Source organism: Rhineura floridana, chromosome 13 (genome assembly GCF_030035675.1).
Source record: "Rhineura floridana isolate rRhiFlo1 chromosome 13, rRhiFlo1.hap2, whole genome shotgun sequence".
In the NCBI taxonomy this organism is placed as follows: domain Eukaryota; kingdom Metazoa; phylum Chordata; class Lepidosauria; order Squamata; family Rhineuridae; genus Rhineura; species Rhineura floridana.
Window position 1 is genome coordinate 11016602 of NC_084492.1, and position 116163 is coordinate 11132764.

General features: G+C 45.4%; 1 protein-coding gene and 1 long non-coding RNA gene across 13 annotated transcripts; one reads left to right on the forward strand and one right to left on the reverse strand.

Annotated features, from left to right (window-relative positions):
* Nucleotides 1-7772: 7772 nt before the first annotated feature.
* Nucleotides 7773-101023, forward strand: ESRP2 (epithelial splicing regulatory protein 2). 12 transcript variants are annotated; one of them, XM_061594642.1, is made up of 18 exons: nt 7793-8161; nt 8440-8473; nt 9044-9205; nt 10287-10415; nt 52408-52521; nt 53702-53816; nt 54672-54770; nt 54908-54962; nt 56773-56883; nt 60675-60807; nt 61637-61679; nt 63678-63979; nt 75244-75465; nt 78259-78445; nt 83567-83783; nt 84610-84787; nt 94350-94461; nt 99584-99672. In XM_061594642.1, exons 1-17 carry the CDS (start codon nt 8052-8054, stop codon nt 94437-94439), a joined length of 2301 nt encoding a protein of 766 aa, XP_061450626.1. In that variant the 5' UTR covers nt 7793-8051; the 3' UTR covers nt 94440-94461; nt 99584-99672. The 12 variants fall into 12 exon arrangements, with proteins under 12 accessions (XP_061450618.1, XP_061450616.1, XP_061450614.1 ...); XM_061594636.1 differs by having other exon boundaries at nt 7796-8161; nt 54902-54962; nt 75241-75465; nt 78259-78457; XM_061594641.1 differs by having other exon boundaries at nt 7797-8161; nt 54902-54962.
* A 2789-nt stretch (nt 101024-103812) lies between these two features.
* Nucleotides 103813-110548, reverse strand: LOC133369370 (uncharacterized). The gene is made up of 3 exons (XR_009758877.1): nt 109920-110548; nt 109121-109269; nt 103813-103906 (listed from the first exon to the last, which is right to left on the reverse strand). It is a non-coding gene; the product is annotated as an uncharacterized LOC133369370 (long non-coding RNA).
* Nucleotides 110549-116163: the final 5615 nt, after the last annotated feature.

Here is a 116163-nt window from a genome sequence, read left to right on the forward strand (position 1 = left end):
GCTCATTCCCCCTCCCTCCCCAAAGAATCCTGGGAACTGTAGCCTACCCCTCACAGAGGTACAATTCCCAGCACCCTTAACAAACTACAGTTCTGAGGATTTGGGGGTGTGGGGAGAAGGAATGTGCTTTAAATGTATAGTGTGCAGAGTCTAACCTCTGGGTAATCTTTGTGCAAGGAAATCAGGATAAATGCTCAATAAACGGGATGCCTGGAGGAGCCCCTAGTGGTGTTTTGCACATTCGTTTAAAAGCTTGTGGGAAGCAGAGGTCACCTTCCTCAAAATGGACCTCTGTCTCGCACATACATCCAACACGCTGACTGGCGCAAACTGTGGCTTCCTTCCCTCCTGGGCAGGCCCTCTAACGAAGCACCTGCTGCAGGCATTCAGCAAGCCCATTTAACATTCCACAGGAAAAGCAACACCTGTGTCAAGGCCACTCTGTGTCCAGTCAAACACTTCCATCCTCTTACGTGCCGGATTCATTTCTGTAGAGGAGAGAGGAATTCAGTGAACCAGGTAAGGTGGCTTTCCTGAAAAATGGCAAGAACACCACCACCCCCAGCCTGGAGTCCAATCACCAGCCTCATTTTTTGGCTAGAGGTACATATGGTCCGTCCTCTCTGAAGCATCTCTTGTTTCAAGCCACCGGGGTGTCCTTGAAAGGTCTTGGTTTCATATTCTGTGGTGTCTTTTACTTCTGGCTTTATCTACAGTCATGTCCAATCAGCTGCTATTACAGTGCTTCAAAAACAGTTGACATTTTTAACCCATTCCCTCTAAGGCTCCTACGATAGCTTAGCTTGCAACCCATAAGTTGGCCCACTGCTCCCACATTTATTTATTTATTGCATTTATGTCCCACCTTTTCTCCAAGGAGCTCAAGGTGGCGTGCATGGTTCTCCCTCTCCTCATTTAATCCCCACAACAACCCTGCAAGGTAGGTTAGGCTGAGAGGCAGTGACTGGCCCAAGGTCACCCAGTGAGCTTCATGGCTGAGTGGGGATTCGAGCCCTGGCCTCCCAGGGCCTAGCCCAACACTCTAACCACTACACCACACTGGCTGTCTCATATCTGACACTATCTGCCTTGTGGGGAGGAAAAAGAGAGAGCAGGGAATTCAGCCAAAGACCACATCAGGGCCTTCTCTAGTCAGTCTCTCTCCCTGCCCCCTGGCCAACTTCGCATTTTATATCATTTATTTATTTTAGTATCTTTAAACGATAACGTGCCTTGGCAGAAAGATGGCATAGAAACATAGCCAGTCCATAAAATCTGGTGCAAGGTGTTGTCCCATCCCCAGCGTTGAAGCAAGATTCAATGGCTTGTCGTGCAGACAGCATGGTGGGGTGGAGGTGCTTACCAGATGAAGAGGATAATGGACGAAGCAGCGGGGGGGGCATGCAAATACACCAGCAGGAGCACCTGACTGAGTCGATTGGTGCATTTGCACCACACCAACCTCCCCGGGGCCTTGCTATTTCCAGTCCGACTGTGGCAACTCACCTGCCAGGAGGTTAGGAAAGCACCTGCACCCCACTGTGCATCCACTGTTGCTGTCTGGATGCTATACGTGGAATGGGAGGCCACCAGCTAGCCTATCGCCTCAGGCAGCAAGATGTCTTGGGCCAGCCTCTGACCCCAACACTACTTTTCAGCAGGCCCTGGATACTCTCTGAAGGCACAAGATGCAGCAGCTTTGTGAAAACAAAGCCACATTCACACCATAGATTTATTCTACTATTATTCCACTTTATGCAGTCATGGCTTCCCCCAAAGAATCCTGGGAAGTGTAGTTTGCGAAAAGAGCTGAGAACTGTTAAGACTCTTCCCCTCACAAAGCTTCAATTGCCAGAGAGGTTTAAGAGTCAACCCATTGTCCCAGAGAACTCTGAATATTGAGTGTATGGTGGGTGGAATAGAGGTCTCCTAAGAACTCTCAGTACCCTTCACAAACGACAGTTCCCAAGATTCTCCGGGGAAAGCCACGGCTGTTTAAAGTGGAATAACTGTGGAACAAACGAATGTGGCTCAAGCCAGTCCAAGTGTAGACAGTGCCTAGATACAGGGGTAGATTTGGGGGCAGGCTTTAGGCTTGGTGGGATGTGGAGGCTGTGGGCTCCTGATACGCAAGTGGTGGTGAGCACAGCTTTTTAAAGCTCAGACTCCTTCAAACATGTCACTGATGAAAGCCTTATCTAGTGCTACTGGGTACTGAACACATATACCAGAGAAATGCTCGGCCATTCCTACATCTGTATTTATTTTAAAGCATTTAGATATCACTTAACATTTCAAAAATCTCTAAGGGGTGTACAGTCCTCTCTCTCTCTCTCTCTCCAAACATACATACACACGCACACACACATATATACAGTATCATTAAAATCAAAACACAACCTAAAACCAGTAAAACAGCAATATAACAACACATGAAAGCGAATAAGCTGGAAATTCAGAAGATTCAAGCCCATAAAACAGGCTCCAATCTTAGGGGTATGGGAAAGCCTGGGCAAAGAGAGAAGTCTTCACAGGCCATCTGAAGCAACTAATGGCTGCTGCTTCGTGTATGGCAGAAGGAAGAGCATTCCACAGAACAGGGGCAACAGCTGACCATGCCTGATTTTGGGACACTGCCCTATGATATTCTATAGGGGGCGGTGCCACAAGGAGAATCCCCCCAGATTATTTAAATGATCTTACAAAAGCAGGAGTACAGCTGAACGTCAAGAAGACTAAAGTAATCACAACAGAAGATTTATGTGACTTTAAAGTTGGCAATGAGGACATTGAACTCGTCAAGGATTATCAATATCTTGGCACAGTCATTATCCAAAAGGGAGACAAGAAATCAGAAGAAGGCTAGAACTGGGGAGAGCAGCTATGAGAGAACTAGAAAAGGTCCTCAAATGCAAAGATGTATCACTGAACACTAAAGTAAGGATCATTCAGACCATGGTATTCCCGATCTCTATGTTTGGATGTGAAAGTTGGACAGTGAAAAAAGTGGATAAGAGACAAATCAACTCATTTGAAATGTGGTGCTGGAGGAGAGTTTTGTAGATACCATGGACCACGAAAAAGACAAATAATTGGGTGTTAGAACAAATTAAACCAGAACTATCACTAGAAGCTAAAATGATGAAACTAAGGTTATCATACTTTGGACACATCATGAGAAGACATGATTCACTAGAAAAGACAATAATGCTGCAAAAACAAAAGGGAGTAGAAAAAGAGGAAGGCCAAACAAGAGATGGATTGATTCCATAAAGGAAGCCACAGTCCTGAACTCACAAGATCTGAACAGGGTGGTTCATGACAGATGCTATTGGAAGTCGCTGATTCATAGGGTTGCCATAAGTTGTAATTGATTTGAAGGCACAAAACAACAACAGGTTTATACAGGAGCAGGTGATCTTTCAGAGAAACTATCCACATGTTTGGTACCAAATGCATGAAGATCAGGGTTGATGACAGCGTAGCATTGCATGCTGTTTAATAAATTAAAAATGCCATTGGCCAGTCTTTGGATGTTGCGGACACTGTGTTTCGGTTTGCAAGGGCTAAGGCAAGAAGAGTGACCATTTGAACTTGGGTTAACATTCTAAGGCTGTGTCACTAACTATAACACTATTTAGTAATGGTCTACCAAGCATTGGTTAAATTTTATGATGTCATATATGTGTTATAAGGATCCTCCGTGGCGCAGAGTGGTAAGCGGCGGTAACGCAGCCGAAGCTCTGCTCACGGCCGGAGTTTGATTCCAATGGAAGGAGGAAGTCAAATCTCCGGTAAAAGGGGTCGAGGTCCACTCAGCCTTCCATCCATCCGTCGTCGGTAAAATGAGTACCCGGCATATGCTTGGGGGTAAAGAAAGGCCAGGGAAGGAACTGGCAATCCCACCCCATATATACGGTCTGCCTAGTAAACATCGCAAGACGTCACCCTAAGAGTCAGAAATGACTCGCACTATAAGTGCGGGGACACCTTTACCTTTTAAGCATTGGTACGCAGTTAAATTTTATGATGTCATATATGTGTTATATTAAAATAGTTAAAAGTGTCTAGGAAACAGATTTGTTATTATTTGCATATATATGGAATGAATAAATACTGTTTTACAGGCCCATGTGTGGTTATTTATTGTCTTGTATGACAAGAATCAGTCCTGCCTGAACATCATGCATAACAGTGGTGAAATGCATTTTTAAATAAAAGGTATTTGAAAGTGGAACAAATGGAAAGGTGAAATTCCTGTCATTAAAAGTTGTTAAGTACCCCTATCTTATTACTCATTAAGTTTCCCTAAATACAATAAGAAGAGAAAACCTTGAAAAACAGTTTGGTATAATCACTGAAATAAAATAAAAACCACCAACCAAATAATAAAATATATAATAAATGCAATACATAAAATGCATCATCTAACAAATATAGCATCTTAAAACAGAAATTAAAATGCCTTCTCAGAGAGATATACAATAAAAACATTAAAACTAACACCAAACTTTACCATTAACAGATTAAAACCAAAAACACCTGTAGAAACCATTTCCTTTCAAGCCAGCCCAAAAATATTTAAGGCGGCAGTACTAACCCCACGTGCCTAGGAGTAAGTTCGATTGAATTCAGTGGGATTTACTTTTGAGCAGGCATGATTAGGACTGCAGCCTGAAACCCGCAACTTGTAGTCATTGAAAATATACAGCCACATAAACCTGTCCTCCTAATTAAAAGCAGACTGAAATAAAAATGTCTTCAAGGACCACCTAAAGAGAATAGACTAGGTCTGCAATCCAATACATGTCTACTCAGAAGGAAGCTCCATTCGGTTCAGTGGGACTTACTCCCAGGTAAGTTTGTATTGGATTGCAGCATAAGTAGCTAGCCAGGGTGTCAGTAAGTACTTAAAAGAGTACCTTTAGGAACAGAGGCCCATGACATAAATTTGCATAAAATGCACATGTGCTAATTTATATCTATAGATGCAAATTTAAGCTGACTCTTGATCTACACCCAGTTGCCCCGTAAGCAAAGTTTAAAAAAATAAATAAATAAAAGGGAGAAGGGAGAGAAGACCCAGGCTAACTGGGCAACCCCATAACAATGGCCTAGTGGCCAGGTGCAAAAGGGAAGGCTCCTGCATCTTTTAAAGTTGAATAGCAAAGGGAATTTCAGGCTTCCATGACAAGGAATACCTGCTGAAATCCTCTTTGCTATGAAATTATTAAAAGCGCAGGCACCCTTTTCTCTTTTACACCTGGCCACCCTAAAACAGAAGAAGAGTGAATCATAGCTCTTGAAGGAGGAAGCTGCATAAATACAGAGCCACTGCTGAAAAGGCCCTGCCTGTTGTGCCTGCCGCCCTAAACAATATTAAGGAGACAGGCCAAAGACCAGACAGAAAAAGGTGGGTTCTGAGGATGGAATTGAAGGAAAGGGATGTGATGGTTGGCACTGTGTGCAGGACTTTGCTCCTGCAGTGTTAACAGCTGTCTACCAGGAAGAAATCTAGAAGGCGAGGTATTTTCTGCCATGGAGAAACTAGACACTTCCACATGGCAACTTTTTTTGCAGCATCTGCACCACGGTGACAGCATCCTCATCAAAATGCTGCCCCATATTCCCCCTCTCCACATTTAATCTGGTGTTACCATTTCCACTGTTTGTTTTTTACTTATCAGATTTACTACAGAAAATGGTAAATCCAGATTAAATGGGGAGGTGGATATGGTGTGAGTGACATTTATTTTTTTAAGGATGGAAAACGGAATATCGGTGGACAGCAAAAGAGGTTTAAAGATGTTCTCAAAGCTAATCTTAAAAAATGTAACATGAACATTGAGAATTGGGAAGCCTTGACCCATGAGTGTCTCAATTGGAGGTCAGCCATTATCAAAGGTGCTATGGACTTTGAAGAAGCATGAATACAGGGCAAACGGGACAAATGAGTGAAGCAGAACGCACGTCAAACAAATCCTCATCACGACCATCTTCCATCTGGAAACCTATGTCCTCACTGTGGGAGGCTGTGTGGATCCAGAATTGGCCTCCACAATCACTTATGGACCCACTGTTAAAGACCTTACCCTGGAAGACAATCTTACTTGGCCACGAGTGATGGCCAATGAATGAATGAATGATTCCATTTCTATCCCACCTTTCCTCCCAGGGGTTCAAAGTGGTGTACATACTTCTCCCCCTCTTGCCATTTTATCCTCACAATAACCCTGTGAGGAAGGCTAGGCTGAGAGGCAGTGACTGGCCCAGAGTCACCCAGCGAGCTTCATGGCTGACTGAGGATTCAAACTCTTGTCTCCTGGGTCCCAGTCCAACATTCTAACCACTACACTACGTGTGAATGCTGCACAAAAATTGCATGCGTGAGCAGCAGTGAATCTGCAATCAACGACTTTGTCGAAGCACCCAAAGTGATAGAGAAAATACTTTGCCTGCCAAATTTCCACCTGCCTTGCTGCTGTCAAACCCAGTGGTGGTGGAGGACAGGCCCTGCGCCTTAATTTTTTTGGGAGTGGTGACATTCTTGCATGTCTTTACATTATTGCGTATCTTTATAGCTCAATGGGGACCTCTGGCCTTCCAGATGTTGCTGGACTCCAACTCAGCCCCAGAAAGCATGGCCAATGGCCACAGATGATTGGAGCTGTAGTTCAACAACAGGTTCCCTCATCCTGGTGGTAAGGATACATTATGATCAGTGCACAAGGATGGAAAGATCTGTCAGTTTCGCTTCTCTGTTTCTCACTTTTGCAGTCTCAAATTTGGTTCTTCACATTCTTGCAGCAATTTGCAATTAAAAAAAAAACCTCATGAAAATTCTTCAGCATTTTAGCTCCAATTTCTCATACAAAACACATTTGTCTGCAGTTTTGACTAATGTACACATTTTTGGAAGCAGTTCCTCTTCATATAACGCATTTTTGTATGCTATTTTCACTCATATATTCATTTTTATGCCCACATCCCCCTGATATATGCAAACATTTCTTAGTTGAACTGCATTGCAAAATTCGGATAAGTGCAAATTTCCAAGGAAATTCTGGTATAGTTTCAGAAAGCGTAGGTTTGGTAAATGCGCCTTTAAATGCAAACTGAATTGGCTTTCTCGCCCATCCCTAGGACATGGTGCTCTAGCGAGTTTGAGGGTTTAAACAGGTCAGGAGTCTGAAGAATTGGGGGGTGGGGGAAAGAGGTTCAATTGTCAGTTGGCATTATCAAAATGATTTTTTGACATCTGTTTAGTGTGCCACGCCTCAGGCGTGATAAGCCAGGAGTGCGGAGATCTGCAATCCTCCAAATGTATTAGACTTCACTTCTCTCCCACCCATCCCTGCCCATTAGGTGTGCTGGCTGGGGCTGATGGGAGTTGGAAGGAATCCTTCTGGAGACAACAGCCTAGTATAGCGGCAAATTCAGAAGTGCGAGGTCCCTTTATGTTAGTCATAGCCACTCCCTCTCCTTTTTTTTGGTGAGAAGACTCTTCTCAGTGACTGACTCACTTCCTTTCACTCTGATTAACTCCAATCAGCAGGAAAGGTCAAGGAAGCATGTTAGCAGACTCTTCTCAGTGGTTAAGCCACTCCCCTTTCATAATCACAGGATGCTGGCGACATAGGGACCCTGCTTCCAAAAACGTAAAGGGTCTAAGTCCCCAAAGACCCTGGACGAACCTAGGTGGGCCACCCTCTCCTAGAAACTACACATTGCAAAGGCGAGGATTCTTTACATGCGGAAAAAAAATGCCTTCCGAAGCATGTTTCCTCTGAAGTAAGGCCTCTAATTCAACAGGGCTTGTTCCCAGGCGAGCAAGCTCACGAGACCACCACCTTACTTGGGGGCGCTAAGCCCCATTTCACCAGGGCTCACCTTGTTCACCCTTACCTGGCAGGCAGAGTCCCACTGAAGTGCGCTGGACTTAGCCTAAGTAAACTTATTGTACAGGATCAGGCAAGGCTGCCGGCGAGGGCAAGGAAGAGCGCGGCCTCCTCGCTCGATCCCGTGGGCTGTTGACCCTCCTCAACGCGGCAATGGGGTTTATTTACTCCCTGCGGGCTTCCCCGTGCGTAGGATCGGGCTACGTGGAGGCAGCTTTAAACCCGCGCAATGGGACTTGCGCCCAGATGACCGACATAGGCAGGTGAACGGCGAGAGAGGGGAATGGAGGCACCCGAGATATTGAGTATGGAAGCCTTGGGAGGCACCGTATCCTGGGAGGTCCACTGTCCCTCTGGAGGACAATGGCAGCAGAGCGTGGCCCTCCACTGGCTGAGAACGAACACCTTTTTTAAAAAGGAAAACACAACAATCCTGAAAGCAGGTCAAGGTAGTTCCTAGAGCCAGAATTAAACCGGAGAAAGGAGACAGGAGGGGGAAAGGGAGTTTCCCTTCTGATCTCTCTCTCTCTCTCTCAATCAGAGAAAGAAAAAAAAACCACCCACACACCAATCAGGTAGGCTCAACCAGGCGTTGATTTCTCCCTAGGTCCCTCCCCCGTACCTTTTGCAAAGGCCCAATGGCTTGGCCCCTTTGGGAGATTGACTAGGGTCACATGGTCTCACTCATGGGCAGGTAACTTGGGAAGGAGAGGAGAGGAGGGGGGGAGAGAAAAAGAGATTTTTTTTAATTAACCAAAGCTGGGCTCCTGCCATGATGTCAGAGGGAGAGAAGCCTACCGCTTGTTAATTTCATCTCCCGGGCAGACCAAGGGAGAAAAGGAGCACCTATAAACCAGGTAGGCAACTGCAAAGCAGAGTTTGCCTTTCCTTATATATTTCATTTTTGGTCTTAGCTACCTCCTCCTCTCCCCCCCCCCCGTTCCCCATAGTTCTGGCTCTTCTGATATTGGCCTTTTATTTTATCATCTCCACTTTGATCACTTGGAGAAAGGGGGCGACTCTTTATTTGTGGGGGTTTTGTGTTGGGTTTGTTTTATATTTCTCTCTCTCTCTCTCTTCTTCTTCTTTCTCTTCCTTATTTTGTTTTTTGTTCTTTTTGTTTTTACCTCTGCTTTTGATTGTAGCTGTTTCCCCCCCCTGTGGTCATGACGGCTTCTTCTCTGCACAGTGACTGTCTGGTGGTCTTGTTTGGGGCAACAGCTGGTGCATATAGGGCTAAGCTGGGTTCCGATGAAAGGGAACTAATTCTCTTGGTGTGGCAAGTTGTGGATCTTCACAGCAAGAAGGTATGGCTTTCCCAGACTCTTCATACAAAGTTGGGTGACGTGTAACAAGAAAAAAAGAGGGAGAGAGCAAATGCAGATCTATCTCTGCTTACCTGAGAGTAAATTCCTGCCCCCTTTCCTGAGCTGGCTGGGACTTGCATCTGAGTAACCTGTACATCCAATTGGACAAAGTATCCCTTTCCCCCCAAAAAGGTCTTCAGAGGTGGGGGAGAAACCTGGTTTGACCAGAATTACTTCCCCACCTACACACATACACACCATACACATGTGTGTGTGCACAAATGCATGCACATATATTTTCAGAGTGGGGAGGTCACTCACTTCAAAACTGTCCTTGAAATTGATGAGAGAAGAAAATCCAGACTACAAAAGTGTTATCCCCACCCCTCTCCCCAGTGCAAAATGTTATCTGTTAGGCACTAAATCCCAAAGCTTTTGCATCTTCTAGAAGTTGAGCCTTTTCTTCATTTGGGGTATTTGGTGTGTGCGTGTGTATTTTATTTTTTTTAATCAGACCTGCATGTTGCTTCTGGGAGCTATCGCTTTGTATGGGAATCGAACCCAGGGAGGGGGACTTCTGTGTGCATGAAGTGCAACTTGGTCAAATCCCAGTTCTTTTACATTCTCCCACCCTGTGAATTGAACTCATGTTAATGGCTATTTAAAAAACAACAGAAAAGTCTGTTTTAATGGCTGAACCTCTCAATGGGACTGTTGTAGGATGACTTGATCTGTCCATGAAAAACAGCCACTTCTGATGGGATACACATTAACTCTTCTCATCAGCGTTATATAAGAATTGCAGCCAAGTCTCTTTTTCATGGGAGGGGAGTGAGTCTCCTGAAGAAGGCAGCAACCAGAAATGAAAAAGATCTTGGAATTTGTGAAATTGACAAAAGTAGCCTTAAAAAAAACCCCATAAGGTAGTGTCCCTAAAATTTCTGCACTGCGAATCATTGTGCTTTTCTTTGGAAACACACACACACACACGCACGTGCATATACATAAACCATCTGGTTCCTCACTTTTTCTTCTCCCTCCCCCCCATTTCCCCTCTTCCCACTTTGTTAAACATTTTCAGGTAGGGACGCTACACAAATGCTTGGTGAAGGCCGACAACTTGGAGCTGAGTGACCAATGTCGAGAGGTGACAGGCTTAACCTCTGAAGGCCTGAGCAAAGCTGAGCCCCTCGACCGAGTTCTCCAACAGGTGAGGGCAGCTGAGGGTTAATGTGTTGATGTAGGGAACAGGGTTCCAACTGATGCAATAAAGCAAATAGACTTACTTTTGACTTTCGCTTTGAAACCATCTCGGCAGGCCCGTTCCTTGTCTTGCAGTGCAGCCTGCTGTGTTCGACCGCCACATGCACGCAGGTCTCTGGCTCTTGCGTCCAATGACTTCTGGCCTGAATGCTGGCGAGTGTTGAAATCTGGTGCCATTAATAACCAGAGTGTGGGCTACAAGCAAAGAAGTCATCTTTGCCTTGAACTCATGGCCTTAGACAATCTGTATTCCACCTCAAGAATAAAATAAGGATTATGAAAATAATGCATAACACGCTTTGAAATCCCAGATGTGCTGTCTAAATGCAAAGTATAAGTTTGACTGAAGTTTGCAGGGATTTGGTCTGTGGGGGGGTCTCTTCAGACATGCAAGTGGCTGCTTGATGTTACACTCATCCAGTGATAAACGTGCACTTGTGAACTTAGTCTGGGAATTCAAATATGGATGAGTTATATGGGAGCTGTGTTTTGAAACCTCTTGGGTGTTGTGACAGGCTTCTTGCCCAAAGTTCAGTAGTATTTATGGTAATGCTGAGGTCTAAAACAATTGCGGATGCTTGTACAATCAGGTCATCTCTCTTAACATAGTGTGACAAAAATTTCCTATGAAATGTTGGTGGTGCAGTCTTGACGTGACACTTTATTGCACAATTAGATCTATATTTAAAGTGGTGGAGCCTTAAAACTGTCGTTCCCCACATAAAAAGGAGAAATTGGCTAGGGGAAAACAACTTTAAATATAGCCCCTTATGGGGTTCAGGTAAAACAGAGAATGATAAAACTTTTTATTCAGCTTATTTATTGCATTTATATCCGACCTTTTCTCTAAGGAGCTGAAGGTAGAATACGTGGTTCCCCCCCCCATTTAATCCCCTCAACAACCCTGCGAGGTACATTAGGCTGAGAGGCAGTGACTGGCCCAAGGCCACCCAGTCAGCTTCATGTTTGAGTGAGGATTCGAACCCTGGTCTCCCAAGTTCTAGTCCAACACTCTAACCACTACGCCACACTGTCTCTTGTCTTTTCTAAATATGCTAAACAGAAAGAAATTAGTCACTGAAAGGGCCGTGCGTGTATAAAACTCAGACAGCAAGCTGAACAGGTTTGTCTTACTGTAATAAGTTAAGGGAAAGCAAATGTTAACCCTGACGATGGAGGAGGACTAGACTGCCTCTTAAGCAGTCCACGAGTAGCCCCTTGCCACAAAGAGGCACTTCTCACCGAGTGTGTTTTAAGGAGATAGTTGTCTAAGAAATGTATGACTGTGCCCTTCCCAGTTTCTCCAGAGTCTGTGTGATGTAGGGGGCTAGAGTGTTGCATACTGGCTGGGGAGATCCAGGTTCAAATCACTGTTCCACCACAAAGTTCACTAGGTGACACTGAGCCAGCTGTACCTATATAGCTCTGTCTCAGATTAGTCTACCTTATAGGGTTGATGTGAGGGTAAAAAAGCTTTGCATGCTACCTTGAGCTCCTGGGAGGAAAAATGGGGAAACATTGGGGGGCAGGGGAAATACTCTGTTGCCGATGGCAGAACATCAAGTGAAAAGCAGCCTGAGTCGCGTGCCCTCCAGATGTTTGGGACTACCAACTGTCACCATCTGGCTGTCTTGGTTGGGGTGGGTGGGAGTGAGCAGCTCCAAACACCTGGAGGGCAGCAGGATAAGGAAGGCTGATAATATAGTACTTGATATAGACTGCGTACACACCATATATTTAAAACAAAAGCACATGACCTCCCCCAAAGAATCCTGGGGACTGTGATTTGTTAATGTGACTGGGAATTGTAGCTCAGTGAGGGGTTAACTACAGTTCCCAGGATTCTTTAGAGGAATGAGTTCTGTGGGATATGAATACAGAAATAATCCACATCTCTCTCTCTCTATATAGCTGTTTTCTTACACTTATATTCCACTTTTTTCCACCAGCCTCGAAACCCAAGGGGTCATACATGTGGTTTGCAGGTAGACTCCCATCCAGACATTGACCTAACTCAGATCTGCTCAGCTTCACGTGCCCAAGCTCAAATGAGTTGGAAGGCTAGATTCCCCACCCAGGTGATGCCTACACAGGAAAGGCAGTATGTCAGGAGAGCCTGGCTGGGAGTCCAGAGTCTGTGAGTTCAAATCCCCGCTCGTGTCTCCTGGGTGTCAAGGGTCAGCTAAAGATCACCCCCACAGTGAGTGGCTCACAGGTTACGTGCCCTGCCACCTGTGCAGCTGTGGGCAAGCTGCATAGTCCCAAGGAGCCCAGTTGCCCCCCAGCTGGCAGTTGCGGACAAGGAAGGGGCTGGCTTGTGCAGCTGTGGCAAGCTGAGCAGGCCCTAGCCGGCTGGGGAGGACTAGCCTCAGAGGGAGGCAATGGTAAACCCCCTCTGAATACTGCTTACCATGAAATCTCTATTTATAGGGTCGCCATAAGTCGGGATCGACTTGAAGGCAGTCCATTTCCATTTCACCCTGACAATAATTGTACTGTGTGGAGGTAAGGGGTGGTGCTGTTCCATGCATCATCATAACTCGCCCACCCCCAAAGAGACAATACTGCAGCATTCGGCTGAAGTCAAATGGAAAAACACAATAGCATAGCGTTGTGGAATGTATGGAACAAGTTCTTCATATCTGATTTGAGAGAAAACTTGCTTTGGCGGTAGAACAGGTTAGTTGTGTAGCCACTTCTGGTGATGGGGTAAGCCCAATAAGCAGCCTCCATGTGCAATGCATCTTGTTGTTGCTGTGATTTTGTCCTAGATTGAATCATCCTTAATCTTAATTATGAGTACAGCAGGCTCTGGGCAGGGGAGGGGGGGCATAAAGTTTTTTTTTGCAATAGAAACCATTTGGTGTGGTGTATTCTCTCTCCCCACCCCCTTCGTTAGATTTCATGCAAGCCCAGTTAAGACTATAAAGTGACTTTTCAGTAGTTTGGAAATAGCTCTGAGACAAATGTTATATACGGCAAGTTCAGTCTTGTTTTTCGTCTTGCAGCCAAAGACATCTGGAACAGCTTAGCTAAGTACACTTCGCTGTTCATCTTTCTTGCTTTTTTTTTTAAGGGACACACTATAATTATGCTCAATACTTCTATGAGACAGTATCCTATTATCACAAATTGCAAGTTAGGTGCAGCTACTGTAGCGGATGCATGGAGAACATCCTGCTATCTCCGTCTAGGTGTGGTGGAGATGTCTTAGTCAAATAAAGGAGAGTGTCTTGGGCGACTTGGGGAATTTTGAGCTATAGGCTCGGCCTAAGCCTCTCTTACTGGTTCTTTGTCATTGCTAGTCAGAGAAAGGCACCCCTTTGCCTATCTTATTGCAATCTTGAGAAACTGAGCATTTATTTAAACGAAGGAATCTTCTAGTCCTCAAGCTCTCAGTGTTCCCCCAGCCCTGCAGTCCAGATGGGTGGCATATTTCAACCCATGCTGCTTCCCTTACTGGTCAATGCAGTGGGCAGGAGCAGGTAGGGAACAGGGTGATCTGTAATGTCACCTTCCCATAGTGAGGTATCCTCCACATCTTTGCAGATGCAAGCTTGCAACATTCCAGCTCTCCTACCAAAGCTGGCCATCCCAGCACTATCCACTTGTTTGCTCGCTGTTGCATCTTGCTGAAAGCTCTGTTCCTCCTCCTCCTCAGTGCTGAATTCATGTACTCTGTGCCGTTTGTCTTCCGTCAAGTTGTAAAGCCGGAAGGGTGTGTTTGCTTCTTTAAAAGAAATACCAGGAAAAGCATCTTGTAGGACAACTTTGCCTTATCATGAGTTCAAAATGTACCTTGGCAGCTGTGGTATGCGAAATGGCCTTGTATTTATGCGCCTTAGCATTCATGCGCATGCATTTGCAGGTGCCCTACAGATAAGGTGCACTCGCACTCCCCTCTGAGATTTAACTTCTCAAGGAGGGACTTGAATCTTGAAGGATGACGAGTCTAGTGCAACGAAAGTTCTCTCAGTGTATGCCTCCCCACACGCACAACAAAAGTAAAAAATGGGGAGAGTGATTATGGACTCTACATAAGGTTCGCCTGTATGTATTGAGCGCAAGTGGGTGTTGATCTTGAGGAGCTATGCTGCCACTGAGTGCACCGTCCTCATATTTGCAGAATAAGCTAGAATGGCAAAGATATAGTTTACCTTGTTGCTTTTGAGCTAATTCTATATGCAAATATATTCAGGCCTCATGATTTTAAGCATCTGACCAAGGCTAATTTTATTTATTTATTAATTAAATTTATTAGTCGCCCATCTGGCTGGTTTACCAGCCACTCTGGGCGACGTACAACATAAAAACATATAATTCATTTTACAACCTTAAAATTCCAACAATAACACTAAAACCTAAGCCACCCCAAAAGCCTGCCTGAAGAGCCAGGTTTTCAAGGTCTGGCGGAAGCTAATCATGGACAGGGCATGGCGGATGTCATTTGGGAGGGAGTTCCACAGAGTGGGTACCACGATTGAAAACGCCCTCTCCCTAGTTCTCACCAGTCTAGCTGTTTTAACTGGTGGGACTGAGAGAAGGTCTTTTGAGGCTGATCTTGTTGGGCGGCAATGTTGATGATGCTGGAGGCGCTCTTCCAGATAGACTGGGCTGAAACTGTGCAGGGTTTTAAAGTTCAAAACCAACACCTTGAATTGGGCCCGGAAAGCAACTGGTAACATTCTGTTAGTTATCCTGTAGAGCAGAGGTTTAGACAAACTCCTAAGTTGAGAGGTGCTGTCTTGCTTATGCTGAGTCAGGTCTATCTAGTTCAGTATTGTCTACACTGACTGGCAGCGAATCTCTAGAACTTCAGACATGGGTCTCTCCTAGCCCTATCTGGAGATGCTGGGGGTTGAACCAGGGACCTTCTGCGTAGAAAGCAGATACTCTGCCCCTGAGCTATGGCCCCTCCCAGATCTGAGTTTTCACAGAGCAGGGAAGGACCAAAGATTTCAATGGGTGGGGGGAGAGTCTCAGCAGGGCTTGAAGATTTGTCCTTGGGTGTAACAGCAAATTATTCTCATAAGAAGAATCCGGCTGGCTCACACCAAAGCCTCATCTAGTCTAGAATCCTCCTTCCCGCAGTTGCCAACCTGACGCCTCTGGGATACCCCCAAGCAGATCGTGAAGAAGGCAAGAGCCCTCTCCCCTTGTTGCTCTCCAGCAACTGGTATTCAGAGGCACACTGACAGCAACTTCCAGGAATATGTCTAATGCCCTTTTAAAGACATCTAAGTTAGTGGCCATTATCGCAACTTGCAGCAGAGAATTCCTGCTCTGTAATTTGGCCTTCCCCAACCTGGTGCCCTCAATATGTTTTGGCCTACAACTCCAGAGGGCAGTCTGGAAAATCTGGAAGGCACCAGGTTGGAAAAGGCTGCCATAATTCCATGAAAGCCATCCACTCAGGACAGTCACACACACCCTACTTTAAAAAAAAAAGAAAAAAGCAAAGGGATTATTTTGTGTCATGCTGCAACCCACAGTTCAGTGTGGCATGCACACACAAAAAGAGCCTCTCATTTGAACCAAGCCGCCAGGCAATGCTGAAACCACAATAGTAGAAGACAGCTAGCTCCACAGCTAGCTGCAGCTGGCAAGTGCACTTCCTGCAGGAATCTTTTCCTGAAGTCCAGAAAAGCCAAATGGTGGAGTTGGCACATGCCTGGAAATTATGTATGTGTAGAGCAGGGGTGGCCAGTCTGACCCCAGTTGTTGTTGACCTGCAGCTCCCATCAACCCTGACCACTGGCCATGCTGGCTGGGGCTGATGGGAGTTTCTCCAATGACATCTGGAGAGCCACAGGTTCCTCATCCCTGATCTAGAGTTTAGGTCAAGCCTCTTCCAGACGCAAATGCTGCTGCAGCTGCAGATTTGTTCCCTTGTTCTTGGTCTTGAGCCTCTTATAGAAAACAGCACCATCTTTGGGTTGGGAGATGAGCAATCTCTCTGAAACCTGGGCAGCTGCCTTAATCTGAGTTGGTGCACCTATCTTGGGTCATTTCCAGACAACCTTTTTATTGAACGTGCCTCCTGATTGGTTTGCCCAAAGTTTGTGGGGAGCTTAGAAGATGTTGACTATTCCGCGTTGTGTGCATGAAGGTTATACAGTGTTGGGTCAAATGATCATTACCCCAATTATCTCAAAGTATACTTTCGAGTTATCTCTCCTTATTGTTGTGAACCGCCCAGAGAGCTTCGGCTATGGGGCGGTATAAAAATTTAATAAAATAAAATAATAAATAAATAAATTGTAAAAAGTCCACTTGGAGGGGGGTTGTTGTGCAAGAGTGCCAAATCAACTTGAATTATGCCACCTGGATTTGCTGATATGTAATTAAATCCCATCGCAAAATTCAGACAGTCTAGAAGTGCCCTTCACATTCTTTACACTGATTGGCAACCTGAAGTTGCCAGGATTTAATCTGGGCCCTTCTGTATGCAAAGCAGATGCTCTGTTGCTGAACTACAACCCTCCCCCCTTGTTCTGTGTTCATATATTCTATGCCAGTGAAGCAGAGGGCCTTTGGCAAGGGTCATTCATTATTGCTGTATAGATCAAGGGTGGACTCCCAACTCCCATCAGCCCCATCCAGCATGGCCAATGGTCCAGTTGTTCAGCAACATCTGGAGGGCCACAGGTTCCTCACTCGTAATATGCATGTTACAATACATATTTGGAATGGGGAGCAGGATCATGTCTGTAGACATGCACATTCTACATAATGAATGCACAGAATAGATGCTCACCTGGAGCCTGCTCTTGCAGGGATCGCCACTGCGCAGACAGTACATGACGTGGGTTGCACAGATGCAGACTGTGCATGCATCATGCTGAATGTGCATAGAACCAATAGGTATGATTGCACTCCCCCTCTGCCCCCAAATACACATTGGGTTGTATATCCCAATATATATTCTACTCAGAGTAGACCCATTGAAATTAATGGACCTAAATGAGTACTGTCCACTAATTCCAGTGGGTCTATTGAAATGGAATACAGCCAAATGATAGTACATAAATATAGCATGTGTATAGTGTGATCGCTGTGAGCTTTAGGAGTTATTCTAGCTCAAACTCTTCTTGATAGTAATATGTGCTTGTTCTTGATTTTAAATTGGTGGTCTGCAGGGTTTGCTTTGTGTTATCTTGTTTGTTTATTTATTTTTTAAAAAGAAGTCCTTGAAGATCGTCATGTACCTGAAAAGCCCTGTGCATGGCCTGTTCAATAGGATCTAAGCACTTGGTTAAGTCCACAGGGACAATTGCTGATAGCTGGTGATCCAAGCACAAGGTAAAGTCTTTGACATGTGAAGATACTGATAGTTCTGTCTGCCGGTCCTTTGGCAGGGATATTTACTTCTCTGTCAGTCTTAGAAGCTATCTGGATGAATAGGCTGGGAGGCATATTTTACACCTTCCTTATATTTCCCACCCACCCCGCCATGTCAAAAGAGCACAGATTGCAAGAGGGACTGTGTGAAACACAAATGGCATTTTGGATTTTTCTTTTGCCCTTCCTTCCTCATTTGTTGTAGGGGATCCATATATACAATGAGCTAACACGCTTTCCTTCCAGGACCTAAAATGTTTTTCTTCCATCTGTTCTGAGGATGTCTCACCATTTAGTTATCTGCTGATGTTGTTGGAGTAATATGGTTTTCTTTCTGTTATGTCCGTCCCGAGCTACCCTTGAGTATATGAGAGAGGAATATATATATATATATATATATACACACACACACATACTGTTACATATATAAAAACAGTTGAAACCATTGCACATATAAGAACAATTCTGAAAAAAACATAAAAACCGTTTAAAACAACAGCAGCATATACATAAAATAAAATCAATTTGAAGATGGGTGCAAACTGGGACAAAGGTTTTGAAAGGTTTGTTGATGTTTTGGGCTCATGATGGTATTGGAACAGTTACATGCAATCCTGCTTTTCAATATTGTTTGCCCAAGCTTCACGATGGATATACTGCTTGAGTAAGTGGATGTCCCATAGCTTCCTGTTGAAATCCTGTAACTTTTAACACCACAAATGTGCAATAGCACAAGAGTACTCCTCCAGACAGCCGTAATGAGATAATATTTGGGAAGCATCACAGATCAATTAACAAAGTGGAATGATGTGCAGGCGGTCTAGTAGAAATACACCAATAATGTGCTATTGTTGCACCAATGACATGTTGCAGGATACATCTGCAAAAAATAAATACCAGTCTGGAGGGGTCCTAACTCTTGGCTCTTGGTTCCTGTATTCAGTAATACATTTTGCATGTATCTTCTGCATCACAGGCTTACATTTCTTCTCTCCCTGAAAGTTATAGTTCATTGAAGGGAGCTTAGGAATTGTAGTGCTGATTCTTCTGCATTCTGGTCCATGGTGCTTCCATGTGACAGTGATGGATTCAGTACTTCTCATTCCTTTTTTTCTTTTTTTGCCATATCCACGTGGTATTGCGATCCTCAAAATGCCATCCCCAACCCCATGTAGTCCAGAGTTACCATTTCCACATTTTTAAAAAACGTAATCTGATTTTGTGCAGGAAGTATAAATGCAGATTAAATGGGGAAATAGTGCAGGATGTCAATTTGATGAGGAAGATGTATGAATGCTGAGCAAAACTGATGTGCATGAACAATACAGAGTCCCTAATGAAGTGCTGTGTGGAAGCACCTAAAGATGTGAAGACCTGTGGGGAAACTGCCCCCCAAATGTTTCCATTTCCCCCCCCAGGCCTTCACATCTCTAGAAGCACCCTAACAGTGACTCCAGAAAAAAACCAGTTTTGGGGGAGTGATTTAAGGATCAGTATTAGGGGAGAGCAAGGATTCTGCCATACAAGTCTAAATGTAAATATAATTCTGGGTGAGAAAATAGCAGGAACTATTAAAGCCGGGGCTCCCAAATTGTGGTCCACGAGCTTCACTCAGGCGGTCTACAACATGTCCGTTTTAGATATCCATATTGATTTTAATTGGATTTTGATTTTGACTTGACTTGGTTTTATTTTGATTTTATTTCTCACATTGGATTTTACTGTATTACAATTTGAATTCTTTGGAATAGCTTACAATATAAGAAATAAAAGATGCAGTACAAATACAATTAAATATCAAGCAGCATCTAGCACAGCACATTGCAATTACTACAACAGGGAGAAAAATCATGAAGTGTCTACCAAGAACCTCAGAAATTTTCAAGTGGCCTGTGGGGGGGGGAGATAAAAGTGTGGGGACCACTGCCTTAGAGTCATCCCTGATCCCTGCCAAGTTAAAACTCTACGGGGGAAGCCAGGGCTATTAACCTGACATAAAATGGAGGATTGGATGTAGTGTAGTCGGGTGGCATGCCTGACCTCTTTTTGGTGGTGACATGTACGGATGTCTCCTGATTTAAATTTACAAAGTACATCATAATGTTTCCTTTGATATTCTCAAAAGGTATTGGTAATAAGTAAACTTAACAGACTAGAAGACAGGTGATTTAACAAATTAAAATTCTTATGGATTCATTATTGGATTTCTTATCTGCCCTTCACCATAAGGTCCCAAGATGAGTTACAACTAGGGTTGCTAGGTCTCTGGTTTTCACCTGGAGTCTCTGGATTTCTAGGGTCCTCTCCAGGTCTCTAGATAAGTCACCTCAATCTCTGGATTCTCAGCTTTCTTTCCTTTAAAAAAAAAAAAAGTTTCTAGGTGGTCTGGTTCAAGCGATATACACCAAAACGTCAGGTACTCCCCACAACTTCTGTTAAATGAGCTTGTAGCTGGCTGCTCTAACCCCGCCCTTTCAGGTTTGTAGCCAATTTGTAGGCAATTGTTTACTGTAAATAATTCCAGGTATGATTATAATAAAAGTGTACATGCAGGATTTTTTAATTACTTGCAAAAATAGCATATTATACATTTTATCTTTCACATAATTTTGAACAGAAATTTAAAAGAAATGTACATGCAGCTTATGATGTCATTACAATGTGTTACACTTTTCTAATTATGAAGAGTCAAACAAGTTTAAATTTACCTGGGCTATTGAAGAGGGCAATTTATTTGTCTAATTCATAGCCTAGTTTGAAAACCTTCCCTATACTCACTTTTCTGGGAGTAAAGCTGCAATGCTAATCCTACATTCCAGGAGTAAATCCCATTGAATCAGTAGGACTTTCTTTTCAGTAGACATGGTTAGGATTGTGTTGTAAATCAATAAATCTTTTGAGTGAACATAACAAAGGATTGTCTTTGTGTTGTAAATCTTTCCCCTTCCAATTCTATTTTTAAAGCAATTAGGCATGGCTTACTTAGGTGTCACTGCTTTTATTGGTAGGAAACTAATACTGATTTTATTGTTTTTAAATGTTCTGCAAGGGCCAACTGGTTTTGACAATAAACTATTCTATGTGATATATGTATTTATACATCTCCATTGTGTGTATATATGGAGTCTTTCCAACAACTCTTTAAGTAGGGCTGCTGATTGGAGACCAAGGCAGCTCATGACAAGAAATAAATCCATTTAAAATCCAATAACCATAAAATAAGTATAAAACAGTTGCAAAACAGCTTAAAGTTGTATGATTCTGAATTTTGGGTTGCATGAGTGATGTTCCTTATCATTTGAGGTTGCAGTCCCATGTAGACTTCCCTGTTTCAGTAAGCCCCATTGAATACATTGGGACTTGCTTCTGAGCAAACATGCATAGGATTGCACTATAAATATATGTACAGGTTGTGTAAATAATAAACATCTTTGACAGTCATGCTTATGTTAATATTCTTCATACTACGTCCCGATAAGTGTCTGATTTCACACTATGGTTGTACATTATTATTTCCTCTACATTTTAAATGTTCCCTTCTTCCTTGGGGTGGTCTTGGTCCCCCTCTGTTGTTTCCACTCTGAGGGGCAGATTAGGCTGAGAGATGGTGAGTAGCCCATGGTCACTCAGTAAACTTTGTAGTTGATTTCCATTAAAAAAAATTAAAATGATTTACATGAAGGCAAAGTTTATGAAGTAGATCCACACCAGTGCAACTTTCAGAGCAGAGGTATTATATGCTGATAGGGTATCACTCATGTCAGCAATCGCGCCACCACATTCTGTACTAAGTGCAGCCCCCAGGTCTGGTTGTGCTGCATGGGGATTTCTGTGACCTTGGCTGACTGGCTGCCAGGATTGTCTTAGTTTTGGTTAGGAACCTGACTGGCTGTGGGATGCTGAGGTGTTTTTTTTGCCTTAGTCGCAGGAATGTTGTTGTGGTTGGTATGGTATTGCATTTAAGAAATCATCACTGTCTTTTGGTTTTTTTTCTATTTGAATTTCATTTACCTCTGACCTCACTCCCTTACATCCATAGAAGCAACAACAGTGGTTACATCTGCTTAGCTCAACCGCCTTAAACCCACTGATGATGCACTTTGTTGGTTGCATGGCAGTTTGTTTCTTGCCTAGTAGTGGTAAAAGAGAATTCACATACTGGGAAGTGTGGCCTCAATTGCTGTTTTTCCCAAACTGCTGTCTGTGAAGGTACACCAAACCATGTGTGTTTTCTCTCTGTCAGTTATTACTCACTGGAATTGGGTTGGCTGTCAAAGTGAGTTTATAGCAGCCCGCAGGGTTGGCAGGAAAGAATAGAGAATCTTCTTCTCTTACTAATTTCTCAAACCTCTCTCTGAAGTGACGGGTCAAGTCTATAAAGACATTTGGAGCAACCATGTTAAAAGGCAGGCAGGACATTCCAGGCAAGGTATTGCCAACCTTGTCTTGATATCAATACCTTTGCAGAGGATCGCTCGTCAAACCTTACCAACAGCACAATCCTAACCATATCTACTCAGAAGTAAGTCCTGTCAGGTTCTATGGGGCTTAGGCCCTTAGTAAGTATGCTTAGAATTGCAGCCTTCAGGGGCGTCCATCTTTACCTCTGAGTGCTCCCATCTAACATCTCCACAACACTAGGCTCCCTTCTTCCTACAATGGCCTTCTGGTGACTGGCCTGGCCTGAGGGCACTTAAACCCTTCTTGCCAGAAGCAAGTAGGCAAGATTAAATGTTCCCTACCCAGGCTCTCTATTCAGGTGAGAAGAAATGATCCCATCACTTGATCAGGACCTTGGAACCCCCTCATTTAGTTAAGATTTCGATCTTAATTTCCAATCAGAGAATTTGTTATGTTTGAGTACTATGCTCCAAGCAAATGTGGTTGATGCTTAATGTATCATGCTTAATGACATCACTACGGCCTGCCTCCGTGACATCACTAGGGCCTGCCTCCGAAATCTCAGGGTTTGGGATTCTTCTGGCCTGGCAACCCTAGTTACAATGATAAGCCACACAATATTAAAACCAGTGAAAAGGGGCTGCATGCAAAGAACAGCACAGCGAGGCTGTAACCCTTATAATACCTGGATAATGTGATGCAGGAGTGCTTATTTAATTTAATAAGATTTGTATACCATGGAATCAATAAAAACCTCTAAGCAGTTTGCATAAAGCAATATAAAATATACATAAGAAAATACTGATAAAATCAAACTTTAGAAGCAAGTAGACATGGAATTTATCAAAATATAGATGAAATCAGCTTTTTTAAAACAATATACATAAAATGACATGTCTCGGTAGGTTTGCCTAAACAAAAATGTTTTTAGCAAGTACTGAAGCAGTACGGCGAAAGCTACTGCCTTAATACCAATGGGCAGGGAGCTGCAGAGAGTAGGCACTGCAACAATGAAGGGTCAGTTCCCTGCAAGTGCGAAACAAACCTTATGTAAAAGTGCCAGTTCCGCAGATCAAAGTGGTCAGGTGTGCGCATATGGGGTAAAGCGATCCTTCAAGTAAACTGATCCCAAGATATTGAGAGCTTTATATGCTAACAGTAATACCTTGAACGTGGCCTGGCAACTAAACTTGTTGAGGGAAAGTGCCATGGGTAAATCCACAGTGGTGCCGTGCAGTAATTGACAATTGAGGAGAGCTCTAAGAACAGAGCCTTGGTTGACCTTGGTGCATTCATGTCTGGTCCTGAAGGTTAGCAGAGGCGTTGGCTCTTGGTATCCAGAAAACAGAGACATTGCCTTTCCCAACGCTGGCCAAGTGAAGTCAGCAGAAAATGGGCTAGATGTTTTGAACATTGTTTTAAAAAGGGGTGGGGAAGAAAGAGACAGACAGGAGATGGTTCAGGCAAAGATTCCTATAGCCTGGTGAACAGGTTGTAATTTTGTTTCAAGGGGAACCTGTTCTGCAGCCTTTTCCTCACTTCTCTCCCCCCTCCTCATCTGATGGGAAAGGGCGTGTTCCCTTTCTGCCACTTTAACGGCCTTGTGAACCATTTTGATTTTGTTGCACTTTTAAAAAAGAAAGGAGGAGTAAGCAAGGATTATAGTGACAATGGGAGGTGGGGAGGGGAAGTATTTCTGTCCCAAAATCCAGGAGTTGCCCTTTCTTCCTTCCTTCCTCCTTTTGCAAAGTGGATGATCAGGAATGCTGATTCAGCACGATTCCTTCTGATTTGAAAAGCTGTTTTGGTGTGGCTGCTCCTCTGCTGTGTCTGGAAGACCTGTCAATTATAAGCCTCTAAGACGGCATATATTTTAATTCCCTCTGTGTGTGCATGTGTGTGTTTTGGTTGCTTATCTTGCTCCTTGCTAGCTTTGTCTGCAGTGCTGCCGAGGTATGCCGTATTCCCATGCAACGCTAAGCCAAACCATGGCTTTTAGTGCAAATGCGCTGGCTCCCAAGGACATCACTTCCACCTTGCTCCTCCGCAGGCCTTTTTACTTTGTATGGCAGCTAAGCCAAGGTTTGGCTTGTCATGTCATCCAAACCAATGTTACCAGTCCCGAACCAACATAGCTGCAAAGTGTTTCCCTTTTCTTTTATTTGGAGGCAGTGAGTGTTTCTTTCACAAGGCATGTGGAATGGAAATACCCTTAGACTTGGTTCTGTTCCCTTCTCTGATCTAACTGGGTGGCGATCGATACATTTCAGTGGTGTTTTATCAATGGTGGCTGATGCCCATCAAGATTGGAGAGCCCCACAGTATTGGAGCCAGCTGGAGTCCATTGATTCTAATTAATTCTAATTCATGCATTGATTGCTGGGTTCTGTAATGGAAACTCTGAGGCGGAGGAGCTGAAGCGAAGTGACACTGCCACCCCCTGGGCTAGATGTAAGGGAGAAAGCAGGCAGATGGGGGCAGGCTAGGGGAATACTGAGGATGGCGGGCAGTGCCCCATTTGCATTTCTTTTTACATGTTTTTGTTGTATTTAATATGGGATTTTATGAGATGTATTTGTATTTTCTGTTGTACACCGCCCAGAGAGCTATGCTAGTTGGGTGGTATAAAAATCTAATAAATAAATAAATAAATAAATAAATGGGCAACCTCCACTGGTGTTCATGTTGGGCAGGGAGCTGCAGGGAGGGAGAATTTTGCAGTGTGTAGATGGCGTAAACGCTTGAATTTGAGTAGGATCGGATCAGTGAATCTTGGCAAGAAGTACCCATGCTGCACCGTGGCTTAGTGTACCCGGAATAACAGTGTCTTCCATGTAGAATAGAGCGGAGAGGTGGCTATAAGCCAACATCAAAGGGTATCTGGGTGATGCAGCCTGAGCAGACAGGCAGATAAACCATCTTGGAGAAGAGTGGAAACCCTCTCATTCTTGAGGGCCATATTTCCAGTGGGGTTTTCTGATAAGAGGGCCACATGTCAGTGGGTGGGGCCATCCCTCTCTTCCCTCCCTATCTTTTTCTCTCCTCCGTCTCTCTTCTGCTTCCTTGGGGCAGGACCATCACTCAGTGGTGGCGCGTCTTCTTTGCATGCAGAAAGGTCCATATTTGCTACCCTACCCGGCCCGGCTCAAGTTTCCTTTGCTAATTCGCAAAGCCTTAAACAACCTGGGCCTAAAGTACCTTAAGCACTGCCTGATTTTTTTTATGCCGCATCTCGATCACTGAGATCTTCTGATGGGGCACTTCTGAGGGTTCCCCACGCCCCCGAGGTTCAGTCGGCCTTTACCAGAGATCGAGCCTTTAGCATGGCAGGCCCTGCCCCTTGTCAATAGACGTTTGGCAAGCAGGAGCAACCCCTGTTTTCTTCCAGATGTCTTTTAAAAACAGTATTGTGCAGGCAATCCTTTGGACTGTGACTTTCTTTTTTTAACCAACCAGTTTCCATTGGTAAGTTTTTTGATGTTTTTACTGTTACTGTAATATTGTGTTTTTACGTTAGACACCACCTGGATATATTTTTCTATGAAAGTGCAATTTGTAGAGATCTAAATAAGTAAATCCCCAGCCTCTCCAGACAGGACTGGGAAAGACCCCTCCCTGAAACCCTGTAGAGCTGCTGCCATTTAGTGTTGGACCAATGAGCTAGACGGACCAACGGTCTGACTCGATAGAACAGTACACATCCGCAAAAATGGTGTATTGATACCAAGTATGCTGAATAAGGTTAATGTCTTTTTTTATTTGCAAAATCTCTATCTCAGATGTTGGAAAATAGGTAGTAACCTTGCAGTGGTCACTGTCTTATGTGTCTTTTATGATACTGAATTTGTTGCCCAGTTCCTTTTTCAACAAATTGCTGTGTGAATAGCCCAGATAGTTTATTTGGTGCTATACCACAAAATATGAGTTTTTTGCTGTAGGTCCCCAATACCATATATCTCCATCACCAGGAAACTCTTTTTGAGATGCATCATCATTCCCTGGGGCAAAAGGTGTTGCTTATGCGCAAAGCACATCAATGCGCAATGACTGCAGTTACAAATAAGGGGATTGTACCTCTGCACCCCAGAACAAGCACTGGGCCACACCAAGGGGCACATCCACTACACACTACAGCATGCCATAGAGCTGAGTCCAGCCCACTACTTTCTTTTAGCGCAAAGCACTGTCACCTATAACAACTTAACAAAAAACTGCGCAATTTCACATGTAAACTTAAATGTTTATTTAGCTTCTCCTGGGCATATATGGTCTATTTGCAAATTAGCCATCGTAATGATCATCCATCTTCTCAAATAGATGTTCACCGTGCTGTGTACTCAAGTCCTGCTTACCAAAGTTGGGGAGTTTTTTTCCTATGCATTTTGGCTGTTTTTGTTGAACATGGATGCTCTTGTCTGTGACATGCAGAAACCTCCCCTTTTAGGCCACATAGGGAGCTGCCTTGTAGTGAGTCAAACCATTGGTCCATGTAGGTCTGTATTGTCTACACTGACTGGCAGCAGCTCCCAGAGTTTCAGGCAGGATTCTCTCCCAGTCCTACCTGGAGATGCCGGGGGTTGAACCTGGGACCTTCTGCATGCAAAGTAAATGTTTTATCACTGAGCTACGGCCCTTCCCCAACCTTTGAGCTGGGCAGCATCCAATGCCATCCTGCAGAGAACCCTCTCCCATGTGCATGGTTGTATGAATTGTGATTCCACAAAGACACACCTGGTTCCTTATTTCTTTCTACATGTTTTGGCTGATATTGTCATGCATAGATGCACTTATCCATGCCATGTGCCTGCAAGAAGCTCTGTGCCAGATGGGATGCACTGGCATCTCATAGAGGACACTCTCCTCTGTGCACAGCTAGATGAATGATTTGTCCTGGCCCAGAGCAGATTTTGGGGTGGGCTACTGCGGTTACTTATTTTTTCCCTGCACCCTTTGTCTATTTTGGTTGGGTATAGATGCACATATCCATGTCTTACGCCCACAAGAAGTTCGAGGTGAGGTGGGATGCAGTGGTATCTGACAGAGGGCATCCATCCATTGCCCCCATCTGTTTCCCCCTCTCCATTTCACTCCTGTCCCTTCAGGCTCCCCCCTCCCCATATCTGCAGGACCATTAATCGAAGGGTAACAAGGAATTCTTCCACCACTGAAGTCCCAGCTATTGGATAAAAGGCTGGGTGTATATAAATGGGTTTATACAACTCTTTGGGCGTGCTGGATTTTGGTTGATTTGAATGGTTGCCTTTATGTGCCATCTTTCTGTGGAGGCTCCCAAGGAGGCTTACAATTCTAGAATAAACACATGGTCCAAAATATTCTCTGGCCAGCTTCAGGAGGCTCTTCAGCTTGGACTTCCTTGCTTCTGCATTTCCTTGGGGTGTGCCGGTCTTAAGTAGCCCCAGAGAATGTGGGAGGGAGAGGCTGTCTCAATGGCTCTCTTAGACTGTTGATGGTCCCTTCAGGAGCTGATGGCTCTCTGCTTCTTGGCCAGGGCTTTTCTTGCTTCTGCATTCCCTCGGGGCATGCAGGGTTGGGCAGGATTTTGCCGTAGAAGTTATGCCTTGAAATATATTAGCAATGTTGTTTTGCACCCTTTCTCGATAGCCTGACTCCTTTTGCATTCCAAATTTTCCAAAGGATAAAGCCGGGGGTGGGTGGGGAGAACTCTCCTAGGGGCCCTACACTGGCCCCCATATCCTTTTCCCACGGTCAGTCTATATCGTGTTTAGTTCACCTTCGTTCTGGTCAGCTCTCTTCTGAAATGTTGCGAAAAATGGTGTGTGGTTTGAAAAACTACATAAAACAATTCAAAATCCCAGAAGGGGAACTTTTTTAGTTTTTGTTGCTGCTTAAAAAAAGAAAAAGCAGGTTGGAGTTGCATTTGAAACAACTGGAGTGCACCAGGTTGGTGAATGCTGACATAACCTCTGCAGGAGTTTAAATGGGGGCCCATTAAAATGAGTAACAGGAGATCAAACCTTACTTGACTCGTTTATCTGGCCTTTGACATAGAACTGTAACGTGCCACCCTGGGCTCCTACTGGGAGAAAGGGCAGGATATAGATATAATAAATAAAGTGTTTTAAAGTATCAAAGATGAATTTCAAAATTTTTACTAAAATATTTGGTTGTGTGCTGTGTAGCGTACTGAACAAATATGCAAAGTTTAACTTCTCCGTAGAGAGAACTTTGTCTGTAGTAGAATGTAATCTGAAGGAATGCATACAGTAAAATGCCTGATACACCCTTTTTAATTGGGTGGATTACAGAATCATGTTGTGTCACCTGGCTAGGGGATATCTCTCCTCCTTCTCCCCTCCAGATTTTTTTGATGTGTGTTGTCAAGTGAGGAAGGGCCATAGCTCAGTGGTAGATAGGGATGGGTGAGAATTCCGATTCAGTTTGCATTTCAAGCAGAATTTATCAAATTTGCACTTTCTGAAACAATATGAGAACCGAAACACAGCCATCCTTCGGAATTCACATTTATTAGAATTTTGGGATGCAGTTTGCCAACTAAACATTTCCAAAAATGCGTATGTTAGGGGATCGTGTGCATAAAGTTGAATACATGAGTGAAAATAACAGGCAAAAAGGCATGAAATGATGAGAAATGGATTGCAAAAAATGTGTACCTTTGTCAAAACTGCCTACAAAAATGTGTTTATCTGGAGAAATTCGCACTAAAATGGTGGAGAACTATCACGAGGATTTTTTTTTAAAAAAATCCGCAGATCACTGTAGAAATGTAGAGTACTGAATTTAACACTGGAAAAATGAGAAACTGAGAGGACCGAAACTGACAGCCCTTTTCATCCCTAGTGGTAGAGCACATGCTTTGCATGCAAAAGGTCCCAGGTCCAGTCCCCGACATCTCTCGTTTGGGCTGGGAAAGACCCCTGTCTGAAACCCTAGAGAGCTGCTGCTGGTCAGTGCAGATAATAATGAGCTAGAGGGGCCAATGGCCTTGCCTGATTGAGGGAAGCTTCCTATGTGCAGAACATGCTCAGTGTGGGAGAGCACTAAGTGCGCAGGAGTACTTTTGTGTTTGAATTCTCTCAGTTTGAAAACAAAACCCCAGAGTTCACTTTGATTGATTGATTGATATCCCGCCCTTCCTCCCAGCAGGAGCCCAGGAGCACTTTAATGGTTTGTGTCTGGGACTGGCTTTCACTTGCACTTTCACAGAAAAAAACCCACCTTATCTACGATAAGGGCTGTAGCTCAGTGGCAGAGAATCTGCTTTGCATGCAGAAGGTCCCAGGTTCAATCCCTGGCATCTCCAGGTAGGGCAGGGAAACCCTCCTGCCTGAAACCCCGGAGAGCGGCTACCAGTCAGGTCAACAAAGAAGAGCTCGATGGACCCAGACACAGTATCGGGGAGCTCCCTACGTTTCTGTGCTCTTTCACATCCTATAAAACAACAAACAGCGTCCCTTTGTTTTCATTGTCTACAATGTCAGAGCATCCGAAAATGCATGTTCGGACTCCAACCCGGGGTGGATTCACTGCCCCAGTGTCGGAGCCACCAGCCTCCACGTTATAATCATGACGGAGTCAAACCATGAGGTCATCTAGCTCAGCCTTGTCTTCACAGAGTGGCGGCAGCTGTGCAAGATCTCAGGCAGGGGTCTTTTCCAGCCCATATCTGGAAATGCCGGCGTCTGAACCAAGGACCCTCGGCATGCAAAACAGTTGCTCTGCCCCTGAGCTATAGCCCTTTTCCAAGGCCTGTGGCTTAAAGTAAAAAAAGAAAGAAAACCCACGGATGAAGGGTGTGCTCCACTCTCCTCTGGCCACAGTTGAGCTCCTGGTATGCTGGCCCACCAGTGTATTCTTGCTTTTTTCCCCCAGCTGACTTCTGGTAACAGAATTAAAAGCGACTGGGGTGGGAAGGAAGTTAGAAAGCAGTTCAGTGTCCCCCATCCCTTCCGCTGTAATCACACATGCGCACGCACCAGTTTAATGTATGAGTTTTCTAAAAGAATGGACTGCTTTTGTTGCATCTGGCCAGGGCCTTGAACGTAGTGGTGGCATACAGGGATTAAAGGCTGGCTGGGGCTGATGGGAGTCGTAACCCAAAGCACCTGGAGGGCACTAGGTAGGGAAGGCCGGAAGGATGTTCCCCTCCAAAAAAACCCACTGCAGTTATTGTCTAGCTTTCCTCCTGACTGGTTCTGCTGTGCCCGACAAACAGTGAAGGAGTGTTGGGTAAATACAGCCAGGCCATGCTTTGCAATCAATAGAGCCGGTGCTAAAGATCACGTTGCTTAGGAAAGCTTGTCCTTGAAATGAGAGGGGGGAGAGAGGAAAACTGGACACTAACCGCCCATGGCAACATCCAGGGTTTTTATTTAAGGGCTGTCTGTGTGTGAATTCTTATAAGCAAGTCTTTTTTGGAAACGGTTATTGTGGTTTGTCATGCACAACTATTTACCCTAGCTAAAATGTTTTGGTGCTTAGCTAAGAGTTGGGGCCACACTAGATGTGATGCATGAGACGCCTGGAGCCTCTCTCGTTTCTCCCCCCACCCCACCTCTCTTAACACAACAATAGAGGGGAAAACAGAGGGGGCTCCGATTTTGATGGGATCAGTAATGCAAGGGGAGGATGCTTAAAGGCCCCCCTGAACTGGTGTTCTGCATCATGACATTGATGCAATAAATAACGCATTAGTGGTGGATTTATATTGGACTGGCCACACATCATTCTGCTTGGTTAGCAGCTCTGCGCCGCTTTCCCAGGGCTGTTGCATTATTGCTGTCCGAAAGGGTGCTCTTGGATTATAGGGCATCAAAAGCAGGACATTCCCCTCCCTGGAATATTTGTGATATGAAAAGTTACAGGATTTCAGCAGGAACCTACAGATCATGCACTTACTGTAAATGAAGCAGTCTGACTACCCTAAAACATTTGCGGGCACAAACAGTATTGAAAGTGGGAAAGTGCATAACCATCCCAATCTTGTCATGAGCACAAATCATGTTGAATGCAGTTTAAAAAAAAAGACTTCTGGAGGAGCCCTACCATTTTCTCAATGGTTTATTTTTATTTAACAAAATTTGTATACCCCTTAACTGTAAATACAGCCTTTAAGCAGTTTACAAAGAATATAAAATATACGCTGAAATTGTCAATTAAAATTCAGCATTAAAAGCAAATGTAGAAAAACAAAACCGAATAAAATCAACAGTTAAGAGCATGCATTATAAGCGTCAATTACAGATTAAAATACACATCAGCTTTACATGTCTGGGTAGACTTGCTTAAACAGAATTTTTTTTAACAAGTGCTGAAAAGAATACAGCAAAGGCGCCTGCCTGATGTCAATGGGTAGGGAGTTCCAGAGCGTAGAAACTGCCATACTAAAGGGATACTGTTCATCTACAAACCTCTTGCACACCCTAAGCTTTTTAATGTATGTTTATAAACCCCAAAGTTTTGGTTGGGTGAGCTATGAATGGAAATAAAGGTGATTTCTATCTGTGGGATAGCATGAAGGATGGCCTTTATATGTACAGGCTGCCGTTACCAACTCCTGCAATGTATACATTCCAGCATGTTACAGAAGAAACAGGATCTGGGCCTGCTGACCTAGTGGTATTCTTTCCTAATATATTTGCCCACCTGCCCCAGTATTGTCAATAGCAAGGATGGGGAACCTGTAGCCTTCCTGATGTTGCTGGCCCGTAACTCCCATCACCCTTGGCTGTGCTGACTGGGCATGATGGGAGTTGAGAGACAGTGTGGCAAAGTGGCTAGAGCGCTGGACTAGGACCTAGGACACCAGGGTTCAAATCCTCTCTTTGCCGTAAAATTAACTGGGTCATCTTAGGCCAGTCATTGCTCCTCAGCCTAACCTACCTCACAGGGCTGTTGTGAGGATAAAATAGAGAGGGGGAGGGATAAATGTGTGCACCACCTTGAGCCCCTTGGGGGAAAGGTGGGATATAAATGCAATAATAAATCAATAAAAGCCTCTGGAAGGCTGCAGGTTTCCCCATACTTGGTCTACGCTGACAGTCAGCAGCTCTTGGACAGCGGTCTTTCCCATTAACCATGACCTTCTGCATGCAAAGCATGTGCTCTACCACTGAGCTTACTTTGCTGCATTCATTTATTTAGAATAGGTATGGGGGAGAAATTTGATTCAGTTCACATTTGAAGCCAAATTTATTGAATCCGCACTTTCCGAAACAATACGAGAACCGAAACAAAGCCATCGTTCAAACTTTGCACTTATCTGAATTTTGTGATGTGATTCTCCAACGAAGCAATGTTTACAAAAATGCACATATTGGGGGAAAGAGTGCACAAAATGAATATATATTGGTGGAAATAACATAGGAAAATGCATTATAAATATAAATTGAAATAATAAATGAATATATATCTTTCCGGCGCCAGGTAAAGACCTTTTTATGCTCCCAGGCATTTTAATCTTTTAATTTTCTTAATCTTTCTACTTTTAACATGTATCCTTCTTAATTTGTGTTGTATTTCGTTTTTGTTGTGCTTTCTGTTGTTTGTTTGTACATGTTTTTGTGATTTTTTACTATGATATATTGTATTTTATCTTGTTTGTTCACCGCCCTGAGAGCTATTCTGCTAAGGGCGGTATATAAATTGAAATAATAAATAAATAAATAAATAATAAAATAAAATTATATTAGGATAAATTGCTTGCAAAAATATGTACATTTATTTATTTATTAGATTTATCACGCCCTCCCTCCCAATAGGAGCCCAGGGCACTCAAAACTGCCTACGAAAATGTATTTATTAGGAGAAATTCACACTAAAATGCTGAAGAATTTTCATGAGGACTTTTTTTTAAAAAAATTGCAAATTGATGCAGAAATGTGAAGAACCAAATTTCAGGTTAGAAAAATGAGAAATGGAGAGAACCGAAATTGACAGACCCATCCCTAATGTGCGTGTGCGTGTACGTGTTATGTGCTTTCAAGTCTGTTACGACTTATGGCAACCCTATGAATCAGCGACCTCCAGTAGCATCTGTCATGAACCACCCTGTTCAGATCTTGTAAGTTCAGGTCTGTGGCTTCCTTTATGGAATCAATCCATCTCTTGTTTGGACTTCCTCTTTTTCTACTCCCTGCTGTTTTCCCCAGCATTATTGTCTTTTCTAGTGAATCATGTCTTCTCATGTGTCTAAAGTATGATAACTTCAGTTTCATCATTTTGGCTTCTAGTGACAGTTTTGGTTTAATTTGTTCTAGCACCCAATTATTGGTCTTTTTCGCAGTCCATGGTATGTGCAAAGCTCTCCTCCAACACCACATTTCAAATGAGTTGATTTTTCTCTTATCCACCTTTTTCACTGACCAGCTTTCCCCTCCATACATACAGATCAGGAATACCATGGTCTGAATGATCCTGACTTTGGTGTTCAGTGATACATCTTTGCATTTGAGGACCTTTTCTCGTTCTGTCATAGCTGCCCTCCCCAGTCCTAGCCTTCTTCTGATTTCTTCACTATTGTCTCCATTTTGGTTAATGACTGTGCCAAGGTATTAATACTCCTTGACAAGTTCAATGTCCTCACTGTCAACTTTAAAGTTATGTAAATCTTCTGTTGTCATTACTTTAGTCTTCTCGATGTTCGTCTGTAGTCCTGCTTTTTGCTTTCCTCTTTAACTTTCATCAGCATTCGTTTCAAATCATTACTAGTTTCTGCGACATGTCTTAAATTATTGATATTTCTCCCTCCAATTTTCACACCTCCTTCATCTTGGTCCAATCCCGCTTTCCATATGATATGTTCTGCATATAGATTAAACATATAGGGTGATAAAATACACCCCTGTCTCACACCCTTTCCAATGGGGAACCAATTGGTTTCTTCATATTCTGTCCTTACAGTAGCCTCTTGTGCAGAGTGTAGGTTGCGTATCAGAACAATCAGACGCTGTGGCACCCCCATTTCTTTTAAAGCGTTCCAAAGTTTTTCTTGATCTACACAATCAAAGGCTTTGCTGTAATCTATAAAACACAGGGTGATTTTCTTCTGAAATTCCTTGGTCCGTTCCATTATCTAATGTATGTTTGCAATATGATCCTAATGTAGAAATAGCCTATTCTGCACAAATTTAAAAGTAAACGGAGTGTATGCTCTTTCACCAAAGATGGATTGCATGAACTTAGAAATGTATTGTGAAGGAGCATTGTTAACAGGTCCACTATGTATTGGGGGAGGGGGGTAGCAGCAAGTGTTGGAAAACAGCCAGAAATAACCATTCTGCTGCCAGAGCGTATTGCAGTGGCAAATCAAGGCTTTAAAGGGAAGGGAAGGGGGAGAAGCACATAAAATTCCCCCATGTTCACACCTAAGGTCGATGTATGCCTTACTTTGCAGCAGGGATGTCAATTTAAGTTCCTAATTTTTCCAATTGTAAGTTTAGTTTACCACATTTTCTACAGCAGTTGGTAGGTTTTTTTAAAAGCCCCCATGATGATTTGCCAGCATTTTGGTTTGTTTCTCCTAACTTAACATTTTTGTATGGTGTTTTCCTAATGCAATGTATTTTAATGTTTTCACCAATATTACTTTCACACTTTTCTGCTAATACAAAGGTAGATAGCCTGTGGCTCTCCATATCCTGTTGGACTACAACCCACATTGTCTGAGTATTGGCCACGCTGGCTGGGGCTGCTGGGAGCTGTAGTCTGAAACATCTGATGAGCATCAGGCTGGGGCAGGCTTATGACACTTCCACACTTGTCTCTACTTTTGTGTGGGATTCCATCACATGCCAGAAAATTCAGGTTGTGCAATTTTAATTGATGGGGAGGTCTTTCTAGGGCTGGTGCCAAAGGGTGGCCAGGTTGGGCCCTGGTTGAGGGCCCCTGAGGCCCCTGAAGGGCCCCTCATTAGGGTGGGAGAGTAGTACTCCCCTTCCGCAATCTGCAGCAGTATCCCTGCTGCGGAACGCAGAGATAGAACTTTTAGGCCGCCCGCCCGTTCGCTCGCTCACTCCACCTACCTCTCTCCTGTGTTCTGCTGTTATGCGTGCTGGGCTGCCATCAACCAAGATGGCGGCGGAGGCTTCTTTAAGGGGCTGATGCCCCTACCGCCATCTTGGTTGATGGCAGGCATGTGTGTGCATGTAGCATACCGCTCATGTGTGCCATCAACCAAGATGGTGGCAGGGGCATCAGACACTTAGAGAAGCCTCCGTTGCCATCTCAGTTGATGGCAGCCCCGTACGCGCAGCAGTAGAACACAGGAGAGAGGTAGGTGGAACAGATAGAAGCCGTGCGCCTGGGACAGGCTGGTGCCAGCCCTGGGTCTTTCACAACAAATCTGCTTCCTGAAAAGATTGGACTCTTTGCGATAAGGAAAGTGATGAGGAAATGCATTGTAAAGTGTGGAATGTAACACTTGGTTTTACAAAGTGTTGTCTTAACCTCCTTGCAAATAGATCAGAATGAATGCTCGATGAACAAGTAATCTGGAAGCACTCTGAATGTGTTGGAAGAGTCGCTTACAGTCCTGATTCCTGAACTGTGAATAAAGCCATGTTTGTGGAAGTGGTCTGAGCATGAACTTATGTCCCAACAAAATGTGTGTTCTCGTCTCTTCTCTTCTGGTTCTCTCTCAGCAGCGCTACTGCGCTCCGTTTGTGTGTGTAATGATGTGCTGGCAGCCACCACTGGCTGGAAGCCATCAGACCAGCAGGCCGTGTTCATTGAAGCATTTGCAGGTTGAAAGATGGTGGGGAGAGGGAGGGAGAGAGGGAGGGAGGGAGGGAGAGGGAGGGAGGCAGAGGGAGGGAGGGAGGGAGGGAGAGAGGGAGGTTAGACCGGGATCTTTTTTTAAGAATGGAGCAGATCACCATGAATGTAAGGAGCCTGCTGTACCAGTTCTTCCAGGTGTAGTGCATAATAGGGCTGAAGGTGACAAGACAGGCCTGGCCCACAAAAGGGCAACAATATATTTTCTTGTACTAGGAGGAGGTGTTTTGATGCAACAAGAGGCTGACGCAGCAGCTACCCTTTTGAAGTTGATCTATTGTCAGTTAATTGTTGACATATATCCAGGGGTGGGAACTTCAGACCCAAGGGCTGGATGCATCCCTCCAGGCATCGCTCTGTGGCCCCCGGGACTCTCCCCAGGCTGCACCCCCACCATCCTTGAGTCTGTTTGCCTACCAGAAAGTGTCCTTGAACTCTGATCATGCCTCTTGCTTACCTGCATGGAGGATAGCGCATGTGTGTAGAAACTAGCCTACGGCACAAAGGTAAAATACGCATTCATTGCTCCTCCCACTTTTGCCTCTGGCCCTGCCCACCACTGGCATGTGGCCCCCAGAAACTTGCCCAGAAAGAAATGCGGCCCTTGGACTCAAAAAGATTCCCCATCTCTGTCTTGCATTCTTTCACGAGTGAAATATTCTCTTTGTAAATATTTTCTTGAGATGGGCTATTGGCCTGATCCATCCAGCAGGCTCTCCTTATGTTTTTGATACCACGACCACCCTGAACATACTAGTGCTTGTGTGTGACACAGGTGTGTAGACACTTACTTTCCAATCAGCCTTTTTAAGGGTAGAAATGGCCCTTGAGCAATAGTGTAGTGGCAAATTCAGAAGTGCAGGGCCCCTTCATGACAGTCACAGCCATGCCCCCTTCTAAGGTTGTGCAACTTTCTAAAATATTAACTATTAGGCAAAAAAAACCCTTGCTCTTTAGGAATGTACCTATAGCCCACAGATATTTCTACCAAACTTGAAAAAGCAGGGAAATTGAGCAGCTATAGTGAATGCACCAGAAAACCTGACGACCTCTCTGAGAAATTGTACTGCCCTACAAATTTGTCAAAATGCAAACACAGTTTGGGTTGGTCTTTCACAGTCCAATCCATTTCCTGTGTAGCTTGGAAGAATTTGGTAACGTGCCTCTGAGCATGTGGTGAGTGGTAGCAACACCTGCCATCTCCAAAGATGGAGAATTACATTTTTCTATGTTTATGGCATTTTTCTTACTTTGCTTCTTTCTTGTGTTGTTACTGTTTCTACAGATAATCTAACCTATATTTCTCTCATTATTCATCCTAGAAATCTGTGTCGAATTTATTTTTATTAATTTCAATGCCTTTTTATTGGTCAATGTCATATGATGGTGAAGACAGCCTTTTGTGTTTCAAATTAATCTGCTGGTGTTACCAAACTTGATGATGTAAATGGGATGCTGTTATGATTCACTGTGTCTTCTGCAATTGCAGAATTCTCGGTCTCCAGAAAGCTTTTTGCTTTAAGCAGAAACTAATAAAGGCGTGTTTGCAGTTGACACTCATAGGGCCCTGTTCAACTGACTCAGATAGCCCTACAACAATAAAGAAAAGAACAAACTTTTTAAAAACTGCTGTGTGCATACCCCCCCCCCGTCTTTCTCACTGTTGTGCTGTACGGAACTTCCTTTTCTGAGTTTGTTTCTTGACTGCCATACTAAGACTCGGAGTAACTGCATTTGGGTAGAGCTTGTGAGTTTTAGGAGGAAATTTAAGTGTGGAAATTCCTGATCTGATTGGCTGCATCTCGCATACATTCTTAGGCATATTCATTTGCATTTCACCTTGCCATGCATGACACACACATATAACATCATCATTAAAAGCTGAAACACCCTCTCTCTCTCCCCCCCCCCCGTCCTGAACATATTTTTCTCTTTTCTTCCCATACTCCTGGTCTTGGGCTAGAACAAAACCACACAGCTTTCCCCTTCCCCCCTTTTTTCTGCTGGTTTGAGAATTAGATCCTTATTAATGCCTTCTCCCACAACAACAGACGTCCCTAGGAGCCAATAAGCATGAAAGGGGAGTCTTAGCTACTGAGAAGAGTCTTCTCAATGGCTGACTCACCTTCTTTCACTCTGATTGGCTCTAATCAGCAGGAAAGGACAAGGAAGCACGTTAGAAGACTCTGATTGGCTTGTAGGATGCTGGTGACATACGGACCCTGCTGGCACCTGGCTCCCAAACAAGTAAGGGGTCTAAGACCCCCCCCCGACTACACCCGATTGGGAGGGTCTTGCTATGTCCTCTCAAGGGCAATTCCTGCCAGTATTTCCAGTATGGTTGCAACTTAAATGTTAATCCATGTTTCCTGTTCACTCTTCAGTGTCCCCAGTTCTTGGATCATGCTCTGTATAGGTTCCCCCCTTTTTTTGGGGGGGGGGAAGGAGCCAGGAGCAAAGGAACAAGATGGCTCTAAATTCAGCTGGGTCTGTTGTTTGGATTACAGCCACTTAGCGGACATTGAGACTGTCATCCTGCTAGCACAGCTTTTCCCCCAACCTGGTGCCCTCTAGGTGTGTTAGACAACAATGGCTGTACTTGTTGGGACTGATGGGAACTGTAGTCCAACACACCTGGAGGGCACCCAGTTGGGGAACGCCATGCATGATCAAGGATGGGGAATCTGTGGCCCTGCAGATGTTGTTGGACTCCCAAAGTGTGGTCTGAAGGCACACAAGGCCACCACCTTGCTGAAGCTAAGCAAGTCTGGGTCTGGTCAGGGCCTGGATGGGAGAAACCACATGTATGCCACCTTGGGTTCCATGATGAAAGGAAAGGTGGGGTATAAATGTAAGAAAATAAATAAACAAACTCCCATCAGCCCCAGCCAATATGGCCAATTAGTCAGGAAAGATGGCAGTTGCCCTCCAGCAGCTACTCCTGGGCGGTAGGCTAGCCACCCTTGCTGTTAAGTGCTTTATTTTATGGCTGCTATCCTTAATAAGTCCCTGTACCAATTTTGTTTCTGTATTTACCTTTGGGAGATGCCTTGTGAAAAGGTTTTGGAGCTTATTTCTCTCCCTAACTGGCTGTTTGTGCCTTCCCCCCCTTTTTTTGTTTTATTTTTGGTACTTGTGCAAACCATGGAATTTACTGAAGCCTGCTGGTCCCTTCCCATTGTCTTCAGATGGTATTGTTTTGGCTACATAAGGATCTGTACTTGCAGAACATGTTCACTTATAGCTGACATAGGATTATTAAGGGGTTTTTGCACAGTGGAGGCTAGATTGTTAGGGCAAATGGGGCACTGCCCCACCAATCTCAGTCTGACCTGAACCAGCCCCCACCAGAACATAAGAAGAGCCCCACTGGATCAGGCCTGTGGCCCATCAAGTCCAGCATCTTGTTCTCGCAGTGGTTAACCAGATGCCTGTGGGGAAACCAGCAAGCAGGACCTGAGCGCAAGAGCACTCTTCCCCTGCTGTGGATAGAATCATAAAATCATAGAGTTGGAAGGGGCCTATAAGGTCATCTAGTCCAACCCAATGCAGGAACCCAATTAAAGCATCCCCAACAGATGGCTGTCCAGCTGCCTCTTGAAGGCCTCCAGTGTTGGACAGCCCAACACCTCCCTATGTCGCTGGTTCCATTGTTGTACCGCTCTAACAGAGTCAAGTTTTTCCTGATGTCCAGTTGAAATCTGGCTTCCTGCAACCGGAGCCCATTATTCCGTGTCCTGCACTCTGGGAGGATCGAAAAGAGATCCTGGCTCTCCTCTGTGTGGCAAACTTTCAAGTACTTGAAGAGTGCTATCATATCTCTCCTCAGCCTTCTCAAGGCTAAATGTGCCCAATTCTTTCAGTCTCTCCTCATAGGGTTTTGTTTCCAGGCCCCTGATCATCCTCATTGCCCTCCTCTGAACCCGTTCCAGGTTGTCTGCTAGTAGCTGCGGACGGCCTTATCCTCAGTGCCCTTGTCTAATCCTCTTGTAAAGCCATCCAGGTTGGTGGCCATCAGTGGCCCCTGTGGGAGTGCATTCCATAGTTCAACTATGTGCTGCCTTCTTACTTAGAACCAGTCCAAGGGGTGGCATTGCCTGTCAGCTTTCTCCTCCTCTTGATAGTGTTGCCTTTGTAGAACTCATCAAGGAAGGGTATGGGGATGAAACTACAATTTGTTGGCTCTGGCTCCACCAACTGTTGGCTTCCCTGCCTTCTGCCTTACCAGTTCCAAAGGGTCCCACCCACTGCTGGATTTGCATGGGGGGGGGGGTTTCCCCTGCCCCCTCCCGCCCTAGGTTTGGCAGGAAGTAGCTTGGGCCTCTGAGATTGTGACTGTTTTATTTTGGCCTATGCTAGTGATCTAACCTACGGTCACCATAGTATGCTCTCTCTCTCTCTTGCCTGAGGCAGAAAGAAATTGGCTACAGCTTGATGGATTGCACTGGTTGTGTATGGCAGCTTTCCCCCACAAGGTCACAGTGATCCCATTATCAGCTGTGTGGAATAACAGTTAACAGATGAACAAAAGGCAAGGCCCCACTGGGAGGGTTGAGGGCCCTTTCTTTTAGAAGTTGCTTTGCTTTTATCACCCTTGCCCATGCTTTTATAATCCTAGAAACTCTTCTCCCTTCAGCAGTATTTTGTGTGTGCACTAGATTTCTCGTAGCAAGGACAAATTGAAGATTGTAGCAACGCCGGATTAAGCAGAGAACAAGCTATTCGCTTTTTAAGGGGTGGTGGCCATGAAACAGAACACTCAGTGCAGACATTGTGCCAACCAATCCATTAATGAATCTTAAAGTGTGATGTCTGAATGGACATGTTGTGAATTGTGCTCAGGCCGCGAATTGGAGTCTGCGGTTGTGAAGTAGGCTTTGCAAATCAGGGTTTGTGCTCATGGTTTGATGCAATGTCTAAATGATCAAACCAGAGTTATAGCTGTGTTGCGCTGACAGTGAGCATGCCTACTGCCCTAGAGGTAGGAGTGTTGAGCCAACAGAAGAGGAAAGTAGACAAGGCATCTCTAAGCTGTGAGTTGCTGGTACACACAGAGGCTCATGTTATGGTCCCTCGCTGGATTGTCACCTTGTAGTGGTGAGTGGGCTTGCGTGTTCCAATGAACCCTGTGAGTGATGCCGTCGGGAGTCATGTACTCCCAACAGGGTCACCCATGGCAGTAAGGTCAAGGGAGAGGAACCAGACAAAGAATGATCCAAGAAAGTCCTCGTCAGAACAGGCGGAGGATAATAATGTGTACGTTAGAACGGCTGTGAAGGCAGATGAAGGCTGCAGCAGATAAAGGACTTCCAATCGTCATGGTACCCATGCCATTGGATCAAAGCCTTAAGATTGTGTGTTGATCGTGGTGCACCATTTTCCCCACATAAAACAAATTCACGCATAGGCGTCTTCCACAACAAAAGTCCCATGGTGATTGGCAAATGGCGACGGGTGCAGGACTGTGAAATCCAGAGGCCCCTAGTCATGGTCTGGTACATCGGCGGTGGATACAGATTCAGATGGATCCATTGTTAAAGACTATATTTTGGAAGACAATCTTACTCGGTCACGAGTGATCGCCAAGAAGAGAAGAAGAATGGTTTTGGTGTGAACTCTGGAGGCAATGGCAGCTCACAGAGGGCAGTTGCATGTTGATGTTAGGGTTTCTACTCTGCCATTCAAACAAATTCCAGATGCGGCTTTCTGATAAGAAGGGTCAGCAGTAGCTATCCAGGCAGGAATCTACTGAAGCCCTACCTGGAGATGGCAAATATTGAACCTGGGACCTTAAGCATGCAAAGCAGGCGCTCTACCACTGAGCTGCCCCCTTCCCCACAAGAGCTTCTCTTTTTTTGCATCTACGGGAGTGTCCTTAATTGGTCATTTCTGCTTCCTGCCATAAGCTTGCTTTGTGCTGGCTTTGCTTGACACTTGTTTTTATTAGTTTGATATTCCTGAATTCCTGTTTCTATCTGTTTGTTTTTAAAATATGCTTTTATACGACTGTTGGTGTATTGGTCTTATGTTGTATTTTTTTAAAATTATGTTGTATACTGCTTAGAGGTGTTTTTTTTTAAAATTAAGCTGTTTATAAATGCTTCCAAACAAATTAAGGGTTTGTATCTGACTTAGAGAGCCAGTGTGGTGTAGTGGTTAAGGTGTTGGACTATGACCTGGGAGACCAGGGTTCGAATCCCCACACAGCCATGAAGCTCACTGGGTGACCTTGGGCCAGTCACTGCCTCTCAGCCTCAGAGGAAGACAATGGTAAACCACCTCTGAATACCGCTTACCATGAAAACCCTATTCATAGGTTCGCCCATAAGTCAGAATCGACTTGAAGGCAACCCCCCCCAAAAAAACTGACTTAAGTTCCACTTGGTGTAGACCCGTTGAAACTGTGCACCGAATTAGTCACGCCCACTAATTCAGTGGGTCTGCTCTGAGTTGAATGTACATTGGATGCAGCTCGAAATAAATGATGAAAACAAAGAGCTAAAGGGTTCAGACCCCTCCTCACTCCCCCCCGCCCCCGTCCCACACCTTCCAGGCTCTGGTCAGTTTCCTTCTGCATGCATGCCAGTAGGTATGCACTTCCTAGGCCCTTGTTTAAACAGTGATGAATTCTCAAGCAGCGGGTGGAATGTGGCTTTCAGGTCGCCTTGGCTGGGTGGGAGTTGTTCAGCATTGCTGTTCTCTTCCTCCTCCTCCTCCTCCTGCTCTTGTAGCCTTTGAATGCTGGCTTCTGCTCCTGCACAGATAAGACTTTAAAAGGGGAAGGGGGAGGGGATGATCATCGGGCAGCAATTCGAAAGTGCAGCGTGCTTTGACCATGCAATGTCCTTGTAAACCATTGTTCTGTTTTTCTTGATTTATGCATGGAGAACTGAGGCAGAAGAGGGTTATGCGTTCATCCAGGTAGGAATGACATATGTGGGGTGGGATTGCCCCCTCTGAACCTGCCCCACATCCTGACATCCATGCATGCACCCCAACCTGTGAACAGAGCCAAGGAACGTTCCTTTGCATGAAAAGTGTGCTGGTGGGGGACGGTAGCCGATAAGCGGTTTAAAGGTCTCTTGTACATGTAACATATTTTATTCATTTCCATTTAAATTGTTTTGTAGCCATTGATTATGTAGCAATAATATAAATCACCAGAAGAGAAAATGCCGTTATCTGCTATGGTACTTAAATTTAATTTGGAAATCTGCTCAATCTCCAGCACCGTATCTCTGTTCAAACATATTTTGGATCTTTCCGGCTTCAACAAGCTGCTTCCTTTTGATTTTTTTTTTAAACATAGGCTCATTAAATCAATATAGAGGCAAAAAAATGTGAAACTTGCTCGCCCAATGTCTTACTGGGTTCCTCTGTTTTGTAGAAGCTAGAAATAGTGCCTGTGATTATGGGCTTCCATTTCTAAGCAGTGGTGGCTGGTGGCCATTGGACTGTGGTAGGGCGGAAGGCAGGGAGCCCAACAGTAGGTGTGGCCAGAGCCAAAGAGTGGCAGCCCCAGCTAATTCTGGTTTTGTCCCCATCCTCCTCCCGGCTGAGTTCTATGTGGGACAACACTGAGAAAAGGAGGAGGAATCTGACAGGCAGGGCCACCCCTTGGGCTGGGTGTAGTTAAGAAATCAGGCAGGGTAGGGGCTTTATGTAGCTTTAAAGTTGACAACGAGGGCTTTGAACTTGTCAAGGTTTATCAATACCTTGGCACAGTCATTAACCAAAATGGAGACAATAGTCAAGAAATCAGAAGAAGGCTAGGACGGGGGAGGGCATCTATGAGAGAACTAGAAAAGGTCCTCAAATGCAAAGATGTGTCATTGAACACTAAAGTCAGGATCATTCAGACAATGGTATTCCCAATCTCTATGTATGGATGTGAAAATTGGACAGTGAAAAAAAGCGGATAAGAGAAAAAATTCATTTGAAATGTGGTGTTGGAGGAGAGCTTTGTGGATACCATGGACCGCGTAAAAGACAAATAATTGGGTGTTAGAACAAATTAAACCAGAACTATCACTAGAAGCTAAAATGATGAAACTGAAGTTATCATACTTTGGACACATAACGAGAAGACATAATTCACTAGAAAAGGCAATAATGCTGGGAAAAACAGAAGGGAGTAGAAAAAGAGGAAGATCAAACAAGGATTGATTCCATCAAGGAAGCCACAGAACTGAACTTACAAGATCCGGACAGGGTGGTTCATGACAGATGCTATTGGAGGTCGCTGATTCATAGGGTTGCCATAAGTCAAAATCAACTTGAAGGCACATAACAACAAAAGGGGCTGCCTGAGAGCACAGTGAGGTTTTCAGGGCAGTGCCCCATTTCCCCAAATGGACGCACCTCCACTGCTTTTTCTCATAGGAACATGAGAGATTCTTACAAGAGAGACAGTGTGGTGTATTGGTTAGAGAGCTGGACAAGGACCTGGGAGACCAGGGTTCAAATCCCCCTCAGCCATTAAGTTCACTGGATGATCTTGGGCCAGTCACTACCTCTCAGCCTAACCTACCTCACAGATAAGGTTGCCAGGTCAGAAGGATCCCAAGGTCGGATTTCAGGGATGGGTCCTGGTGATGTCACAGGAGAGGCCGTGGGGCCGGCTGCATCCCATGGGGGGGGGGGAGGAACTTCCATGTATGCCACCTTGAGCTCCTTGGAGAAAAAGTGGGATATAAATGCAATGAACACATAACTAAGAACAAATATAAGAAGAGTCCTGCTGGATCAGGCCCGAAGGCCACCATGCTCCAGCTTCCTGTTATGACAGCGGTCTGTCAGATGCCTTCATAGGAAGCCAGGAAGCTGAGCTGGAGTGCAACAGCAGCACTCTCTCCCCTTGTTGCCATTGTTGGGCATCTGCCAAGGTCCCAACAGAAGGTGGCCCCACTGCCGGCACCTAGAGCCCCCCTAGCTTGGTTGTTCCACTGCTTTGTTGTTGCTGCCTGTTCCACCTGATGCTCTTTCAGGGAGTGACCCTGGTGGCAGCAAGAAGCAGGAGGAATGGAGGCGGTGCTGGTACCCTCCTGCCAGGGGGGTTGCTGCTCCTCATTGGGATGGGTCAGAGCGGCTGTGAGGTCAACGCTGCCCAGGCGGAGCCAATCCAGCCCTTGCACCAGCCCTTGCCCCTGCCCTGGCATGCCACGTCCTATCCCAGTAAACAAGAGCGATGCTGTTATTGGCAGGGCAGCAGTGCAGCACCGCCCCACTGCACCACCTGCGTCTGCCCCTTGACTCACCTTGCCCTCTCCCTTGGGCCAGTGGTGAGGATTGGGGCCAGAGGGGGGTCAGGCCAATCATGGGGACGTAGGATGCTGCGTTCTGTTGTCAGTCCATTGGCCAATCTATCTTAACATTGCCTGCACTGACTGGCAGCATCTCTAGAGGGTTTCAGGTCAGGGACGTTCCAGCAGCACAGGGCTAATAAGCCCACCTGCACATCCCACCTAACTCTCCTGTCGCTGTGAAATGTGCACTGCGCGTGCATGCCTGCCATCAGCCAAGATGGCGGTGGGGGCATTAGCCCCTTAGGGAGGGCCCCATCGCCATCTTGGTTGATGTCAACGGGAGAGGTAGGTGGGGCTAGTGTGCTGGCTTATTGAAGCCTGCACTGACTGTATTGAGGGGGGTGCCTGGGAGTTCCCTCTCTGCAATCTGCAGCAGGGTCAGGAGTGCTACCCCTCTGGACCACAGGGGCCCTTGTGCAGGGCCCGACCTGGCCGCCCTCTTGCACCGGCCCTGAGCCCATGTTCCACTGCGAGCTTCTTGCTCAAAGGCCTGCCAAAACCATGAGCTGACCCTGGTTCCTGGGGTTGGGGATCTATAGTTGCTCTTCACAAACTATGCTGCCCGGTAGAATCAAGTAGCGCAAACCGGGGGTGGTGGTGGTGGGATATATTCTTGGAGTTGGTTTGAGGGAAAGAGAGCAGGCAGATGCTGGCTTTTGGCCAACTTACTGCTGGCTAAACATGCTGAGCCACTTTTCTCTCTGCTCCCAGATAAATGGCCAGAATCCTGTTCAACCAGTTTCTAAATCTGCAGTTCCATCAATTCCCCCCCCCCTTCCTGGCTCAAACTTTCAATGTAACTTAACTGTATTAGGAGGTAGGGTGTGGAGGACAGCTAAACTTTTAAAATAGCACTTCTGAACATGCAAAACCCTTTACAGTCTCTGGTGTGCGTGTGGATGCGCATTCTTGCGGGGCTCTTGCCTAGCATTGGAACTATATTACTGGCTCTGTTGATGGGGCTGCAGAGCAATGCCCTTGTTGATTACGATGCAAAAGGTCCTAGGCTCAGTCCGGCTGTGAAAGATTTCTGAGCCCCTGGTTGCTGTTGCTCATTGGGAGCATTGGGAGGGTTGCCGATGCTCAGCCGAGAGGGGGCTGGGCTGGGTGGGCTATTGGTCAGACGAGATACCAAGCGCCCATGTGGTGTACTGGCTTTAGGCTGTTGGACTGGGCCTCTGCCATCAAGCCTGCTGGGGAATGGTGGGCCCATAAGTGTCTCTCCTCCTAACCTACCTCAAAGGGTTGTTGTGAGGATAAAAATGCAGATGAGTTGGATATGTTACCTTGAGCTCCTTGGAGGACTATAATAAATAGAATGACAACATAACCAGTAAATACCATGAAGCTATCCTAATGAGGAGCTGGAGGGGGTTGCAGGCAGGGGCACCACTGCATCCAAAACCATGCCAGATGGGGAGGGCCTGTTTTGGTGTGTGTGCTGTGCCATCTGCAGACTCAGGCAGCGGAGGGCCCCTCAAGGCTTTGGATCCTGTGGATCCGCAGCTTCTGGCACCTGACCCCGAAATGCTCAGTTTCAGGGCTTTCTGGTTGCTGCTGCTGGTGATAGCTCACTGCTCACTGTGGTGGAGCTCAGGCCTCTGCCAGAGGGACCCCCCTCCATCAGTAGAGGCCAATGGAGGAGCAACTGAATGGCCTCTTCACCCCCCCGGTATCCGGGTAAACCCCGATTGCACCTTAAAGCAGCCATACCAGACAACAATACAATGGCCGTTGTTTTTATTATAACTTTTTTTTTTACAATAATTTTTATTCAAATTTTCATAAAACATACAAAACAAAATCCTAAAACATTCAAAGACAAAAAACAAAACAAAACAAAAATGATTAAACAAAAAAATAAAATGTTGACTTCCCATTTGTCGCAGATCAAATCAGTTGTAGGTCTACAATATATAACAATCCTGTCTCTTAAATTATATTATAAAATCACTTTCCTCCAGTAGTTATCTTAATTAATCATCAAATCTCATAAACATTACTTTATTCTTTCCACAAAAAGTCAAAGAGAGGTTTCAATTCTTTAAGAAATATATCTATCAATTTTTCTCCAAATAAACATGTCAATTAATCCATCTCGTTAATAATAATAATAATCTTATTGTCATAACCATAGTCCAAATAAACATATCGATTAATCCATCTCATCAAAATCTGTTAGGTCCAATAATTTCAATAGCCATTATTCCATTATCCATATTAATTCCATCTTCCATCTTCAATAGTCCTGTTAAGTCCAGTAATTTCAGTGTCCAATCTTCCATTATCAGTATTCCATAATAATCTTGCTGTCATAGCCATAGTCATATAATAAGAGTCTGATGGGAATTTCCTCTATCCCAAATATTTTCTTGCCATCAATTCTGAATAAGTTGCTGAAATATTGTTGTAAAGTCATATCTGTGTTCTTCTTTTTTACAAAATGCACTGGCTTATCTCTTGAGAGTTTTTCCATTGTCACATGGCTGCAGTTAATTCCATAGATTTTCTCTATATCCAGCTCCATCACGTCATTCCAGTCCAGAAGATTATCCAAGTCATTGATAACTTTATCTCTAATATCTTCATTAATTTCTTCAGAGACAACGTTAAATTCCAAACAGTAGATTTTATTTCTAATATCCATAAACTCCAGATCTTTTTCCAATTCCACATTTGTTCCAATCTCCAGGGCTTGTATCTTCCCTTTATTTTTTCTTTTCTCATCTCTGATCTCATTCTCCTCTCTCACAGGATCCCCTATTTCTTTAAGCTCCTGCGTCATTTTGCTCAGTTCAATTTTCAGCTCCTTACTGCCCTGTCGCAGGGTTTGTTTCGTTATCTCAATCTCATCCATTATTTTCTGAAACATAATTACTTCCAGATTCTCAGCCACTTTCTTGATTGCCATTTTTAAAACCACGAAAACAAAACAAAACAAAAATAAAGAAGAACCACTTCTTATTTCAGCAACAATTGGGTTAATATTCCAGGCTTGATGACATCACAGTATAAACAGAGCAGCCTGCCTTATCTCTCTATGTTCAAGAACACAAAACAAATTTAGTTCCCAGCATCAAAACAGTTAGTGGCGTCGTGAAGAAGCAGATTCGTCAAAATAAAATAGACCAAAAAGAGAATAGTCCCAGACAATATAATGTTCCTCGGAATAGAAATCCCTCTTCTGTTTATATCTTTAGAATGCACTTCCAGGACAGCTTTTTGCAATAGAAACAGAGATAAGCTGTTAATTTCGTGAATAACAGAGAAGAGTTATAGCTCACCCAGAAGTTCTTTAAAGCTGATTCATTTGACAAATCTCTTTTTGCTGCAACAATTTAAACCAAGTAAAAAAAATAATAGAAAGAAGGGTGCTTGTCTGTTAGTCCGTTTTCTCTTTGAAGAAAAGATAAACGTATCGCATTAATCAGATAGAGCTTGTTCGGAAGTCCGTCCGGCATTGCTGGCTGGACCTTTTCTCATAAATTAATGAAATCCAGTCCTCCCAACAAAAACAGGCTTTTGAGGTTGATCTCTACATTTCTCCCTGCCCGGGAGAAATTTCATCAGTCAAAAAAAAAATGTTCTGACTGATTTATATCTGAATAAGCTTCTTTTGAGGCGGGAGCCCGTCTCAAAAGCAGGCACAAGCGAAGTCACCCTTCCCGGAAGTCCGTTTTTATTATAACTTTTAATGTTTTATTGCACGGTTGTTTTTTGCTTGTTTTTTTAACTTCTTGTAAACTGCTTTGATGCTTTTAAATGAAATAACAGTGTACAAATATATTTATAATTAAATAAATGCAAGCTTTTAGCTGTACCTTTAAACTACTTTGAGGGGCACTCTAGTGGAACAGTGGGACGCAGGCATTGCAAGGAAGATTCCCACAGACCTCTGTTTGGGGCAGATTTATTTGCCCGTCGACCTCATTTTTGAGCTCTTAATGCACTCCTGTTACTGTTTACCAAATGAGTCCAAATATTTGGATTCCTTCTATCTTGAGCCACATGCAAGAGTCTTCAGATCTGGTGGTTTAGGCAATGCACCTGAGTTGAAATCTTACTTTCCCTGTGGTGGCTGTAATCAAACATACCTTGGGCGCAGCTACACTCCTACAAAACAAATTCTGGAGGAAACACAAGAGGTCCAACTGCATTTGTTTAAATATTGGCACCGAGACAGTTTCTCTCAGACGGCTTAGCTCCCGTGCCCTGCAGCAAGGCCAGGCCTCTGCACTCCAAATGTGTAGGCTTCTGAAAAGTCTTGTTAACAAGAAGAAGAAAAGGCAAGTTTATTTCTACACCTGTGTATGTCTTGGGATTCAATTTTGAAACTGGCACAAGTCCCAATATTGCTGCTTTTACGTAGCAGGCTGTTTTGCAGGATTGGATTCCAGGAGTAAAAGCTGAAGTGAGGGAGAAACAGGTGAAAATACAAACTTGCAACAGTAAATAATAATCATAATAATCTGCTGACTTTGAGTACTCACCATACATTTCAAGTAGTGTTCCCCCAAGAATCCTGAGAACAGGTTTGTTACTAGTGCTGGGAATTGTAACTCTGTGAGGGATAAGCTACACTTCCCAGGATTCTTGGTGTGTGTGTGTGTGTGGGAAATTATTTAAATGTATGGTGTGCACTGATTGTGCTGGTGCTTGTTACAGTACTGTCTGATACATGCAGAACATATTCTTGCAAGAAGGAGTAACAGGGAATCCTATGGTGTTTGTAAGGGATTGGTAACTGGAAGCCCCTGACTCAAATCCAGCCTCTGCTTGCTATGAAAAGATGTCTTGGGCTAAGCACTTGGTTATTCAGCTTTCCTTTGCCTCATCCTAGCCTTCGCTCAAAATGGCCCAGAATTGCATTGAGACGCTGGCCATTGTTTGCTCTCCCTATCAAACTGGTATACCGAAGCTTGTTAATCACTCTTACGTGTTTGGTAGCTATTGCTAACAAAGCAATAATCATGCACTGACGCACACTGATTTTTATTTTTAGACACTAGTTAGCACACATAGGTAGCACACACATATAATTATTGGCTTTTTGCAAAATTGTTATATGTATTTGACCAAGGATGGAATGCTATGCAAAACCAAAATTTTCTCGCTCCCAGTTCCTGACTGGATTGCTCTGCTGTGCTTCTCAATTTATTTTATGTGTTGCATTTTTTAATAAATTCTAAGTTACTGTTTATCCAGTGGCCCTGTTTGCACATTGCACTAAGTCAAACCATGGCATAGCGCAAACATGCAGCACCCCAGAGAAGAGATCGTGGGCACTTTGTACCTTCTCTGTTCTGGAGGAGACAAACCATGAGCCTGATTTTGGATCACTTGCTAATCCAAACCATGGCATAGCTCATGGCAGCGCAGCAGCAGGAGAACCAGGGAAGGAGCACAGTGCTCGTAATCTCCTCTCCAGGAACCCTCGCATTCATGCTAAGCCACGGTTTAGCTTGGCGTTGTGTCTAGACTAGTCCAGTGTGACTCACAAGGCAGTTAAAGCCAGTTATACACGACAATTGGTTACTAAAACAGAGGCCCAGCCGACTGAAAGCTGCTACAGCTGGTTGGTTTTTGTGCATTAGAATTGTCTGTGTGTGTGTATTTATTATTAAATTTATATCCAGCCCTTCCACCCAGAAGGAACCAAGGACGGCAAACAAAACACTACAAGCTCTCTAAAACATCTTAAAAACAAAATACTTTAAAAAATATTAAAGCAAAACAGCTTTAAACAGACCTTAAATGGAAATGGACTGCCTTCAAGTCGATCCTGATTTATGGCGACCCTATAAATAGGGATTTCATGGTAAGCGGTATTCAGAGGGGGCTGACCATTGCCTCCCTCTGAGGCTAGTCCTCTCCATCTGGCTAGGGCCTGCTCAGCTTGCCACAGCTGCACAAGCCAGCCCCTTCCTTGTCCGCAACTGCCAGCTGGGGGGCAACTGGGCTCCTTGGGACTATGCAGCTTGCCCGCGGCTGCACTGTGGGGGGTGATCTTTAGCTGGCCCTTTACACCCAGGAGACACGAGCGGGGATTTGAACTCACAGACTCTGAACTCCCAGCCAGGCCGTCCTCCCCACTGTGCTAAAAGCAATTCCAACCCAGACGCAGACTGGAATAAGGTCTCTGCTTAAAAGGCTTGTGGATAAAGATAACTCAGATGGTGCCTGTCTAATGTTTAAAGTGAGGGAATTCCAAAGTGTCTGTGCAACAACACTAAAGGTCCATTTCCTATGTTGTGCGAAACAGACCTCCTGATAAGATGGTATTTGCAGGAGACCCTCACCTGCAGAGCACAGTGATCAACTAGGTATTTAAGGGGTAAGATGATCTTTCAGGTATCCTCGTCTCAAGTTGCATGGAGCTTTGTACACCAAAACCAGAACCTTGAACATGGCCGGATATATGATTTTTAAAAAACCAGTTGCCAGAGTAAGCTTGTATGTTGTGGTGGTTAGAGTGTCAAATGGGGACTGGAGAGATCCGGATGCAAATCCAGCCATAAAGCTCACTAGGTGATTTTGGGCCAGTCGTGGTATCTCTTGGCCAAATCTATGTTGTAGGGTTATTGTGAGGATAAAATGGGTTGGGGAAGCCACATGCACCACCTTGGAGGAAAAGTGGGATATAAATGTAAGAAAATGAAAAGCATGTTTTTTAAAAATAGAAATGATCTCATATTATCTCAATTGCTGGCTGGCTTCTTAGAAGCTGACCAATGTGCATCTCAGAAAAAGCAGTTCTAAGGAGTGTGACAACTGGGGGAAAAAACTGCCCCAAATCCCAGCAGATCTTAACATGAACAAGAAGGGGGTGTACAGCAGAGTCTCACTCCAGGACCATATGGGGTGGGGAGGCATATGTGAGAAAGGCACTCCTAGATCATTCCTGCTGTGGTGGTGCTGGAGAAGGGCCCATCGCCTTGACCCTCTCCCGGCTGCCTTTCCCAGAAGAAGGGCTGTGCCTTTCTAACATTCTTGCAGAATGCTAGGGCCATCAGGTCCTGTTTCAGACGTGCATACTTGGTTACCAGTATCTTCAGCTGTAAGACGAGAGACTTGAGTCAGAAACGTGGGAATGTGAATGCAATTGCTTGTTTCTTCTAGTTCAGTCAACTGGTATCCAGCGATCTAAAGGCTCTGGGAAGGAACACGTACACATTCTGCACAGATGGCCAGCTACTCATTCGGCAGGTCCTTCATCCAGAGGCCTCGAAAAAGGTACAGGGCTGGTGGAATCCTAGTCCTAACCTGACAAACAATGAAGTGGTGGTGGTGGTGACTGCAGGTCTAAAAAAGATCCCCCCTTACCCTCACCATGCAGATTGTATGGGCTCCAATTTGGGGAAACTTGTGAAAGATAGACAGGATTCACCTAAGACATCTTGGTACCTGAGGCCAATGCTGCTGGAATTTGTGAGAGATGTGGGTGTTTCACAATTAGCTATGTTTGGATGCCATCATAAAGTATGGGTTAACATGATAGGAATGAGGCTAGCCTTCCTCTGAGTTCACACACCCGCTGCCCTTTTGGTGTGATTGCAAGGAAGAGTTTGGAAGCTGCTGCTTCTGTTTTTTATTAACCGCAGCTTGTTAACTGCCCAAACCCTAGAATGTCGTTAATCATAACTATGGTTTGCTTTAAACAAGCCAACTTCAAACCATGGTTTATGAAGCTGGCTTGTTATGGTTAAGATTAACCACAGTATAGGGTTTTGACATAATGCTAAACTGTGGTTAGCTGAAATTAGAAGGAAAGGCTTCCGTTCTCCTCCTTGCTGGAGGAGGAAAAAGAGTGGGGAGCACACCATGCTAGAGGGAGGCTAAGCTCATTCTCATCACAATAAACCACAGTCTGTTACAACAGCCATATGCAGCCATTAAGTGTGAACAGAGAGTGCATAAGCTGCTTTGTCCTCCATTGTTGTGGCTTCCTCCTGATAGCAAATGAAGCACAGTCAGGTTAGCGCAGCTCCTCCTGGTATTTCTCCCACATTCTTCGGTTTCCCCTGTTGTGTTGAATTTTGAATTGTAGGTTCCTTGGGGCAGGGACCTGTACTCTATAAATCATCATACACACTGATTGAACTGTAGTAGTAATAGTAGTAGTAGCCTTAGGTGAAGAAAGCTAAAGATCTGTATCTATGTGGGATCTGCATGAGACTTAGGCTACAGTCCAATACATATGTACTCAGAAATAAGCTTCATTGGGTTCAATGAGACTTGCTCCCAGGTGAGTGTGTATTGGATTGCAGCCTTAGTAAATAAAAATGGTAACAACAATAACAATGCCTTTGTGTTAATCTTCTAATGCTGGAGAAAACTAAAGATCTGCATCTATGGAGGATTTGCATGAGACTTTGTAATGCTCAATGTATGTTGTTTTTTTACCCTACCATAGAATCTCCTGCTGTCTGACTGCTTTTATTCATTTTTTGATCTGCGCAAAGAATTTCATGACTGCTACTCTAATGTGGCCCCCGTGAAGGACCAAACTATCCAGTCTATGGCTGAATGTATCCTTTCTACTCCTCCTCCTAAAGATGGATGGACTTCTTGTATAGGACAGGGGTGTTAATTGGTGGTGGTCCTTGGATGGATCTGATCCCAGTAGCTCTATCAACTTTTAGTCCAGTGTGTGGTGATTATTTCCCCCCCCCCAACTTTTAAAGAAAAAGTAAACATGTTTTTAGTTGTAAGAAAGAGTTTAGCTCTTCCTACGACTCGGCATATGTGACCCATTACTGTGTAGCCTTTTACTTTTAGATGGCGCTAACTGTATTGTAGAGTCTGCCTATTGATTAGTTTGTGTAGCAAAATAGACTTCTGGTCCCCCAGATCATTGTCCTGAGAATTGTCTGCCTGGAGAATGCAGGTGTGAGCTGTCACTGTTCTAGGAAACATAACATTCACCGAGCAGGGCCAACAATCAGAGTTGATGGGAGCTGTAGATCATTGACCATGATAGCTCGGGCTCAGGAGAGCTGTACTCGGATACCATTTAGAAGGCTACAGATTCCCCAACCCAGCTTCAACACTATGGTGAAGTAGCACTAGTCCATGTGGCTTCAAATGTCATGGGTATCATGTGTAGCTTTCACCACACGGAAGTCAAAATCATATGCTGCTTGTGTCTCTTACTAAGCATTTGTGCATGTATCTGTTATGGTAGGATCTTCCTCTTTTGCTTTTCTTCATAATGGCAGCCTACTGACAGACAAGTAGAATGAATATTAACTGGCCGGTAATGCGGTCATTGCCCCAATCATAGCGTGCACTCATTGCTTAGCTCTTCCGGGGAGGAAGGGCGGGATATACATTTAAATAGCTTGTGAAATCCTTTGTCCTGTTTTCTTGAACCCAACATCCAGATATAGGCTTTAGGATAGATGAAACAGAGGAGGATTTTGGAGTATGGCAAGTGAAAGCCATGGTGGCCGTTATTTTCAACATGCTTCCGGATACGTGTGGTGAGTGGGAATGCTACTGCTGCAGAGTGTGTGGCACTTTTCCATCTCGGCTGACAAATGGCATTTTTCTCTGTTCCTTCTGTCTCCTGCATGTATATATATTTTTTTAAACTTTTGTATGTTTCTATCAGTTGCAGATGACAGATTTACTGTCCCTGAAACTGTGAAATACAAATACGAAACTGGACCCTGGTAAGTTGTTTTCTTATAGGGCAGCAATGCATCAGTGTGTGCGTGAGTGCGTGTGTGCGCGTCCCTCTCTCCCAGTTGATTGTGTTAGGGTTCTTTTCATTTCTAGTCTTCTTGATTGCAGAGACTTCTTTTACTAGGGGAGGAGGGTCATAGAGGAAGCACGCACAATTCTGAAACAAGCTGGCAAGCTCAACTTCTGTGTCTTCTATTTCCTAATTTTAGCATTCATATGCCAATTTTTTCCCCCAAGGGGTTAGTGTGGTTAAAAAAGGGGGGGTGCCCAGTTTATGTACCTCAGAAATTAGAGCCAGTGTGGCGTAGTGGTTAAGGTGTTAGACTACGACCTGGTAGACCAGGGTTCAAATCCCCACATAGCCATGAAGCTCACTGGGTGACCTTGGACCAGTCACTGCCTCTCAGCCTCATGAAAACCCTATTCGTAGGGTCGCCTTAAGTCGGAATCAACTTGAAGGTAGTACAGCACAGTACACAATTCTTATATTTATCTTTTATCGTAACCAAATGTAATATGTCAACCTTGACAAATTGATCACTTGCTACTTTTTAAAAAACCCAGCCTAAATCTTTCTGGAATCTCTTTAAACAGTCCTGGCTTCCCCCAAAGAATCCTGGGAGCTGTAGTTTGGGAAGGGTGCTGAGAGTTGTCAGGAGACCCCCATTCCCCTTACAGAGACCCAATTCCCAAGGTTCCCTGGGAAGAGGGACTGATTATTAAACCATTCTGGGTTTATGAAATGATGAGATTTATTCTTGATTTGGGTTTATTGGGTGAGGACGGGGTGTCTTGAAAGGCACCCATTTTCAGTTGTCAAGAACAGGAACCCAGGAAGCTGCCTTGTATGAGTCAGACAAAATAGTCAATCTAGCTCAGCATTGTCTGCACCAACTGGCCATGCGGGCAAAGTGGCCAACGAGATGCTTCTGGGAAGCCTGCAAGCCGGACCTGAGTGCAAGAGCACTCTCCGCACTTGTGATTCCCAGAAACTGGCATGCAGAGGCACCCTGCCTCCAACAGTGGAGACAGAATATCACTGTCATAGCTAGTAGCTCCCTTCATGTTCCTTGCATGAAAGCCCTTGCAAATGCTTTTCATGATGGATGGAGTGGCTCTTTAAGTGGCAAGTGTTGCTGTCCTAGCCCTGGAGTCTTAGAACTAGTGACTTAAAATGCTACATGAAGGGGTGGGGGAATAGAGTGGTCCAGGGGCACTGACCTTGCTCCAGGTCTTTTGGCTCTGCAAGAAATAGCAATAACCTTACCAAACCAGTATGAACTTAAATTTGAGGCTTACGTTTTGCATTGAACAGACTGTCTTGGAGACGTTCCTTGTGCTCCCGGCAAACTCAAGTCCAAGTTTCATTGAACAACCTGGCTGGGATCCAAAGAACCATTTTGTCCAGTTGAATGGTTGACACTTCCCTGTCACTTCCATGCCATATCCTAAGCTCCTTATGAATGTCTCTTCCCATTCTAAAAGCTATGTGGACACCTGGGGGTGGGGGAAATCTTCTTGTTCAAGAAACACAAACACAGAGACTCTTTGGTCACATGGAACTCATTGTGCAGTCCTCTAGATCCTGCCCTCCGTTCTCAAGCTCTTGACATTCCTCTCAAATGACTGGAGTAGCTTGCATTGGAATGGCCAAACAGCCCAACTTTTTGTTTCTTTCCAAAGGAGTAGTAGAAAATACTCTCACAGATGTATTTGAATAGGTGCTTGCAGCGTAGCTAATAAGAGCTGTGGAGTCCTTGGATCAATTCCTGACCTGTTTCTTTTTCTTTTCCACAGTAGTAAATCGGAAGCTGTGGATAGCGAAACAGTAATACGTGCTCGAGGACTCCCTTGGCAATCTTCCGACCAGGACATTGCACGGTTTTTCAAAGGCCTTAATATTGCCAAGTAAGACTTCTAGGTCAGCTGTACAGTTCTGTGTCCAGGATCCAATGCTGTTTTAAATCCTTGCATGTGTTCTGTGGCTTGCTGATCTCTGTTTTTAATGGATTCTGGATGCTTGTTAAAAAGAAAGAGGTTTTTACACTTTGATCCAAGGTGACTTGAGAAGTCAGTATATAAAACAGATCCCTGAGAGTTCCGGCTCCTTATTTTTTTAAAAAAGAACATGTTTCTAGGCTGGGGGAAGGGAGGGTGTGTGTGAGAGAGAGGGCAGAGAGAGAGTGTGTGTGTATTCCTTCTTAGAAACTAGAATGGGTTTATTCAACAAGTTTCAAATGCCTAACCCTTTTTCTGTCCTTATATAGGGATTTTTTTAATGGGATGGGAAAGCATTTAATTTGGAATTTATAACCTGAGCCTCTCCATATTCATCCTATTATTTGTTATCACTCCAAGAGTATCCAATGCAGGGCCCCTCCAGATGTTGTTGGATTCCAACTCCCATCAGTCCCAGCCAGCATGGCCAGTGATCAAGGAGGACAGGAGCTCAACACCACCTATAGAGCAGCACTCATTCCTTGTGGCTTACTGGTGTGTTGTCCACAGGGAACATGGCATCTGGCAACATCTGGAGGGCACATGGCTTCTCCAAAGAATCCTGGGAACTGCAGTTTATTAAGGCTATGGGGAATTGCAGCTGTGTGAGGGGGTAAACTACACTTCCCCGATGCTTTGGAGGAAGCCGTGTTCTTTAAATGTATGGTGCGGATGTGATCTATGTTGGCTACCCTGTGTTAGTTGCTATTTGATTATTATTTTTACACTGTCCCATTAATACAGATGGTAACATAGATTTAATAATAAACAAAGAAGAGTCCCTGCCCTGAGATGGAGATTATAAGCATACCATCCCTGGCCCTGTTCCCACAAACAGAATCATAGAATAGTTGAGGTGGAAGGGGCCTATAAGGCCATTGAGTCCAACCCCCTGCTCAACACAGGAATCCAGCTGAAAGCATGCCCGACAGGTGGCTGACCAGCAGCTTCTTGGATGCCTCCAGAGTTGGAGAGCCCACCACCTCCCTAAACTGATCTGTAGTCAATCTCTTTCTCAGTTGTTGCAGGCTGGGGGCTCGGTTGGAGACTTGCATGACTGCATACTCTTTAATGCACACAAATACCCCACATATGGAAAATTAGCATTCTTGGGGAGAAGGTTGCCCTCTCCAACTCACCAGTTTTCCATGTCTAAGTATTTATATAATTGGACGTACGATTTTCCACCTTCAGCCCAATTAAGAAATGTATTATTCCACCACGTTTGCTGTTTGGGTGAATTTAGGCCTTTGTATGGTCAGTGGACAAGATGACTGGAGGCTCCAAGAGGCCCCACAGCCACCTTTCCACCTGGCTGCACCTGCAAAAGAGAAGGGAAGCAGACCCACTCTGTTGGCTCTGATGAGAGACCAGCTCCATCACTTTCCTCCTTTCCCAGAACTATTTCCAGTTAGCTGTTAGTCACAAGGGCTCCAGCGGGATAGAGGGCACTGCTGTGCATGTACAGCCCTCACTTCCAGCATCCACATGTGTTTTTAGAATCCCCCTTCAGCCTTTTGGAGTCAGTACACGAAGGTATTTATTATTTATTCCAGGGTTCATAAACGCTCTACATTCGGAGAATACTCGAGCGCTGTACAGAAGTAAAACTAACCATAAAATGGAAATTAAAACAAAACAAAACCTACTGCCGCCCTGGGCTCCTACTGGGAGGAAGGGTGGGATATATATATATTTCTGCACATAAACAAATAAATAAGATAAAAAAACTGCAGATGTAAAATGGGCTAATTTAGGAAGGCTTGAGCAAAAAAAGTTTTCAAAAACATAACTATGTTGCTGCACTCAGAATTCCAGAGTTCTGATGCCTCAATACTAAAAGCACATGCACAAGTCACCACATGCTTGACCGCAGGAGCACGTGGCACTGTCTCGTGGGAGGTGGTGGTCCTGGTCTATATTGGATAGACCTAGAGACTGTTTACCAATGGATGTCCCAATGGAGGGGAAACATTGGGAGAAGAGGAAGTGGGCCAAGTGCCCATGGGGATGTTGGGGGTTGTGTGGCCCACTAACTCGGTTTGAGCCCTCGCACATTTTTTGGGACCCCTGAAGAAGGCCATTATAAGAACTTATTAAACTTTAACAGTTGGCCTCTGAGTTGCTACTTTTCTTTTCCCCTCCTCACCCATTTTTCCTTCTGTGCTGTGTTTTTTAGACTGTAAGCCTGCAGGCAAGGATTACTTTGTATGTTGTTGATCTTACATAAGCTGCTCTGGGAGCCTTTTTGGCTAAAGAGTGGGATAAAGATGCTTCATGGCCACATATACACCAGGCATTCATTCAGGTATTATCCCACTTTCAACAGGCATGGCTTTCCCCCAAAGAATCCTGGGAAAGGTCACTTGTGAAAGAGGATGTGAGTTGTCAGGAGAACCTTGTTCCCCTCACAAAGCTACAATTCCCAGAGTGGTTTAACAGCCAATTCCTCTACCCAGGAAACTCTGGGAATTTCCTGTGAGGGAAAGAGGGGTCTCCTCACAGGATTCTTGGGGGATTCCCAGGATTCTTTGGGGGACACCATGACTCTCTAAAGTGGAATAATAGTGGAAATAAGGATTTCAGCCTTGGTTGTCTACACAATGCTTGGGTTTTACTCAGGGGTGGGGAATCTTCGGCCCAGGGGCCAAATGCAGCCCTCAGGTATCTCTTGCTGACCCTCAGGACTCTCCCCAGGCCACACCCTCCCCCCCCCCTAGAATTTGTCCTTAAACTGTGACTTTTATGCTTGCTTTGATGGAGTTGGGTGGCTGTGCGGGATCAGTGCTAGCAGGCGGCCAGGCTGGGCCCTGGCCAAGGGCCTGAGAGCTCACAGGAGCCCCTCATCAGCCTGAGCCCAACCTGCCACGCCGGCACTTCTTCTTTCATTGCTGCTGCCTCCTCCTCCTTTCCCCTCAAAGGTGGCTTGGCCGCACTCCCTTCTGTGCGTGCCTCAAGGGGGCTGCCGCTGCTCTTGGCCATGCTGGCTGAGCTGTAGGAGTTGCCAGTGGACAGCGGGCCTTGGCGGCAGCGGAGACACTTTTCCTTGTGTATCTTGGGGAGGGAAGAGTTGCGCCATCGCCACTGCCGCCACCTGACACAGTGCAATTCAATGGAGTGAGTGATGCGAGGCGAAGGGGGGTGGGCGCTCACTCATGCCGTGACAGGCACCTCTTCCTTCTCCTGGGGTGTGCTTGCAGGGGCCTCCCTCCTTCCCGCCTCTGCTTTCTCACCTCAGGGGCTGCCATCTGCTAGCAACTCCTCCCTCCAGCTCAGCGAGAGCAGCAGGTGTGGCAGTGGTGGCGGCAGCCCCTGCCAAGGAGGGGCATGCAGGGAAGGGGGGCTCAAGAGGAAGTCTGTATGTCCAAGGGCCCCAAGAAATCTGGAACCACCCCTGTATGTGTGTGTTAGTGTAGGAACTGACTTTTGTGTGGCTGGGAATGTGGCCTGCTGTACAAAGCGAAGAGCTGGATCTGTTGTTCTGACCACTGCTGCCTTGGGCCCTGACCACCGTGCCATGTGTGTCCCCCCCCCAAATGCAGCCCTCAGGCTGAAAAAGGTTCCCCACCCCTGCTTTGCCATGTCTCCATGCTCTCTCACCAGCCCAAACAATAGAGGAGGAACGGGCCTTTGCAGGATGTAAACAACTTCTAACTCATTCTTGTTCATTTTCTGTGTGTGTCTCTGTTTCCTCCACCCAGAGGTGGCGTGGCCCTCTGCCTGAATGCCCAAGGAAGGCGGAATGGAGAGGCCCTGGTGCGGTTTGTCAACTCTGAGCAGAGAGATTTGGCTCTGGAACGGCACAAACACCATATGGGGAGCAGATACATTGAGGTACATTGCTTAGGTGCAGGTCTGAATGTTGTTGGATATTCCTAGCCTCCTTGGATTGTACAAGAAAAGGTGGTTAATGATGAAATGAATCAATCCTTAATAATAGTTCTGCATTAAGTTGGAGTCATTTTACTGATTGATTATTTATATACTGCTTATATGCCCAAATGGCAAATGCATACTAATTTGAAAGTTGTTTGATCTAGGTTATGCATCAGCCCTCCCCACAAAAAAGGACAAAAGAGGGTACATATTTGTGCAAAATTTGCGCTGATTTACAGATATGGATGCAAAATCAGTAATGATTCCTACAGTTAAAATGGAAATAGGATACAGCTCATCATAGTGGGGGAAAGACTGTGGCCAGGTAACCTGTGTGCCTGCATAGTCTACGCTCAGGTGCTCACTGTTGATGGGCTGAAGCATCTTCATCGCTAAAATGGACTTGGAACGGACAGCCCTTTATATGGAGGACACCTTCACATAGAAGACTGTCGTCCTGTGAAAAGCTGGGCATGTCACCACCCTGATTAGAGGGGTCACCAGTGTGGTGGGCACACATCAGCACACAGGGTCCCCCTGTTGAAATTAGGCTTGAAAGAAGCATTCTGTTCTAGCCAACAGAATAGGCTGCTGTATGCTTGGTGCCCACCACAGTTTCTTCAGTTAGCAGATGTTGCCTCCGGCATTGCCAGGTCAGTGAAGTGTGTTAAAACCCGTGTCCAGAAGCAAGAACCTGTTCAGAAGTGATGCTCTGTTAACATTCTTCATGTTTAATAGTGTCATCTGCCGCTAATACATTTTTTTTTTTTGCCTCCTTTTGCTTCAGGTTTACAAAGCAACTGGAGAGGAGTTTCTAAAGATTGCTGGAGGTGAGGAGAAGTTCAGAACAAACCAGTGGAGGCTGGTCCATTAGGGCACTGCTCTTCCACCTTGGGTCCCCAGAAGTTGTTGGACTACAACTCCCATCATCCCTGGCTGTTGGCCAAGCTGGCTGGGGGATGATGGGATTTGTAGTCTTAACGACATCTGGGGACCCAAGGTTGAAGAACACGGCATTAGGGGGAATGGGGCACTGCCCTACCGACCTCACTCTTCCCCCTTCTGTTGCCTTACTCACAGCCATTCCAGGGGGTGGCATGGCCTGCCATCTTCCTCCTTCTTCGTCTCAATGTGTTGCCCCTTGTAGAACTCAGCAGGGAGAAAGATGAGGGCTAAACTAGCAATAGCTGGCTCTGCCTGTCATTGGCTTTGGCTCAGCCTGCTGTTGGGCTCCCTGCCTTCTGTCCCACCAGTCCCAGTGGGCACGAGCCACCACTGGAATGAACCTTTTAAGCCTGTGATTTAACGTTTGCTCTTTTGAATGCATGCAACCAAAATAGTTGTAAAAAATTACTTTAAAACTTAGGAATCTAAGTGTTATTTACTGTATTATTAGTACACCATCAACATGCATAGTGTCTTTAGCGGGATACTATCCATGCTCTGTTAGCCTCCAGGTTGGACTACTTTCATGTGCTCTCCATGGGGCTACCTTTGAAGACTGTTTGGATACTGGTGTGGGATTACTAAGTGGGACTGGGCATTATGACAGCATTGGCAACTGCACTGGCTCTGTTTCTGGGCTTTATTGCTAAATAACAAACAGCAAATTGCTGGATAATAAATAGCAAAAGAGAAAGCTTCTGCCCCCAAGGAGTTCACACATTGCAATATATTGAAATGCTAGAATATGCTACAGTGTAAGAGAGCAAGGGGAACTGGGTGCTTGGTAGTATTTTACGTATGCCGTTGAATGGTTTGTACCATTTGATAGGGTTGCAACATTTAACCAATCCATTAGATTGGGGTAGTTAACCTGTGGCCTTCCAGAATTATTGAATTCTAGCTCCCATCAGCCCCAGCTAACGCAGCTAACGGCGAGGGATGATGGGTTTTTCAGCAACATCTGGAGTGCCAGAGGTTCCCAGGCCTGTTTAGAGTAACTTAGAAAAACTTTTGATCATCTTAAAAGTTGTTTCAAAAGTTGGGGAAAGTAGCTCAGTGGCAGAGCATTTGCTTTGCATGCAGGTCCCAGGTCAATCCTTGGCACCTCTAGGTACGGTTGGGAATATTCTCTTCCTGAAACCCTGGAGAGATGCTGCCAGTCAGTGCAGACGATGTTGAGCTAGATAGACCAATGGTCTGACTCTGTGTAAGGCAGCTTTCTATGTTCTTAGGGTCAATCAACTGAGCACCAGGTTGTGTATGTGTGTGTGTGTGTATAGAATCATAGAACAGTAGAGTTGGAAGGGGCCTATAAGGCCATCCAGTCCAGCCCCCTGCTGAATGCAGAAATTCAGCTTAAAGCATACCTGACAGGTGCCTGTCCAACTGCCTCTTGAATGCCCCCAGAGTTGGAGAGCCCAACACCTCCCTGGGTCATTGGTTCCATTGTTGTACCTCTCTAACAGTTAGGAAGTTTTTCCTGATGTTCAGCCTAAATCTGGCTTCCTGTAACTTGAGACCACTATTATGTGTCCTGCACTCTGGGATGATCGAGAAGAGATCCTGGCCCTCCTCTGTCTGGCAACCTTTTAAGTACTTGAAGAGTGCTATCATATCTCCCCTCAGTCTTTTCTTCTCAAGGCTAAACGTGCCCAGTTCTTTCAGTCTCTCCTCGTAGGGCTTGGTTCCCAGTCCCCTGATCATCCTCGTTGCCCTCCTCTGAACCTGTTCCAGTTTGTTGACATCTGGACACAGACTGAAAGTGAGGCCTAACCAGTGCCAAACACAGGGGAACTAATACTTAATGCAATCTGGAAACTATAGTACTGTTCATGTGTGTATGTGCGCATGTGGGGGTAAACATTGTCACCCTCTTCCCCCAGGTACCTCCCATGAAGTAGCTCAGTTCCTCTCCAAGGAGAACCAAGTCATCATCCGGATGAGGGGCCTTCCTTTCACAGCGACCCCTGAGGACGTCCTGGGGTTCCTCGGACCCGAGTGTCCTGTCACTGGAGGGAAGGAAGGGCTTCTCTTTGTCAAGTATCCAGATGGCCGACCTACAGGAGATGCTTTTGTCTTGTTTGCCTGTGAAGATTATGCGCAAAATGCACTTAAGAAACACAAAGAGATCCTTGGGAAGCGCTACATCGAGCTCTTCAGAAGCACAGCGGCAGAAGTTCAGCAGGTTGTAGCACTTTTCTGATTTGGGTGTGAGCGAGAGAGTGTGTGTGAGTGAGTGTCTTCCTACTTGGAAACCAGAACGGGTTTACTCAACAAGCTTCAAAAGCCTTGTGGATCTCTGTGCCTGCCTTGCTGATCCCTGTTTTAAGGGATTCTGGATGCTTGTTAGAGAAAGAGGCTTTTACACTTTCATCCTAGGTGACTTGAGAAGTCAATACATAAAACAGATCCCGGAGAGTTCCAACTCCTTATTTTTAAAAGAGCAAGTTTCTAGCCTTTAAGGTTGAAGGGGAGGGTGTGTTTTGGAGGGGCAGACAGAGAGAGATAGTATTCCTACTTAGAAACTAGAATGGGTTTACTCAACAAGCTTCAAAAGCTTAACTCTTGTCTTCCTGCCGTTATATAGGTGTTTCCATCTTTTTTTAAAAAAAAATGGATAGGAATGCATTTAATTTGGAATTTATGACCTGAACGTCTACACAGGAGTGCAGTTGACAAGGGTCTCGGGAGGTCTTAGACCCTTTACTGGGAGCAGGGTATGTCTTCAGCATCCTATGAGACAATCAGCATAAAAGGGGAGTGTGTTAGCCACTGAGAAGAGTCTTCTAACATGCCTCCTTGTCCTTTCCTGCTGATTGAAGCCATTGAGGTGAGTCAGCCGTTGAAAAGACAACTTCTAGGCAGCTAACACTCTCCCCTTTCATGCTTATTGGCTCCTAGGGATATCTGTTGTTTTGGGAGAAGGCATGAACGAGGATCTGATTCTTAACCCAGCAACAAAAAAGGGGGGCATGGCTGAGACTAACATGAAGGGACCCTGCACTTCTGAATTTGCCACTATACTACTCCTTCAGGATGTTCATCCTGTTGATTTATTATCGCTCCAAGGGTATCCAATGCAGGCCCCCTCCAGATGTTGTTGGACTCCAACCCCCATCAGCCCCAGCCCAGATGGCCAATGATCAAGGATGACAGGAGATAGAGCCGAGCAACACCTATAGAGCACTATGGCCGCATGCACACCAGAGAGAGCATTCTTTCCTTGTGCCTTACCGATGTGTTGGCCACAGGGAACATGTGTTATATTCAGCAACATCTGGAGGGCCACCGGTTTCCAGCTCCCATCAAACCCAGCCAGCGTGGCCAGTGGACAAAGGGTGATGGGAATTGTCCAGCAAAGTCTGCAGGCCGCAGGATACCCATCCCTCACTTAGGCCAAGAGCCAAGAGACTGCATTGCTGCTATGAGCAAACCCTGTTTATAACCGCAAAGAAGCCTGCTTACATAACCCACAGTTTGTGGCTATCTCTTGAGTTTCTGTTTCGGGGCAATTGGCAAAGCAGTTGTCGGAGCGTTCTGTCCCAGGATTTCACTGCTGTTCATCCGGGCCAGGTGAAATCGGTCCCAAGAAGTGCGCCAGGGTCTCTGTGAGGTTTTCATCTTAGACAACAGCAGCTTGGATCCTTGACCACTAAGGATGCCGGTCAGAGAGAGATACCAGGTTCAGCCTCCACCCTGGCATTGTCCCCAAGGCAGGTGTACCCCCCTGTCCCAGTGGACTAGGCTGGATAGACCAACAGGTAGATTTGGTGTCAGCCCTGGCATCCTCACATGGTGCCCTGTAGTGAATGCTGAGGATCCACTGAGGCTGGTGCCCATTTAATCTTTAAAAAATTTTTAGGGCCACTGCCATCTTAATTTCTTTTCAATGCTTCTGAGTTGCAGCCTGTGGCAGTTGGAGCTCCAGGCCGTTGAAGGGGCAGCTCCATTCAGCTGTTGCTTTTCCCCTTGACTGCTGGCCCGGGGAGAGGGTGAGGCCTGTTGGGGGATGCCCTTTGCCCAGGGTACCCCTCAAATCTAGCGTTAGCCCTGTTTGCTGCAAGGCAGTGCCATATGTTCATGCAAATCCTTGTCCATTGTAAAGGAGGGCATTTTGCAAGGGTGTGCTGATTTTGGTCAGTGCATGGTAGCGATGCTATAAAGCTCACCCAGTTTTCTCTTGCTAGCGCTTGAGGACCTCCTAAAAAGGAATGTTTGTGTCCCTGTTGAAATGAAGAAGTATTGTGCTTTTTGCATTGCACATGAGTGGAAGAACATTTGTGCAGTTTTAACCTTTGCGGAAGACATGATTCACTAGAAAAGATAATAATGCTGGGGAAAACAGAAGGGAGTAGCAAAAGAGGAAGGCCAAACAAGAGATGGGTTGATTCCTTAAAGGAAGCCACAGACCTGAACTTACAAGATCTGAACAGGGTGGTTCACGACAGATACTCTTGGAGGTCACTGATTCATAGGGTCACCATAAGTCGTGATTGACTTGAAGGCACATAACAAGCAAAGCCCTAGATACACCCCTCCAACTTTCCAGTGGTACCTGGTGTTCACTGGGACTGGTAGGGTGCAAGGCAGGAGGCTAACAGTAGGTGGAGCCAGAGCCAATGACAGGTAGAGCCAACTAATGCTAGCATTGTCTGCATCTTCCTACCTGCTGGGTGCAACACCGAGGCAAAGGAGGGGGAAGCTGACTGCCACTGCCACCCTCTGGGCTGATTGTAACTAAGGTGGCAGGCAGGTGGGGGCTGGCTGAGAGCACGCAGAGGTTAGTGGGGTGGTGCCCTCTTCACCCAAGGTGACCAGCCTCCATTGCTTCTTTCTTTCCAGTCCAGCCACCAGGGGCTTCAGCTTCTATACAGCCAAACCAAAGGACAGGGGGAGGGCTGCTATTTCTGGCTGAGGTCTCTGCTCCCCTTTTCTTGTTGAGCTATAGAGCAACAAAGTGTAGGCAAAATCTGCCATTCAGTCCAGAGTCTTTCCCTGACTGCAAGGGCAGTGATCTCCTGAATCAGAAGCATGCTGGGTTTTGCATCCAAAGGTGACTTTTTGCCAGAGTCATGAAGCCTCTTCTCTTAGTATGACCCAGTTTAGGGTGCTCTTAAGCACAGGAAATGTTCTAGTTCAGCCTGTTTGACAATAGCAAGCATAGCAGCAATTTCACGCTCTTGTGAAATGGGAAAAACCATTCTGTAACTTAACACACAGGCAAGCCCTAAATGTAGGTGTAACCTTGTAGCGAGTGGCTTGCCGATGATTGGCAAAACTGACAATACAATAATGGCATTATACAAGTCTATGGTGCGACTACACTTGGAATACAGAGTGTGGTTCTGGTTGCCTCACCTCACCAAAGCTATTGTAGAGTTGGAAAAGGTTCAGAAAAGGGCATCCAGAATGATCGAGGGGATGGAGCAACTCCCCTATGAGGAAAGACTGCAGCATTTAGTTTAGAGGAAAGGCGATGAAAAGATAACATGATGGAAGTGTATAAAATTCTGCATGGCATGGAGAATGTGGATAGAGAGAAGTTTTCCTCCCTCTCTCATAACACTAGAGCTCGTGGGCATCCAGTGAAACTGAATGTTGGAAGATTCAGGACAGACAAAAGGAAGTACTTCTTTAACTCAGTGCATAGTTAAACTATGGAATTCAGTCCACAGGAGGCAGTGGCAGCCGCCAACTTGGATGGCTTTGAAAGAGGATTAGAGAAATTCCTGGCAGATAAGGCTATCAATGGCTACCAGCCATGATGTCTATGCTCTGCCTCCATAGTCAGAGGCGGTATGCTTCTGAAAACCACGTGCTGGAAACCACAGGAGGGGAGAGTGTGCTTGCACTCGGGTCTTGCTTGCAGGCTTCCCGTGGGTGTATGGCTGGCCGCTGTGAGAACAGGATACTGGGTTAGATGGGCTCCTGACCCGGTCCAGCAGGCTCTGTCCTAACCTGACTGCACTATTGAGTGTGGCTTGCTACGATGCTCCTTTCCACATCAAGTGGGTAGGTTCTACACCTGCATGAATAAATAAAGCCTTGGCAAAGAAACCTCTGCTAGACGGAAGAGTGAGGAAAAATTGCTGCATAGAAACAGGTCACTTTGGTTTTAGCACATTATTTATTGGTGCACATTTGTGAACATATGATGGTGCCTTTTACTGAGTCATAGGTGAACCTGGGAAACTGCCTGATCATTGAGACGGACCAGCGGTCTGTCTAGATCAGTATTGTATGCAGTGACAGGCAGCAGCTCTCCACGGTTTCGGACAGGAGCCTTTCTCCTCCCTGGAGATTGAACCCAGGAGCTTTCACATGTAGACTGGGCTCTGCCACTGAGCTGCGGCCTCTCCCCACCTCTCCTAGTGTTATCTGCTGGACCTCAGGCAAGTCTGTCTCATTTGTCTTGCACATGCTGCTTCTGTGTTAGTGGTAAACATGCAATTCCTCCATTTCACTTTTTAAAAATTAAAAACGGTGAATAATACATAGGAAACGCACATGCTGACCCTGCGGGTTCAGATCCCTGTTTTTACACCCTTCGTAACACTTTAAGAGTTGTCAGATGAGAAAAGAAGGCAGTCTAGGCTGAATTCCAGAGGGGACAGGAGCCATATCAGGTTGTAACCCTAACCCCACTTTCCTGGGAGTAAGCCCTGTTGAACTCTTCCAAGTATAGACATAGTTAGGATTGCACTGTTAGTCTGCTGCAGCAAAAGACACTAGGGGCACCGTGGCACCTTCTCAAAGCCTCACCCAACCTCTCCCAACCTGTCACCCTCCAGATGTCCTAGACTGCAACTCCCATCAATATCCCCCCCCCACCAGCCCTGTTGCTGATGGGAGTTGCGGTCCAAAGCATCTGGAGGGGCAGCAGGTTGGGGAAGTCTGGCTTAATTGATGTTTGTGTGTGTGGTTGAATAGCTGTGACCAAACGAGAGCGCTACCCAGATAGCAGCCGCCTTGTTTGCTGCTCCGTCTTCCCCAGCCTCAGTGCCTCTCCCTTGTCCTCCTCAATCTGCTTTTAAACAGTAGGCCTCAACAGGCAGCCATGTCTCCAATTATTTCTGTCTGGTTTCTCTCTGTTGGGAGGGACTTGAGAGGGAGAAGCTTTAAAAACGTTGCCATTGGGAATTGGGAGGCCAGGGGACTGGCGAGATTTCCCTTGGCTCCCTTCTGGCAAAGGATCTTTCTGCTGGTGGTGGTGGTTGTGCACTGTGTGTGTGTGCGCATGTGTTTGCAAGTTGTAATGACACTTCTTGGATGCTTTTCTTGATGATCTCACTCAAGACTTCAAAACAAAATGGGTGAACAAAGGCATGTTTTTAAGTTAATGGCTGTTGTGTAGCATTTAACCAACATTAGCAGAAATACCTTTTTATTTATTTTAAGGCCATTTCTAAAACCGCTTAATACATAAAAATATCTCTTGTGAACAACAGTCTAAAGAACACAATGTTACCAAATAGACGTTTAAAGCCATCCATGCGAACAACTAAAAACAGCAATTAAAAAAAAACAGAAATGCAGTGAAACATTATACCATACAAAAGAGAGCCAGGGTTCAGTGTAATGGTCTGGGTTTACAAAGGTGTCTGAAGCAGGTAACTGATGGTACTTCCCAAATGGTCAGAATAAGAGGACTGCAAATTTTCCAGTGTGACTAGGAGAGGTGTGTGGTGGTGTTAGTTTGATTTTTTTCAGATGCTTCAAATTAACCTGTGGCTCAAACTCTTTTTTTTGTTTGAGCTTGCTTAAAGCAAGCAGGGATATTAGGAACTACTGATCTGCAGTGCTGACCTTTATTTGGCAGGAGGACAGAGCTGCACTGTGTGTAGCCACCCACCCTTTGTTCAGAGTCTTGGCTCGTCATGTAGTTGCAGTGTGTCTTGACCCTCCCTTCCCTCTTGCATATCTGATGCAAGGCGCTGATGTAATGTGGCCTGGGAATGTACCAGTAATGAGCAACTGAGAGTGGTACAACTCCTCCCACTACCTGGAGCCTGCCGCTCAGTAACCTTGCTTGTTTCTCTCTCTCTTTGCTTTTTGAAAGGACTCATGGGCGGCTTTTGAGCAATCTTATTTCTATTTAATAAGCCAAGATATGAACCGTCCTTTTGCCCAGGTGTGCAGCTTCCCTGTGATTGAGCAAACAAAACAAGATGTCATCCATTAACTGTAGTTTCCCATTTTGGCCGAGCCAGGAAACCAAAAGCTATGGAACAAGCCAGGATATTAAGCCAACTTCAAACCATGGTTTATGTCCCGGAGCCATTAATCATGGTTTCCCAGTTTGGGTGAAATAGCAAATTGTAGTTCATTGAAGAGTTCCCAGTTTGTTTCTCCTGCTGCGAAAGGAAGAGTGAGGTTGCTGCATAAGCACTGACAAGGCTTGTCCATATCTTGGCTTATTAAGCTCTGGTTGTCTGCAGTGGCCATTACAGGTATCATTCTTTCTAGATGTCCCTGGGGCAGTTCCCTAAGCAAGAGATGGTCTGCTTGCTTAGTTTTAGTCCTGCATCGCTTACCTGCTCTGATCAGTGCTCATGGGTGAGGTTTAATAATCCCTGCCATCTCCCCAGGTACATCCTCCCTCTTCTCTATGTGGATGACTGTAAACAGGCATTTTGTACAGCCAAGTGCAAGGTGTAGCATGGCATCCTCTAGATCAGGTGTGGGGAACCTTTGGCCCTCCAGATGTTTCTGAACTACAACTCACGTCATCCCTAGCCATTGGCCGTGCTTGCTGGGACCGATGGGAGTTGTAGTTTAACAGCATCAAAGGCTCCCCACAGCTACTCTAGATTTTAGTACATGTTTGTCTAAACAGCATTCTATATCCACAAATTGCATTTCCAAACTTAAAAAAAAAAAATGTAATGGGGGGCGGGGAGAAACTAAACACGCTTTTTGAAAGCACATGTGTTGGGTGCAATTTTTGTTGCCCTAACTCAAATGCAGTCATCAAAAAGCAAGTCTTGCCATATATACCATTTTAAAAAAGCTGGCCTCGGCTTCTCTCTCTCTCACACACGCACACTCACACACTCATACATGCAGGCAGACAAGTCCAACATTTTGCTTTTGCTTGTTTCAATTGAATCCCAATAAAGTTGTATTACTGTTTTGTTGTTAAACTCAATGATGGTTTTTCTATGTGTATGTCAGTCGCCTAGAGAAGTTTTGTATTTGGTGACAAATGAATAAGTAACAACTTTTGAACAACAAACCTCTGTGAAATGTGAGTTGCTCGCCAAATTAAGCCTTCTTAGCAATGATCCTCTTTACTGGGCCTAGTCAGAACCGCTCCACTGGACTGCAGAAGGAGCTGGATTTTTCAGTTCAGCATTCATTCCTCTATTTTTGTTATTATTTAAATGATAAATAAAATTACAGCTAAAGAAAAGTGCATAGATTTACATAATTTACATAAATGTTAATTACTTACAGTAAAATAAATTATATGGATGCACATTATCAAAAAAAAAAAACACAGTCCAGCATTCCAAAAATAGATTTGCCTGTCCATACTTCTCTTTCCTGTAATGTCAGCTTAGATAGTGTTACAATATCCCAAATCCTCTTGTACCTGTCAAAGATTTGGGGAGGGGGATGTTTTCTGTCTCCAAGCCTTTTCAATATTTATTTTTGCAGCAGTCAAAAGATTTAATATCATCTCTAAATCATCTTCAAAACCAATAACTCTTAAATAACCTAGAAGCAATATTTTAGAATTATTTGGTACTGCATATCCTGGATTAGGTCACAAATCGAGTTCCAGTACCTAATACTGAATCATTGAACAACTCCAAAATATATGCAAAAGATTAGTATTAGGCCCATTACATCTCCCATCACTTACCCTGAGCATCGCTATAAATCTTACTCAGCCTGGGGGTTAGGTACCACCAGGTATGTAGTTGTCCAGGATCTTAGGGGAGTCTTAGACCCCTTACTTTTTTGGGAGCAGGGTTCCAGCATGGCCCCTATGTCTCCAGCATCCTTGAGCCGATCAGCATGAAAGGGAAGTGTGTTAGCCATTGAGTTCTAACATGCTTCCTTGTTCTTTCACTCTGATTGGCTCCAATCAGCAGGAAAGGAGCTGAGTTAGCCACTGAGAAGACACTTCTCAGTAGCTAACACCCTCCCCTTTAATGCTTATTGACTCCTAAGGATGTCTGTTGTTGTGGGAGAAGGCGTTAACAAGGATCCCATTCTCAAACCAGCAGCAAAAAGGGGGGAGGGGGCCTGACTGTGACTATCATGACAGGATCCTCCACTTCTGAATTTGCCACTACAGTACTGGGTACCACTAATACATTCCTCTATTTCTGACACCTTGAGTCCTGCTTAAATCATACTCTGGACTACCATTGAACAGCTACTTGCTCTGTTTGGATTATCGGTTTTAATAAGCCTTTTACATATGCATGCATGCAACCCCTTTGATCCTCCCTTACAAGCACAAACCATCAAACTAGGAATCTGTAATTAACCAGAGTTTCCCATTTCAACTGAACTGGGGTACTATAATTACTACCTTTCGAACAAGCCAGGACATTAAACCACAGTTTGAAGTTGGTTGAATATCCTGGCTTGTTTTGTTTCTGGTAGTTCATAGATCCCTACTAGAAACAGAAAATGATGATTTCTTGGTGTGATTTGGTTGCTTCATGGTGGGGGGGAAGGATCAAAGGAGAGGGATCTGTGTAGGCAAAAACGTCTTCAGCTGAGAGACAATTGTCTGAACCTGGCTGTCGTGTTTCCTAAGATGTGACCTTCTAATTTTGTGGGTCAGTTTCCTTTGCAGTCGGGGGCTGCTTGATGCGACATATTTGCCCTTTTGAGGTCTTGGTTTTATTTTAACTTTGGTTTTTAGCCCGTCATACCTCTCAAGGGTTCAGGGTGGGAAACAGCAATTTCATATGACATTGATCAGCTCCAAAGACAGCAGGGGGAGGACCCTCTTCAGTCTGAGGGCTGCATTCCTTCATGGATAACTTTCTGGCGGCCGTGTGCCGGAGGTGTGTGGGGGGCAGAATAAAAATGCGGGCAGAGCAATGGATGCAACAGGGCTCTTGCCTTTCTACAGGAAGTGACATTCCAGCCCTGCCAATGCCGTAGGTCAGGGGTTCCCAAACGGTGGTCTGCAAGCTTCCTTCAGGTGGTCTGTGGCATGCCTGTGAAGAACACTTGCAATGTGAATTCTATGGAATTCAAATGGTCATCCAATAAAACACACTATAAGCAATAAAAGAACCTATGGAAATACAATTTAAAATCATGCAGCATCTGGCACGACACATTACAATTATACAACAGGCAGAAAAAGAGCTAAGAGGTCTGTGAGGCGTCCTTCCCTGGCTCTCCCTGTCAGGTTCCTACCTGCTCGTGGTTACTGCCTGTCTCTAGGCACCACCAGGGACTCCACCAGTCCAGACCGCTCTCTCTTATGTTTTCTCTCCCCGCTCTAGCACAGATCTCAACAGATCCCCCTGCTAGGCAACCACCAGTAACGTCCCAATACTAGTATTCCCAGAGACTCTGAATTATTTATTTTATTTGTTAAATTTCTATACCGCCCGACTAGCATAGCTCTCTGGGCGGTGTACAACAGAGAAATAATACAACAAAGAAATATAAATATACACAGTATATAAGTAGCCAAACAATAATAATAAACAACAAACTAATGAAAACATCTCAATAAATATACAATTAAGCAATCCCCACACACTTCACAACAGTGTCTAACAAAAATATGCTGTAGTCCAAATAACAGCAAAAATGAATCTCCAAAATTAAATCTTGACCCCAAAAACAACTAAAAAACAACTAACCCCAGTAGTCTATAGACATCCCGAGCAGCAGGTTCACACGCACATACACACACACACGGTCTCTGGCCCCTTCAGCAGTTGCTGTTTTTGTAGCTGGAGAGAGACAGGGCCCCACCCTTCCAGGCCAGGTGGAAATTAGCCAGAAATGCAGGGAGCAGGTCTTGCAGAAACTCACACAGGTAGATGGTCTCTGGCCCCTTCAGCAGTTGCTGTTTTTGTAGCTGGAGAGAGACAGGGCCCCACCCTTCCAGGCCAGGTGGAAATTAGCCAGAAATGCAGGGAGCAGGTCTTGCAGAAACTCACACAGGTAGATGGTCTCTGGCCCCTTCAGCAGTTGCTGTTTTTGTAGCTGGAGAATACTGGTATTGTTATTCTCTTCACTGCTGCCACCATTTGTTACAGTTCCCCTTCAGCCTTGGTCATTACCTTACCCTCCCTTCTGGTCTGTGAAACCCCAGCCAAGGATCAGGCCTTTGGTAAACCAAATTAAGTATTTATTACAGATAACAAAGCTAACAAGATTAACAAGATTTCTTCTTAAGGCACATAAGCATATGGTTTTACTCAATCCTAATCCGAACTCCACCTCCCTCCTGGTAAACAACTCTCTAAACCCCACCAAGCAATCCACTCTTTCTCTTCTCCCCCCAGATTCCACAATTCACCACCTCACATTCACCCAGATTTACCTGTCATCCTTTCATTTATACTGTCAGCCATTTTAAACATTCAGCCAATCATCAAGCATTCTATTGCCCATTCACTCCCCCTCCTCTTTCACTACTTACCATGTATACTCTAAACAACCAGCACTTACCATATATACACTAATATATAGGAACATCACAAGGTCCACCAAGACCCTTGGCAATTTTCAAGGTTTGGGAATGGCTGCCGTTCACATTACATACACCCCCCCACGCAACTCCCCATCGCCAGTTCAGGCAAGCGAGAGGCCTTACCGCAGTTCAAAGGCACACCCCAGGCAGGCAAAGGCATGTAAGGAGGAAGTGAAGCAGAGTGGGGAGAGTCCCAAGGGCCAGACAAAGATGACTGGAGGGCCGCATTCAGCCTCCAGCACTGATGTTCCCCACCCTGTCCAAGTGAATTGAGAAGAGAGACTGGATTTTCAAGCACTCATCTTAACTACTGAGAAATCCAGCAGGCTAATTATCATCTTAATAACCTGGCGATCAGTCGGCTCCGAGAGATAAGTTGCAAGTGCTGCAGCCTTATAGATGAGCGAGTTGTGTTAGCTTGCAGTCGAGTTGTTCTGTGGTTGCTTTCTGACTACATTGCCCATCTTGAAAAACTCTCCTGTTTTCTCATCTCTGTGACAGAATTGCTTTTTAATGATGTTTTTAAAGCATTTTAAAAAGAGATGTTTTTAAAGCTTTTTTTTTAAGCTTTTAAAGATGTTTTGTTTTAATATGTTTTAAAGTTCTAGTATGTTTTAGAATGTTGTTAGTGCTTTTGTTTGCCGCCCTGGGCTCCTACTGGGAGGAAGGGCAGGATATAAATCAAATTAATTAATTAATAATAATAAAATCTCTGGCTGTTTTTTTTTGTTTCTGTTTTTTTTTTCCTGATTCTTTGCCAGCAGGTTCTCAACAGGTACATGTCTACCCCTCTCATCCCCACTCTCCCCACTCCCATCATCCCCGTGATGCCGCCTCCTTACACCATTGCTGCTGGCAGCGTACGAGACTGTGTCCGGCTCAGAGGCCTGCCCTACACGGCTGGGATTGATGACATCCTGGAGTTCATGGGAGATGCTACCGTGGACATCAAGCCGCACGGAGTCCACATGGTCCTGAACCAACAGGTACGGGGGCTCACAATGATGTTGTTAGGCAGGGGGTGGGGAACTATTTTCAGCCCAAGGGGCCACAGTCCATTCTTGGAAACCTTCCAGGGTCCGCATGCCAGGGATGGGCAGGGCCCAGAGGCAAAAGTGGACAGAGCCAAAAATGTAAATTTTACCTTTGTACAGTAGGCTACTTTCTACACGCACGTGCGTGCACACACTTTTCCTGCTCGTCCCAATCTAACGAAATGCGAAGCATTATCAGAGTTTGAGGGGGCATCCCAGCCAGGCCAAACAAAAAAAACCAAGCTCCGGGAGGGTGCAAAGCAGAGCCAAATAGGGGTGTGTGGCTCGGGCAGGGGGGTTGGCCTGGGGAAAGGACCAGATCCAGAGGCTTGGAGGCCCTTCCGTCACAGGTGCCCCATTCCTGTGATAAGATTTAGATTAAAAACAGATTTTGGGCAGGAAGGGACTGGGTTTGGCTCTCAGAGAAACAAGGCAGTAGCTCCTAAGTTTTTTATCATTATTATTAAGCGAGAGGACCCTCCAGCAGAATCCTGGCTGATATCAGGACACTATCCTGTTTTGCCATTCTTGAGTGGTGGCAAGATTGACCTCCTTGATCTTGGACATGTCGGTTAACCTGTCAGGCTCTGCAGAGCTTGCATTGGGAGCCCTTGTTGCCAGATACGAATTCCTTTCTCCCTGATGCCACATGCTGTTCAGAGAAGGCAAGTGCAGGCAGTTCAAACTGGGATGCGAAGTGCCCAGAATACCCTCCCCCTGGGAATCACTGGTCCCTGGAGAGCCAATCTCATGTTGCTGCTGGCTGTAAAGCCCCAGGGTTGCTGTGTTCCTTAAGGCTGGGCAACTTCGTTGCTGAGCACAGGCTGCCCTTTAGGATTTGTTTGCTTGCTTTAGGGTAGCAGTGTGTAGTCTGCCCATTAGGTTAGTTTTTTTTAAAGCTTTCGATCCGTTAAAAGGGTGCCCCAGGTTAATTGGGGAAGCAGATTTGTTATTTTTTAAAAGAAAATCTCTACATTATTTTTAACCTTAAAATCAAAGACAGGGAACCTTCTTCAGTCCAAGGGCCGCATTCCCTTCTCAGCAGCCTTCTGGGGGCCGCATGCCAATGGGTTGCAGGGCCAGCAATAAATTTCTGTTTTACTTCTGTACAGTAGGGTAGCTTCCACACACACACACACACCTCTATTTTCCACCCAGGCAGTCGAGGGTTGTCAGAGTTCCAGGACGCATTCCAGCTGGGTGAAACACTCAAGGAGGGAGTGCAAAGCATGTCCAGTAAGGGGTGTGAGCTGGGGAGGGGGCATGGCCTTGGAAGAGTCCAGAGGGCCAGGTCAGGGGGGCCACACTTAGTCCTCGCACCTGAGATTCCCCATCTCTGATCTAAGTAATTGCAAATCCATGGATTGACAGGCCAGTAATCGACAGGCAAGTAATCTCAAATTGATGGATGACAGACCAGTACTGGCCAGTAGATGACAGGCAAGTAGCTGCAAATCTGTTGTTGACGGGCAAGGAGTTATCCCTCCTTATGAGGGAGTGCATCTTCTGGAGTTGCTCGTTTTTATTTATTTATTTAGTATACTGCTTCATATGTCAAAAGAAGCCTCGAAGCAGTTTACAGTATAATCAAAAATCGCAAGTACAAGAAAAACTAAGTTGTACATTTAAAACATTTAAAAGATCTTCTTAAGCATCAATATAAACAACTAACATAGTAATCACAAAAATGTCTAGCAGATCAAAGCACAACCATACAGCCAAGACAACCAGCTCCACCCAAACACACAAGGGTGTATGTACGGGTAGCAGCATCACTCCCACTTCTGCTGCTACCACCAAAAAGGGGGGCAAGACTACACACTCCCCACCCCTGGCGCTCCCTCCTCTCACCAGGAGCATCCACAATCATTCCTCCCCCACACTTATGCTGCTATGGCACAGCAGCCACAGGCAGTGGAGACTGGTCCATTAGGCCAAACAAGGCACTGCCCCACCAACCTCAGCCTGCCCTCAGCTAACTCCCACCTGATTTCTAACAGCCAGTCCAGGGGGTGGCCCTGGCTGTCAGCTTCCTTCTCCTCCTCATTCTCAGTGGATGGGGACAAAACTAGATTTAGCTGGCGCTGCCTGCCATTGGCTCTGGTTCTACCCGCTGTTGGGCTCCCTGCCTCCCGCCCCACCAGTCCCAAGTGCACCTGCCACCACTGCACACAGGAACATAGGAAGCTGCTTTAATATATTGTAACCAGGCAAAGCACTCAAGGGGGGCGAGGGGCGAGAGAGGGTTGTGTGACCTGGGGAAACTCTCCAGGGCCATAGAGAGCGGCCTGGCGAGCCACACTTGGCCCCCTGATGCTAGGCTTCCGACCCTGATTTTAAGGAATGCCCTATGTAACTGGATCCCTACTGGTCCTATTTAATATGGTTGAATGCATCAGAAAATTGGCTTACTCCCTTGTCAGTGACGAGCTGATTTTGTTTTATTTCTTTAACCCAATTTGTATGTCGCTTCCTCAAACAAAAGACCTCTAAGTGGTTTTGAGAAGACAATCTAGCTTCTTCATTAAAAACACCGATAAAAGCAAACACTAAAAACAAGTTACATAAAAACGTTTAAAATATAAAGCTAGTAATTGTAAAGCCATTACTCATGCTAAAACTGTATGCTCAAATTACTGATGAACTGCTGACCACGAGGTTGGGGAAAATGCCTGTGTGTTTCACATCCAGCTGTTCCTTTGTTTCTTCTCTCTCATTGCCTGGTTTCTGCCTTTTTTCCCCCAGGGCCGTCCGTCTGGTGATGCTTTTATCCAGATGAAATCTTCCGACCGGGCTTTCCTGGTGGCCCAGAAGTGTCACAAGAAGATGATGAAAGACCGTTACGTGGAAGTGTTCCAGTGTTCAGGAGAGGAGATGAATTTTGTTTTAATGGGTGGCACTTTAAACCGTAGTGGCTTGTCTCCGCCACCATGTAAGTTACCATGTAAGTCTCCACGTTCTTCTGCTCTCTCTGTGCTGCTAACGGCTGGCGCGCTGGTAGGTGCTAATGGCGCTGCGGTGGGGTCTTGCCCTCTCTGCCTTGGGTTGAGTTATGATCTGTTAATCATCCCTCTGTGGGTAGGCTGGGATTGGAAGCTGGGCCCAAAATTTTGATGTGATTCGCAAGCATTTTTATCAGGACTGTCAACCGCTTTGATACTTTTAATTGATTGATCGCCTGCCTTTTAACTGTTCATTTGATTTGTTTATGAAAAATGAATTATGTATATTGGCAAACTCTCAGTGTGGGTGGCTTTTCTGAGGAAGTCAAGGGCACCTTAATTTATTTTTTTAGAAACAGAAGCCATTGCTTGTTGTTTGAAAAATTATTTAAAAAATATCCTTTCCTTCTAAGTGTATTCTGTGCACTCTCATAGTAGTTCTGTCTGTGGTCAGTGCCTGGATAGGAGACCATATGTAGTAGTAGTAGCAGAAAGTTCATTGCATAGCCATTAAGCCGCCGCAATACATAACAAACACAATACATAACAACAACACAGCATTAGTTAAAATCTCCTAAAAGAACAGGTTCTCCCTATAAGTCTGAGGTTACCTACATGCGATATCATTCGGGATTAATATTTGCCCCAGCAGCTCCAGACCAACCTTGCACATATAAAATCATGCAAATAAGCAGACTCCCCCATAAGGGTAGTGTACGGTATTATTGGCCCTGAGGCTCTGGGACATCCAAATGTTTGGCCCGAAGTTTTTGCGCTGCCAGGGCAAAATGGGCTACCCTGTATGTGACCATATAATCGTTGTCGGCTAATAGAAAAGTGATAAGCTGGATGTCCTGGCAAACTCCCATCCGCGAAGTCAGATCACCTAAGAATTTGGACCTGGGATGTGTGTACAGTGGGCAGTCCAGCAGGTAGTGGGGCAGATCTTCCACAACCCCAGAACCGCAGATGCATAGTCGTTGCTCCCACGGTATCTGATGGTACCGGCCGAAAAGGGCCGCACTTGGCATCGTCTGGAGCCTAAGCGCAGCAAAGGCATGCCTTAGATGTACCAATATGGGGTAAGTTAGATATCTGGCCCTCAGGTGGTCCTGTTTAAATGTAAGCGTACCATCTTGAGAATTTAGAATTGATGATCGCTAATCTGTCCATCCACTCACTGTGCCGGTCGATGGTTTCCCATAACTTGGTTCTGCTAAGAGAATTAAGAGCCTGGACCGGGATGTGATATCGATGGGCTACCTTCTCAATTTAGTTGAGCCAGAAGCTTTCGGAAGAGGCAGCTACATGGCAAGCATTCAGTATAATCTTGGCTGGTGCCTTAATTGTAGCTCCCCAAAATGTGAACAGGGCTTTATGGACTCGTGCACTTACTGGTGGTAAACCGGACTCTGCGCGGAGGAACGCCACGGGGGTACCAGTAGGTAATCGCAATAATTTTTTAAGGAAATTATTTTGAATGGACTCAAGGCTGGCGGAAAAGGAGTCCTCCCAGCCCCATACTGCTGCCCCATACATGATCTGCGCCAGGACCTTGCTCTGAAAGATTTTCAGTGCCGGAGCCACAAGATTACCTCCAGCAGTCCTGTAGAATCTGAGGATAGCCCCCATAGATCTCAGTGCTGTTGATTTCATGAGAGCAAGTTGGTTTTTCCATTAGAGGGTATCTTGAAACTGAATGCCCAGATATTTAAAAGTACGACATTGTTCAGTTGGATGCCTCCTAATGGTCCATTTAAAGTTATGATGTCTTTTCCCAAAGACCATTACCTTTGTTTTTCGATAGTTAAACTGGAGACGTTCCTTATTACAGTATTCATGCAGACTCGCCAAAAGTCTCTTTAAACCAATACGAGTGATGGAGAGTAAAATCATGTCATCTGCTTATAAGAGTAGTGAGACTTTCCTATTCCCTAACGATGGGGGGGAAAAGGCTGGGCCTAATAGTTCGGAGACTATGTCATTAAGGTAAAGATTGAATAGCGTTGGGGCTAAGAGACAGCCCTGTTTTACCCCTTTGTTAACCGCTATGGATTCAGTTAAAGAGCCGGAGGGTCCCACCCTAATTTTGGCACTGGTGTTGGAGTACAGTTCCTTAATTAAGAACAAAAGGCGCTTGTCAATATTTGAGTTGGCGAGTTTAGACCACATCATAGCTCTATCAATCGAGGCAAAGGCGGCCACCAGGTCCACAAAAGCCACATAAAGATGCTTTGTGGGCCCAAGCATGCATCGCCTCACTAAGTAATAGAGAGTGAAGCAATGGTCAATGGTGCTTTGCCCTTTACGGAAGCCAGCTTGTTCCGGGCAGATAACCTGGTTAGCTGCTTCCCAATCCTCTAGTTTAATCAGCAAATGCTTGCTGTATAATTTGGCACCAATATCGATAGGAGACCATATGTAGGCCCCCATAAGAACATAAAAAGAGGCCTGCCAGATCATGCCAAAGGTGCATCTGGACCAGCATCCTGTTCCCAGAGCAGCCATCCAGATGCCCGACTGGGAAGCCTGCAGGTAGAAACTCGGTGCAACAGCACTCTCCTCACTTGTGATTCCTAGCAACTGGTAATAAGAGGCACACAGCCTCCAACGATGGAGGGGAAACCTAGCCATTGTGGCTAGTAGCCATTGATAGCTTTATCCCCTATGAATTTGTCTGAACCTCTTTTAATCCTCATAAATTGTACCTTGAATTTTGTTTTATTTTACTGGTAAGATTTCTTCCCTGCCCTTCACTGTAAGGTTCCAGGTGGGTTACAACAACACAATTGAACTAGTACAAGTCAGAGGCGGCAGCATGCTTCTGAATTGCAATTGCTGGAAACCACAGTTGCGGAGAGCGCTGTTGCTCTTGGCTCCTGCTTGTAGGCTTCCCACAAGCATCTGATTGGCCACTGTGAGAACAGGATGATGGACTAAATGGGCCACTGGCCTGATCTAGCAGGGTTTTCTTAAGCTCTTTAGTTGATTGATTGTACAGGGCTTGCAGTCCTGTTTTAGAAATATTTTGAAGGGCATTGATAGGTATAGATGCCCCTATATTGTTATTATGTACTTTGCTGCTGTTGGCGTGCTGTGTTACCTCCACCACCCCGCCAAATAAGCCTCTGCAATAAACTCCACTTTCAGCAGAACTTGCTTAGTAATTACTTTTACTATTATTATTTAAAATGGGAAGCAATTCTGTTCTGTAGCTGCCGGTGAGATTTCTTGTTCTCCCACCTCTTTGCAGTGGGGAGGTGCTGGTCTTCAGGGACAGCTTGTTGTTGAAGAGAGAGTATCTGTTGGGACAAGAGTTCTGATGGACCAAAGCAGAGTGATGAAACCTGTTGGATTTTCACAGTCTTAAAACACTTTGTAAACAGTTTTGCTGGATGCGTTGTGCACTGAACAATGAAATCTTCAGCACGGCTTTTGGATTTCGTTTTTGTTTTTCTGGGAGGACAGCAAAAGGGTTGACTTGAGAGCCAGAACTTGAATGTGGATTGATACCTTCCACATTTTGCTAATCAGTTCACGGCTTAAAATGTGGCTGAGAAGAGGAACCTGAAAGAATAGAAGACTGGCTGTTGCAAGGCCTTAAGTCAGCTATCATTGTTCTGGTGCCACAGTAGCTGTTGAGCCGGTGTTACCAATCCTATAGAGTTACAAATCACTCTATAGAGACAGAAAAACAACATCCACCACCAGAGAATAAAGCCCCAAGACAGCATGTCTGGCTTTCAGTAAAATAGAATATGCAATGAATGTCCCTATATAACATGTGCAACCAACAATAAGACCCACAGATGTATGAATATACTTGTAATATACATTAGTGGACAAACGCATAAAAAAGAGAGCAAACACATCAATGAACTACTTTCAGTAAAGGAGTTCAGCAACACACTGGCTGGCTTGTAACACACAATGAAAGAAATGGCTCATTCATGTTTAAACTTAAATCTGGGATGGAAAACTAGACCTGGCCAGTGGGCTAGATCCTGACCTGTCTCAAGCCCCATGGGCCCTTTTGACAGATGGGCGGGGACATTGACCACCTGACATCAGAGGAAGCATTTTCCTTTACCTGGGTGGTTTGAAAGCAAACCATGTGGGCAAAGGTACAGGGGTTTACAGCCACTGCCAATCAGCTAAGCAAAGATACCTGCAAGCCCCACTTTTGGGAGTGAGGCACGTCTTTACTTCCCTACATCTGATGCCACAGGGCAGGTGGACATGGCATAATTAAAATGATAATATCACTACAATGCTAACAGTTCAACAAGTACCAGTCCATTTAAATTTTAACGAAGAAAAACTAAGTCTGCATAAAGCTTGCCAATAGACCAATTAACATCACAGAGTCACTTATTTATTACTTTTATAATAAATCCTCCAAGGAGCTCAAGCCGATATATTTTATTTATTTATTTGGTTTATATCCTGACCTTTCTCCCAGTAGGAGCCCAGGGCGGCAAACAAAATCACTAAAAACACTTTAATACATCATAAAAACAGACTTTAAAATATATTAAAACAAAACATCTTTAAAAACTTTTTTTTAAAAAAAGCGTTAAAAACATTTGAAAAAAAAAGTTTAAAAACATTAAAAAGCAGTTCCAACACAGATGCAGACTGGGATAAGGTCTCTACTTAAAAGGCTTGTTGAAAGAGGAGGGTCTTCAGTAGGTGCCAAAAAAATAACGGAGATGGAGACTGACTAATATTTAAGGGGAGGGAATTCCCAAGGGTATCATGGTACTCCCCCCTCCCTATTTTATCCTCTCAAAAACAACTCGGTAGGGTTGGGCTGAGAAAATAACTGGTCCAAGGTCACCCAGTGAGTTTCATGCTGGGTTTGAACCGAGGTCTCCCAGGTACTAGTCTGACACTCTACCTGTGACAGTAGCAACTAGCAAGTGGTGGCAATAACTAGAAGCAATGTCAAGTTGTAGCACCCCTCCCCGCTTTTATACCTAGACTCTGAAGGTTGGGAAGCCCTCTCCTTGTTCATCCATTGGCAGCTCCTGGGAGGAGAGACGCGCCCTCCCAATGGACGCTTTCTTGCTCATGTTTTTGGGGTTTTGCTTTGTGCTTTTCATCCTTAGGTCTTTCTCCGCCAACCTACGCCTTCCAGACAGCCGCCGCCGTGATCCCAACGGAAGCGGCAATCTATCAGTCCCAAGCCCTCTTGCCTCAAAGCAGGACCCAGCAGGCTTCAGCAGCTGCTGCAGCTGCCGCCGTTGCCGCCGCCACTCCAACTGTTACTTACTACCCAGCTCAGGCTGCTCAGCTTTACATGAACTACACCGCTTATTACCCCAGGTACTCTCCAGTTTGGGCTTGGGGTAGAGTTTTGCGCCAAAGTTGGCTCCTTGGCCCAAACCTTGGCAAGCCTCTGGGTCGCTTCACTGCCTCCCCACCCCCGTTGCTGGCACCATTGCAAGAGACAAGCTCTCCCGCTCTGTGGCTCTCTGGGCCAGGGCCAATTTGCAGAGCAAAGGTGCTGAAGGTAGCTCTCTGGCACCCCCCGGTGAGAGGAGACAGAGCCCTCGACCCACACAGCCCCGTCCCTTGTTTGGAGTCCAGGCGGCTGGGAAGGGCCATAGCTCATTGGCAGAGCATCTGCTTTGCACGCAGAGGGTCCTGGCGTCTTCAGGTATGGCTGGGAGGACCCTCTTGCCTGAAACCGTGGAGAGCCGCTGCTGGTCAGTGTCGGCCATACAGAGCTGGATGGACTAACGGTCCGACTCGGTATAAAGCAGCTTCCTATGTGTTCCCATGTATGTTTGCATTTATTTATTTATTTATTTAAAAAAAATGTATACTGCTATATTGTTAAAAACATCAAAGCGGTTTACAGCACGTTAAAAAAAAAAAGCAACCATAGAATAAAAACACTAAAAAGCAAAGGACAACTGTATTGTGTCTAGAGTGGGGGTTGGGGGACTGTACCAGCCCAACGGCCGGATGCATACTTGGCTAACTTTCTGAGGGCCAAAGGGGTGGAGCCAGAGGAGGCAGGGCTGCTTGAGTCTCTATGCTTGCTTCTCGTTGGGATCGGTTTAGACCTTCCCTCCCACCAATCAGATGGGACGCCTGCATGTGCGAAACAGCCCTTGGACCCTGCTTTGCCCCCCTCTTCTTCCAGCCCGCCGGTGTCCCCTACCACAGTGGGGTACATCACAGCACCCCAAGCAGCAGTCGCGGCCGCTGCCTCAGCCACACACACTCCGATGCTGCCCCAGCCTGGTGCTTTAGTCCGGATGCAGGGATTGCCCTATAATGCAGGAATGAAGGAAATCCTCAGTTTCTTCCAAGGATATCAGGTTAGTATTCAGTTTCTACCTTCACCCCACCCTCTTCATCATCAGATCTCCCTCAATGGTGAGCTGCCACTGGAACATTTTATATAATGTGTCATTTGTGACGGGGAAAGTCTCTGTTAATTGAGTGGATCCTGCAGCAAAACGTAGAGAGCACTCCTGTTCAGGTTTGGTGAGCGTTGACAGGAATGGAGGCAAAACAGGGCTACTGTGAAGGAGGTATCAGCATGCTCAGGGGCATCCAAACTTTTGCAGAATTAAAGCTAGAAAGTTTGCAGAATTACAGCTAAAAGGTGGGGGAGATAAGGGCATGACAACAAAGAAACCACCATCCATCACATAGCCCAGCAAGGACTGAGCGTCTTGGGAGCCACAGAATGTTCAGTATCTTTTGGAAAGCGGGGTGGGGATAGAATGCCTTGTTATGGAGAGAATGGCCTGTTGGGATCTGGAGCACTCCTGCTAGCTGAAAGGATATACTGCAACATTCTGCTGCAGGTCCGACTGGTTTATCATTGCCAATGGTTGTTTCATTTGTCAGTGATGTTTGTAAATGAAACATTGCTCGAACAACTTGAGGCAGCTTATGTAGGATTGACCTCTTCTTTATATTTCCTTACATTTGCATATGAGAGACAACTGTTCTAAAGGGAGGGGGAAGCAGGCTTCCTCTGTTTTTCGACGATGCAAACAAGCCTTGCAGGTGGATGTCATCTAAAGGGAGAAGAAAGGCTGCCTTTTAAGATGACACTTGCCAGTGACACAAACTATTTGCATTAAAAGTTATCTAACTAGTTGGGGACAGCTTTTAAAACAAAAACTAGGGATGGGAAACCATCTTCAGCTTGAGGGCAACAGTCCAATTTTCAGCTTGAGCGCAACAGTGTTTTTGATTGATTGCAGCTGTAAAATAATAATGGGCAATAATTGATTATTTCACATATGGGTATTATTTTCTGTTTAGTTTCCTCCAAGCAACAATTGTCATACATAGGAATACTTGTGCCCTTTTTTAGTTCCTTTCCCTCCTCCTCCTTCTCCTCCAAAGAAGGCATTCCTGCACCTCTGGCGTTTTCACAAATCTTAATCTGTTCCCAGATCTCCTCAATCGGCCCTGCCATATTCAACAGTCTTTTCAAAAATGAATTACTCATTCACTCATTCCAGGATCTGTTCCTGAACTTCCCCCTGTACTGGTGTGTCTAACTGAACGATCACCTCCCTGTTTGTCACACAAAGACTTTAGTGCTGTAGAGGCGGAGGTTTGGCTCGGCTGCCATTAGCTAAGTCTGGATCGGTGGGAGATTGAGCGTATGAGGCTGGGATGCAGGGGGAGGTCTGAAGTCTTCCACAGGAGCTAAATGGCTCTTGATTATACTGTTCTGTGTTTCTCAAGGGTGGCTCTTTATGCCCATGGCAGTGTCGGAGTTCTGACTGCGCAGCACAAGACAGGTTGTAGCATAGTAAACACAGCTGAAATATACATTCTGGCTTCCCACTGCAGTAGTGTTGAACCATGATTCTGTGACACTGATGGAAGGGTTATAAGATGTCTTTGTTCCAAAATAGTATGGTGTCTGTTTTATTTATTCATTCATCACGCACACGCACACACACTATGCTTCTGAATACCAGCTGCTGGAAACTGCTGGAGGGGAGAGTGCTCTTGCACTCATGTCCTCCCAAGGGTGTTCACAGGAGGGTGCTCCACCCCCCCCCCCAGAATTCTAAATGTAATAGTAAGTGGAATGGGTTGCTAGCGACCTGCAGTAACGATTCATAGACCTTGCCCTCCCACCCCCCAGAAATATTTCTGCGGATGCTCTTGTGTCCTCCTTGTGGAATTCCCATTAAGGCATCTGGTTGGCCACTGTGAGAATAGGATGTCAGACATGATGAGCCTCTGGGCTGATCCAGCGACAGGGCTCTCTTTGGTTCTGATTGGAATTGGTTTCTGCTGATATTGTCCTCTCTACAGAGCAGGCAGTCTCTGGCTTTGATCCCTGGCTTCTCGGGTGCAAGGCGGCTGACTTTCAGAGCTCAGGAAGTCCTCTGTTCTGAAGCCTTGGAATGCTGCTTCTGGTCAGAGGAGGCAATCCTGGTTCACTAGGTAGACCAATGGTCTGATTCAACATAAACCAGCCTTTCCCAACCTTTGGGCCTCTAGATCTTGCTGGGTTACAGTTCCCATAATTCCCGACCATTGGCCATGCTGGCTGGGGCTACTGGGAATTGTAGTCCTGCAACATCTGTGGAGCCAAAGGTTAGGAAAAACTGGCGCAGAGGGTTTAATCAGAGGGCTTGAGAATAGCTTTTAGTCACCAGTAGTGCTGGGAAGAGCCACTGAGGGTGGGGAAAGGTTACATTTCCATAACTTTGTCATGTACCCACTGCTGAGCCTTTAAGGAGCAGCATTTGGAATTACAGAGCCTTTTTCCAGCACCAACACTGCCTTCCTTTTTAAGAAAGTTAGATCTGTTGTGTGTTCATCTTCTTGGGTTTAAGGCTTTGGGGGCCTGTTGTAAGGCACAAAGACAAGCTACAAAGACTTTCAGTGAATAAATAAATGCAGCAAGTCATAAAAGCGGGTCATTAGGCACAGGTCTTACAGTCAAAGGATGTTTGGTGTCGCTAGCACAGATCAAGCTGCCTTGGATGGAGCCAGGGGTGGGAGTGCGCATGTGATGATAGCTGCCAAAGGCACGATGCACATGCAAGCTCATGTTCGTGTGGCCGTCTCTGATGAGCAGGATGAAAGTTCATGGTGGACTGTATGGGCTGTATCTTAAGATTTTTGTCTTTTAAAAATAGTGTTCAAGCTCTTTTAAAAATAGGCCAGCCCTACCATTAGGCACAAAGAGGTATCTGCCTCAGGTGGTAGATGCTGAGGCTGGTGGCGGCAACAGCTCCCCCCCCCCCGCTGTATCCCACCTTTGCATCTCCTTGACTTGGCCAATTTTTGCTTGTGGATGGCACTTGCCCCGCCCCCGAGCCATTCCTCCTAAGCTCCCTGGCTTTTCCCATCCCCCCCCCCGAGCCAGCATTCTGCCAGCCCTGCTGTTTGCATGTTGCTGGCCTGGCCTGGCCTGCCTTTGGCTGTCTCCTGGTGCCATTGATCAATGTCTCCAGCTGAGAGAGCAGGCAGAGGCAGCCAGCCAAGGTCATGCACTTCAGCAGGCCCCATGCATGCACACGGGCCGCTCGGCTCACGTGGCATGTCCTGGTGGCGCCTGCTGCATTTGCAGACAGCAAGCAGGTCCTGGCTGGAGCTGGGAGTGAGTGGCAGCGAGGTGGTGTTGCAGGGTGTGGCTGGGGAGGGGATGTGGTGCAGGGAGAGTCCCAACGGCCAGGCAGAGAGGCTTGAAGAGCTGCAGTCAGCCTCCAGGCCTGAGGTCCTCCACCTCTAATCTAGTCTAGCAGAGTTCTGCAGAACTCAAAAGCTTGCACAAGATTATGGTGGTGTTCTAATGTGGAATTACAAATGCTTTGCTTATTTTAAAAGGTGGAGGGGAGACAGAATTACTGTTGGTGGCTTTTCATGGCTTTGAACAGAAGAAGGGCTGTCCTTGGAGGAATCGCCCCAACTCGAGGAGGAAGCAGGGACAAGTGGGCTTGCCCATCATTGGAATCCTCTACCAAGTTGGATGGAGACCATCTACTGTCGGGAGCCTTCTTTACTCATCTAGGCTTCCTGGGCATCTTAGAACCCCGATGTTCCAGAGTTCCAAGTCAAAAGTGGCTGTCCAGGTGGGGCAGAGCCACTACGCCAACCTCCTGGCCAGTGGGATGCTGTTGCTTACTGGGAGGGAGAGGAGGAGTGGCAAAGCGGCAGGTAGGTCAGTGCAGTACAGATATGACCTCCCTTGCCCCTGGTAAGTGACCCACCAGGCAGGAAGTTGGCGTAGCGGCTGCACCCCACCCTGACAAGCCACTTCTGTTCTGTATGGTAGAGCTTCCCCCACCTGCCCCCACCCACCCTGCAGATGTCTTCCACAATCTGGAGGGAGACCAGGGTGTGGTGTGTGTGGCTGAGGGCGCAAACATGCTCATCCTAGCTTCCTCCTCCGTGTAATCTCATGAAGAGGGCCGGCCAACCGCTTCTACGTGTAAGGGTGCATAATAATTTTTCCAACCAGTACTGAGCTTTTGTCGGGCCCAGCCTTGCCAAGAGGCTTTATTGTATCCGTCCCTTTTGGCTTTTCGAATAGATGTGATGGCCACATGTCTTCTGCAAGCGGTAAGATGGGGTGGAGAGGGAGATGTAGGAAGGGTGTGTGTGCAGTGGAATAAACTAATGGCGAAATGCCAAAGGCATATGCGCTCTCCCTCTCTCTATCCCCCCAAGCCCCCGCCCCTCCTCCCCATGTAATGGGGCAGCAGACTTCACTGGGATCAAAGGGCTTCCTTTCAAATATATGCTTGAACAAAGACGTTTTCTCTTCTCTGGATTTCTTTAGAAACCTGACACCTTGCTTGGCTCCCAACAGGGGCTCATTCTTCATCTCTTTCAGAATCATCTCCGAGTTGCTGATTTTGTCAGAGCTTTTCTTTGCTGTGTGTGGGGTGGGCGGCAGGATGAGAAGAAGCAGGGACCCTCTTCTGTGTGCCCCTTTCTCCCCAGGTGTGGCACTCGGAGCCTTGGAAAGCTAAACTTTTAAAAATTAATCAGATTATTGCCCTGATGGTTCTAGAGCGGTTTTTGACTGTGGCCTCTAAGTATCTCCAGCCTTCGCATGGGCACTGATACCAGTACGTTTGTTGGGGCATTTCTTTATAGATTCGTAAGCAGTCATGTATTTCTTTAGAGCTTCCTAGCCTATATCGGCCGACTGAATCTCTTCCTGCTACAAAGAGGCCATCAAAAAAGAGAGAGAAAAAGTCCCCAGTAATTCAAACCCCAGATTTCAAACTTGGAATGAGTATGTTCTAATTGACCAAACACATGAAAATTGGATTGTCTGCATATTTTTTTGTATTTTATTTTTTAAATATTTCATTTTCATTTTATTGTTTTATTTTTCATGTTTTAGTTTTATTTTTGTATTTTATTTCATATTTTATTTTTATTTTTCATGTTTATTTATTTATTTCATTAAGCTTATAGACCGCCCCATAGCCGAAGCTCTCTGGGCGGTTCACAAGACAAGAAATAGCAAAGTACAAGACATGTATCAATATAAAACATATAAAAAGTAAAAAATTATTAAAAATTAAAACAATGTCAGCGTATACTAAACATAATTAATTAAAAAGCCTGGGTGAAAAGAAAAGTTTTAACCTGGCGCCAAAAAGATATTAACGATGGCGCCAGGCATATTTCCTCTGGGAGATTGTTCCACAGTTCAGGGGCCACCACAGAAAAGGCCCTTTTCTGCGTTGCCATCCTCCGAGCTTCCCTATGAGTAGGAACTCAGAGGAGGGTCTTTGATAATGAACGTAGTGTACGGGCAGGTTCATAACGAGGGAGGCGTTCCATCAGGTATTGTGGTCCTATGCCATGTAAGGCTTTATAGGTCAAAACCAGCACTTTGAACCGGGCCCGGAAACAAATAGGCAGCCAGTGCAGGCGGGCCAGAGTCGGTGTTATATGGTCGGACCGTCTGGTCCCCGTTAACAATCTGGCCGCTGCATTCTGCACAAGCTGCAGTTTCCGAACCGTCTTCAGAGGCAGCCCCACGTAGAGCGCATTGCAGTAATCTAATTTCGAGGTTACCAGCGCATGGACTACTGAAGCGAGGTTCTCTCTGTCCAGATAGGGGCGCAGCTGGGCCACCAGCCGAAGCTGGTAGAAAGCACCCCGTGCCACAGAGGCTATCTGAGCCTCAAGTGACAGGGATGGATCTAAAAGAACTCCCAAGCTACTAACTTGTTCCTTCAGGGGGAGTGCAACCCCATCCAGAACAGGTCGAACATCCCCCATCCCGTCAGGAGAACCACCCACCAGCAGCATCTCAGTCTTATCTGGATTAAGCCTCAGTTTGTTAGCTCTCATCCAGTCCATTGTCACAGCTAGACATCGGTTCAGCACGCCGACAGGCTCACCTGAAGAAGATGAAAAGGAGAAATAGAGCGGCGTGTCATCAGCATACTGATGGCAACGCACTCCAAAACTCCTGATGACCGCACCCAACGGCTTCATATAGATATTAAAAAGCATGGGGGACAGAACTGACCCCTGTGGGACTCCATATTGGAGGTCCCAGGGTGCCGAGCAATGCTCCCCAAGCACTACCCTCTGGAGACGACCCACCAAGTAGGAGCGGAACCACTGCCACGCAGTACCGCCCACTCCCAGATCAGTGAGTCGTCCCAGAAGGATACCATGGTCGATGGTATCAAAAGCCGCTGAGAGGTCAAGGAGAATCAGCAGGGTCGCACTCCCCCTGTCTGCCTCCCGACAAAGGTCATCATACAGGGCGACCAAGGCTGTCTCCGTGCTGAACCCAGGTCTAAAACCCGACTGAAATGGGCACAGATAATCGGTGTCATCCAAGAGTGTCTGGAGCTGGTTGGCAACTACTCGTTCTAGGACCTTGCCCAGGAATGGAACATTAGCTACCGGCCTATAGTTGTTAAAGTTTTCCGGGTCCAGGGACGTTTTCTTCAGGAGTGGTCTCACCATCGCCTCTTTCAGGAGGCCAGGGACCACTTCCTCCCGCAGTGAAGCGTTAATCATGTTTTATTTTTAATGTCCGCCCACCCTCAGCCAGCTCCACCTGCCTGCCGTATTACTGACAAGCAGTCTAGTGGGCGGCTGTGCCAATCAGCTTCCTCCTCTTTAGTCTCAGTGTTGCAGTCAACAGGGAGGATGGAGGGGACAAAACTAGAATTGACTGGCTTTGCCTGTCATTGGCTCTGGCTCCACTGATGGTTGGGCTCCCTGCCTTCCGCCCCACCAGTCGCAACGGTCATGCTAGAATTTGCATTGCTTTTCAGGAGAAACTATAAGCCCCTTTAAGGAAAGGATGACTAGGAAGATCACCTTCAAAAGAAGTATGGTCCCTTTTCCAGATTACTTATTAGCTGCGAAGAATATGGGCTAATTAGCACATGCATGCATGTAGATAGATGACTGCAGCCGAAAGTATGAACTGTCTTCATTAAAAACCTGTCTGTGGTGACAGCTAAAGCTAAAATCCAATCCTATTAATACCTGGGAGTTTTGGGTGGCTAATATTCTCTGGCTGAGCAGAGTATTTGCAGTTTGGCTCAAGCTTTTGACATTCACATACATTTTTGCAGTTGCATCCTGTATTTGACTGTTTCTGTCTCCCCCCCCCCACACACACACATTCATTCAGCCAACAGGGAAGCCTCTCTTTGAATAGATGAAAAATCAAATCAATTAAATTACAAATAGGGTTTTAGTCCAAAAATCTGAATGTCAAATTGGTAGGTTGTCTGAGAGGAGGAATGGAGAATTGAATTTTGCCATCAGCGTCCACATTTTCAAATCTGAAAACTCATTACATTTCAGAATGTTGCAGACTTTTCTTTCAGCTGTGAATGTCGAGTGAAAAGAGAGCTGTCTCTGTGGTTATATCCAACTCAATTCTACTCAGAGTAGACCCAATAAAATGTATAAACCTCAGTTCATTAGGAACATAGGAAGCTGCCTTAGACCATCGGTCCATCCAGCTCAATACTATCTACACTGACTAGCAGCAGCTCTCCAGGGTTTCGGGCAGGGGTCTCTCCCAGCCTTACCTGGAGATGCTGGGATTTGAACCTGGGACCTTCTACATGCAAGGCAGATGCTCTACCACTGAGCTATGCCCCTTCCCTAAATGTCCTTTAATTTCAGTGGGTCTGCTGTGAGTATAACTAATGTTGGATACAACCCAGGTGTTTGATTTAGGATGGCAGAGCTGCTGCAGCTACTTACAAATACTCCTGATCTTATTTTATCTTCTTTTGCAGCCAGAGAGGCAGAGGGAAAGCCATGTCACTGGGCTAGTTTGCTGCCGCTGCTTCCTCCTCTGGCTTCACTGCTATTCCTGCAGTTTGGGCTGGAGGAAGAACAAGAAAAAGCAGCCAAGCTTTCATGCTTAGCTGGACCTATCTGTTTAAACCCCCCCCCAGTCTTGGACCATGGACAGCTCCTTGAAAATTCAGACTAAAACCTGGAGTGGATTCCATTGCCCCACTGACATGGAGCCACCAGCCACCGATTGAGACTAACACCCCTTAGAATTACCTGTAAACATGACAGATAACAGTAGTAGTGGTCTATCTCCTCTCACCATCCAGCATAAAGCTAGAGTAGACAGACACAGTAAGTCCACAAATGCAGCTATACTGTCAGTCATTTTGATGCCACATTGATAGCTTGAAAGGTTTAAGAGAACCAGCTTGCTTCCACCTTGTAGCAGCCTGGGTAACTTTTCTGATTTGCCACAGGTGTGTAGACAAGTGATTTGTTCACAAGCCGAAACCAATTACTTCCAAGGATTCTCTCTGAAATGTGATGTCCAGTGTTTGCCAGTTTATTCCCGGGATATATTTTGAAATACACCTTTGTCATCCAGTTAAATTAGATGTTGCCATTTGCTTTCATCACATTTACAATATTTGACAGTTGATGCCTGGCAGTGTTTGATAGATGACATGGAATAGCATTTTAACACTGGCCATTGTCTACTTAATGAGGGTTCCTATTTGATGCTTGCTCGATCAAAACATACGGTGTGAGTTCAGGGCTTGGACTGATCCTGATCAGGTTGCCCAATTAGTCAGGAACTAGCCCTGCCCTGTACATCCATGGACCCTTCTTTTAACATTTTTAAACCAAGCTTAATTTGGTCTTGTGTCCTATAACCTGAGAACACATGTTATAGCTTTCCCCAGGTGCTCTAGGTTTGTAATGCAGTATGCCATGCTATTGTTCAACCCCCAAGTGATGCAGATCAGATCTCTTATGGTTGCAGCTTTTGCAAAGAGGCGTGTGTGTGACTTAAAAAAAAGAATCTGGATTATGATCTAAAGGTAATGAAGCACTGGTCAGACAGCAAGTTCTGATGCTGGGCTGTCGAGTGTGCCCCCTGTCTGCTTGCAAAGATTTAGGCCTGTCACGCAAGTGCCTCTAGAGCGCGGGGACAGAATGCTTTTAGCAAAGCAAAGGGTTGTAATGTGTGTTTTGTTTTGCATGGATAAGGTCCAGAGTTCAATTTTTGGTATCTCCATTCAAAACGTTGTCTGATGCCAATGCTGGGACAGATGCTTGCTTTGAGACCTTGGAGAATGGCTGCCAACATAGTTCAGTGGGTAGAGGACTTGCTGTGCATGTAGAAGGTCCCAGGTTCAGTCCCCCGCACCTCCAGTTAAAAAGGGTCAGTTTGCAGGTGAGAGGGGCAAAGTCCTTTTTTGCGTGAGACCCTGGGGCTGGAGAAGGGTGGGCAATACTGAGTGAGGTGGACCAATGCCTGCCTTGTGTCTTCCACTGACAATTGTAGCTGTAACCCCCCCTCCCATTTTTTAAAAATGAAATGTGCAAGTGTGTGGCTTGCTGGTACACGACAACTTGCCCCTCCTCTTCCTGACCTTGTGTATCACGCTTGTACTATAGTACGCGCCCGACGACTACAATGGCCTTATTCAGCTCAACGACCAAGCAAGGAGTGTGTTACAAGCACCGAAAGACTGGGTGTGTTTGTAAGTGCTTGTAACCTCCAGCGAAGGTAAGCTCAGACTGGCAGAAACGGAGTCTTTGGTGGTGATCGGAAAGAGGGCCGGGTGTTGAGGGGAATGATTTTATTTTCCTTGCATCCTCCCTTCCTAGCTTGCGGTGGGGACTCTGCTCGCTAACATTCCCTTGCTTTGGCGCCTGGCACGAATCAACTAACCTAGCGGTGGCGATGATGGTGATCATGGGGCCCTTGAGAGGAGAAGGGGAATGCTGGGAATTGTATGTCTGCTTGCGGTTCTCTCTACATTTTGTAGGTGTGCTCCTTGTTTGAAGCTGTCATGGTTGTATTGACCGCTATCTGGTACTTGCATGTAACAGAGGGTTGCATTCAGCTTGGACCTTGCTGAATACAGCTCTCGGAGTATATTGAATTTAACTTGCTAGTCTTTTCTTTTAACTTCAGTAGGACTAGCACGGAATACCACCCAGAATCTTTGTGGCTAGGCATAGGGCAGTCAAAGCAAAATGTGGATCGATTTGATTGATTTAGTTTACTTATGTGCCGCCTTTCCACAGTGAGCTGTGTCAAAGTGGCTTACATCTACTTATTATCAGAGTATAAGGCTTTTAGGAGGGGTTGTTGAAGTTGGGAGAGAAAGCAGTTTACAAAACATATCAAACTCAAATAAGACCCCCCCCAACAATTTAGCAAACGCATGTTGCAAAATATTGCAAAAGAAATAATCTAGACTTCAATACACAAAATGAAAAATGGATATGGACTGCCTTCAAGTCGATTCCAACTTATGGCAACCCTATGAAAAGGGTTTTCATGGTAATCAGTATTCAGAGGTGGTTTACCATTGCCTTCCTCTGAGGCTGAGAGGCAGTGACTGGCCCAAGGTCACCCAGTGAGCTTCATGGCTGTGTGGGGATTCGAACCCTGGTCTCCCAGGTTGTAGCCCAGTACTCTAACCACTACACCACACTGGCTCTCTCAATACACAAATACAAAGCAAAAAGAAAGCCAACAGTCGACAAAGTTCCAGCTGCTGGTGCAGGTCTTCTTGCACTCCAAGGACCCTCGGCAGCCTGGCTTAAATATCGTCCAAAGGGACGGGGGGGGGGATTCTTCTTACCAGGCTGAATGATTACAGCTCCCTCATCTCTCCTCCAGAGGAGACCAACAGCAGCAACAGGGAAATGCGGGGGAGGGCTATGAGGGCGGGTCCTCTTCCCCAGCCTCTTGGAAATTCCAGCTGCCGGTGCAGGTATACCTTTTGTCTTGGAGTGCTGAAAGGAGAGTGGTGGTGTTCATTTCAATGATCCTGATTTTTTTCCCAATTTGTTGTGTCCTGCGGTGATATGTAGAGCAGATGTGGGGGAACCTGTCACCCTGCCAGATGTTGCTCGACTACAGCACCCGTCAATCCCAGACCATTGACCATGCTGGCTGGGGCTGATGGCAGCTGGAGTCCAACACCATCTGTAGGGGCCTGGTTTCTCCCCACCCCTGGTGTTGAGGACTGTTGTGCTGAGTGGCATGGGTGTGTTTGTTCATTCATCCAGCCTCTTGGCTTTTGTGCTGGCACAGGAACCTCCCAGATCTTTCACAGAGCAAGGGCTCATAGCCTGTTGACTGGGCGGTAAGCACTAGTGCTGGGCCTTGGATCCTCAGAAGTAAAACACCACCCTGAGTGACTGCAGAGTCAAAACAGTACAAAGGGATGAGTATAGTTGAAATCCCAGTTGGAGCCAATGAGCAGATCCCAACAGAATTCCCCTGGAGGATCCCATTTAATCAAAAGCCTGAGGACAGATGCTCTGTGTTTGTTTGTTTTTTTTAATGTTTTAGCTATGCTAGGGGTGGGAGACCAGTTCGGCTACATTTCTCATCATCCCTGACCCCATTGGCCATGCCGGCTGCAGCTGATGCAGGTTGGAGTCCAGCAATAGCTGGAGGGCCATAGGTTCCCTACCCTGGTACATGCGCTTTCTCAGAAGCATGCAGGATTGATTTTTCTCCCCTTTGCCAAAATGTGGGCACTGGCATCATTCCAAGGGAATGTGGAAGCACCAGGATCCCTTGAGGACGGAGCCTGTACTCCGGGGGACAGATGTGGAGTAAATCCTATGAGCCTCCAAAGGGCTTGCCCAGGATGCCCACCAGGCAGTATTACTTGGCTGCAGCATTGACTATGCAAGGCGGATGTCAGCCCATTGTTTCGGGAGCTTATGTTGAGAAAATACACACTTGTCTGAGTACAAGAGTTAAGTCTGCAGAAAAATAAAATTAAACTGTTAATACTGCGCTAAGGGATTCAAGTGAATTCAGATTCACATAGTTCATGTGAAGCCAGCATACAACTGTGCAAAACAAAAAAAGGCCTCAAAGGCTTGCAGTATTTTCTTCACCTTTGTCTCTGATATGCTGCCTTTCTATGTGCAGGGATTTCCACCACCACCAGCAGCGTGCAGGAGCATTTAATCATTTAGGCTTCAATCCAGTACTCAGAAGTAAGCCCCACTGGGTTCAATAGGACTTTCTCCCTTGAAAGTGTGTATTGGATTGCAGCTTTAGTCCCCTTAAATATTAAACGGACACCATCTCTGTTACCTTTTTGGCTACTAGTGAAGACCTTTTTCTTTCAACAAGCCTTTTAAGTAGAGACCTTATCCTAGTCTGCCTCTGTGTTGGAATTGCTTTTTAATATGTTTTAAAAAAACTTTTTAAAAACTTAAAAAAATGTTTTTAAAGATGTTTTGTTTTAATATGTTTTTCATGGTTGCTTGGTCTGCGTCTGTGTTGGAATTGCTTTTAAAGACATTTTGTTTTTAAGATATTTTGTTTTTAACACGTTTTAAAGTCCTTTTAGTGTTTTGTTGCTTTTTGGCCCCTATGGGTTCCTTCTGGGAGGAAGGGCGGGATAGACATTTAATAATAATAATAATAATGTGAGCCTCTCAACTATTATCTGAAATGATAAAGCCCCAGACTTGATCGCTGCCCACCCAGTAAGCACTAGGCCTAAGAGGCACATAAGAAATCTATTGATATGGAGTCAATGGCAAGGCAGTTTAATATATTCTTAATTCTAATTTCCGTTGGCACCAGATTTGGCCACACTCCTCAGTCCATCCCTCACGTGCTTTCTGGCACAAGAACATACATCCCTAGCAGCCGATCAGCACGAAAGAGGAGTGTGTTAGCCACTGAGTGGTTCACTCACCTCCTTTCACTCTGATTGGCTCCAACCAGCAGGAAATGACAAGGAAGCACTTTAGAAAACTCTTCTCAGTGGCTAACATACTCTCCTTTCATGCTGATTGGCTTGTAGGACACTTTAGACATTTGGACCTGCTCCCAAAAAACTAAGGGGTCTAAGACCCCAGATGACTACTGTGATGCGTCCTTCCCTGGCTCTCCCTGTCAGGTTCCTCCCTGCTCGTGGTTACTGCCTGTTTCTAGGCACCACCAGGGACTCCACCAGTCCGGACCGCACTCTCTTATGGTTTCTCTCCCCGCTCTAGCACAGATCTCAACAGATCCCCCTGCTAGGCAACCACCAGTAACGTCCCAATACTAGTATTCCCAGAGACTCTGAATACTGGTATTGTTATTCTCTTCACCGCTGCCACCATTTGTTACAGTTCCCCTTCAGCCTTGGTCATTACCTTACCCTCCCTTCTGGTCTGTGAAACCCCAGCCAAGGATCAGGCCTTTGGTAAACCAAATTAAGTATTTATTACAGATAACAAAGCTAACAAGATTAACAAGATTTCTTCTTAAGGCACATAAGCATATGGTTTTACTCAATCCTAATCCGAACTCCACCTCCCTCCTGGTAAACAACTCTCTAAACCCCACCAAGCAATCCACTCTTTCTCTTCTCCCCCCAGATTCCACAATTCACCACCTCACATTTCCCAGATTTACCTGTCATCCTTTCATTTATACTGTCAGCCATTTTAAACATTCAGCCAATCATCAAGCATTCTATTGCCCATTCACTCCCCCTCCTCTTTCACTACTTACCATGTATACTCTAAACAACCAGCACTTACCATATATACACTAATATATAGGAACATCACAACTACGCCCCTGCATACACATGAAATGTCCTGTTCAGATCCCATAGATGTACAGCAACCAGTGTAGGCTGCAGCCTCTGCTGCATTGGGGGGGGGGGCGTCCTGGGACTAGATCAGATTTCCTTCCCGAGCCCCTCCAAACCACCACTGTGCGCACAAGCACATGTTCTGCGGTTGTATCATTCCAAACTGGGGGTACCAAGGAGAGCCTGTGTGTCGTACGCCAACTCTAAATGCTTGCTCTTGTGCTGTTTGTCTTACTGAGGCTGTTTCTCAGGGGGCACACATGCACCATTTCAACCTTTCATTGTTCATTCATGTATAGAAGGCCAGGAAATCGTCTAGGGAAGATTCATAGACTATTTAACCCAGTTTCTGTTCACTGTGCATTTAAGGCGTAGGCTTGCAAAAGATCAGAGGCCCCATCAGAGAGAGGACTGGAGTATCCCAAGGTAGGAAGGGATTTGCTGCCCTTCGTAAACACTACACTTGGTGTAGCCAATGCTGTGCCCTCCAGGTGGTGTTAGACTCCAACTCCTGTCAGTCCCAGCAAGATAGCCCAGCACCATCCCTGGGCTCAGTGGGCTGACTTGGCGTAAGGCAGCTTGGGGAAGGGCCACAGCTCAGTGGCAGAGCATCTGCTGTGCATGCTGAAGGTCCCAGATTCAATCCCCGGCATCTCCAGGTAGCACTGGAAAAGGCTTCTGCCCGAAAGCCTGGAGAGCTGCTGCCAGTCAGTGTAGACAATACTGAGGTAGATGGACCAATGGTCCTGCTTGGCATAGACAGTTTCCTATGTTCCTATATTTTGTTCTTTATAATAGCATCAATACAGCAACCTGTTTGCCACTGACTCCCCTCCTCTTCTTCCTCAATGGCTGTTGTGATTGAACTCCAAAAACCGTACAAGTGCTATTAAAGGTGCCAGGATGCATATAACACACTATAGCTGTGCCTGCTTTTCAGCGTGGGTTGTGATTGCCAAGTGATGTGTTTGGAATGGACTCTGGGGGGATGCTCCTCTTCTCTCTTCCCCAGTGTCCAAGCTCCTGCTCTGACCTTCTGCTCTCTCCATGCAGCTCCACGCAGACGCCATCCTCCTGCTTTACAACTTTAGTGGCCAGCTCAGCGGAGAAGCCCTGGTCACTTTCCCCAGCCTGGACTCAGCGAAGAAAGCTGTGGCTGAGAGAAGTGGATGCCTCTTGGGAAGCCACTGTGTGGAACTCTGCCTGATCTAACCCAGGGTAGACCCTCTGCAGGGTGGGGAGGAGTTAAGAACAAGCCCCGCTCAACCCCTGTGCCTTTTTAAGAAGAGCAACGTCTTCCTTCATCAAAGTGCCTTCGCTTCCTCCTGATGTGCCTGAGCAACAGTCCTCACAAGTGGCTTCAACTGAGGGGGATGGAAGTACACCCTTCCCAAACAGAAGCTGAACTTAGTGCTAGAATGCTTGATCTAAAGGGTGTTGCCACGAAAATCCCCCTTCCTCACCCTTTAATTTGAAGATAATCCATAGCACTTCAGTAGTTGTAATGACAAGGGATGCATTTTTTAAATTTTTTTATTTTATTTCTATATAGCTATCTGGAGAGGAAAATGAAGCCTATAGATTTCGTTCATATTTTATTTTGAAACCAAGTTTGCCAAAAATATCTTGTTTGTTTGTTTGGCAGAGAGGGGTGGGGTAGGTTGCCTGTGCCTTCAGCGAGGGCTTGTGGAAGGCTGTTTTCTTGGAACGTGGCTTGGCAAACAACGCTTTGGGATGTTTATATTGTTTCCTTTACTTCACTACAGAACAGCTTGGAAAGCTGCATCCAAATGAAATTGCAGAAGATGCTTTTCAGTTTCTTTTTTTAAAAAATGTGTCATTTGTGAAGTACAACACAAGTAAGTAAATACAATAAAGCCATATCTGTCTCCTAACATACAGGCTGTCAACCTGTAAACCAAAAAAAGGAAGCCCAAAAGTTTTTTTTTAAATTTCACTTGGACAAGAATGGCACATAAACATTGAGGACTAGTAAATTATATTTTGTTTTATTTAAGCATCATAGCTCTCAGATACTGTATTAAAGCATTTTTGCTCTAGTGCATGCCATTTGTTTACAACATTATTCTTTATTTGTATATTATGAAGCAACCAGAGAAGTTGAAATCTAATCCTAATTAGTGCATGTCTCTCCTTTTTATGTATGTATATACATGTTCAAAGAATATCGTTTTATGTTGCGTAGAGTGTGCTGAGACATCTACTGTAGAAGCACTAAATGATTTTGTTTTTACCGTGCCTTGATCCAGGACTTTTCTCAAAACGTGCAATAACAGCGGAGGCACCCAGAAGGAGCTCATTTTTGCAAGAGGCTGTTGGGTACCCTGTGTATCCAGGGTCTTTTCTTTCTTTTTTTGCTAAGAGTGTACAACTTGGAGAAGTACTTAAAGAGAGAATCAGCCTCTTCTTCCCACCCTGAATGATGATGTATGCCTCTTTATATAATAAATAAAAAGATGCTTGCAGGAAAAAGAGAGTGGCTTTCTTTAGCATCCCTGGGTTGAAAAGCTGCAAGAGGTGCCAAACTGGAAAAGCTGCCTTGGCCATACAGTTAACAGCAGCTTGCATGTTGGTTTTTGAGAAATGGATAAATTAGTGTGATGAAGTGGCTGACAGAACTGGGCAGTTCCTGCTTCTGATAACCTTTCCATTATGACAGGGGTGAAGAACCTTTAGTCTGCCAGATGGTGCTGGATTCTAGCTCCAGTCATCCCACACTATTGGCCACGCTTGTGGATGCTAAAGGGAGTTGTAGTTCAGCCGCATCTGGATGGCCAAAGGTTCCCCACCACTACTTTATGAACTTGGCTCCTCTAGGCTTCAGCTCCCTCTTTTGCAAGATTGAAGCACTGGCCTACCTTACAGGGCTCTTTATATTTTCAATCAATATGTTTATCGCTTTGTCCAAAGACCATTGCGCAGCAGAACTGAACGCAAACCATTAAGACATTAAAAGACTTTCATACAATATCAAAAATGACAATTACAACTAATAGATAAAATATATGGCTAGCCTTAAAGTTTTACTTGTAAAATACATAAACATTACTGTAACAGAAAGTAAAATAATATTTAACATCATGTCCGAGACCATGTTGTCCGTCTCTAGCGCCAAACCTCTATGCCACTTCACAGAGATAGAAGCCGAGTACTTTTCCCTGCATCTAGCAGCAGTCGCCACGAGATGGAGATGAGACGACAGGTATGAAGTGCTTTTGAACAGTGCCTGGCACTAACTGAATGTAAAGTGCTGGCAGGTGGATATTGCAGTCTGACTCAAGGGGCTAGGTTTTTGCAGTTGCTGTTTACTTGTCCCCGTCCCCAAGACAAGCAGAGATCGAAGGAGGGAAACTGTGCTACTGACATTTTCAAAGCTCATCAACCCATTAGACAGAATTGGTTTTGGGGGATGATCAAAACGGTTCTAAAACGCTGTGTCTTGTCTGTTGTCTATTCACCCCGTAGTACAGGGGTTAGGGAAATGTTTTCAACCCGAGGGCCGCTTTCCCACCACTGCATACCAGCAGTAAGGGGCAGAGGCAGAGCAATGAATTCAAATGTGACTGCCTTGGTTTTGGTAGGCTAGTTTCTACACAGGCAATTGCCCCTGTCTGTCCTTCAGCCAGGCAAGCAAGAGGTCAAGGACACTATCCAGCGAGGCAAAAATTCTCAAGTAACGGAGGGTGAGAAGCAAGGCCAGTGAGGGTGTGGCCTGAGAGAGGGTGTGGCTGGGGAGAAGTAGCTTGAGGAGAACCCCAAGGACTAGATGGGGAGGCCAGGATGGCCACATTTGGCCCTGGACCTGAGGCTTACCCACCAAACATCTGCCTCTTCCTGTTTCCTTTGACCACCTTTCCGCTCCCTCTGACATGCCAGGACCCCTCTGCCTCCATGCCTTGCTCTGGTTGCTTTATTCCTTGTGTCAGTGGCAGAGCTTGGAAAAGTTACTTTTTTGAACTACAGCTCCCATCAGCCCAATCCAGTGGCCATGCTGGCTGGGGCTGATGGGAGTTGTAGTTCAAAAAAGTAACTTTTCCAAGCTCTGGTCAGTGGGGCAGTGGAATCCACTCCAGGTTTTAACCTGAACTTTCAACGAGCTGTCCAAGGTGCTACAGCTCCTCGAAATTTTGGATTAAACCTGGAGCGGATTCCACTGCCCCACTGACATGGAGCCACCAGCCACCACTGCCTCCATATGCTGCTTGATTCTGGCTCCCATCATCCCTGGCCATTGGCCATGGTGGCTGGGGCTGCAGGGAGTTGGCATCCAGCAACATCTGGAGAGCCACATGTCCTGGTATCTGTGGTGGGTGGGTGTGAGAGTGAGAGAGTGACAACCATGTACGTCCTTGTTCCATCAGTGGGACTCCTTAGTGAGATCCATGCAGGAAAACAATATTGTGGAAAACAATCTTGTGTAAAGCAACCCTGGTTGATTCTTTTGAGATCAGGGGAGGGGAAGCTGTCCCCTTCTAGTTGCTGTTGGACTCCAGCTCTCACCAGCCCCAGCTATCACAGCCAATGGTGTCTACAAGGCCACTGGTTCCCCATTTAGGCAGTCCTAAGAAATGTGTCACCATTCCATCCCACCAGTAGGTGTCACCTTTACACTGAAGTTGACAGGGCATGAACCAAAAGCCAAAGCCGACCCGGGGGATGCTATGGCCCTTATAGCAGGGCTTCCTCAAACGGTGGCCTGTGGATCACACGCTTCATGTCTGAAGGACACCATTTGAATTCTGTGAAATGCAAACTGTAGTACAATAAAACTCAATATAAGCAATAAAAGAAGCAATAAAGATACAATTAAATATATAGCACCTAGCGCAAGGCATCGCAATTGCTACAACAGGCAGAAAAAATTGGTCCGCCTTGGCAATTCTCAAGGGATCGGGAGGAGGGAAGGCTTGGGAACCCCAACTTGGAGCAAGTATATCACTTGCAATAATGTTACCACAAAAAAAGATCTTCCAAGAAAAATACACTCCATAGGTCGTTCAGTCTGGCACTCATTTTAGCCATAAGTGCAGGAAAGCTCCATCTTTCTGAGAAATGCTGTTACTTTGAGAGTTATTTATTTTTTAGTCATTGAATTTACATCCTGCCCTTTCTCCAGAAGGAACCCAAGGCAGCAACAAGAAAACCAAACAATGTAATAATAATTTTTTAAAGCATTCTAAAAATCACAATTAAAACATTTCAAATACAATTACAATTAAAAATATTCTAAAAACAATTAAAATACTATAAAAACACAGCTAGAAACATTCTTTTACCAGTGATCTTTGAGTTGCCAGAAGTAGTCTGCTTCAGCCATCAAATGTCTGGGGAAACAGGAATGTTTTCAAATTCCTCCTGAAAGACAAAAGTGATGAAGACAAATGCACCTCATTTTCCACAAATGGGTACCACCACTGAAAAGGTTCTGTCACAGCTATTACCAACCAGGCAGCATTCGGTGGTGGCACCACCAACGAAGCCTCGTAGCGTCTGAGCTGGTTGATATTGGGGAAGGTGCTTTTTTTTAGATACCTGGGTCCCACATCTTTTAGGGCTTTGTATGCTAGTATTAACACCTTGAAACAGTCCCAGTAGCTCCCTGATGGCCAGTGCAGTGTTTTTAGGATCAGTGACATATGATCCCATTGGGCTGCCCCCCCTTACCAGCCTAGCAGCCATGTTTTACACTAGCTGCAGCCTCCAGATCATCATCAAGGGCAGCCCACATATAGCAGATTACGATAGTCCAGACGGGCAGTCACCAGATCTTACATCCAGTTGCAGCAGATTTAGAACATATGTGTAAGCATACTGGGATGGCCACTTAGGAACTGCCAAAAAAAGTGGACAAAAGAAGGTACACATTTACATAAAATGGGCGGTGGTTGATGACAGTCCTACTCAGAGTAGACCCATTGAAGTTAATAGACATGACTAACTTGGGTTCATTAAATCCAGTGGATCTGCTCTGAGTAGGACTTAGCTGAAAACAACCCAAGGTTAATATGCTAGTCTGTATTATAGTAGAGAGATGCAAATTTAAACATGACTGCTTTAATTTCAGTAGGAATACACGTCCCCGTAGTAGGAAAGATTGTGACCAGGTGGTCTGTGGGTCTGCTCAGTCTGCCAGCGACTTCAACCCTTGCTCTTCCCGTTTATGGTTCTTTTTAAACTGGACTGGGACCTTTGAGTCTAGAACAACTTCAGCTAGAGGACTGTCCTCTGTCAAGTGGGGCACCAGTTAAAGACTGCCAGGAACCCCCCCCCACACACACACACACTTAGTTCCATCCTACATAGATGCAGGATCAGGTCCCCAGTCAGCAGGGCTTGCTGGTGGAGAATGGCTGGAAGATAAGCCAAACAAAGAACAGCTGTGGAGAGATCCAGATGTTGACAAAGAGGCCTCAGAGTTCCGTATGAGGAAGGGAAGAGGGTGAGCCAGAGTGAGGGCCTGACTGGCATTCCAGCTGAGCCAAAGCCCCGCAGAGAGAAGGGGCTGGGAAGACACTCGAGGAGCCAGCCGGCTACAAGGCGAGGAGTGAGGCCTTCCGGTAGGCCTAACAAGTGCCTCAACAAGGAACTGCTGGAGGGGGTTCACGGGGGGGGGGAAGTGTGAGTGGGATGCAACATCCTGCTCTGATAAACGGAACAATCCTGTGGCCGTGGTTACTTGGGTGCAGGAAGAGCGGGATACAAATTAAATAAATAAATAATAAATAAGAGAGGGGCTGGGGGCCCAGATCCTGAGCCTTTTGATGTGCATCTGCGCATGGAAGCCTAACGCCACCCTCTTGCAAACACTTCATTTGTCGGATTTATTTTTGGAAAGATTAATATGCCTCTGTCCTCGTGTCATATGCAAAAGAGGGGGGGGGGTTAGCCATCCTTTTTTTTTTTTTAGAAGGTGGTGTGACATTGAGAAAGCTGTGAAATTGGCTCCTGTTTTAAAAGCCCCCGAGACCCCAGATGACTACATCCCCGATTGCCTACCTACTTGAGGGAGCCACAGTCCTCCCTACATCGGTGAAAACAGCTGATGTACTCCAGAAGAGCAGGTGCTGGGAAGTCTCTTCGCCACACCACCACTTTTGAAAAACTTGCAGGTTGCTTCAAGCCTAGATGGGGAACTGTTTTTGTTCCCGTCAAGGGCCACATTTTCTTGGAGATAATCTATCAGGGGCTGCATGCCTGCAATGGGCAAGACCAGAGGTGGTGGTAGGGCCGCCTCTTTTTAAAATCTGCTATCTCCTTCCTCTCCTTTTCCCTTCCTGCTCAGCAAGCCCAGATCCGATCGTTTCCCCTCTCCTCCTTCCATTGGCCCATCACCTTTGCCTCTCCCGCCGCAATCCCTTCTTTTTTCTCTGCAAGCTGCACTCACCCAGCTAGAATTAGGATGACGGCTGGAGGTTCCCCTCCTCTGTTTTAGGCCCTCAGCCTCAGTGTTTCAGTCTGTAAAATGTAGCTAATATTAGCTTACTTTACAAGTCAGTTCAAAGGACTGCTACGAGGATATTATTAATGGATATTGACTGACTTAGATGCATTAATTTCAGTGGGTTTACTCTGAGTTGAATGCAACCTATGGATGAATCATTTATTGCTGTCACAGACCAGAAGAGGAATGCAACCTATTGAAGTTAATGGACATCACTAATGTAGGTCCAATAAAAACATAAGAAGAGTCCTGCTGGATCAGATGCCTGTGGGAAGCCCGCAAACAGGACCCACGTACAAGAGCACCCGCCCCTCCTGCGGTTTCCAGTTATTGGTACTCAGAAATATACTGCCTATATTTGGGCTAGTAGCCATCGATAGCCTTATCCTCCGTCTATGTTGTCTAATCCTCTTTTAATTTCATCCAAACTGGTGGCCCTCACTGCCTCTTGGGGGAGCAAATCCTATCGTTTAACTCTGCGCTGCCTGAAGAAGTCCTTTCTTTTGTCTGTCCTAAACCTCCAACCTTTCAGCTTCCTTGGATGTCCACAAGTGCTAGAGTGTTAATTAAAAAACAAGCCACTCAAGGCTTGAAATGGTTTCTCATGTGTTCTTGTACTGCAGTTTTTATCCAGGGGTTAGAAAACGCATGAGAATACCCTCTTGCAAGATGGCTGCCTGGTCAGTTTTTAGAGACCCTTCTGGATGGAACCAAGACAAATGGCCAAATGTTGTCGTGACTCTTAGACCAGCTCCGATTGTCAGTTAGATTGTTATTTTTCATAACTGGTTCTCTTGAGGCTGTAACTAAGTATTTTATATTTTGTCTGTTGGTCAACTGACCGTGGACATTTTTTTTTCTTAATAACGTTATTTGTTATTTAGTTTAATTTTTGTAAATTGTATTGCTTTCATTGATGTATTTTTATACTTGTGTTTATTTTTCTTTGTAAGCCGCCTTGAGGGCCTTTGGCCAAAAGGTGGGGTATAAATAAATTTAATAATAATAATAATAATAATAATAATAATAATCCTCATCATCCTCATCCTCATCCCTTGACTGACATTAAAAGATGGATGGGGAATCTTTTTCCAGTCTGAGGGCCGCATTCCTTTCTGGGCAATTTTCCTAGGGCCACGTGCCAGTGGTGAGCAAAAACAGAGGCAAAAGCGGTCAGAGAAACGAATAGAAACGTTACCTTTGTACAGAAGGCTAGTTTCTACCCACACCTCTCTCTAGCCTCCATCCAGGCAAGCGAGAGGCATGATCAGAGTTTAGGGACCTATCCCAGCCAGGCGGAAACATCGAGAGTGCAAAGCAGGGCCAGCGAGAGGTATGGCCTGGGGAGTGTGCCAGGAGCCAGACAGAGAGGCTGGGAGGGAGGAATTTGACCCCTGAGCTTGAGGTTCGTCACCTTGGCATTAAAACAATACAAAACAAAACACCTGGCCAGTACCCTTGTCCCTCTGGCTGCTGGAAGAAGCCCAAACACCCTCCCCCTCACTGCTGCAGGTGTCAGATGGAGCAGAGTCCATTTTGTCAAGGACTTCTGCAGGGGGCGGAAAGTTCCTTCCACTCGCTTTTCTCCTGCTTGAGGTCTGGGGCAGTGCTGGTCTTCCTCTTGCCACAGCATTCTTAACACATAAGGCCTAAGGGCGCACAGAAAAACAGTATGATCTCCGTGGCAGGCTCTTTGCGGAAGCTGACGTGCCACCTTTGAGGAACACAGGCAACTGCTTTTTAACAAGTCAGACCATTGGTCCGTCTAGCTCAGTCTACAGTGACAGGCAGTGGCTCTTCAGGATTTCAGGCAGGGGATGTTGTGATGTTCCTATATTAATGTATATATGGTAAGTGTTGTTTTAGAAGATACATGGTAAGTGGAGTGAAAGAGGAGGGGGAGTAACTGGGCAGTAGAATGCGAGATGATTGGCTGAGTGTTTAAAATGGCTGAATGTATAAAAGGAAGAGTGAGAGTCGAATCTGGGGGGGAGAAGAGAAAGAGTGGGTTGCTTGGTGGAGTTTGAGAGAGTTGTTTGCCAGGAGAGCGTGAAGAAGGAGGGAGGTGGAGTTCGGATTAGTATTGAGTAAAACCATATGCTTATGTGCCTTACGAACAAATCCTGTTAATCTTGTTAGCTTTGTTATCTGTAATGAATACTTAATTTGGTTTACCAAAGGCCTGATCCTTGGCTGGGGTTTCACAGACCAGAAGGGAGGGTAAGGTAATGACCAAGGCTGAAGGGGAACTGTAACAAATGGTGGCAGCGGTGAAGAGAATAACAATACCAGTATTCAGAGTCTCTGGGAATACTAGTATTGGGACGTTACTGGTGGTTGCCTAGCAGGGGGATCTGTTGAGATCTGTGCTAGAGCGGGGAGAGAAACCATAAGAGAGTGCGGTCTGGACTGGTGGAGTCCCTGGTGGTGCCTAGAGACAGGCAGTAACCACGAGCAGGGAGGAACCTGACAGGGAGAGCCAGGGAAGGACGCCTCACAGATGTCCCCAGCCCTAGCTGGAAAGGCTGGGGATTGAACCTGGGATCCTTGGCATGCAAAGCAGAGGCTCTGCCACTGAGCCATGGCCTTTCCCCAGTTTTGTTCAGTAAGCCTGTGGTTCTCAAACCGTTTTCTCCAGAGGCCAGTTGAAAATTGCAGGGGGTCTTGATGGCCCACCACTAAATGAAATGAAGGATGGTTGGTTTTTGTTCTACAAATCAAATGACATACTTGACTCATAGTGCCAGGGTTATCAGTCATCAAAACCAGCACCGTATTATGAAAAGCATAAGCCCTAAAAACTACGCTCTTGAAAAAGGCCCCTTTAATTAGTCAATTTTTAGGGGGAAATTAGTAGACTGCACCAGCACCATATTATGAAAACCACAGGCTTCAGACTAAGACTTTGTTAGTCTGATCAATAATCTAGTCCTGATCAAAATGGTTTTGATTGTTACTTGAAAAAAAATAAATCAAGTGCAGGGCTAAGGGCAAATATTCTTGACTGTGCTTCAGCCTTGCTGTGGTCCTGCTGAATGGAGCTCACAACCCACACTTGGAGAACCTGTAAAGCAAGCAAATCTTTTCTTCCAGATCTTGCTCAGGGGAAACGGGTTTTGCATACTTACAGCCAAAGCTGGTTGTGCATAGGTCCGATTGGCTGGAATCTGCAATGTTATAGCCATCTCGCGTTCTGGAGCAATTTTTCGGCTTTTTAAACTGTGCTTTTTGTTTTTCAAACAAAGGAACCAGTGTACATTGATCCGCATAAACATACCTGCAGAGTTGGAAAGGCAGAGACCTCTTTAGTGACGTTCATTTCATTATTATTTCTAATATCTCAGTGTTAACCCTGCCTGCACACACATGTACACAGGAGTAGCCACTTAACATATCGTTAAAAAAAAGGAATGCAGCATCAAAAACGGCAGCTTTTGCATAAAAGTTGCATACACTTATTTGTATGTAAAGATGAAAATTTAGAACAAATGGTTATAACATAAATAGAAATGTCATACATCTCATCAAAGTGGGGAAGATGGTGACCTGTCTGCTGATGGGCAACTCCAAGGTCCTTCCTGCTGTCTTAAGGTTCTTTATCTTGAACCTGGACTTGGACTGGGCAGCCACCCTCACACACACATACATAGTTTTTATTTCTAAACAGGTTTCCGCTATTTCAGCCAGTTAAGCCCCTCTTAAAATTGACCTCCACCTAATCACTCTAATTACTGTGAATGTAGCAGGTCCATGGACACAATGTACTTTTCAAGGCATAGTAAGGGGTGCTGGTGGGGAACCATTCCTACCTTTTGGCAATCGCTCGAGCATTTTATTTCATTGTGTGTACCATTGTCCTAATGCGCGACACAGAAAGCAGCTTACTGAATGCTTGGAAATGCAGAAATGAGGCCTCTTGTAGCATACCTGAAATAGTAGTTTAATGGATGTGGTTGGCAGAAGAGGAGGAGAGGCTGGTCTGAGAGGTGTCAAGCGCGGTCACGGTGAATGAAAAAGGCCTCGGCCAGCTTTTAAAAGTTCTTCAATGAAGCTGAAATAGAGCCCATTTCCTGGGAAGACATTATATGGAAAAGAGGGGGGTGGGCTGCTAACCAACAGACCCATTCTTTGCATTGAAGAGAGAAAAACGGCCCCACATTTGTTCCTAAAGTATCTGATATGAAAAATATGCCTTATTTATTTCTCTCCAGGGTAAAGATTTTCTGTTGAGGGCCACATTTCCTCAGGGGTGATCTGTTAGAGGCCGCATACCAGAGACAGGTAGAGGCAGAGGTAAAGCTGCGTAGGGCACCTACTTCTCTCTCTCTCTCTCTGCCACCTTCTCTTTTCATGCCACCCATGTAAAAGTAGGGACCCTCTTGCTGTAGACATGTGATTAAGACTTGGCTCTGGCCAATTTTCCTAATATAATGTACTTTTCTATGCTCTTTCCATTAATATATGCATTTGTACATATGCATTTTTCTACACATTACTTACAGAACTGCATTGCAAAATTCAGAGAAATGAAAATTTTAACAGATGGCTGTGTTTCAGCTCTCATATTGTTTTGGAAAGGAAAAATTAGGCAGATTCATCTTTAAATGCAAACTGAATAAAATTTCTCACCCACCCCTATTCTTAGCCACCATAAGGGCTTACAGAATCCACGTTTCTTGTCCATCAGCTAATCCTCACCCCATAGGGACAGCACTTAAAAGTGCATGAACATCCACAAATATCAAGATTTTTTCCAAAACAAAGAAAATACAAAGCATTAAAAGACATCACAGGACACAGCCATGATGTATATCTCAAAGGGGTCATTATCAGCATTACACCATCAGCCTCGAGTCTATCTGATTAGCCAATTCCTTCATCTGGAAGCGCTGTGGAATCCAATATACCCGGAACATCAGTTTTTGTTGACACAATCTCAATTTTAAATCGAAAGAAACGCTACATGTAAAATCTAAAGCAACTTTTCACTTCTGACAGGTCTGTGCTCTGATCTAGCAAGGGCAACCCATGTGTACAACCTCTATTGAAAGGGGCAAGCACCGACTAGCCTCACCTTACACCCCTTTCTCCTCTTCTTTGTATAGTCTTTTAAATGAAGTTTAGGAACTCGGTGTGTTCCTGATCTATGACTAGGAATGTAAGGAGGCTTCATTTTCCATTCCACCCTGTATTCATTGCATGTGTGTTGTTTTACTTAAGATTACTTGACTTCGGATTACAAACAAAACAGTTTATTATTTTGTTATAAATGTAGGACACTGCTGAGCATAAGACTTCCAGCAAAGGCCTTGCTTCCTGAACTCGGTCACTCCTTGATCTGCTGACTGGTTTCAACCAATCCTGACTAGCAACTTTGCTCTACAGTTCTTAAAGAGACAATTAACTATTCCTACAGCATGCTGCACTGTTTCCGTTCCACTGCAGTTTGTCTTCTGCCGAAAACGATGTTATTTGTCTCGTTGTCTGTTGTGGTGGAATTATGTAATTTATGTGTATTGTGTGGTCATTATGTTATTCTACCCTATTCATTTTCAATGCAAAGGAAACACAATGCAAATAAAGAAGGGAGGGGAACGCAGTCAGTTATGTATCATTTGCCAGCAAGAATAATAGCAAATAATTGTATTCAGCGGATTGATTCCTGTTCTGGACGTAAGAACATAAGAACACCCTGCTGGATCAGACTAATGGCACATCTAGTCCAGCCTCCTGTTCTCACAGTGGCCAACCAGATGCCTATGCAAACCCCCCAAGCAGGACTTGAGTGACAGAGAACTCTCTCCTCCTGCCGTTTTCAGCAACTGGCACTCAGAAGCATACTGCTTCCAACCATGGAGGGAAAGCATAGGCACCTTATCCAACATGCATTTGCCTAATCCTGTTTTAAAGCCATCCGAGTTGGTGGCCATCATCACTGCCTCTCCTGGGAGCTATTTCCATAGGTTACCTACACGCTGTGTGAAGAGCCACTTTCTTTTGTCTGGCCTGAGTCTTCCAACATTCAGCTTCATTGGATGGTCATGAGTTCTAGCATAATGACAGAGGGAGACAAAGTTTGCTCTATGTAGTTTCTGCGTACCATGCAAAATATAGTGCTTTAGGACCGAGGTGCACAAGCTGTGGCCCTCAGCAGCACCATCTGCTTTTCTGAACAGGAATGCGGGAGAAATGTGATGGTTCACATTTTAATAAAAAACTACCTAATTTCACTTCTCAAACCAGCACATGAATGGAAGCATAATTATCCTTTGAAATGTGCACTTCTCCAGTTTTGAGATTTGTGTGCAGTTCTCCAGCCAAATAATGCATACACAAGTGTGTTTTCCTGGTGGGGTGCATTCCTGTTACTTTTTTTTACAGGTGGCCCCCTCCTGTCCCCTTCCAATCCACCACCACCACCCCACCATGGAGAAGGAGGCGGCAGGAGAGGAGGGCCAGCCAGGCCGAACAATACAGCAGAGGCCTCAACAACACCCTCTCCAAGCAGGGCCAGACTGTGGAGGAGGAACAGGAAGAGGAGGTACCACACCAGAGGACGAGAGACAGGCTGTAGGCTAGGGCAGGTGAAAAATCTGCTTATTCCGACCAAGGGGTCCTTCCTCTTCTGCTTCCTGTGGTAGTGGGGATGGGTGGCAGATCGGTGGCACTAGTGAATCTGTGGTTTGTGTGTGTGTGATAGAAAGGCGGCTGCAAGAGGTGTGGCTGCCTGAGGTGGCATGGCATGAAGGGACTCTGCACTTCTAGATTTGCCACTACACCAGTGTGCATATAAAGGGAAGTGTGCATAAAAATGAATATATTCGTGAAAATATATAACAATACATTATAGTAGGGCAAGGGTTGCCAAATTTTTTAGACCAGAGGGTAAAATGGCTGCCATGGGGGCATGGTAGAACACAAAATGGCTGCTGTGGTGGGCATAGCATAGCATGCAATTAAAGGGTATATAGTCATTGCTGATTTTCCACCCCCGCCAAGCTGATGCTTACCATGAGAAGTAAGCTATCTCCTGCTGGTTCTGACTGTGGCACAAGAACGCTGTTTTCCCCAAGGCAATCCTAAACCAAAGCATACGCTGCAATCCTGTACTCACCTAGGAATAAGCCCCATTAAACACATAGAGACTTACTTCTGAAATAGACACGTATAGCATTGTACTGTAAGTTAACTGTGCAGTGAATTCTTAATCAGTGCCTGGACATCAGATCCTGCGCTGCAGGACTCATTTCACATAAGGCGTCTGGCAGCTTCGCTGTACAGTTTTAGGTGAATGCTGAAGACACACCTCTTTACCCTGGCCTTTGACACCCGAGACATGTACTTTTAGGACCCACCCTATTCTGGGACTGTAGGTTGTTTCTAAATGGTTTTTAATGTTGTATTTTAAAATAGTTGTAACCTGTACTGGGACCTTTGGGTGAAGGGCAGGTGGTTAATAATAATAATAATAATAATAAAGATTAGAAGGATGCCTTGTTTCATAACTTTATTTCTAGGAGGGCTAGAGACTTACTTAAAAAAAAAAAGCTCAGAGTTGGGGGCACCAATTAAAGCTATGTGGGCACCACAGCAATCTCTGTATTAGGGAAAACTGCTTGCAAAAATGCATACATAATTAGAAGAAATTTGCACTGAAGCACTATTTTAGGCTGCATTAACAGAAGTATAATTTCCAAATTGCATGAAGTACTAGTTCCCCTCTATATGGCACTGGTTAGGCCTTATCTTGAGTACTGCATCTATTTCTGGATACCACACTTTAAGAAGGATGCAGACAAACTGGAACAGGTTCAGAGGAGGGCAATAAGGATGGATCAGAGGACTGGAAACCAAGCCCTGTGTGGAGAGACTGAAAGAACTGGGGCCGGCTACCTATCCCCCTCCCCAAAATAACCACACACAGACACACATTTGGAGCAGGGCATACAAGAATGAACTCTTCCTTGCAGACATCTTTAAGCAAAGACTGGGCAGACATTAATATTAGGGATACTCTACTTCTGGACTTCTGAACTGGGGTCTCGGACTAGATGACCTACAAGCCTTAAGAACCCTCAACCTCTCCTTTCTGCTGCAGGAAATTGCATAGGAATTCTGTCTGCACTTTTTGTTTTCTCAGTCCATGAGATAAAAAAAAAAGTAAAGAAAGCTGAAAATTGAGGGTGTAACAGAGCCCACACAGTGCTACTTAGCCCCCTCCATTGTGCCGCTAAAGGCCTGGCTAAGATTTGAACAGAGGATTTTACAGTTCTTTACTCTTCTGAACACTAGACCTTGGTTACAAAGAGCTTATACATGTGGTGGTTTTTTCCCCTAGCAGGAATGGGAGAAGCCTGTTCTATACATCTTTGGCAAAGGGATGGGAGCATACTGGCCTCCCCTTTGCCATGATGTCCTTCCTGGGAGGCAGAGGGAACAGCCACCTAGCGGTCCACAGTCCCCCAGCTGATGAGTGCCCTGTTCTTCAGCCCCCCTAGCCCAGCCCCAGTACACACGCCCCTAGGCTCCAAGGTGCCCATGAGAGGAGACATTTCTTCCAATGGAAGCCAGCAGGTCCCTCTACCTAGTCAGCTCTTGAAGGGTAAATTGCTTCTGTCACAGCTCTTCATCTTAAGGTGAAGATCCTTGGAATCAGTTATGGTCTAATTGCCCCATGTGACATGGCAGAAGGGTGAGACAGGGCTTGAGTTGCAACTCTATTCCATGGAAGGTTAGTCATTTTATGGCATCTCTTAGCCTCATCGGTTCACACAAGCACCAGCTAATTTCACAGAAAGGAAAGCCCGAACCCACAAGCAAATTATCCTTCTGTCAATCGATCTGCAGCTCCAGCTTTACGCTATAATTACCTCTTAATTACAAGATAAGAATGTGGAGCAGGGTTCAAGCCACCCAAACTATATTTAGAAAGCCTCAGACATCACTGCTTAATATGAAATCACTGGCACTTCCATCCAGCCCCTCTATTTATATCGCAAGAGATGGCAGTGGCGCCATCAAGGAGACGAATCCAAAATTGGTCAGGGCTCTTGCTCGGTCGGGTGATTTGGATCCTTGCTTTCTTCACATAGACAGATGCAAATGCTAAAAGCCTCAAGGCTATAGATCTGGAAGTTGGGAATCCTGCATCTACAGAACACTTTGGTGGTACAGGCATATCTCCCATCACTAGTTTTTGTAGCTTGTGTTATTAAAAAGTTATCATGCACTATCCATCTTGCAATGTATCTTCAGTTCTGAACTAGAGATGGAAGGATCTGGCCATTTCGGTTCTCTCCGCTTCTCATTTTTCCAATCATGAATTCAGTTCTCCACATTTCTGCAGTGATTTGCTATTTTCTAAAAAAAATCCTCATGAAAATTCTTCAGCGTTTTAGCACACGTTTCTCCTAACAAACATATTTTTGTCTGCAGTTTTGAGGAATGTACACATTTTTGCAAGCAATTTTGCATGCTATGTTCACTAAAATATACATTTTTATGCACGTTTCCCTAAGATAAGCATTTTGGTACACATTCCTTTGCTAAACAACTGCAGTAAAACAAAGCTAGAATGACATACAAAAATGGTACAGAGTCCAGTCTTATGGACTGGGGCAGCCTGTCCATAAAGAAATTAGCTCAAGACTTTGTTTTTGCTGCAGTGGGTGTCTTATTAGGGCATTATCCTCCACGTGTGAAGAGAAAGAGCGGGAGCCTGTTTTATATGCATATGCTCCTCCTGCAATTCAGACAGAGCTCTAAATCACAGGGTAAGACTATGGATGTAGGGAAGGGTCTGCTGTTCAGACCTCCCCTCCCACTGACAGCAACAATAGGTGCTTTCTCTCATGATTAAAATCATGTGAGAATAGGACTGAATAGAGCTAGACTTAACAAGGTTGTTTCTCTGCCAGGAAGATTAAATGAAATTGAGCAGAGAAATCTAATCCCATCATGGGACAACTGCAAGTTAAGAGTGGCCTGTGCAATTCAATTCAGCCTCTAATTTTGTGATTGGGTGGGTGGACACCATCAAAGATAAAAAGTCTAAAAGCATCAGGGACATATTTTTTAAATTTTTATTTATTTAATAAATTGATACCCTGCCCTTCCTCCCAGAAGGAGCCCAGAGTAGCAAATAAAAACACTAAAAGCACTTTAAAACATC

What these genes read in the sequence shown, in the direction of transcription:
- ESRP2 (XM_061594630.1), top strand. Translation starts at nt 8,052, where the DNA reads ATGGGGTTTATTTACTCCCTGCGGGCTTCCCCGTGCGTAGGATCGGGC. An exon ending in CAGATGACCGACATAGGCAG is followed by an intron (nt 8,162 to 8,439) that starts GTGAACGGCGAG and finishes TCTCTCAATCAG; the next exon opens with AGAAAGAAAAAAAAACCACC. An exon ending in TGGGGAGCAGATACATTGAG is followed by an intron (nt 60,808 to 61,636) that starts GTACATTGCTTA and finishes CTTTTGCTTCAG; the next exon opens with GTTTACAAAGCAACTGGAGA.